This window comes from Terrapene carolina, unplaced genomic scaffold, assembly GCF_002925995.2.
Source record: "Terrapene carolina triunguis isolate 2854851 unplaced genomic scaffold, T_m_triunguis-2.0 Scaffold67, whole genome shotgun sequence".
Lineage (NCBI taxonomy): Eukaryota > Metazoa > Chordata > Testudines > Emydidae > Terrapene > Terrapene triunguis.
Window position 1 is genome coordinate 26,090,819 of NW_020664418.1, and position 144,179 is coordinate 26,234,997.

At 42.1% G+C, this 144,179-nt stretch overlaps 2 protein-coding genes across 2 annotated transcripts in view; both read right to left on the reverse strand.

Annotated features, from left to right (window-relative positions):
* Window positions 1-13,130: 13,130 nt before the first annotated feature.
* LOC112110105 (myocardial zonula adherens protein) lies at window positions 13,131-101,051 on the reverse strand. Its single transcript, XM_029910748.1, has 17 exons — window positions 101,031-101,051; window positions 92,847-92,936; window positions 73,837-73,995; window positions 67,287-67,379; window positions 63,595-63,708; window positions 62,506-62,658; window positions 59,989-60,114; window positions 58,939-59,067; window positions 56,190-56,275; window positions 55,141-55,246; window positions 35,412-35,495; window positions 34,799-34,899; window positions 32,837-32,934; window positions 22,212-22,407; window positions 17,901-18,611; window positions 14,940-15,162; window positions 13,131-13,842 (listed from the first exon to the last, which is right to left on the reverse strand). Exons 2-17 carry the CDS (start codon window positions 92,934-92,936, stop codon window positions 13,702-13,704), a joined length of 2,610 nt encoding a protein of 869 aa, XP_029766608.1. The 5' UTR covers window positions 101,031-101,051; the 3' UTR covers window positions 13,131-13,701.
* A 38,568-nt stretch (window positions 101,052-139,619) lies between these two features.
* CGNL1 (cingulin like 1) overlaps window positions 139,620-144,179 on the reverse strand; it is an 88,691-nt gene continuing 84,131 nt past the window's right edge. The window contains exon 19 of the mRNA XM_029910784.1: window positions 139,620-141,981. Within this exon, the coding sequence (XP_029766644.1) occupies window positions 141,846-141,981 (136 nt within the window). The 3' untranslated portion in view covers window positions 139,620-141,845. The remainder of the gene's footprint in view (window positions 141,982-144,179) is intronic.

Below are 144,179 nucleotides of genomic sequence, written 5' to 3' on the forward strand. Positions count from 1 at the left end.
AACCTTACTCACAGCAATTAGTGCATTAAAAAAAAATAATAGAGGCTAAAAACAAAAGGCCATTTAGACCAGGGTTTTGTGACCCAAAATTGGATCACCAGAATGCATCAAGGGGTCGCAGTATTGGCTGGGCTCATTTCTCCGCCCCAGGCATTGTAATCTGGTGCACAGGGTCACAGCACCACTCAGATTTAGCCAAGCTGCCCCTCCATCGTGACGACATGGGGACTGGTGGGGGTAAATTTGAGTGAGTGGTGCTGCAATCCCATGCACCAGGTCACAATGTCACTTACACAAATGTGGCCTAGCCAGCCCCCCCCCCCCCCCCAACAGGAAGGCTGGGCCAAACTTGAGTAGCAGTGCAACTTCGGAAGTCACAACGCTGGGGGTAGAGAGCCGAGCCTAGCCAGGCCCACAGGACTGGAACCAGGAGAGAGTGGTGGTGTCCTGTTCTCCAATGAGTACCAGCCCCCTGATTTGTCCTCACCCCGCAGCCAGTGCCACCCCATCTTCCATATTCCAATATTGCAAGAGAGTAAAATCACCAGAGTGGGCAGCACTGTATTTCTCATTGGAGGAGTTTTTTTAAGTCAATAACCAATAAGTAAACCCAACACAACAACTTGGCATGCTTTTGGCCTGCGGAAGGTTTGATATAGATTACAGTAAGCAACAAGACTGTGGCCATTTTCAGTAACCTTATTCAGCAAAATCTCCCACTGGCTTCAATTTTCCTGACCAAGCAAAGCTGAACAGGGATACAATTTACTGTAAGTTCTTACACGCATACTTAGAGCTTAAACTAAATGAAGGGTCTGATACAGAAAAAAGTTCAGCCATTTTAAAATTAATGCTGTTGTTCCAGCTTTAACCGTATACCACTGTGAGTAAAAGATACAGTAAGAGTATCACTTATCTGTAAAGCACTCCAATCCTCCCACCAGAAGCATTCAGGGGTCTGCACATCACATTAAAAACTGTTTACAAAAACACAAGGGCCCGATTCAGAGAAGCTTAAACACAAATTAAATCCATCCCTAGTCAGAAAAGCACTTAAGCAGAAGTTTAAATCCGGTTGAAGGCAATAGAATTTAAGAACATAATTAAGTGCTTCATTAAATAGGCATGGATTTGAGCACATTCTTAAAATTAAACACATGCTTAAGGGCTTTGCTGAATCAAGTCCTAAAATATTACAACTGAAAAAAAATGCATCCTCTTCACAATTATAAGATGTGAAGGCACACATGGCACGTATTAATGGCTTAGTTTTTCCTTCTGAATACTCTGATATCCAATTTCTGTAGCAAGTGGAATAGGGTTTACATTAAAAAACAATCTCCTTTGTTTACTAATAAAGAGCAGTCAATGGGTCTTATTTACCCCACGGAATACAGCAGAGCAAGGAAGGGGTGCTTCAGTCTCCATCAATGGAATGTGCTGATGGGAGTAGAAGGAGGTGCTGAGGTTTTATTTACTTATTTTGTTAATATCTTTAGGCCCCAGGGCCCCATTCCTGCTCACCTTGGCTGAAATTCAGATCAGGGCTGTCAGCCTGGGAGAGCATAATACCTTCAGGCTATGGGCCATTTAGAAGTTTTTCTCAGCTCTCACTGAAATTTTTTCCTTGGCTCAGTCAGCCAGTGAAGGACCTAGTGGCTCCCCAGGTCCTTCCAGTCATTCCCTATGAATTCAGTTGCCAGCTATGGTGTCAACTTCAGAGACTGCACCCTGAGAAGGAAACTGTGCTTGAATGCCTCATGTGGGGTATGATCCTGCAACCCTTCCTCATAGATACAGTCCACCAGTACGAGTCTTCCTGTGAGTAAAGGTGGCAGGGCTTGGGTCCTTTGTGTTCCACAGATGGACTTCCCTCTCATGCTGGCATAATTCCATTGACATCAGTGAACTTTCACTCATGTAAAACTGGTGTATAACATTCAGCCTCTTAGTTGGGTGCCTGATCCCAGGCAGCCTCAGGACACACATTATTACTATAAAGATTTAATCACCATAGCTTCTAGGTAACAACGCATGAATTTCATATCAAGTTCCATGATGAAGAGCAAATTGACTCAGTGCTCCTGAACCTCAGCAATAAAGCTACTTACTTAGACCTTGATTCAGCAAGGAACTTAAGCAAATACTTAACTTTAAGCACGTGAGCCGTCCCATTACTGATTCATGCCCCTAACATATGTTAAGGGAATGCCAGCTAGACGAGATGCCCCAAAGATCACCTTACTCAGGCATAGGCTGGTCTCTGGCAGTACTAAATTGCACAACACCAGAACCTTTTGGAGTTGCCCTTTTCTGCACCTTGATTTATCGACAGCTTTATAATTAAAAAGAAAAGATACTTTTCTGCTTGTTACGTTTGATATAATCAGACATATCAGACCTTAGCCTCCTTCCCTTTGCAGGAGGACTCTGGCATCTGTGGAATGCTGTGGTCATACAAGGTTAGAACCTGAGCTGCTGTTCTCCTCTCCTCCCTCAACTGAAGGAGTTCAACTGACCTTCCATGTGCCTAGAACCAGGAATTGCATTTGGGAGCTGGAAGAGCTGCAGTTCAGGTTACAGTCTATGTGGCATCTCTTCTTGGATCCCCTCACAGATGCCAGAGTCCTCCAGCAAAAGGGGGATCTGCTATTTCTAATGAGAAAGAAGAAGCAGACAGAAAAACATTTTTGTGGAAGAAAAGTGTGATACTTCATAAAAGAACACTAGTGGGCAAACCTTGTAATGTTGCTTTGCAGATTCCCTTCATGTTAATGGCAATAGACTTTATGGGTCGAATCCTCAGCTGGTGAAAGGGGAAACAGCTCAACTGAAGATCCAGCTGAGGATCTGGCCCACTTTCTTTATTTTATATAAGAACTGTGGTATCTTAAGTATATTATCTGTTTACTACTATGATTTTATAAGACAAACATATTTTAAGTTGCATTTAAACACTGAAAAAACGTAGAACTTTCTCTTGATTGAATCCCTGATTTACATCAATATTAACAAGGTTAAGATATTTTTCTGCATCTTAACTTATACTGTATGTCAAGCAGCTTTTAAAAGGCATATATGGCAAAGCAATATATGGAACAGATTGCTGCGTATTTTTAAAATAGTTAATTAAAATTACACTCCTGCAAAACTTTAAATGTCACTTTAGAAATGAAAAATAGAAACACCACATTTAGGAATGATTTAAAAATTTAAATATGCTTGTATCCAGTATCTCAATATTCATCAGGCTAAAACTATAAAGCATCATTAAACCGACGTACACTATACTACATGGGAGTTTGCAGGTCAAAAGAGGGGTCAAGGCAACCAATATGAACAGTTTTCACCTATATACAAAGAAAGCATTAAAAGAAATGCAGGCATGTAAATTATTTGTGCTACAAACAGTTTGAAGTGGGCCTTTTACTACTGTTTTCCATCAGCACTTTTCAGTGAATTATCTTCCTTTTCTTCAGGAATGAGTAATTAACACTTGGGAAGAATGCTATTAATAAGTAAGACAATTACCCAGAGAATCCAGTCCCTGTGGTGAGATTGGATGGCAAAAATGGCCAGGGTAACTTTGACAGTCAATGCATTTCAAATTAAAGGCCTAAGGTGGCAGTCCTCATTTAAGCACAACTTCCATTAATTTCAATGGGAGTTACAAGACAGCATGATCAGGCCCTAAGTTTCCCCCCACATATAGAAGTGAAGAGTATTGGTGCCACATAAGAGAGGAGTATTTTACAATTATGGAATGAGACATATATAGAATTATAGACATCAGCCATAGGAAACATCGGTTAGCTCCTCCAGTCCTACCCTTTACCAATGCAGAATTGTTCTCTACAGTGCATTTATTAGTACTTTGTCCAATTTAGTTTTATATCCTGCCTCTGCACAGGGGGCTGGACTGACCTCTCAAGGTCTCTTCCATTCTTACATTTCTATGAAAAGATGGGACTTTCCCTTAGGAGACTATTCAACAGCTAATACACCTCAGAGTTAGGAAGTAATGCTTGATATTCAATCTATATTTTCCTTTTCTTAATTTCATCCTCTTGCTCTTATTTATTCCTCCTCACTCCCCAAATACACCACACTCAATACTTCCTTTCCCTCATCAGGGTTTCTATGAGAGTGATATAAATTACAGTGCATCGGCTACAATGCTGACAGCTTCTAGTGCACAGCGTTAGCAGTAAGAAATCAAGTATTCTAAGGTTTATAATTAATTTCCCCTACTTATAAGCTATAGATCAATTAGCAAGAAGTGAAATTGCAAGAGTGAAGCTTTTAGATTATCATACTTAAGGTTGATTTGTAGCTTTCTCTATACTTCCCTAGCCATCATTTTTATAGTATATAGAAAAGGTCTACAAAGCACAAATTACATTTTTTTAATTAACATGGAAATTTTAAACAAAGATTCAGGTCAGAATAACCAGGATACTGGTTATTTTTAGGATATCAAAGCAGAAAATGTATTTTGCAGATCTCGGAGAGTTGTGATAACATGGAACAAATTCTCTACATAGTACATACATCTGCAAACCTGCATTTCACTAATTCATCCCCATGATTGGCACACACAAGACACCAGACTTCTCCCTCTTTTCAGCACACTTTTGATGGCAGAGGGCCACTTTATGCATCCCTACAATGCAGCTGAGAGACATGATTCCCAGCATGGGTAGACAGACTCGTTCTAGCTCTGCTTGCATGGGCTAGCCATGCGAGCACAGACCATATTCTTAACACAATTACTTTTACAAAACTAAGCAAAAACCGAAAAGACCCTTTTAAAAAGATATTGGGAAACAGCCTTTTTTTTTTTTTTTTAATTGTAATCTTCTTTCACCACTATTTTAGTGGGCTGCATGGCTGGAATGAATTATAGTGCACGGCCAGGGTTTTCAGAAAAGGCCCTTCCGCCCAAGGAAAAGTTCAGTTACATTCTGCTTTAATAGCATTTGGCAAGCTTACACTATTGTTTTTGTACAAACAGAAGTAAATTAGATATGAATAAAAAACTGCATTTAATGTGAATGAAACAAAAATCAAATTCTGTAATCTTCAAAAGAAATTATATACTTGAATGATTAACTATGATGTATTTATAAAACTAGAATAATTGAAAACAGGATTTTAAGGTGATTCATGTAGACTGTGCTGAAATATTTATTATTGCAAGTCCAGAAGATCTGTCTGGGTTTTGTCACTGGAAATGTCTAAACTCAGTGTCCAGATGTTTATTTAAGTTGCTCCCACATAGTTCTAATGTCAATTACCAGAGGTTATCAGAGAGCATCACTGTGTATCTTCCTTGACTAATATTCTCATTTCTTCTGCATCTTTGATGTTTTCTTTCATTAAAATTCCTGGCCTACAGCCACAAAAATCTGCTGTGCTAGCAAAAAAATGGTCTGCAGACATGACATATGATGATGCCCTATGTCTGTGCAAGGATAATATTTATCATCAGCTATCATTTAAGTAGTATTATAATCAGTACAGTGCCATTTTGAAACAGCTAAGATGAATAATATGAAACTAGGGGCTGAGAACTTATAACTAATATGAGACAACATAAGTTAGTAAAGAAAATATTATTTCACATAATGAGGATTTGGGGAATCCATATATCTATCTTTTTCCTTACGTGGGGGGGAAAAAAAACAGCTGAAGACAGAGGCATTTCACACATAATTAGGAATGGATCTGATGGTTCTGTAACTCCAGAAAACACAACTGCACCAAGAAGCTCTCCTGAGACACTTAGGAAACTGTGGGACTTTCATAGTAACCAAGAGGCAACAGAGCATTCATAATCTAACAGAGACTTAAACACGGCTGTCATCTTACACACAGTCCTGAGGTCTTTCCTAAATTCAAATGCAAATATGAATAATTACTGTCTTGCTGGCTAACAGCTTTCTTTGAAAGCTCATTTATGCTCTTCTTCCCCTTGGAGATCAGCCAGCTCCTTTGGCTCATGTGAGTTATAAATAGGACCTTATCAAATTCACGGCCGTGAAAAACGCGTCACGGACCATGAAATCTGGTCTTTTGTGTACTATTACCCTACCCTACACAGATTTCACAGGGGAGACCAGCGTTTCTCAAACTGGGGGTCCTGACCCAAAAGGAGGTCATGGGGGGGTATTGCAAGGTTATTATAGGGGGATCATGGTATTGCCACCCTTACTTTTGTGCTGCCTTCAGAGCTGGGTGGCTAGAAAGCAGTGGCTGCTGTCCAGGTGCCCAGCTCTGAAGGCAGCACCGCCAGCAGCAGCGCAGAAGTAAGGATGGCAATGGGCGGCCAGAGAGTGGCAGCTGCTGGCCGAGGGCCCAGCTCTGAAGGCAGCAGCATAGAAGTAAGGGTAGCAATACCACACCAGGCCATCCTTACTCCTATGCTGCTGCTGGCAGTGGCGCTGCCTTCAGAGCTGGACTCCTGGCCAGCAGATGCCACTTTCCAGCCGCCCAGCTTTGAAGGCAGCACTGCCACCAGGAGCAGAACAGAACAATACCACGACCCCCCTACAATAACCTTGCAATGCTCTCACTACCCTCTTTTGGGTCAGGACCCCTACAATTATACCACCATGAAATTTCAGATTTAAATTATGACATTTATGATTTTTAAAATCCTCTGAACATGAAATTGACCAAATGGACCATGAACTTGGTAGGGCCCTAGTTATGAAAAATGAATTACAATTAAGGCTGTCAAGCAATTAAAAAAAAGAATTAAACGTGCGATTAATCATGCTGTTAAATAATAGAATACCATTTATTTAAATATTTTTGGATATTTTCTACATTTTCAAATATATTGATTTCAATTACAACACAGAATACAAAATGTACAGTATTCACTTTATATTTATTTTTATTACAAATATTTGCACTGTAAAAAACAAGAAATAGTATTTTTCAATTCATCTATTACAGGTACTGTAGTACAATCTCTTTACTGTAAAAGTGCAACTTACAAATGTAGAATTATGTACAAAAAACACCTGCATTCAAAAAGAAAACAATGTAAAACTTTAGAGCCTACAAGTCCAATCAGCCCTACTTCTTGTTCAACCAATCGCTCAGACAAAAGTTCATTTACATTTGCAGAAGATAATGTTGCCTGCTTCGTGTTTACAATGTTACCTGAAAGTGAGAACAGGCATTTGCATGGCACTGTTGTAGTTGGCATTGCAAGATATTTACATGCCAAATGCGCTAAAGATTCATATGACCCTTGAGGCTTCAACCACCATTCCAGAGGACATGCGTCCACGCTGATGACAGGTTCCGCTTGATAACAATCCAAAGCAGTGCGGACCGATGCATGTTCATTTTCATCATCTGAGTCAGATGCCACCAGCAGAAGGCTGATTTTCATTTTTGGTGGTTTGAGTTCTGTAGTTTCCACATTAGAGTGTTGCTCTTTTAAGACTTCTGAAACATGCTTCACACCACTTCCCTCTCAGATTTTGGAAGGCACTTCAGATTCTTAAATCTTGGGTCCAGTGCTGTAGCTATCTTTAGAAATTTCACATTGGTATCTTCTTTTCATTTTGTCAAATTTGCAGTGAAAGTGTTCTTAAAATGAACAATATGTGCTGGGTCATCATCCGAGACTGCTATAACATGAAATATATGGCAGAATGCGGGTAAAACAGACCAGGAGACATACAATTCTCTCCCAAGGAGTTCAGTCACAAATTTAATTAACCCATTATTTTTTTTATTGAGTGTCATCAGCATGGAATCATGTCGTCTGGAACGATGGCCGAAGCATGAAGAGGCATATGAATCTTTAGCGCATATGGCACATAAATATCTTGCGACACTCGTAAATATAAACAAACTTGTTTCTCCTAGCGATTGGCTGAACAAGAAGTAGGACTCTAAAGTTTTACATTGTTTTCTTTTTGAGTGCAGTTATGTAACAAAAAAACCCTACATTTGTAAGTTGCACATTCATGATAGAGATTGCACTACAGTACTTGTATGAGGTGAATTTAAAAATACTACTTCTTTTGTTTATCATTTTTACAGTGCTAATATTTGTAATAAAAATAATATAAAGTGAGCACTGTATACTTTTCTAAGTCCCATTCAAAGTCAACAGGCTTTAGGCTCCTAAATCACTTCAGCACTTTTGAAAATTATATCCACAGTCCCTATGACAAGGAGCTTACAATCCAAAGCAAGTGACAACTGCAGGGACAGGGATAACAATCACATACAGACTTTTTTTAGCAAAAAAATCTTAAACTATCATCATCTGCCCCTCAATCTGTGCTCACCCACTTCACAATCGAGGAGGTATTAGAGCTCTACATGGCTGCCACAGAACATCAGCTCAGGCCGTGGCTGTTGCCAGCCTTCTGCAGTCTGGCTCAGACCCTCCCATCACTGCCAGTCCTGGAAGGACAGAGCTTTACGCAGCTGCCACATACTCCCCCAGCAGCTGGGCGCTGTCTATACAGGGACCTTGAACGTCAAGCCTTAGTAGGCATAAATTTCTCCTTACTCAGGCCTTTCACACTGCACTTCCAGGGAGGACTCAGCAACGTATTATGAAAAATAAATAAATCATCAAATCATAAATCTAAGTAACATTGTCATGGAATTGTGGGTTTCCTGCCACAGAATTGGAATTTGTGTCACAGATTATTTAGGGCCTGGGGTTTACTATAGCAGTGGGGGAGATGGTAGAGCTGCAGTTCAAATATTGGTACAGAAGAGGAGATTATGTTATAACCAGCTCTAGGCTAATCCTATTGCCACTGGGCAGTCTTTTAAGTAAATAAAAGGGTATGATATCACTACCATGAGGGTTTCTCTTAAAAAGACATTTTATGATAGACAGCAAAAGTACAAACAGAAATATTTCAACGAGATGGGCAGTCAGCAAAAGTATACAAAGGGAGTCTTATAAAGTGTTCATCTTTAGACTAAGGTTAGATTTTGGATTGCAACTATTTAAGCCTGTTACAAATACACCATTATATTGGACACCTTGATCTAATAACTAACTACATTAATACCATCTGTGTACACAGAGAGGGAAGAAATACAAATATCTAAATTAAACATTATGGACTTCAGTGACCTCAGTGATTACTTCAATGAATATGCACTGATTTACACTATGTGAGGACCCAGTCCATAATGTCAAATTTTAAATGTAAGCTGGAGGGATACTACTTAGTACAAATTCCTGTAACTTCCCATGGTAAGAAACAACTCTCACCTCGTACTGGTATCAACCATGCCAGTTGTATTTCACAGTTTTAAATATGAGTATTTCCATTTTCCTGGTGAATTTTGATCCCAAAAAGACAAGGTGGGTTAGGTAGTATCTTTTATTGGACAAACTTCTGTTGGTGAGATACACAAGCTTTTGAGCTTACAGAAAGCTCTTCTTCAGGTCTGGGAAATGTACTCTCTGTCACAGTTAAATACAAGGTGGAACAGATTGTTAGATTCTTGTAACAAGCCAGAAATCCAGTGTGTCTATTCAGTCCGTGATTTTTAGTATCTAGCAAAGTTATGAATTTAAGCTCCCAGGCTCATCATTTGAAGGTGTAGTGCAGGTTTCCTTTGAGAACGAGGTCTGAGAGGTCAGATGTAGAGTTATCGCTTTGTGAAAAAAGTGTTCACCCAGAGGTGATCACTCAACATTTGGCCACTCAGACTCAGAGAATGAATCTGTAAGGGAGGAAGTCAGCCTGGTCATGGGATTTCAGCCAGAGACACACCACAGCGCAAGAGCAGGACCTGAGGAAGTGGATGTTGAGGAGTTGGCAGAACAGACCTTGTGATGGAAGAGAGAGGAGCAAAAGAGTCAAGGGTGGAGGAGCGTGAAACATGGAGAGAATCAACAACCATATCGACGAAAGAAAGGGACGAGAGGACAAGGAGGAAAGGGCTGAAAGCAGATGAGAACTCATTAAAGCTGATGGACTGGATATCTCAGAAAGGCCAAGAGACAGGGCACACTGGGGGAGCTGATGGGCGATGCTGAGACCAGATGATAATCATGTGGGAAATCAGCAACAGAGAGATCAGAGCAAGAGCACTGCTAGTTGAAGACCTAGGCAAGTCAACGGCCTTTTTAGTGAGTGAGAGAATTGAACCAGGGCTGCATGGTACAATGAAGAGATGAGGGTGAGGAAACTTCCAGATGAGGAATCAGGTGGGTCATCAACGTGGAAGCTGAAGTCACTAGAGAGAGATAACAGGAGTCAAAATCAGAGAAGGAAGCTGATGGGGAAGAATTGGGTGGATGGTAGATGACGGCAACACAGAGGGGAGAGGGAAGAGTCAGATGCAGGGTTGTTCACAACAGAGAGTGGGAAGTAGTGAGAAGTTGGAAGCAGCAGGAACAGAAGAGGAGAAGAGGAGCTCCCTCACCATGTCTGATCCAGGGCAGGAAGTCAGAAAGGGCAGGCCTCTATAGCTACGTCTGCACTGCAGCCGTGGTGTGATTCCCAGTGCTGGTTGAGACTTGCGCTAGCTCAGCTCAAGCTAGTGCACTACAAATAGCAGTGTGGATGTAGTGGCATGGGTGACAGCTTGAGCTAGGTGCATGAGCTTGGACCAAGGGGGTCAGGTGGGCTTGGATTCGGGTGGCTAGCCTGAGTTCCGGCCCATGCTGCAACATCCACACTGCTATTTTTAGCCACTTGCTGGAGAATGAGCTTGTGTGAGTCTGTCTACTGATGCTGGAAATCCCAGCTGCAGTGTAGACATACTCTAAAAGAGGGCAGCTGCAGAGCCAGTGTCAGATGAAGGATTCTGGTCTCTGTGAGGGACAGGAGCCTGGAGGGAGCAAGGTATGGCAAGGTCCTAGATGGCTGTGATCTTTTTAGAGATGGAGTGGGTGTTCCAGAAACAAGAAGAGGAGGGAAGAAGTAGGATAGATGTGAGGTTAGGAATGGAGTGGTGGTACAGATGGGTGTGGGAGCTGGAGAGGATGAGGAAGGACCAGAGCTGGAGCAAATCTCATCAGAGATGAAGAGGCAGAGGAGCGAGTGGATGTGAGAGCTGGATTGGTGCTGGTGGGAAGAGGGGCAGGGAGAAGAGGAGCAGGTAGAGCCGGTAGAAACTGTAGACAGGTGATGGTAACAAGGATGGGGAAATGGAGGCAGTGGGTGGGGGGAGGAAGAAGGATGCTATGATGCAGAAGGGTGTGATGGGAGCCTTGGGTGGCAGATGGACAAAGTTACCAAAAAATAAAAATAAAAAGATACAGGGGGAAATACTGGGCCAGGAGAGGCTCCCTGGTGCTTGCAGCAGCTCTCCCTTCCAGGCAGCTATATTGTGTTGCCCAAGGGAGGGGGAAGAAGGCAAGCCTGTTGGGAGCTGCACAGCTGGGAGAGTCAGGGTGGGACAGTGTGGGTGAGGAGTATACTGGGACAGAAGCCTCTTCATAGTGCAGATACTTAATAGGGTGCAGCTGAGATTTAATAGGTTAAACTGAGAACCTGAAGTGACAAATATTGTATCCAACTGAAACTGAAGAGGGACTTTAGATATGCAAAATCTAATATCAGAGCATCCTTACTCTTAAGAGAGACCTGAGATCTACATTGACTAAGAGCTTGACATTTGGTGTTTCTGAGCACCTGCCATACCCCATTGACTTCAACTGAGGTTGAAAAGTTTTAACATTCTGAAAAATCAGATGTTAAATGGTCAAGACTACGGGATGTCCCACCTAAAAGATGAAAACTTCAGCAGTATCCCTTAATAGCACAGTCAGACATTGATTCATGAACGAATGAGTGCCACTTATGAGCCGCCAGCACTTCCTACACCACCTGGCTTTGTCCTTGGGAGATTCTCTGCCTGCCCCCCCAGTCAAGAACTGAGCTTAGAAAAGCAAACAAGATCACAGTTTAAAGTGGTATGGTTCCAAGAATCACCAGAAACTAATGCATAAGTAGGTTTAAGATTAGTGTGGGTAGGGCTTACATAATTAAACAGGAGCAAAATCCAAACTCTTCTGGCAAGTTTGCTCTTAAAACCCACAGGGTCACAAATTAGACATGCTTCCACGGTTCCATCCCTTTAAACATGAGACACTGAGGAGCAGAGTGTCTGCTATTCAATCTTTCAATATACAGGATTCCCCAACTTTTAAACAAATATAACCAATTTCCAGTCAGTTTGCATTCTAATATAATCTTAAAAACCTGAAGATTCAACATATGTTTTCCTAACCAGTTCAACTGGGTTATTTTTGTACTAAAGTCACCAGCAGAATCAAATTTTAAAGCATGCATAACAGAAGTCAAAATGCTGAAAGTTTTGGATCTAATCGGAGGCTTCATTATTCCAGAATGTACAAAACAACTATTCTCACTACATCCTGCAAGCCAAGGCCCTTTTCTTCTTTTCAATTAGCATGCTCCAGTTCCCTTATACAGCAACACAATTTCAGAATTATCCTTTAGACAATAACTTTGCTAGCTATGATTTAGCTTGTTACTTATGCTTGGAAGCTAGAAAGGAAGCTGATGTTCAGGGTCACATATTTGAAGGACACAATGCTTGAGGCTTCAGCAACATGCATCTGTACACAAGACAGGTAGCTATGTATGATTCGCACAAAGCGTGTTTTATGGGTGTGAGCATACTTTTACAAGTATGGCACTTCTATGGAAAGGCCCTTAAGTTTCCAGATGTCAGTCATTCAAAGCAGACTACACTATAAGTATATTTAACGCTAGTGGACGAACAAAAGTCTTTTTACCCGCCATGGCTTGAGTTCTCCTACAACAGCTAATGCTATTGCCAATAACTAAGTCAGCAGCAGGGAGCTGTATTCCTTATGCTTCAGAGGAATCTCAGAACCCAGGTCTTGGCAAGTAAAATAAAGAATTTTCTATTATTTTTTATCTGAGCTGTATTTCTTTGTAATTAAGAAAAGCTTTTCACTGGTGCTCTCCACCTTCAAACTTCAGTTGAAACAAAGAAAATGCTACTGTGTTTGAGAGATTTTTGATCTTCAATGGTTGGATAGTTTGCATTACTGAAAAAACACCCAAGACTTTATTTCCTCTAATGAAACTAGAGGAAGGATCTGTTCTATTAATTTCAGCAGACAATGGTATTCCAAAAGTTTAATCAATGTACAAAAATAGTATGGAGAAAAAAAACACCAAGGCCTTTAATAGAAAATATTAGTCTTCAAATTAATTAAATCTCTAGATTTGCTTAACAAGGGTCACCATAACTGGAGAGAACGTCCCTTAGAGCCTGAAGAGGATTTGAGTTATTTTATAACTCAGAGTTCTTATCTATTCACAATAGGTTTAAGGGTGGAAAAATATATTATTCCTTTTACGTTCATTTTTCCTCCAACTATAAGCATCTTCTTGTAGACACTTTGTCACTGCTTACCACAGTATGTTGAACAGCTACTTTAGCTGAGCTATATAAAGCCCAATGGGCAATTTTCAGAGGCACTGAGCACATTCTCGGTCTATGAAAATCAGGCCACAAACACCAATATCATTTGTACTCAAACTATTAATCCCTTCCCAGAGCTGCAGTGCCACATCTCCTCTAGCATACACAGCAATCTACATGGTCAAGAATCCTGGTTATCGAGTTTTTAAAAGGGTAGCACAAGAGATCAATTACACTGTCCATTGCCAGATATTTTCCTTTTTGAACTCAGTCTTCCAATGAATGGTAGTCTTCTTCATCCCTCACTTCTCTGTATTTCATTGAGGTTTCCCCTTCAGGTTCATACCTGACCATTTTAATATTCAACATTTCGGCTAGTTTTTGCGCGGCAAGTTTGGCTTGCGTTTCCTAAAACAAACACACACAGGAAAGAGAGAGACACAAGTTAAACTACAATTTGTTATTCATCCTGGGTATCAAAAAATCTACTAGCTGAAAAATAGAAACATTACAGAGTAACTCGCATGATCACATTAAGTCTCATCCCAGCAATTCCTAATATCTGCAAGAAACAGTGGACATTTCCTTAAAATATCTTTAATATTTTGATTTAGAAATTATTTCATTTTATTACTTAAGCAGCAGCTTCTCATGCTGCAATTCTTACATAAGACCTGCTTCCACTTGAGCAAGATCAGGCCTATGTAGAGATGTGGCCTACCAGAGTCATCACATGACTGAGAAACAGAACTCGCATGCTCCAAACCCAGCTCTGACAAAGACTGTGGCCTTTGGCAACTCCCGTAATTTCTCCAGTTCCAGTTTCCCCCTCCGTAAAAAGGGGAAATAACATTTACCTAACTCTCAGGAATGCTGAGATTATTAATTAGTATTAAGCAGTACCACACTGAAATTAAATAGTCCAACACCAACAAGTTTTAACTAGCTGTCCAGTTTTAAGCATTACCAGTCTGTCATCATATGGAATTCAATGCCAAAATCCAGTGCCAGATCTCTGTTCAAAATGAAACTTCCTTAACTTCCAGTGACTACAAAGAACTTGGTCATTGCCAGTCACTGTGGGAAGAAAATCAACTGCAATTACTTGCACACATTTCAGATCTATAACACTGGATACTTCTTTTGCCTTCATTAGCATGAATGGGGTATCCAGCATACGCTAGTGACTGGTATGCTTGTTATTGAGTATACTTTTTGAGTTCAAATCACAGAAGTGACAAATAACACTGTAATGAATTGATCATTACTATATGCAAAGAATAATGCTAAATTTTATTCACTGCTTGATAAACAGCTCTAAAGAATGAATTTGGAAAAAAAAAACGGACAGAATCAAATAGAAAAATTAATCTGACCTTATAAAGAGTCTAGAAGTCTCAACTGACTAACATATGAAAGGCTTAGCCTTTATACTGTGGCTTTCCAGAATGGTCCCAGCAATATAATTACATTTTCCAGACGCAAACAGTACCACTGATTCATACCTCATAAATTTCTTTTTGCTGTGTCTGAATTGCTATTGATTCTTCTACGGATAACAATTGGGTAGGTGCATGATGAAGTGGTGGCAGCCGGGCTGCTGTGATGTCATCCAGATGTTTCTTATCTCTAAGACGTCTTTCTTCTTCAGAAATCGAAGACTCAAGTCTCCTAGGTGACCGACTAGGTGAGGAATCATGAGATGAGCCACTCCACTCAGCTGGTAATCTAAAAGGGATCAAATGTGAAGTTGCGACCCATATTTGCAATGTGAATTTAAGACAGTTTTTAATTCAAGAAATAGTCATTTCTGATACAGAAAGACTAAGAAAGAGACAGTATAAATCAGGGCATATTATAATGTACCACAGAAGTGAACAATAAGCCAAACTTTCATAGTGCTTCTTCATGTAAAAAGGTAATTAATTTTCACAACACTTTTACAAGGAAGAAAACTTTACCAATGAGGAAAAATTCATGGAGAGGTTAAGTGACTTCCTCGAGGCCACACAGTAAATCACTGCTTCAGCAAGGATTAGAACAGGGGTTGGCAACCTATGGCACGCGTGCCAAAGATGGCACGCGAGCCGATTTTTAATGGCACACTGCTGCCTGCTGGGGTCCCGCTCAGCCCACTGCCGAACCCCAGCAGCGGGCTGAGCCGGACCCCAGCAGGCAGCAGCGTGCCATTAAAAATCCTGGCCGACCCAGCCCGCTCTTCTCCGCCCCTGCCTACCGCTCTCTCTGGCGGGGGCAGGGGGCAGAAGCAAGCTTGGTCCTACCGGCTGCTGCTGTACGGCAAGCTCAGCTGGCAGCCAAGCTTCCCCCTCCCCCCGCCTCTTCCCCCAGCGTGCTGCGTGGAGCCCCGCCTCCTCTCCCTCCCTAACGCCAATGGCCCTTGCGAGGAAGGGAAGAAGAGCAGCCCCAGGGCCCTCGCTGCTCAGACTGGCAAGGAGGCGGGGAAGAGGCAGGGGGAAGGGGGGTAGGAATGGGGCGTATCCCTCCAGCCCCCTGCCGTGAGTCGCTCAGGGGGCTGGGAGCACCCCCCTGATCCCAGCACCCTGACCCCTGCATCCCAGCCCCCTGCATCCCCCCGCGACCCCATCCCTGATTCCTGCACCCTCCACACATACCCAGCCCCCTCACACCCCATGCCTTGACTCCTGCACCCCCTCACACGCCCCCAGCCCTCTGCCCTGACTCCTGCACTCCCCACACATACCCAGCCCCCCCCCCCACCCCCCATGCCCTGACTCTTGCACCCCCCACATCCCCACCCTGAGCACCAGGTTGGCAGCAGGCTGAGTAGGGCCGGTGTCTGGGACCCCAGCTGGCAAGGGGCAGGCAGCCAGAACCCCAGACTGGCAGCGGGCTGAGCGGGGCCGGCAGCTGGGACCCTGGCTGGCAGGAGCCAGCGGACGGAACCCCAGACCGGCAGCAGGCTGAGCCGCTCGGCCCGCTGCTGGTCTGGGGTGCCGGCCCCGCTCAGCCTGCCGCCGGTCTGGGGTGCCGGCCCCTGGCCCTGCTCAGCCCGCTGCCGGTCTGAGGTTCTGGCTGCCGGCCCCTTGTCAGCTGGGGTCCCAGCCGCCGGCTCTGCTCAGCCCACTGCCAACGTGGGGTTCTGGCTGCCGGCCCCTTCTAGCCGGGGTTCCGGCCGCAAGCCCCGCTCAGCCCGCTGCCGGCCTAGGTGAACGGAACCCCAGGCTGGAAGCGGGCTGAGCAGGCTGGTGGCTTAAGATCAGCATTTTAATTTAATTTTAAATGAAGCTTCTTAAATATTTTGAAAACCTTGTTTACTTTACATACAACAGTAGTTTAGTTATATTATATATAGACTTACAGAGAGAGACCTTCTAAAAAACGTTAAAATGTATTACTGGCACACGAAACCTTAAATTACAGTGAATAAATGAAGACTCAGCACACCATTTCTGAAAGGTTGCCGACCCCGGATTAGAATGAAGGAGTCCCCAGCTCAGCAATGAGTCCATTAGAATATGCTGCCTCTCTCAATCTACTGAACACTATCTACTTCAATTAACTTCCCTGAGGTTGAGGACATTCATTTTCTCACAGGAAATGCTCCAGCACATTGAAGGATCGTGCCCTACTTAAGTACAATCTCTCTCTACACACAGGTTTCTAATACTAACCATAAAATCACATACTACACAGACACCTGGAGTCACTCTTTCCTGCCTTCCTCTGTGATATCCGAAGTTTTTAATCAATGGAAAAAAATGAACTAGTGATTTCATACAGCTTGTAATCTTCTAATACTTTCAATATACTTTGTAGTGATCTGCAGCTACAATAGGTCCATCTTTTCAATTACATGAAGACACACTGATGATGCTCCATCATGCATATCAATTGTTTCCAGAATAGCACCTAGTAAAGGTGCAAAGCTATCATATCACCAACTTGTAGCAAATATTCTTTCAGGGGGAAAAATCTCTGCCAGAAGTTATTCTTCTAGTTCTCTATTTCTGCTTATTTTCTGCCCATAAAAAAGCAGTGGCTGGGAGTCAGGGAAACTTCAGGTAGTCACTGTTGAAGTTTCCAGACAATTTTGCCAATACAGAAATTAAAATTCAGAGTGATCCTGACAAGCCACCTGCTATTACAGTTCAGTTGTAATCCTAAAAGAATATTTGCCAGTTAAGTAATAGCTTTGTAGCATGGACCAAAAAAAACCTTTTAGGGTTGATGATGATTATTTATTACTTGTGGAATCAGGCGACTAAGTGACACATTTTAAGATAACGTTTGAATCAGGATTTTAGCCCCAGTCCCCAGATGTGGGGGACTAGCACATTAAACTAGCATGCCACTAAATGCCATATGTCTTTTTGATCATCTAATTCTGTCAAAACAAAGCAAAAAGCATTTACAGTCGCCAATTTTATATAGAGACTAGTTAGTCCTGCTATTTATGAGAAACTTCTATATTCTGCAATACTTACACGTTGGTTTTAAATTTATTTTTAGATCTTGGGTTCTTAGCTCTTGATTCTAGAACTTCAATATAATGTGGTTTTTTTGGTGCCACGGTGGGAAGGCTTCCAAAGGGATTATTCTTAAATTTAGCAATGTTCTGTTCTTTTTCTGATTTTCTTTCACTGTTATTCCCATCTCCAACTGCAACTCTTTCAAAGGCATCAACCAGCATGTCACCACTGTTGCCTGAAGCATCCACTGCACTTTCTGTTTCACCCAGAGAACTGTATTTAGGTATCTGCTGATCAATTTTCATCAGGCTGATTGAGGATGAATTTAAATTGGATTTACTTTCCTGAGATTTTGCATGGTCTTCTATCATACTCTCTATTTGATCACGTTTTTTATAGCCCTTTGCAAAAGCTGTATGTGTCTCTCTTTTCTCGGTACATTCAGCTTCCTTGTCTTGCAAAACAGTTTTAGAAGCTTTGTTTACATTAGTAGCAGAGTTTTCATAAATAGATGAGAAAACTTTATTTGTTGATTTGTCCTCACTCAGGGCAACTCTTTGCTTGTTTGTATTAATCTCCTCTTGTTTTGTCTGAAACTCCAGTCTAACAACAGACAACAGTTCAGTTGTCCTCCTTAATTCTTCCTGTTGTGCTATGGCAAGCTTCAGCTTTTCAACAAAATCAGAGATCTTTTTACCTTTATCTGGAAGTCTATAAATAAAAGTCCTAAAAATAAGAAAGAAATAATTATGTGACAAGCCTCAAGTCTTATTTCTGATATTCACATATGTAATATCAGATGGATAAATTTAATAGTTTCATGAAAATATTAAAACATTGCTGGTTCCATGACATAAAACATTCTGAAAACATTAGAATTCTAAAGTTTGCATAAATGCATGACATCTGTAGTTTTATAAGTTCATGACTATAGCAGAAAAAAAGTAATCATTTTGCCAAACAAGTGAAGCTTATTCTGAGCTGAATTAATAGATAGCAAATATTTTACAGTGATTTCATTTAAAAGATCACAGAACTGGGAGGGGAAAATACAAGACAGAAGTGAACTGTGCTATAATTACTGAAGATATTTATCAATTGACTTTAGAACTGTGAACATATGTAAAATTTGAGTATACTTCTTAAACTGTTGTCTTGACAGCCTTACCCAGAATACTCTTCTCAACTCTATTATGTTATCAAAGCTATCTGTAGCAAATTAATCATAGAAGTGTATGTGTCTGAAATCCAACCTAGAAATTGATGTGATTCTGACACAAATGAGTAGCATTCACAACCAGTAAATTGGGTCCAAGGAAGTTTTACTAACTTACTAACAGGTAAGCAGCGCCGTGCCGGAGCCCAAACTCCTCCTGCACCCCACACCACAACTCCCTGCCGCACCCCTCCTGCGCCCAAACTCCCTGCCCTGAGCCCCTTGCTGCACCTCGCACCCCTCTCTGCACCCCTGCCCTGAGCCCCCTCATACACCCTACACCCTTTCTCTGCCCCAACCCCTTGCCCTGAGCCCCTTCCTGCACACCGCACCCCCTCCCATCCCACACTCCCTCCTGTACCCCAACCCCCTGCCCCAGTTGCAATTTCCCCACCCAGATGTGGCCCTCGAGCCAAAAAGTTTGCCCACCCCTGCCTTAGAGAATAGGGCTAAAATTGCACATTTGTGCAGTATGCATGTTTGTTCTAGTTCTTCCTTTTCCCCACTCTTTAGTCTTCCTTCCCTGGAAGGGGAAAAAAAAAAAAAAAAAAAAAAAGATATGTCTTCATACTAAGTTTGCTACCTCACTGTCATTTTTTAGAGGGGACCAGGCACTGGAGTTTTTACCTCAGCATAGCTAGTTGTAATCAATCATAGCCCCACTAATTGGGGTTTACCTCAACTAGCTATATGGAGGTATAAAACGACTTGTGTCTTGTCTCCACTACAATTTTACATCAAACTAGCTATCTCGATGTGAAACAAGACATCTTTTTTACAATGAAGACATAGCCTAAGATTAGATACACCTCTCTATATTCCCCAAATAAATTGTGTTCTCCTCCCCACTTTGGCCTTTACTCATTAACACACACACACACACACACACACACACACACACACACACACACTCCTTTTATTGAAGGAGACTAGAAAGCCTCCTTAAAAACAATGTATTTCTGTAGGTAACATGTCAGATTTGCAAATCATTAAAGCCTTGACCCCGCAAACATGTAAACATATGGGGTGGTTTTACTCATGTGAGGAACCCCATTGACTTTGAATAGAGTCACTCATGCTTAAGTGCTTGCAAGATCAGGTCCTACTAAAGCAAAAGCATCATTTATCTATTGTTCTTCACTGGTTCTTGCTCCCAGGCTCAGGATCTAAGTGATCACCATGTTTTGGGTCAGGAAGGAATTTTCCCCCAGGTCAAATTGGCAGTAACAAACTTTTTCACCTTCCTTTGCAGTGTGTGGGTGCAGGTTACTTGCCAGGATTAGCTGGGTCTACCTAACAATCATTTCCCTGCCACTGCAGGGGCTTTGGTGCACCTCAGTCCCACCTATTCTCTGCCTGTGGCACCTAACAGTCTAGTTTCCTGTAGACTAATACTTTGGTCACTGGGTTTAGTGTGTGGGTGCTAGGTGGCGTTGGTAGCTTGTGATATACAGGAATCAGACCAGATGATCCGGTCATCCCTTCTGGCACTGAATTCTACGATAGTTTGATCCTGTAGTGCTTGGACTCCCAAATCCTTCTGTCCCTTATCACTGCACTTGCTGTACTTGGCACAGCCCCCGTGAGGTGGCCCTTTCAATAGGGGAAAATCCTTATGATTATTGGGCCTGTTCTGCCCATTTAGTCCGATCTGTGACCTGGTTGTTTATAGATTCATAGATTCCAGGACTGGAAGGGACCTCGAGAGGTCATCGAGTCCAGTCCCCTGCCCGCATGGCAGGACCAAATACTGTCTAGACCATCCCTGATAGACATTTATCTAACCTACTCTTAAATATCTCCAAAGATGGAGATTCCACAACCTCCCTAAGCAATTTATTCCAGTGTTTAACCACCCTGACAGTTAGGAACTTTTTCCTAATGTCCAACCTAGACCTCCCTTGCTGCAGTTTAAGCCCATTGCTTCTTGTTCTATCCTCAGAGGCTAAGGTGAACAAGTTTTCTCCCTCCTCCTTATGACACCCTTTTAGATACCTGAAAACTGCTATCATGTCCCCTCTCAGTCTTCTCTTTTCCAAACTAAACAAACCCAATTCTTTCAGCCTTCCTTCATAGGTCAATCCCTCTCTTGTTATCCCTCTCAGAAGGGCACAGCTCCTGTCACCGTGGTATCCACCGTCCAAAGTGACAGCGGGGGGATGGGTGCTCATGCAAAGTCACTGGCAGGATCAGGCTTCACTGTGTCATGTCTGCGCGTGTTGGAGGTGGTGGTGGTGGTGGTTGGGGGAGGGCGGGCGGGGGGAACAGGAGGCAGGCAGCTATGTGTGTGTGCACGTGTTAATGTAGGGGGGATGATAGCGGTGTGTTGGTCTTGCGGTAGCGGTGCCTCTATCTGTGTATGTATGTGTTGGAGGTGGTGGAAGCTGGGGGCTAGGGGACAGGACGCAGGACAGCTCTGTGTGTGTGTGTGGGGGGGAGGGGGGAATGACAACGGTGTTGGGGTAGTGGTGTGTCTATCTGTGTGTGCTGGAGGTGGTGGTGGCTGGGGGCGGGGAACAGGAGGCAGGACAGCTCTGTGTTTGTGCGCACAGGTGTAAGGGAGATAATAGCGATGCATTGGTGTTGGGGTAGTGGTGAGTCTGTGTGTGTGTGTGCGTACGTGTGTGTGTCTGTGTTATAGGTGGTGGTGGCTGGGGGGGCAGGAGGCAGGGCAGCTCTGGTGTGTGCACGCAGGTGTGGCGGGGATGACAGAGGTGTGTTGGTGTTGGGGTAGCAGTGCGTATCTCTGTGTGTGTGTGAGCATGTGTGTTGGAAGTGGTGGCTGGTGGGGGCAGGAGGCAGGGCAGCTCTGTGGGGGGGAATGAGAGCAGTGTGTTGGTGTTGGGGTAGCAGTGTGTGTGTGTTGGAGGTGGGAGGAGCAGGATGCAGAGCAGCTGTGTGTGTGGGGAAGGGATGACAGCGGTGTGTTGGGGTAGCAAGGGGTGGGTGAGGGTGGGGGGGGGGGGGTGTATTGGGGGCGGGCAGTTGGTCCCCGGCTGGAAGCAGTTACGCCGGTTACCGCCCCCCTCTGCCGCGCGGGACCGTACGCGGGGAAGGATGGGCTCAGCTCAGCCCCGGGATGGTCTCGCTCCCCCCGGCCCCGGACTCACCGAGCGGCCAGCAGCCTCTCCTGGCGCCTCAGCATCTCCTGCAGCTCTTGCAGGCTTCGGCCCCGCAGCTCCCCGCCTTCCCCTGGCGGCGATGACATGCTGCCAGCCGGCCGGGAATGGGCACGTGCCACTGCGGGGGGTTCCCCAGCACCGGCTCCGCCAGCTGCTTCCGTTGCCCACAGGAGACCGCCATGTTACCGGAAGGGACGGTACGGCAGCGGGATCAGACTTTGTTGAAAGGCGGGTGTGCGCGCTGCTGAAGGTACCGCCCCTTCCCTAGGCCCTTAACCCTTAGCCTAGGGAAGGGGCGGTCGTCCCGCCCCTCTCTAGGTCCCGTTCTTATACCACGCGCACACCCTCCCCTGGCCGGATGGGCCCCGCCCCCCCACATCCCTGGCGCCTTCAGTGCCTACCGTCCACAAACCATCACCCCACCCCCACCCGTGTCTCTCCCGCCCCCCACCCTTCCCACCATCCCAAACGTGCCCAATCCCCCTCCTCTGCCCCCTAAACCTCTGCCCACCTCCCACCGTCTGACCAGACACCCCACTCTTCATAAAACCCCTGCATCCCCCACGCAGACATTATACCCCCGTTAGTCCCTTCCCCCACACAACCCCCAGGCTCCTCCCTCCACTAAACTTTCCACACAACCCTTCTCCAAACCCTGATCGCCTCCCCCTCTACATGACCCCTGCTGGATCCCATATACACAAATATACCAACTCCTGAGCAAGCCTCACGCACCTTCTCCTCCCAGGCCCCCTTATCTTTACCCACAACTACTTTGGGGTCTAATATCCCACGCCCCTGCCAACTGCACTCCTGCTTTGCACAGAACTTCACACTCACGTTCCAGATAACCATGTATAGGGTCATACATTATAATGCAAATGTACTGTTTTTCTCTACCATAGATAAAACTTTGTGGAGCACTGTATCTTAAAAATAAACGTTGTCACAGATGATGTTGGAAGCAAAGCCAGTTGTGAATGCAATCCTCAGTCACCCAATTATGTTCTACCTGTTCAGACCAATGATGCGGCCAGCTCAGGGTCTGCAATATTTTTCTACTGAGATCCCGATGTCTCATTTTTCAACCTAGACAATTAACGATTAGATATTCATGCAGTGTTTTAATTCATTAGGGACAAATCCTGTTCATTCCTCCATGACTGCAGGAACGAAGACATAGAAGAATCAGTGTGGTGGTTTCACTGCTCAGAGAGCAGGATCAGGGTGGTTACTCAAGTCGGAATTGTGGTGACTTTTACAAGTCCCTCCACCTCTCAAATTAGCTTCTGGTAATGGCTGAAAAAGCAAAAAAGATGGGAAAGGACAGCATCTATACCCTCCGTTCAGTACTCTTAGCAGCCCGCATGCATCAAAATGGAAAAGTTGTTCCTTTCACTCCCCCAACCTTGGTGCTTCTGCAGTTAGAAAGCAGACCCCTACAGCCAGATAGAAAATTTCCTCATTCCTGAAGCAAGTCATTTTGTTAAACTTTCTAGTAGTACTTTAAATAAACAAACAAGAATAATAGAAATTAGCTACCACCCCCAGAGCAACATTTATATAATGTTGTCATATTCACTCAATTATTGTGCAAGGGGCACCCCTTGTAAAGTGACTGGTGTCAGAGAACAGATACCAGGATGAGACTCAAAATGGCAATTTTCAAATACATCTACATTCCCCCAAAACATTAACACAAGACAACCAGCAAAATAGGAGAAATGCACTCAAGACTACAGGGAGTGGGACTTAAACAGCAGGAACCAGGAAGAGAGGGGTGGATTGAGAGGAGAAGGAAGGGAATTGAATGAGGATGGTAGGGTGGCGCCAGTTTCCTATTTCAAGCTGAGCGGTGCAGATGTTTGAAAAGATCTGTGGCTTGTGAACCACAGGTTGCTGACTTCTGCACTAAATAAATCAAGCGACCCAATTGAGGCAAAGGGCCCTGAGCCCATCAGAGTTCAACTCAAGATGGATCCCCCGTGTCACAAAGTCTGCATTCTTGAAAGTGGTCATTATGTTCATTGCAAGAAACACATTTTGTAGTAAGCTGGATGAAAGAAATGGTAGAGAACAGAAGCAGATACTTGTGTCTGGTGTTCAACAATCAGTTTACTGAGAAAGTAGTGCGGGTCTAGATTTCTTACAAAAATTGACTATTTGCATTTTTCACTGGTAAAAATCTAGCCACTTCCATTTGTTTCAATGGACATTATCTTGTAGCTGACTATAGGAACTTATTAGGACTCAAGATTTTTAATTGTCAGGGATTGCTTAGTAAGGGTAAAGGTGGAGATTACAGGGATTTTTGCAAATTGACATTTTCTATTGACTATTTTTAGTTTGGCCACAAATTTACATTTTGAAAATACAGGTTTTTATAAAATGTAGTGACAATGGATACATTTCTACCTTTTTAAAAAAATTCCCAAATGAGAACAGATGATTTGAAGTAAATAAACATTCCTCTTCACAATGCAAGAGCTAAACCTTGCAACACTAAAAAAACCAAAAGTGAAACTGACTCCATTGACTTTCAGAGAAATGCAAAATCTAAACAAAGAACACAAGATAGTGTCCTTGTCATGTCAAACTTGTTTTAAAATATCTTAGTGCATAATACACAAGGTAAATATAGAACTTCAGACTCCATTGGTTTGCTTATTTTGTTTTTTCTCAACTGGTTGTTATGAGTGCCATGATCTTTATTAAACCCACTCCATCTAGTAGAAATAATAATAAAGCCATTAGCTGAATGGTGGTTCCCAGGTGGCAGATTTGGGTCTTTTAAAGTTTATCCCAATAGAGGCTGCTTGGTCCAAGTACTAGTAAAGAGACACATTTCTCAGAGATTGTTAAAACAGTTGTTTTATGAACAGGATGAACTAAAGGCCAATCCCAGAGGGATTGAGGGAGGAAGCATGTTAAAATGACTATCCACCCCTTTGTTTGCTCAGCTGGAAGGTGAATGGAAAGGCTGAGGGCCAGGGGAAATGAGATTAATCAAGTCGGCAGCTACCCATTGGAAAAAAAAAAAAAAAACCACATGATCGGGGTGAGAAAAACCCAACGAAGTGACTATTGAGTGGATTGTATCAGTGCCTGCTGCCCCCAGCCCAGATCATCCCCTCCTGCAGAAAATCCTACAGAAGGAAAAAATCTCTGTTTGCCCCATTTCTTCCTGATCATTCTGTCAGGGGAGGCAGGTTTTGGCTCTGACAAATAGGCAAGAATACTCCCCCTCCCCAATTTAGATGATCCCATGGAAGCTGTAATAGGCCAAATGAAGGCTCTATTCCCCTGCATCTGCTCTGAATTCTAGCCCCTCCTCTGAACAACTCCCAGTAACCCTTTAGACCCATAAGTGGAACTTTTTTAGCTTACTCTTCACACAGCCAGAGGCAGGATGATGCATATCCCTCAGCTCACCCCCTGCTGCCCTATCTCCGCCTCTTCTCCTTGTGCAAACCACAGAGAAAGAGGTGGCAATGTCATGGAAAGAGAATGCCTCCTTTTTCTGTAGGGGAACAGGGAGACACACATATAGAGGGTTCTTTTCATGCACAGGTCTAGGCGGGATGATCTACAGGTCTATCACTATTATACATTGGAGTTGCTGCTGTGTAACGTCAGTTCAATCATTATTACATGTGCAGAAAGGTAATAGCATTTACAATTTATATTTCTAACTCTAAACTGCAACACCACCATGCAACAGTAGGAAAAACAGTGATGGGGATGAAATCTCATGTTGCAAATTACCAACATGAACCATCAGCAATGATGTGCTGGATACAAAACATGTGAGAGTTCCCTTATGGCATCACTCATAAGGACAATCACTCAGACTGTGACATTCATCTGTCTTTAGCTATCATCATTAGGAAGAATACTGAGTATATGATGCCTGTATTAGGATAAGATTTAGAATTCCCTTTATGGTTTAAGTATGATCAGCAATTTAGGTGAAGGTCATCAAGTGATCCAGCTATAGAAAAGAATGGGGTGAATATACATTCCTGGTCGAGTTTGATCTTGTCACTTATTCAGCAGAAGCCATTATGGATGCCTAGGCAGTGGAAAGCAGACGCAAATGCTCAAAGGTAGAAGTGGATCTGAAACCCCCTCCTCACTCCTACCCCTACCTCCCTGCTATGAACTGGCATTTGGAGCAATTGTGGGGAAGGGGAAGGTCATGCGTTCTCAGGCCTTGCCAGCTGAGAGTACAGAGAACTGTTTTGCAGGAACGAAATGCCCCAAACAGCCCTGTTTTGAAGACAAGTAGATGTCATCAGACTGAACATGGTCAGCCTAATACAATCTAGGGACTTTGGCCACTTCTTTTTCTACTGGGGTTCAGAAGTAGCATATTTACATTGGACATCAGTAGGGGTGCCAATTTTGGTTGGACGTATTCCTGGAGATTTCATCACATGACATAATCTTTAATTCCTGGAGACTCCAGGCCAATCCTGGAGGGTGGCAACCCTACACATCAATAGTATTTTCACAGCTTGTCTTGAAGAACGTTTTCTTTGTATTAGAGCATGTTTTGCCTCCACATTAGAGGGGAATCTTCCATTCACCTACTATTTTCTTGAACACTTTGATCAGCACTCATATAAGGTGCTTAGTATTTCACAGGATTGGTCCCTTTGTTTCTTATAGTAGTAGACTTTACTATGCTCCCCACTTTGGTTATTTTCCCAAGAGAGGGTGCTATCTAATAACAGCTGACAGAAGGCGATAGTCTGTTTTCCATCATGTCTGAAGTCAAATGCAATTTATTCCTCAATAGTATAAGAACAGTTGCTATGCAATTCAGTATTGTTTGTATGGTAAACATCTTGGAACCTACAAGAAGATCCAATTATAACAAGAGCAAAAGAGAAGAAAATCCACTCTTCTGATAAATAAATTAGAATAAATGAGGTGACAGATGAGACAAGGATAGGAGAGAGGAATATTGCTCTTTATATAGGGAGATTAGGCTTTTAAGTAATTAGGCAATGTATCCAAAAGTATATTGTTTGACATATTACCGGTATACAAGTAATTGAGGACATTCCGATAGAGATAGATGTTTGAATGTGTGAATTTTTAATACTTCTGGAAGGTACCAGACTGAAGCTCTCTATCCACACCAAAGGATTTTGTGTGTGGGGGGGGGCGGGGATGTATAGGAAAAAGGCTACAGCATTAAAGCCAGTCAACGTTTTTCAACTAAATAGTTTTATCGGAAAAATGTGGATGCATCGAAATTTTTGATTTACCAACTGGGAAGTTCTAAAAAAATAAAAAAGCATCTTAATTTAAATTGATATTTCAAAGCAAAACTAAAAATGTTAAATTTTGACTCAAAATGCCATTGACTTTTGGGTTTTGGAAACAAACATTTTAATTTTCCATTTTTATTTTTTTCTGGTATCTCCTACTTAAAAAAATTAAAATAGATGTTTCCATCCTCTCCCCCCCCCCCCGGTGGTGTATGTTCCTACACTGATGATGGTGAGATCTCCTGAACAGCCTATGGGCTTAGTAGAGGGCCAAATCCTACACTCCTAACTTTGTACACTTTTTAACCTGCCCATCCACTCATAAAAAACTCCCAAATGTCAAATCAGGGACTTAACCCCCGTTCCCCCCAAAAAACCCAATCCCCCACTCAGAAAATCCTGGAATTCTTCATGAAAGCTTAGAAGCATTAAAACCTCCAGATAGTAACAAGATTTTATTAGTGCATTTTGGCAATTTACAGGAAAACCAGAGTCCAAGTCTGAGAGGCACCCCAAAGCTATAAAAAAATGCCCATATAAAAGTACATCTAAGAAGGTATTAGCTATGCTATAACACTTTGCTTTCTTAAGATGAGTTCTGTAAACTAATAACACTGCTCATCATTGATTAGTCCCTGGTTCTAATCTTTGCTATTGCTTGCATATTTATAAGACTTTTTTGATGCAGTCAACATATTATTTGCTTCATTTAAAATATGTTTTTAGAAGACAATATACACATTAATATGTCTGATTAATAATGGAAATTTAAGTTATAAAAAATGGGCCAATTTATTCTAGTGGTATAACTCCAGTGATGTCAATGGAGCATCATCCCTGAGTACTTGGGAATCTATCTTCATCTGCCCTCGGTTTAGACAACAGAATGGATAGTCATTTTTAGAATAGTTTTTTTTGTGTTTGTTTTTTGAGGGAGAAGGGACCACTATGCCAGTTGTTGTGTATCCAAAACAAGTCTACAGTTCTCTTTTCTTTAATTAAGAGCCTCATCTACTTGATACTTAGCTCAAAGAGCAGTTTTCAGTCCTAAACAAGGGAGAGATTTCCTGTTCTCAAGAGTACATCTGCCAAAGGAAACATTAACAAGAAAGTCCAAGAGCCAAACAAATCACTTTCAAATTCATACATGTTTTGCACCTAGAAGGGTTTGTAGGATAAGTTGTTTCTATGGTTTTTATGGTAAACTTATATTCTAATCAGTGTTGAGACACTAGAGTTTAAAAATTCATATAAAATACAGAATATTTATTGCAGTTTATCCTTTTTCAAATCCTACATACCGTAGATATTAAAATGTACAATGTAACTATTATTTATACAGTGTATATGCAAACTGAATCCCCAAATGCTTTTCTGAGTTAAATACAAGAAAGCTGACAACATGGTTTAAATTACAAAAGAATATGGGGTATGAGCACTGTTTTGTGATCTAAATCAAATGATATAATTTACTCTTACATATTCAATGCACTTTATAGGACCTAGCTACAAGGATCTCATTGACTATTCCAGAAACCCCCTAATTTCCAGTGTGGTAAGACACATTTATCAGAACCAGTGTTGACAAACAGGATATTGAAATATGAAAACACTTTTACAGTTTGACTTAGGTATATATACTCAAAGGCCAGAAGGACCCACTGATCATCTAGTTTGACCTCCTGACAGTGGAACTATGCTGATTTACACCAGCTGATGATCTGACCCTAAATCTTTAACTGTTCTCTGAGTAACAAACTTTTTTCCCCTCTCCCTCCTTCGTCATCAAGACCACACAGTATCCATCAATCAAGTCTGAACAAAATTCAATTATAAAATCCTTGTCTGTTCTTTTAGTCAGTGATTTCTATGCAGCATATCAGATATCAAGATGTCCTTAACTAGTACATAGTTTCTTCAGTCCTTGTCATTTGGTTTAGAAATTAATCCATATTTCAAATTATTCTATAAATCATAATATATTTTTAAGAGGAAACTTATACAAGGAAGACCCAAGATCCAGTTGCTCTGAAGCAAGCCCAGTGCAGTTTCACAGTCAGAGTGGTTGATTTTTTGCTTTACTCAGAGTTAATGAGGCCTGTATGACACTTTCAGAAGAGATTCCATTGAACCCTTTGAAAGCATAATGAATTTCCTTTTGATATTTATAATAAAATACAGCCCAACGTTTCCCGCATTCTCTCACAATCTCCAAGCAAATGCCATTTGCTGAGAAACTCCCCAAAATGACTGTTGTTTCTGAACCTTTGCCTATGTAACTAACTGCATTGGGCTCCATTATGACTTAGGGGGAAAAGCTTAACATCTTTTGTAACCATGCACCTTTCACCCATCTTTTAATTCAGTCTTCATCCAGCCACCTGAAGTTTAAAGATTGCTCCCATATAATAAACCAGCCTCATCACATGATCAAGATAAACCGCTTGTGGAGCCATCTTGCCATGTAAGATGTCAAGAGATGCTTGTGTAATGAACTGTGGCTGCGTACCCATGAGGACACCAGAATCACAAGTGGGATTCAATTCAAAAATCTTCAGCATCAAGATCACAGGCATCTATCACTTGAACAAAGTAAAAACAATGAGGGCCTATCGACACTTGAAACACTACAGCGACATAGCTGCAGCGCTGTAGTATTTCAATGTAGGCACTACCTGTGCGGATGGGAGGGGTTCTCCCATAGGCGATCCACTTCCCTGAGAGGCAATAACTGAATTCCATCAGCCTAGCACTGTCTACACTGGGGTTAGGTCGACTTAAATACATCTCTCAGGGGTGTGGATTTTTCATACCCCTGAGCGACTTAGCTGGCTCAACTTAACTTTTTAGTGTAAATCAGGCTAAGTTATAGTCTGAATGGTTGCTGCTATCAGCCACCAGAGGGAGTCATGATCACATGCACTAGGCAAGCATACCATATATGCATTGGGTATACAAAAATCAACCACCATCAGAAGAGTTCTGTGTAGCTTGAAAGCTTGTCTTTCGCCAACCAAAGTTGGTCCAGTATAAGATATTGCCTCACCCACCTTGTCTCTCACTATCATCTCTGGCACATATTAATGTATTTGAAGATCCTGCCAATAGTTTCACTTCTCATTTATAATTCTGATAAACTTCAAACTGGCTGTAAGATGGTGGAATCCCAGTTCAGCCAGCTTAGTCTCTCAGAAACCACAAGGGCACCAAGTCTCAGGCACCATAGTGTAATTCAAGGAAAGATCCTCCACATAAGGTTAAAACAACAGTTACCACTGATGTCAGGGTGTGAGTAGTTTCAGTGTACTTGCTACCTGGTCACAAGACAATTCCTCTGGTTTGCAGTATAAAAATAGCTCCTCATTTCAGGGGTCTATAGAAAGTAACCCATTTTAATCAAAAGTAGGGGGCCTGGTCCTCAGGCCCTTTCCCAGTGGAGCAATTTCTATGCCTTTTCACTAGCAGAAAGAGATTTATCCCTTCACTGTTATTAATGCAGAATCAGTATTTTAGGATTTTTTTTTTAAATGAAACATTTAAGAGCTACTTCTATGGTAGCACAGATTATAATAAAACACTTTAGATAAGCAGATACTATACAGATCTCCATCCAACTGTATTTGAAGTAATTTACACATTTCTTGATTTTTTTGGGTGGCGGGGGTGGGGGAGGAAACAAACAAACAAATACTTACTTTGAACTGAACTTTGCTTTTTAGAAAATGAACATTTTCAGTGTTCAGAAGTTGAAGTCCAGGTTCACTAGGCCCTAACTCTGCAGATTCACACACACAGTGAGATCTACTGTGCATATGAACTTGCAGAATTGGTGCCTTAGTTGATATTCCATTCCATTGTTTTGGTCTCTTCGAACAATTAATGTTTCTGCAAGTGTTCCAAACTATTCACACCAATGCAGACACTTGTGATTCTGTCCTGAAAAATGTGCTATTTTATTTGCCAGTTACAAAGTGCAATTTCAAGACAAACTTCTCTAACAAGCATCCAAAAACATGAAAAACTTGGGAGTAAGCAAGGCATTTATTAGATGTAGATTATTAATCATTTTAATTAAAAACACGATCTCTTACTTTGTTTCTACAGCTGGTGCCGAAGTTTAAAATCTTGGGTTAAGGTTGGGGAACACATTCATATTGTGAGAAACCCTGAGGCATGCCTAGTGTCCTCCAGTAATATGAAATGCTAGAGCAACATTAAGTAACAGTACATTTTTTAAAATAAATGCAGCTGTGACTAATATAAAGTTACTCTTTTAAAAAACTCATTTTAATAAAACCATAAGAAAACATTTAAAAATAAACTTAGCATTATTTTTTAATCTCTGGGATTATAAACAAGATGTGAAAAATCATCCCTGTATTCAAATACTCACATGTAGAGTAGATGGAGTAATTTCTGCTGGCACATGGAAGTTGGGCATGAGAGGTTAAGCCAAATTTTGAAGAAATAGGCTTCTGAATCAAAATCCAAAATCACATAATAGAATAATGCAGCTACTGCCCTTTGAAAGCAAAATTCTGCTCTGTAGTTATCCATTCCTCTTTCCAGGGCAAAATGGACCAAGAACAAATCCAAATCCAAATGTAGGGCCTTGACTACAAGACTTGGTCCTGATTCTACAAACATTTATCACTGAATATAATTGCTTACAGCTAACTGTAGTACAAACCGAGGTCTCAGTCCAACAAAGCAGTGAAGCTTTAGTGCTTACTACTGAGTAGTAAGCAATATGTTCACTAGCAAGTGTTTGTAGGATCAAGTTCTTTGATAGTTACCTAAGGTACACAGCTCCGCTGTAAACATTCTGCAAAAGAATGTTGGATACTAGTGCACCTTTTTTGGGCAAACAGAGCCCTTAGGACTGTAACAGGTGATCTATCCAAGAAGAAAAGAGGTGGCTTGCAAATTAATGCCCTTTTACAGGAGAATTATAGATTATATTAGATTGAAAATAAAATAAATTAGTTTCATTTTACAAAAAGAATTACAACACACAATCAGAAAAACTATACAACTGTACAGCAGTCTCTCCTTCAATGTGTTTGAAATATGACAAATTGCACTATACAGCTTCCTCTCAAGAAGCAATACATATTGCATTTTCACGCTGCTCTTCTTCCACAACCCCATGCAAAACACTGTCGTCAGTAGCAACTTCAGATCTGGAGCTACTAAAAAGCTGCACACAGAAAATGTTGAGCAAAACTCTCGGCTGCTGGTCTTCTCTGTGGCTGCTTAGCTTAATTCTTATAAGCTGCAAAAGGCACTTGCTTATTTGTAAGGAATGCATTGATTTGTGTGTTTAAGATGTACTATTCTTCACAGTAAACTCCAGGACTCTCTTGAATGGGGTGTATGTCCTCACAGGTCTTGACGTTTCAGGAGACCTTCTGCTGTCGATGTTTGTACTACTAAGAGATGAGAAAGACATTTTAACTGTCAAAGTCTGTGGTGTTCAACTTGTTTTGCTTGACATGTAATTTTGCGCAGCTAGACTGTAAACTTCACTGCAAAGAACTTGTGTCTTGAAGGTTCTTTTTGATACTGGCTCTAGAAGCTGTACTGCACGTTAGATACACGCCAGATATCTTTTTAAATGTCACGAAGAACTCTTGATAATCTTATGCCAGATACTAGCAAGTTTGAGATGTGAGCATCAACAAATCACATATTAGACTATATAGCAACACAGGTGCTCTAATTTAGCATGCTTGAGTCTCCCTAAAGCCATAAAAACTAATAACATGGAATTAAAAAATAAAATTGACTGTAAAATGTTTCATAAAAACGAAACTAGGTAAATGTCACGGATAAGTTTCAAGAATGGGAGAAATCTGATAGCTATGCAAAGGCTGCTTTGAGATCTAAAGGGGCCCCAAGAAGCACCACAAAGAAGGGTTTGTCAGCTTCATGGTGCCATTAAATTATGCTCTAGGCTCAAAGTTGTCAAACAAATTGAAAAACGGACATGGTAGTTTTTATATTAGGAGGGCAAATTATATTATACAAGATAATTTACTGATTTCATGTGCCTACCTGCATTCCTCAAAATTAAATATTTATTTTGCACGGCTGTTAAAATGGATTAATGTACTGCTGGGTGTTTTAAAAATGGCAAAGCTATTGGGGTTTATTGTTCATGGACAATTATTACTTTTTATTTTAAGTGAGTTTTGAGCAAGTTTTATCCCCCTCCTAATGCAAGTGCACAGAGCCTTGGTTATAGCAGAACAAACATGGTTCCACTGAAGCATGTAAGAGAGAGTGTAGCCCATACAAATGGGCTGTGAAAACACCCTTCCCCTCAAAGCAAAGAAAGCAGTTTAGGTAAAGGCTCAGAAGATAAAACATAACTACGCAGATCCACTGGCCAGTCCCCATGTAGGGCTGGGAGCATGTACAATACCTACAGCAGCCTTAAAAAGGAGCTCTACTGCCACTACTCAACCTTTAGAAGGAGTCACCACTTTTTCCTCCCACCCCTGAAGCTTGTATTAGTCAGGCTTGGAACAGGATTCACCTAGTTACACACACGTAGTTCAACAGTTAATATGTTAATAGTTATATTGTAACAGCTTTCAGAGGCGCACTTACAGCAAACAGTGGTCAACAATATGTTATTTCCTATATTAGGTTCCTGTAGTATTTCAGATAATATCTAGCAATTTTAAGCAAACACTGACTTTTTAAAATAGTGATGGACCATGTATGTTTTGAACACACAACATTAGCCTAATTTGAATTATGGATCAGCCAAATTCCAGTACTGCCCAACATACTAGATACTTTATGCAACCCAACTGAAGTGCTAAAGTTCTGCTGCTATGTTCTGCTGCACTCACAGTAGGAAAACTTGAATGCTATTTTTCCTATAGGTCACAAGAACAATTCTTTGATATCCTCCAAAAGGTGGAACTCCAGGGGTCTAGGTTTAACTCCCTGCTCATTTCAACCTTTTGTAGTTAAATACTCCAGGAGTCTCTACCATGCTCCATCATTTAAAGGAAAGAAACATGTTTGTTGTAGGTGTCAGAAATTAAGTCAATGGTAAATATCATTTCTATGCTACACACCACTCTGTATGCCATGAAGAAAAAGATCATTAAATAAAAGTACGTTAACTATTAGACTGCGGATAAGTTCTCGAGAAATTACTGTTGGTAGAGATATAAACTATTGTTCCAAATCCACATGCTGTTTTAATGGATAGGTTTATTGACAGAGTGATTTTCTGCGGAGAACCCTTTCCAGTAAATTAGTTGAAGCTCTGAATACCTGGATGGAAGATCACATCCTACTCCGATCTCTCTTGTTTCTACATTAGTCCTTGGCTGGGTTTCCATTAAGTAGTCCAACCTGTCTTGTAATTCTTTATTCTGGAAAAGAAGGATTTTCTGCATGACCTTTCAAGTTGCATTTTCCGAGAAGACAAATAAGTTTAAATGATTTCAGCTCATTAACATTGTATTCTCTCTTTTAATTAATAAAGTCCAGTATAAGGCTTTCTTCATCAACATTCTAAAAATATTATTTAGAATACACAAAATTTATTTATTTTTGGAAAATAAAGTTACTGTGACTGTAAAACATAAGTCAATCAATGACGTTCATATAGAATGCTAGATTTTTCTAATGTCTCTATAGTGTAAATGCATAACTATGTTACAGAAGTTCAACATGAATGTGAAGATTATTTGTTTATTACATGCATTCATGATGATCCTGATGTCACAACTATTTCTGTTTCCATATTCAAGACCAGTTACTACATACAGTGAATTTACATAAAGAAAATATCAGACCGCATGGTTCTAACTTTAACAGTTCTTGTAAATCACATCAAAACAATTTTAACCCTTAAAAGAGTAAAGCTAATTTAAGTCCTTACCTCGCATTCTAGGAAAGAGATTTTTTCTAGAAGCTGCATTATAAACAATTCCTTTTGCATGATCTTTTTCTTTAGTATTTCGATCTGTGAATGAAAAAAATAAGGAAGATCTTAAGGCAAAGAGGTAAAAAAAAAAAAAAAGACTTTATTCCATAAACAGAAACCAAAAGTCATTGGATTTCAGTGTACAGCCAATATTGTACTTTCTGTTCTAGAATGTGTATATATTCCAAAACAGTTTGAATTCAAAAGAGTCAGCTTGGATGGTTTATACCATGATCACAGACGTGCACTAACATGGCTTATGGCAGATGCCATGATCATACATGTGTACTAACATGGCTTCTGACACTTCATGCATTTTTAGAATATGGAAAGTAAACAAAAGTTTTCAAGTAACAACTAGCTGATATAAAAATATGTAACAAAATAAAACAGGAACTCCATTACAGGGTTCAGAGGACTCTGCTCTCAGGGGGTTTTGAACTCACCCAAAACTTTTATTATATGGTTGCTAATCTCTTGCCCTTTTTTTGGCATTTATTTGGCATAGCATGCAAATTAAAATATTTCTATATGAAAACTTTTATATTTCATAGTTGGGGGAAAAACTCATTACCAACAATTGCTTGTCAGATTGATGATAAAATAACAATAAGAGGCCACCTCAATAGTAATGTGACATTTTCTGTGCTCTGTAGGGAACATTAACATTGATATAGTGTTAATAACTTAAGATTCTCCCCTTCATTAGGGCAACCTTTCACCACTCAATTTGTGCAAACTTGTCCTAAAGCTAATTTACCCAGCTACAAGAGGATCTCCCTTGAGTAGTGGGATCCTTGCATATTCTAGAGCCACTGTAGCAATTTTTATCACACGTCCCTCCCAGCCACCACTGCAATGGATGTGGCCAGAGAAAGATGGGCATGGCCAGGATGCCACAGAGCTCCCCAGTTGCAGTACCAGTCCCTTGGGGTCATTGGTAGCTGGCTCAAGGCTGTTCTTAAACTGGGGGGCTGGTTCGGCTCAAGTAGCCTCTGAAAGCCTCTATTGTCCCCCCCTTTTGTCTCTCTGCCAAGTTGTGCTGATGCTGCTTGCCTGCAGCTGAGGTTCTGGCCCAATATGTGCATTTCTGTCTCTTGTGAAGGAGTATTTTAAGAAACCTGTTGACTGATTGCTTAAGTGAGTTCCACTGAAGTTGATCTGAATGTTGTTTAGAACAGAACACTAGTAAACTACTCCATTTTGTGTTTTGAGCTGACAAGATTGAAGAGATGAGCACTGAAGGCTTTGCAAAAGTACATTCTAAAAATCTAAAGGAGAAAAAGGAACGCAGCTTGTTGTGCGTGTGTGAATATGAACTGAATGATGTAGTTTCAGGCACGAGAGAGACACAGCATCAAGAGTGACAAAAGATAGCCCAGGTTACAACCTACGTTACAAAAACTACACTTTTCAAGAACAGTTTCAGGTTAACTAGTTGTGCCACTACAGTGGACCTGTCATAGCCTTAAAACATTGTTTTAAAACCATTCATGATACGGCTAAACCGTGCTAGCCGTGATGGTTGTTAGTACACAGTTTCTGTAGTATAGGCTAGTACAAAGAGGGAATTTTGGAGGGAGGCCTGAGAGGAGCAGCAATGGACATTTTCCAGTATTTACTACACGTATGTAAGAAGTGATACCTGAACACTGTACATAGAGTGCTGCAATGCAAAACCAATGCTACATTCAAAGTATATGAATTACTTTGTTGCTCCAGATTTGTATGTTGTATTAAAGGGCCATTGTCTAGACTTTAGGCCTGAAATTTAGGTTATTAGTAATACACTAATATGTATTAGTAATAAATGACTTAATATACGAGACTGTATCCCTTTAAGAACAAAATGACACTACTTAGTTATTCATCCTATTAACAAATAAATATTTTAAAATTAGTTTTTAAGTTATTAGTGATATTTTCTAAACTGTTTAAGGATTCCTTAATGGTCTGGATGAAGGGACGCTGACAAGTTTTATGTTACTAGAACCATTCCCCTATATTATTAAAACTGAAATTTCTTTTAAATCTAGTTTTTTTATTTGCTATATATACTTTGTTTACTTAATTTTTTTTCCAGCATGGATAATAATAATGAAGTCAGATTAACTTTTAGGTAAAGCTGGTAGAAATTTTTCAATGAAAAGATTTTTGAGTGAAAAACAAAAAAAATAATTAGTGAAATTTTTTCACGGGCTCTGCTTTCAGCTTCTGAATGCTGTAATGTTTTGCTTCCACTGCCTAGAAATACTTAAGAACAACCTTTTCTAGTGGTTTTCTGAAAGGTCACATTTCTGTTTACATCCCAACTATATTTTGGAATTTGAGTCAATGGTGCCCCTCTAATATAAAATACAATTGTTGGTATAAATATAGCTTTTAATCTAAAAAGAATATATTTTAAAGGCTGCAAGTCATGTCCTATGTGCAGCAAAAGGGCTGATAGCCAATAGCATTTACTGGATTCTGCAATCTGTATGAAGCTAAGTCACATCAGGACTTAAACAATTAAGTTCCAGTCCACCTTTACTGAATAATCAACCACTTAAAAAAATCAAAAGATCACATTAACAACTGGAATCTGGTTTCACTGAAGTCAGGATGAATTTTGATGTTGGATTTCCATGGAAGCAGAATCAGACATCAAGTTAGACTTTTAGCAAACCTAGGCCCCATTCCTGCCTACTTCTGCATGTAGCATGTCCTCCTGCTCATGGAGTGCCCCATTGACATAAGTGATTTTACCGTTAACCATAGATGCTGGAATACAACATATGAAAAAAAGTCATGCATGCAGATTCTTCTTTAGACCTGCTATACTAGTATACAACCTAGCACTGTGCAGATGAAGGAAGGGGAATGCTACAGGACCTGCCGCACAGCAAAACTGGATATGCCATAGCACAAAAACCTAAACATTTCCCCACACACACAATTAAATTCAATAGTTTGGGCTGTGAGCCAAGAAAAATTACATAAATACGTATAACTATGTTGCAATAAGAAAATTATAAAAATACCCATGAGTAATAAAAATAGGTATTTTCTATAGAATTCTCATTAAACTAAATGGATTTTACCCTGTCAGATTGCTGAATGGCCGTGATCTTTACATATAAATTTTTTAAGGAAAAAAAAGTAAAAAACTATTTATTCATAGAAGTGCAGTAAAGTTTTATTTTATTTAATTAAATTTAAAAAAAACAGCCAATCAGAAGGCAACGGAAGTTCCAAATAATTCAATTTCCCACTTATAACTGTCACTGTGGTACACTGGAGAGATAAGGTGTTTGTGGTAATATCATTAACATGCATCAGAGTAAAACAATTTCCAAAAGCCTGGCCAGCTTTCTCTCTCTTTCTTCATTTCATTTTTTTTCCCCTTTTTAAAATTATTTTTTATTAAACTGTTTTTTGCAATGAAATACACCTTTCTATGTAAAACTCTCTAACATGTCTGAAAATAATCAATAAAAAAAGTTTCAGAGAAAGAAGAAAAGAATCTGAAAAATTCAATTTAAATATTAAATACAATGACCATCACTTTCACAAAATATCCATTGCAAACCAATATAAAAAAAAATCAATGAGTGCAAAAAACCCCAAAACAGTTCTAAACAGAAAGACCTGGAAAAGGTTAGAGTAAAACACAGATGAAGAAAAACAAAAACAAAAATGCAAAGAACTTAAAGCATAAGATTTGTGAAGACAATAATAAAAAGAAGTACAGCCACCATGGGTATTTAGCTTAATAAAAGTGATGTGTCTAATTTGTATTTTTAATAATTTATTTTCAATAAATGTGTCATAAAAAGAGGTGCCAATTCAGTTATTATTGAAAAAAAGGCAAGAGTAAATTCCATACTGTAAATTTTTCAACTAAATGATAACGATAAAATACATAGCAGTGAAGAAATGCTATGATCAACTCATCCATTTCTTTGCAAATAGGGGGTTTATTTTCAGTTCAAGCTGGTGCTCCTTCATCTGTCTTTCACTTTAAATAGCAGATTCTTCTCTGGCTAAAATATAGTTCCATTAGCATGGTCATTTAAAACTAGAATTTAAGTGATCTTTTCAGCTTTCATATCTTCATAGAAAAGTAATGTTTATAGCACCTGCAGACACTTGACAGCTATTGATCCTGGTCTTTAATTACTGCTGTGTCTAACACTATAATTATAATTATAGTTCAGCCAGCATTTTTATTATAAGTGGGTTTAGTCTTTTCACAGTTTTGAAAGTGGAATATATGGTGGTATTTGGCATTAATATTCTGTTCCCCTGCCATGCACAGAAGGAAATCATTTTGGTATCAGAGATCTGTATGTGTAGCGAGAGCAGAGGTTCAGCTTGAAACCAAGTACAGCTGTGTAATCAGAGGACAATTTTACCCTTACTGAGGCAGATCCTGTTACTGGAGATATTACACAGTAGTTGGTGCCAATTCTGATTTTTAAATTAATTTGGAAAACAAATGTTTTTATTCAGAGTAGTAATCTAATTAGACACCAATAAACATTTTTGAAAGCGAACTAGGGCCTTACATCTTTAACTTTTCATAACAGCTTATCTTACTGGTTTACATAGAGTGATTATAATTCAAAAGCTTTATACCATGAAAGATAAAATTGAGCAAAGAAGCTGGTTCAGTATCACACAGTCAGGTACAAGTAGATGTAGTCTGATTAAAATGGAATCAATGTATATATTCCTATATATTCCACATCTATTCAGAGTTAACACTGTATATACAGATCTGAATGATCTGGAAATGGTCTAGGGAGATTATATCTAGAATTAAAAGGAACATATTGAAATCCAGAATGGAACATCAAAATGGAAAGCTTGATGGACTCTTCCACCTCTCCCCAACATGGTATTCTATGATTTGGCATCAGATTTACTGCATTTGTGTTCCAACACAGGAGCCACTAATGGCTCTGGAGACTGAACTAAACACACCAACAGCAACATACCTTGGCTCATTTTAACATGGCTTTATGGCTGCAGTTCAATTCTATTAATCCTTTTCTTCAGTTCCTTTGGAGGACTGTGCTAAAATTGTAGATGAGTAAGTATACAAGTGTACAAGAAAAGCAAAGATTCTTATGGCCTTAAAAGCGTATTTGTTTATATCAGTAAAAACAATATGGGGTAAGATCAATAGAGGATCTGATTGGACCATGTGGATTACACTTGCAGTGAGTTGTTACACAAAATACCTAATTCCTCAAATCCTATAACACTGATATTTTATATATTATATATAAGTAACACTTAATTCAATCCAAGATTTTAGCTATGTTGACTAAAATGATCCTTATCCAGTAGGGGCGAAATACACCCAGCAGTGGACAAGCCACAGACGTCTCTCCACGGTGCAGGGAGGAGGACAGAGGTGCAGAGGGACTTTGCACCCCTAAATGTGGCAGAGCTATTCTCTGTGCCAAATGCACAGAGGCCAGCATGGAGAATGAGCAGGAATGTAGCCAGTGAGCTTGCAGTTATTCTGACCCTTTGAAGGGGACAGTCAGGGTCTTGGCAACTGCTGCAGTCCAGGACCTGGAGGAGCCACGGCCACCACAAAGGGGCTACAGAGCTGCTGAAGCCTTGTCCATGAGCTGATAGTGGATTTAGACCTCCACATCCCCTGGGTAGAATTCTCCATGCGGGCCTGGTCTATACTATGACTTTAATTCCGATTTAGCAGCGTTAAATCGAATTAACCCTGCACCCGTCCACACAACGAAGCCATTTATTTCGAAATAAAGGGCTCTTAAAATCAATTTCTGTACTCCACCCCGACGAGCGGAGTAGCGCCAAAATCGATATTGTCATTTCGAATTAGGGTTAGTGTGGCCGCAATTCGATGGTATTGGCCTCCGGGAGCTGTCCCACAGTGCACCATTGTGACCGCTCTGGACAGCAATCTGAACTCGGATGTACTGGCCAGGTAGACAGGAAAAGCCCCGCGAACATTTGAATTTAATTTCCTGTTTGCCCAGCGTGGAGAGCACAGGTGACCACAGATAGCTCAGCTCATCAGCACAGGTAACCATGCAGGCCAATAATCGAAAAAGAGCACCAGCATGGACCGTACGGGAGGTACTGGATCTGATCGCTATATGGGGAGAGGATTCAGTGCTAGCAGAACTTCGTTCGAAAAAACGAAATGCCAAAACTTTTGAAACAAATCTCCAAGGGCATGATGGAGAGAGGCCACAATAGGGACTCAGATCAGTGCTGCGTGAAAGTCAAGGAGCTCAGACAAGCCTATCAAAAAACAAAGGAGGCAAACGGTCGCTCCGGGTCAGAGCTGCGGACATGCCGCTTCTACGCCAAGCTGCATGCAGTTCTAGGGGGGGCCGCCACCACTACCCCGTCTCTGACCGTGGATTCCGAGGCGGGGATAATCTCATCAGCTACACCTGAGGATTCTGCGGACGGGGAAGAGGAGGAGGAGGAGGAGGAGGAAGAGGAGGACGAGCTTGTGGAGAGCACCCAGCACTCCGTTCTCCCCAACAGCCAGGATCTTTTTCTCAGCCTGACTGAAGTACCCTCCCAACCCAGTATCCAAGACCATGACCATGGAAGGGACCTCAGGTGAGTTTACCTTTTAAAATATAAAACTTGTTTTAAAAGCAAGCGTTTTTTAATGATTACTTTGCCCTGAGGACTTGGGATGCATTCGCGGCCAGTACAGCTACTGGAAAAGTCTGTTAACATGTCTGGGGATGGAGCGGAAATCCTCCAGGGACATCTCCATGAAGCTCTCCTGGAGATACTCCAAAAGCCTTGCCACAAGGTTTCTGGGCAGTGCAGCCTTATTCTGTCCTCCATGGTAGGACACTTGACCACGCCATGCTTGCAGCAAGTAATCTGGTATCATTGCATGCCAAAGCCTGGCAGCGTATGGTCCCGGTGTTTGCTGGCATTCAAGCAACATCCGTTCTTTATCTCGCTGTGTAATCCTCAGGAGAGTGATATCGCTCATGGTAACCTGGTTGAAATACGGGAATTTAATTAAGGGGACAGAGGTGGCCATTCCTACTGGGCTGTTTGTCTGTGGCTGAAAAGAAATCCTTCCCTGCAGTTAGCCAAACGCGGGGGGGGGAGGGAAATTGGCCCTGAGCTTTTCGCGTTTGGCTAGCAGGGATCTTCCCTGTTACCAGCCACACGGTGGGGGGAGGGGTACAGCGATCATCCCAGATAATTCATGGCAGGAGGGGCGAGGCGGGGGGGTTAGTTTGGTTTCTGCAGGGATCTTCCCTGATACCAGCCAGGGGGTGGGGGGGAGGGATAAAGCAATCATCCCAGAGAATTGGATGCGGGGGGTTTAGTTTGTTTTCTGCTGCTGAAGGTTAACAGGAAAACCGCAGCAGTCAATGGGCTTTGCTTGGTATGTGGGAAAGGAAGGCGCAGAAGCCGAAAGACAATGGCTTACCATGGCTGCATGCAAGCTGAATTCTGTTGCCCGGACCTGCATCTGTGATCTCTAACACCAAAGCCACAGGCACTCAATACTAAGATGGAAAATGCTACCTTGTACTGAAATCACATGTGCTATGTAATGTGAATAGTGTTGTTCACCATGAAAGAGTATAAGCATTGTTCTGTAAAATGTATCATTTTAAAAACTTCTCTCCTTTTTTTCAACCCTCCCTCCAGCAGCTGCAAATTTTTCAAGCCTCCCTCCTCCGTCCCAAAGGCTATCTCAGATAAGGCGGCGGAGAAAGAGGACACGAGACGAGATGTTCACGGAAATAATGGAATGCACCCGCAATGAAAGAGCTCATTTGAATGAGTGGAAGGACATGGTATCTAAATTTAGGAAAGATGCCAGTGAACGTGAGGTCATGAGGGATGCTTGAGATGAGAGGTGGCAGGCTGCAATGCTGGGGCTGCTGCGTGATCAAACGGACATGCTCCGGTATCTGGTGGAGCTTCAGGAACGGCAGCAGGATAACAGACTGCCGCTGCAGCCGCTGTATAACCTCCCTCCCCCCTCACCATGTTCCACATTCTCCTCACCCAGACGTGTAAGAACACAGGGGGGGAGGCTCTGTGCACCCTCCCACTCCACCCCAGTGGACAGCCCAACCAAAAGGCTGTCATTATATTGAATTTTTTCAGTGGCCTTTTACTTCCCTCCTATCCTCCTCCCAAACCTCACCCAGATTACCGTGTCGGTTCTCTCCCTATGTTTATAAATCAATTAATAAAGAATACATGATTTTTAAACGATAGTGACTTTATTTCCTTTGAAAGCAAGCTGGGGGAAGGGGGAGGGTGGGTTCCTTTCAGAGAATGAGTCAATAAAGGGGGCGGGTTTTCATGAAGGAGAAACAAACAGAAATTTCACACTGTAGCCTGGCCAGTCATGAAACTGGTTTTCAAAGCTTCTCTGATGCACAGCGCTTCCTGGTGTGCTCTTCTAATCGCCCTGGTGTCTGGCTGCGTGTAATCAGCAGCCAGGCGATTTGCCTCAGCCTCCCACCCCGCCATAAAGGTCTCCCCCTTACTTTCACAGAGATCATGGAGCACACAGCAAGCAGAAATAACAATGGGGATATTGGTTTGGCTGAGGTCTGAGCAAGTCAGTAACGATCGCCAGCGACCTTTTAAACGGCCAAATGCACATTCTACCACCATTCTGCACTTGCTCAGCCTGTAGTTGAACAGCTCCTGACTCCCGTCCAGGCTGCCTGTGTATGGCTTCATGAGCCATGGCATTAAGGGGTAGGCTGGGTCCCCAAGAATAACTATTGGCATTTCAACATCCCCAACGGTTATTTTCTGGTCCGGGAAGTAAGTCCCTTGCTGCAGCCGTTTAAACAGATTAGTTTCCTGAAGACGCGAGCGTCATGAACCCTTCCCGGCCAGCCCACGTTGATGTTGGTGAAACGTCCCTTGTGATCCACAAGTGCTTGCAGCACCATTGAAAAGTACCCCTTGCGGTTTATGTACTGGGTACCCTGGTGCTCCGGTGCCAAGATAGGGATATGGGTTCCATCTATCGCCCCACCACAGTTAGGGAATCCCATTGCAGCAAAGCCATCCACTATGACCTGCACATTTCCCAGAGTCACTATCTTTCGTAGCAGCAGCTCAGTGATTGCTTTGGCTACTTGCATCACAGCAGCCCCCACAGTAGATTTGCCCACTCCAAATTGATTCCCGACTGACCGGTAGCTGTCTGGCGTTGCAAGCTTCCACAGGGCTATCGCCACTCGTTTCTCAACTGTGAGGGCTGCTCTCATCTTGGTATTCTGGCGCTTCAGGGCACGGGAAAGCAAGTCACAAAGTTCCAAGAAAGTGCCCTTACGCATGCGAAAGTTTCGCAGCCACTGGGAATCGTCCCACACCTGCAACACTATGCGGTCCCACCAGTCTGTGCTTGTTTCCCGGGCCCAGAATCAGCATTCCACGGCTATAACCTGCCCCATTAACAGCATGATCTCCAAAGCACTGGGTCCCGCGGTTTGAGAGAATTCTGTGTCCGTGTCCATGTCCATGTCCATATCCTCATCACTCTCGCCGCCGCGCTGCCGTAGCCTACTCCTCGCCGCCTGGTTTTGCAGGTTCTGGTTCAGCATAAACTGCACGATAACGCGCGAGGTGTTTACAATGTTCATGACTGCTGTCTTGAGCTGAGCGGGCTCCATGCTTGCCGTGGTATGGCGTCTGCACTGTTCACCCAGGAAAAAGGCGCGAAACGGTTGTCTGCCGTTGCTTCCCTGGAGGGGGGGGAGGATATACCCAGAACCACCCGCGACAATGTTTTTGGCCCCAACAGGCATTGGGATCTCAACCCAGAATTCCAATGGGCGGAGGAGACTGCGGGAACTATGGGATAGCTATGGGATAGCTACCCACAGTGCAATGCTCCAGAAATCGACGCTAGCCCCGGTACATGGACGCACACCACCGAATTAATGTGCTTAGTGTGGCCGCATACATTCGACTTTATACAACCTGTTTCCAAAATTCGAATTATATAAATTCGGATTAATCCCGTAGTGTAGACATACCGTAAGAGGCCATTCACTGCATCTTTTGATAAAAGATGTTAAATTCCCACCCTATGGCCTTTCATGTTGGGAAAAGCCATTAAGAAGCAATCAAACCTGATTGTATAAAAGCTTTAGGGGACTATGATACCCCTGATGAGGAGATGTTACATTTAAAAGGAAACATGGGAAAGGAAGCAACAACTTTGGATGAGTATAAAAGATATATTAAATAAAGCATTAAATTAAACACAATACGTAGGTACAGTACATTGACATAAGTAACATTGCATAAAGTGAAAATGTGATCTTCACTATGTGAGGAATGTAACAAGGATATTGGCTCAAATACGCACTCTTTCTGGTAAAATGTTTTTAAAATAACAGCAGTAATACTTCAATCTTCCATAGTGCTTTACATTTTGCAAAGAGCTAGGCAAACATTAACTCATGGAAACTAATCTAAAACACACACAACATCCCAACACACAGAAAAAGAAGGTATTTGGTATCAGCACTGGCAGTGTAAAACAGACACACAGTATGTGGGGCAAAAGACCAAAAAGCCATGAAGTCAGAGTCTTAGAGTAGGGATATCTTGCAGAAAGAAGTGGGTTTTAAGCAGCCTGTTCAGGGCATAGATGAATATGTATGGGGAGAGAATGAGCATGACAAGTTAAAGATGATAATCAGGCTGAGAGCCTGACAGGAAGGATGGCAGAATTATTCACAATGAAAGGTGTGGGTGAGAAGTGTGGAGCAGTTTGGGACAAAAATAATCCTCAAACTCTTCTCAGACTCACTCCTGGATCCACTGCAATCTGGCTTCTATTCTCTGCACTCCACTGAAAGTGTTATCAACAAGGTCTAAAGGGCACCTTTCTGGCTAAGACTTGGAGCCTCTAATCCATTCTTATTCTTGATCTTTACTTAGCCTTCAGTACTGTTGGTCACTCCCTACTAGACATCCTGTCCCCCCAGGTGGTTTTCATGGCATTGTCCTCTCACCATTCTCCTCCTCCTTCTCTGACTGTTATTCCGGTATATCCCATAACCCCTCTCTGGGGGAGCCCCAGAGGGCTCTAACCTAGCACTTGACATTATTCCCTTTACACCTTCTTTCAGCTGTTCTTATCTTTTCTCACAGGTTCCACAAACATCTCTACACAGAGTCACAACTGTTCCTCTCTTCAGACCCATACTAGCCCATCAAGCATATCTGACTATTTCTCCAACACTGTTATTTGTATTACAGTAGAGCCTAGAGATCCTAATCAGAGCTCAAAGCCTCATTGATGTGCATCCCCTAAAACATTCTGGATGGCTAGTCATCAGCTCAACTTTAATATGGCCTCTCTAAAGCCCTTTCTTCTTCTTCTCAATGCTCGCCATCTTACCTCATTTTCTGTTGTCATTGACCACACGCCCATCCTCCCTGTCCTGCAACGTCAAGGTCATCTTTAACTCTCAATCTCTCACCACACATCCAGATCATCATCAAATCTTGTATTGTGTCTCTCCACAACGCTTAGAAAATCCAACCCTTCCATTTCATCCCATCATTGAAGATGCTTGACCATGCTCTTCTCTCTCACCTTCGATACAATGACTCCTCAAATTCCCTTCCTTGCTAAAACAGACTGTCAATCTTCTCTTTGAAAAATTGTTCCCCTGACTTCTCCTGGCCTAGGCACTCAAGTTTAAACCTTTCACTTTTTGCTTCAAGGCTCTACCAAACTTCACCCTGGACTACATCTTGGAACTTTACTTTGCTCTCTTTCATGTCAACAAAGATGCTGGTTTTGACATCTACTTCATTTCTTTTGCCCTCTCCTGTCCTCTTCTATACTGCCCTCTGTGCATGGAACAAACTCTCAAATTAAGTGCATCAGGCTCTCACTCTCTCCTCTTCCCAATGTCTTTCACAGACCCACTCTATCTGAAGCTCCAAACAAGGTTGAGAATATTTTAAAAGAAACAATCTAATACAACTCCTTCCCCTGGGTCTCCCAGAGCGCCCTGTCTGTACTGAAAAGTTAATATTAGTTTTATACAATTCGATCTTGAGATGGTGAGAGACATCTGAGAGGAAATAGCCAGAAATGTAAGGTTAATGGTGGAAAATTTGATTTGGGCATCATCAGCATAAAGCTAGGTATCTGAACCCATGAGAGTGAATAAGATCATTAAAAGGAGAAGCGAAAGCAAAGAACATTGCCCTGGGACAAAGATGTGGGGAAGGAGCAGAAGAAGGTCTGCAAAAAGAAATGTTGAAGGAGTTAACAGTGAGATTAGAGGAGAATCAAGAGAGTACAAAGCAATAAAAAGCCAAGGAAATGAGAATGACAAAAAAAAAATATTTAAGAGAATGATAAAATCATGTCAATCTTTGCCTTTTTTAAAAAGGGACTATGTAAATGGCACAACTTTTACTTTTTTTTTTTTTTGGCTAAATATAATCCATTTCAGAGCTGGAGGCTTGAACATGTGTATTGATTTATCAGGCTGGATTAGATCCAGCAGTTATTTAAATTCACCCAAGATTTACCACATGATGATATCATCCAGTTGAAGTTATTTCTCAGTACATCACATTGTACATTTACATGAGTATTGTATATTATAAAAGCCATTTATATTTTACTGTTCATCTGCCATTAGTGAATTTGACAGCAGTAACATGGTGATACATGACAAACAAAAATGGACAAACCAGTTATAAACATGACGAAACTTATTACATTACAAACACACAATGGACTAAACAATACAGGACCGACAAGACATTACAACACTGACTAGAATGCTAAGCCTTTGTCATCTTTTTAGGAAGACAGTTGCTGTACAGGAAAGATCAGATTTCATTCTAAGAGTCTGATGTTTCATTCAACTTTAATTTTTAAATAAGCCATGTTTATTGTATTCTAGGCATTAGAGCTGAGATTTTTTCAAGGGGCTCTATCAAAAATCAGTAAGAATGAGCATCTTATTCCCTCCAGACTCAGATAATATCTTATACTTTTTTTAACGTCATCGTTTTAATTCTCTGTGTGTATTATATATATATATATATATATATATATATGTATCAGTAAAAACAGATTTAACATAGTTGTAGTAACAGATATTATTACTCAAACTAGGTTCAGTGTAAGTTATTGCACTAATTTAGAAAGTCCCTAGGATGTTGGACTGTATAGCTTCATTTCTTAGATTCACTGAGGAATTCCAAATGTTTATGATTCTCTGCCATTTCTGCTTTGCAGTTGCTCTTCTTAAGCCATGTTCCCATACTGCTTTTCTTTCTATGTGTGGGCTCCTTTGTTGAAAAATATATAGATGTTGTATCCCACACAAGTATAGAGTTTTGTTAATAAAAATACAGCATCCCAGTTTGGATGGTGACTCCACCTTCCATGTTTCAGTGCTGCTTCTTTTACAGTCTTAAAAGTATTTCCATATTACAACTGGCGATACCATGTAATATGCCTGGAGTTTCTGAAATGTCTTGATTAAGCAGTTTTCAGCTGGTTATGTAGCCTTTTTTGTCAAGATTCCTTCTCTTTTCCATTTGTTCAATATAATGTGTATCTTCATTATTCGGGGTAGGAGTCACTCCTTAACAGATGGTATACAAATATTCTCCCTTTCATGCCAATATCTGCTACAATAAAAAAAAAGGATATAGCTTCTTTTTCTTATGCCTGGCCGCCACTTATTTTCCAATGAATCTGAGACTAAATGTGGAGAACAGCTCGTGTGCCATGACCTGGAGACAGTTCAATTCAGTAGGTTAGGGGAATGTCATTCTAAATTTCTATTCTGTAGATAATTTCTTGCCAAGGAAAAAAACCAATTATTTCCCCTTTAAATCTCTCTCTTTCCCAAAATGCTCAGTTTCAAATTTCAAATTCATTCCTCTCAGTGATGAAATGCTTTATTATGTCTAATAAAGTCCCTTGTGTAATGAAAAGGTGATCTTGTTTTTACAGCATAATAAGCAAAAGCAAAGGAAAGAAACTTCAGATCTTTTAAATTTCACCAGGTTGAAATTTCGCACATTGTCACTCACTGTTTGTTTTAAAAAACTAAAAATAATTTGATTTAAATTTTTATGTTTCATTTTAAGTTCTTTTAAGTTGTTGTTTTTCGTAACTTTAAGTCCCTGAATGAGGTTTTTTGGGGGATGGAGGCAATTACATCTATCCTCCACCAATACAAGAGAAGGAAAGATCACTTTAAAGAGCAAGATTTCACCCAGGTCCCTTAGACACCTGTTTCAGTTTTTAAGTAGACAAAGAAAGTGAGGCAAAGGTTTGGCAGCAACACCATTACCAGGTCAGAAGCACTGCTATCATCTTGCCTCAGGTCTCATACGTTTGCATCTGCGTGCCCAGTTCTGTGTCATCTTATTGGTGGCTGATCTCTCCAGTGAAAGTGTTTTGAAGAAAATATTTCTGCCCACTTCAATGTGACAGTTCTGCCTAAGAGTTTCATCACCTTTGACCTTTCTTTCACTGCATTCAGGAGCCCTGTCTGGCTAATAACCAAGTGGTTACTTTAAGATGTATACACAGGAGAGCAGGAAACAGACTATTGATAAGAGTCTCTCAATTTTCCCATATTAATGCTCACTTCGATGTATTCACCGAGATCCAGATGATCCACCTTCTCTGACAGTCTGTCTCCTTTCACTTCTTTTCCTAAAAGCACCTGCACTGTAAACTTCCTAAAGTTGGTACAATTTCTTTTTTAAAATACGAATATGCCATGCCACCAAACATTGAGATTCTCCACCTGCCATGGTGGTGGGGTCTTTCACATGCAGCCATTGGCATGGTAAGTAAAAAGGAAGTACAGTGTATTGTGTGAGGGGGCAGGGCCAGAGGACTATAGGAAAGTAGTGAGAAACAGGTATATTAGCCCCAGGCTAAACAAATCCCTGTTACCATGGTAAGCAAATGGTAGTTGCTCCAGATTAATCAAGACACCTGGGGCCAATTAAGATATTTCTAGAAAGCAGTGGAGACAGCTAGGTTGATTGGGACACCTGAAGCCAATCAAGGGCTGACTTGAACTAGTTAAATGCCTCCCAGCTGTAGGAGGAAACTGTGCTGCTGGAGAAACTGGGCAGGACAAACCCTATCAGGCACAAGGAAAGAGGCTCTGAAGTAAGGGTGAAGTAGATGTTGAGGAAGTGGGGGCTGCTGTGGGGAAGTGGCCCAGGGAATTGTACTTGTCCTGTTTCAAAAAGTCAGCTACAAATAGCTACTACTATTAGGGTCCTAGGCTGGATCCTGGAGTAGAGGGTGGCCCCGGGCTCCCCCCTCTCTCCCTGATTAATCACAGAGACTGAGAAACAACAGAGACTGTATGAGGGAGGGTTGCTTCTTCCCACCTCCCTTGCTGGCTTATGATGAAAGTGGCTCAGTAGGCTGTGACCCTTCTCCCTAGAGAGAGAGAAGGACTACATGGAGGGTTACAGTGAGCCTCTGAGGCTAGTGTAATCTGCCTGGAAATGTGGGACCCACTGAGACAAGGTTGGAGGTTTGTCACAATTGGGAACCCATTTATTTAACAAGTAAGTTCTGCTTTGAGAAAATCTGTCAGTGTTAAATCATCTGCAATTCTTCCCTACTTATAACACCAGACTTTATTCATATGCAACAACAACAGCTGGCAAGAAAGTTCTCTAACCAACAATTATCTTTTTTGTGTCTCACACAGTAAAGAAACCCTATGAGGCTGCAAAATGGCTTTGTGTGGGATCAAATGCAAAGAGATGTTGAAGGTCACAGACTCCAGTAAACTTCCATTTCATCTCTAATTTAAACATTTATTTTCCTCTCGCAGTTTCTGTGCTTCTGTTTAATTTATGTCTTGAAACTACTAGTAGTTTGTCTAGCTCAAGCTGACCAAACTTTTACTAAAGCATGTAAGATGTGGGTTTATTTTAAGATAGGGAGAACTTTGGAGAAAACACTGTCTTGACATGTCGAACACAGAAGGTTGATCTCGGGCTTGATCTTTGGTCCTATTGAAGGCAATGGCAAAACTACCATTGAATTCAATGCCAGCAAGACTGGGGCCTCTATGAAGAGCAGGGTTTAATAGCATTATTTTATGGGATTCCTTCTGCATCAACTCTTAGTCACTTTGTTCATCTTCCCTCACTGCTTTCCTACATCCATGCTTCACTTCTGACTGCTCCTTTTGGACATGTCTAGACTAGGGTTGACCACAACCTGCTAAAAAACTCTCTTTTAAATCTTGGACACTGTCTACACTTGTGTTTAAAAACATATTAGGGAAAGTGTACTAGCTAGCATATTTCCTAATCTAGACAGCGTCTCCGTCAGCCCCTTCTAGTTTCATGCAACCCTTCACGCTTGTAGCAGCTCCTTAATTATTGTTTGCTGAGTGCCCTCAGGCTCCTCCTACAACAGAACTGAAGATCTACCTATTATGTGGAGCACTCTAGCCATAAAAAATCCTTTCCAGTCAGTGCTTGCTCAGTTTTGGATGCTTCTCTCTCTTATTTATTTGGCACCTTCTACACGTGGGACACAGAATACACCTCTACCCCGATATAACGCGGCCTGATATAACATGAATGCGGATATAACACGGTAAAGCAGCGCTCCGGGGGGACAGATCTGCGCACTCCGGCAGATCAAAGCAAGTTCGATATAACGCGGTTTCACCTATAACACAGTAAGATTTTTTGGCTCTCAAGGACAGCGTTATATCGGTGTAAAGGTGTCTATGGGATTTCACACAAACTCTTGGTACAAAGGTAAGGGCTAGCACAAAGCTGCCTCTATATAGGAAGAACAATGGAGCTAGGCTGAAAAATTGTAAAAAGGAAATATCTTAACTTTTTCATACAGGAAAATCTTATGGCAGAGGGAACAAGAATTGGGGAAAATAGGAAAAGAAATTGGGTAGAAGGGTCTAAGTTTTGATATTTGCTTCTCAAGGTCCCTCAAATCCTGGTGTGAACAGTGAAAACAGATCCCCACAGGGTTGATAGGTCTGGTGGGAAGACTGCACTCCAACTTTGGGGCACCTGGTACCAGATCTATCTCCTATTAGAACCTATAGGAATTGGATCAGGCAGAGATGAGGCACTATCTGGCTGACTAAGCTGTACAGTCTCCTGGGATCTAACAATCATCCAGTTGGGATGGTGCCATATTAAGATACTTCTATGGCCTCCATTACCATAGTGTCTGAGCGCCTGACAAACTTTATTGTATTCATCCTCACAGCACCCCGGTGATACTGTCATAATAAAGATGTTCAATTCAGACCTCAACTATCCCTCATTTTAAAGGACACCATTCATCTTAACCTCTCGCCACTTATATTCCACACAGATTTGTTGCTCCTTCACTTTTACTGCTGAAAATAATTTATATCAGAATAAATAAAAAAACTGAGTTTATAGTGTTCTTTACACTGAAAGAATGAATCTCATAGCATTTAAGTCTACATTTGGGTGCTGAGATGTAACAAAAGCTTATTCTGTAGTCAAGCAAGCAGATGCTTACCTGAGCTTCTAACTTAACTTTATAGATTAAAGCTTCTTGTTAAAAAGAACATATTTTCCTTCACCTGATAGAAGCATTGTTGATATTTCAACAATCCATCTAATTTAGATACCACATATTGCTGTTCTGGGGTTCCTAGAGTAATCTGTTTTTTTAAAGTCATGCCACAGTGATGTCCAATTGCATTATAAAATAATTTCCTAATTGTAAAATACTTTATCACTCTTTTTCAATGATACTACTTAAATGGATGTTATCATTCTTCATAAGATGAACACATCCCTATAAACAGTAGGATGGGTTTTTGTTTTTAAATAGAGACGAGCCATGAATGTACTGCAATAATGACTAATAAAGTACTTTAATAAATTTTACCTCCCCAAGTGACTAGCTATTTCCTTTTCCATTATCTAAATATTTTAAAAGACTAACAGAACCAGCTTTAGTTAGGGGGCATTCATGATTAGAAGGAAGTGCTGCAGGGCAGACCCTGAGATGGTATAAATCATGATAGGCCCATGGAAATCAACCAAGAATCATTCCACAGGGAATCATTTCCTCTTTTAAGTGCCAAAAAATCTTCCATACCTAGGCCTGTGAAATACTGGACCTTACACTTGTCACTGCTTGAGGATTGACCACTGTCCACATTTCAGGGAAGGAGGGGACCCATTTATTTAGCAGCATGTTTTTTAAAATGACAGCTTTTTGAAACTGCTCTGAGGTTGGGAACGTTAGAAGTAATCTGAGGAAAAGAGGAATCGGTGAGAAGAGCATGTGAGGCAGTCAAAGGCACATGATAAATGCAAATGAGCAACTGCTCTACAATTTAGCATACGAGTTTCACAATACCATATGAAGTGTGTACATATGTATGCATGATGTATATGTATGTTGTATATTAATGCCTTTTATTTGCAGTTTTGAATGTAACGTCAAAATATAAATATTAAATTCTACATTTGATATGAGGAAATGTTCAGACATTTAAAATTATGACTTGACAGCCGGCTAACGTTCCAAGAACAAGGGCAAAACATCCCTATCCAGAAACCTATGTTATCATTGTGTGTCAACTCTTGATTAGCAGCAACGCTAAGCACTGTTTTCAGCAGCAGTGTAAAAAAAAAAGTTAAAATGAATGTTCTCATCTTTGGAACTAGAAAAACAAACCAGGATAGAGAAATTTTCATAGCAAAGCAGTAGTACCACAATACTGAATTAAGGGAGGAATTCCTATTCAAATCAGCAACAGCATCCATAATAATTCTCCACCACGTTGAATGTTTGTCCAAATCTAATTGAACTTGAATCTTCAGAGTCCTCCTTGACTACAACATTTGGGCCGAATACACTAGTGCAATTTGGCTGCCCTATGTCACTCCAATTTAAACCCAATTTAATGTCCAAAACCCTATGCCATACCATCCCAGTCTGGCCTGCCTCGGACTCTAGCTGGCCTGGCTGCTGGAACAGCACTGGGGCACAGGCCGCTGGTAAATCAGAGCGGAATTCACACGGAAGACTGCTTTACCTTCTATTGGAGACCAACCCAGCCCCAGCTGGCTCCAGGATTAGAGAAGCATAAGGGTGTATTAAAGCCACCTCTTCTGCACAACATGTTTCATAGATATATTATTAAAAGCAAATAATCCTTCAGCTTTTTCATTCCACAGACCACTTGTTTAGAGAAGGAACCAACCTCCTCACCCACCCACCCAATCCCCAACCCCCACTATTTGTGTGCAGCACTTCTCCATTACTCACTGCTTTATTCTGAAAGAGTTCTATTCCATGGACCACCTGGAAGGGATCCAGAACTACCACTGATACACGGACTATAGCCTGAGAATCACTGGTATAAACTGTTTTAACTTCCTCTTTCTGCTTTGCAATATACAAATGCATAGCTCATCCACTATTGATGCAGTAAGTATCATGGTGTAAGAAGGTAACGTGCTAAATAAAGCAGCAAACAACATGCAGGTCTTTTGGTAGTGGAACAGGCAGAAGGAGTTAGAGAGCTCCCTCCTGGGCTATGTATTCAGCTTTATGGCGTACAGTTAAAACCTCCAAGCAGCTGTTTAGGGAATACATTGTTTTGCTAGAGCTCACCTCTTCAACCATATGTTTGACTTTCTTCTGTTGGCAATGGACCATGTCATCCAGATGTTTGATTCGTTCTCTAAGACCAGCTGCAACCTCTTCCAGATGCTGTGACCTGATATAAGATATAAGAACTAAGTAAATATGTAGGAAGCCATGCAATGTAAACAAAAAACAACCAAACAAAAACAACCAAACAAAAAATAAAAAACACAATGCCAAAGTAGGTCAAGAAAAGGAACCTCGTTAAATAAGCCAAATTCCCCTGACAAATGTCATTTCCTATATTAGTCTAAAGTTCATTTTTATAGTTATCTGTTTGGTCATTAGTCATTGTCAGATACCACCCACTTAGCTCTCCTTTACCTTACATATCAGAGCTGCCAACATTTAGAGAAGTTTCAAACTTGTTCAAACAGAATGATGATCTGGTATCTTCTAAGCACTCAGCCCTGGAGAGCTGCATGCACATTATGGTTCGTTTTAGCACTTACAAACCATTATCTGATTAAATCCCCACTTCATAACCAAGAGGCAGATATTAACCCCATGTTACGAATGAGAAAAGTTAGAGTTCACAGAATGTCCTCACTGAGCTGTCCTACAGTCCAACATAGGATGTGGTACAGAAATTGCTTTTTTTAAAATGTTGTGAATATACATACTAAAGAAAAAGGTAATTAAGATATTGATTGCAAGGATCCTAGCAGCCTGATTTTGGGTGCTCAGCCCTTCTGAAAAGAGTCAGGCCTTTGTCTTTTATATCTATTTTAAAAAAGCATCACAGATGTGCATGAAACTATACTGACCTAAAAACACATATTTCTCAGCAATGCAATGTACTCTACCTAATCCATCCTGATTGCAATCAACTTCTCTCACAAATAAAGCTGAGAAGGATGAGTTTTTGCAAAATAAATTCTCTTGCAGTTTTCCTACATAAAATGAGGCAAATATAATTTGGGAAGGAATTATCCAGCTGGAATATACTACAACCAAAGATTCAGGTTTGAAAAACTTAACAATGCTAGAAATCTGAGTAAGGAATAAAAGCCCACCTCCGTCTGTCTGAATGGATTTGAGATTTTGCTCCAGATATCTGGATTTCATGTTGTACCAGTTGTTTTTGTAGCTGGTGGCGTTCCTAAACAAGAAAATGTTATTTCTCCATTTCTTCACATTGTAAATTAAACTCCATTAAGTATATTTTATTGTGATTTAAAAAGGCCCATAATATGTTAAACAAAAACAGAAGCTGATTCAGCTACAAGTTATTACTATATTACAAGTGGAGCATGTATTTCCAACAGCCAAGAAGCACAGAATGGAAAAAACAAAGCTTGAATAAAGAGAACCTGAGTTCTCAGCTGAGCACTAAGATAAATAGCAATGTTTTCAGTATTCAGCACCAGTTTGCCAGTGTCAAGGGGCAGCTTTGCTTGCAATTTTGTATTTTGTAGGTAAGTGCGACTCTGAAGGATAAAGACATGTGAGCTGAAATGCAATTCTGAAAGAACATTATCTTTCTGACCCACAAAGGGACTCCATCCTTCTAAAATTATTATAGGTAGAAGATATGATTACATTTAAGGTCTTGGATGCAGAGATTAAATGAACCACATGACCATTGTTGATTATATGAATATCAAATTTTCTATATTGTTCCTCCAAAAGGATCTCCTGATCCAATGTATTTTGGCAGAGATAGGAGGCGTCTCCCTATTTTTCTCCCAAAATGTCCCTACTTATACTGTTCAAATGTTACCGAGCATGAGTGCTGAGAGGATCCGTGCACATGTAGGGTCTGATCTTGCTCCACTAGAGTCAAAGCGAGTTTTGCCATTCATGTCAATGAGAGCAGGATTGGGGCCTTAAATAACAGCCAAATATTTAAAGAGCAACACAAGCACAACAGCAGGTGTTTAGCGCTGACTGCATAAATTAATGAACTACAGTAAAGTAAAAGTACAAATGTATTTCCTAACACCAAAGACCATAATGTACCATTTTACTCATTGAATACCACCTTGTAACTACGAATAACTCCACTAAACTCAGTGGGACGACTTGTAAAGTAAGGAATTACAATCTGGCCCAAAGTGATTTATCCAACATTACTGCTAACTGTTAATATAAAATAAATGAAGCTATGTCACAGCTAGATCTTAAACTGAGAAGAGTCCACCTAAGTAGTTATAATCCAGTCAATGCACTTTTGTTAGTTGGGCAAAGAGGACATTAATATACTACATATAGTTTAAATAAGGGTTAGTAATTCCATCTAGCCAGCAAGTGTGGGTGGTGATGTTTGTTTCTCTGTATTAGCAAATAATTAGTGGTTAGATTTAAACTGAAGCTAAAGCACAACAAGAACATAGCTTTTAAGAATTGAGTTTTATTATGTTTTAGGATTAAAATAACCAAAACCCTACGTTCTTGTCACCACTCAGGATTTCTAGTGAGTCCTTACTTCTGCATTTCTGTCTTTTAGACAGTAAATTCTTTGGCAGGGATTGTATTCATTTTCATATACTGAACAATGCCAAACACGCTGAAGGCACTAAACAAATAATATTGCAGACTCCATTACTGAATACAATGGAATCACTGATAATGTCAGACTAATAATTACAATGAAATTGCCTTTAGCTGACACTGGGGGAATAAACCTGTTTCAGACATCAGGGAACTTCCAACAGACAAGATTTGGATAATAACTGTATGTGTGAGTAGAGGCACTGCACTACTACTAGACTTACATTAGAACAATTATCTCAAAACCAGTATGCGTTTCGCCCTGGAACAAAGTCCATAAAATAGAAGAAGGCAGGGCAGGAGATATAAGGAAATGACAGAAAAACTGCTACAACTCGTTCTACAGCAGTGCTGCTAACGTCACAAGAGATAAGTGTCTGGCAGCATTTCTGCTTCCAGGGAGTTACAAGTCAATTGTAAAAATATGCTCAAGGCTGCAGCATGGTAGACCATATTTGAGCCAAGGAGAAAAACATTTGACAATACTGAGTGCAGAGAAGTAAGGAAGAACCTTTTTATAGATCAGAAGTAGACTAAAAACTGAAAATCTGGGGTCACTGTCAGAGTATTTTGAAAAATAATCTAAAAATAAGTTATGTGCATGGAAACATAGATGGTTGTTATATGCACAGAAAGTTTGACATCAAAATTCAAAAGGAATTTTAGTCGGAAGTCTTAAGAGTTTCATCCTGATGTGCATGAACCTCAAGGTGCAATTCCAGTTAAAACTAATTACAAGAATAGGTTTTTTCCTGATGCATTTAAAAAAAATGTTTTTATATATATGCATTTGTTAGCCAGGTAAGCTGTACATTTAAAAGATTTTATGACTGTAATGAATAAAGGACCATAAAGGATCCAGAAAAACTCGTACAGGCTATTAGGAGATAAAATGTGTTGTTGTTTTTTTAAATTGTCCTTTCAAAATAAAGATTGGCCCCTTATGTGTCTCAGCTCCGAGGCAGCCCTGAACGTTTTTGCAAGTAACAGCGCCTACAAACAGTAGAGTGGGCAAAGGTGCCAACTTGCCATCGTGTGCCCTCAGCAGTCCAAGTGCTAAGAGCATGGATGGATGCAATAAAGGGTTTTTGATTTTATTAACAGGAAGAAGATAGAAGTGGTGAGTGGGGGAGAGGCCATTGGAGGAGAGGGATGTTGACCCACAGAGGACTGAAGGAACAGGTGCTCTCCTATACAAGTCTTGCATTTCTGCTAAACAGAGCGTAGATATTGGCACCCATACGTTAACATTCTGTGAGCAGAGAAAGTTACCTCTTCCATGCGCTGAATGAACCGATCCAGCTCTCCAATCCTCTTGTCTTTTTCCTGTATACTTGTCTCTGTAATTTGCATCTTCTTATTTGCCTCCTCAATGGCCTTCAGAAGTCGATTTGTTTCTGCCTTTGAACAAACAGATTTATGTTCATATCCACAAACAATCAATAAAATTGACAAATGAAAAGTAAGGAGCTGATTTCTGTGCTATACAATGGGGTTCGTTTTTTTAAAAGTAGACTCAATAAAGCCAATAAATCTGGGTGCGTAAGAACTGAGACTGTTTTTGCAAACCAAACATCTAGCTATAGCATCAAATATGAGTTTTGTGGCACACAAAATTTGGGTGATCAAAATTGTGGAGTTACTTTTAATATAGGGCTCTAAGCCTTCTCAGCAATCAGCTTTAAAAACAAAAAATGTTTGCACACCACATGAATATTTGTTCTCCCCTCAGTGGATACACAAGTACTCAGTACTGAGAGAAGAAAATGTGCTATTCCCAAGAACAGTATGTTTAGTTACCAAAGCCTGTCACTTTTAACTGCATTTATATCTGTATCACATTAAGGCTTGAGAGACTGAATTCAGTCTCGGTGGCTATCTGTGAGTGGTGTTAGATAACCTTGTTGTGATTGATCAGAAATATACAAAACAACATGATCAGAGGAAGGTTTTGGGAAGAAAAAAATGTTCTCACAGGATTTCTCTATTGAAATTAATTTTTTTCTCTTGAGATTTCACTAAAGTCACAGGATTTGTGCTTTGCATTTTCTAAGACCAGGAGTAGAAAAACATCCATGTCATTTTCATTTTGAAATTTAAATTTTTACTGTCCATTATGTTTAGACGCCCTCCTTCTTCAGCTATAAAGCTCTAACGACTATGAAAGTTTAAAAGTTGCTGTAACAAGGCATGAAAGGAAAAGAAACTGGTGTACAAATAAATGTAAGACTTCGCTTCTGGTGTTACATTTGTCAATATAATTTAAGGACTGTACTTCAAACACTGAACTGAAGAACACTCTTACAGACTGGCTGTACATACTATTAGATTTTCTTTCTCGGCTATATGTTTCTGTTCTTCTTGTTGTAGTTTTTCTTCATACTGGCTGTACAGTCTTCTGGTCATCTCTCTCATTACATCAGCATTGGCTTCCTGAGAGCATTCTACCTATAGGAGTAAACAAAAGAGAGAACTTCTACAGCTGAACCAACTCCAGGTGAAGCATTGCTGGAGACAAGAAAAATGGAGCTCAAACAAACCAAAAGGTAGAGATGTAACTGATGTTTATAGTTAGACTTCCCCTAGTATTGTTACAAAAATATACTCTACTACTAAGCCTGAGTCTCATTTACACCAAATCCACATTACAGCACTCTGGCAGTGTAAAGGGGCCTTTCAAAGGGGTGTAAGTTACAATTACACCAACTTTAGAACCCCTTCACACTGCCATAGTTAAAGTGCTATTAGTGTAACCCTCTCACACACTTGAAGTTTGCTCCCTGGTATGAAGAATAATTTAAAATTCTCTAATTTTACATGAGTGTAGCTTAGAAATGAGCCTGAACCAAAACCCATATTCAAATGCCCATGAACTTTGCAGTGATCAAAATCCAGATCCAATATTTACACTTTGAGCCCATCTGTGCTGTAGACTGAAATAAAAGCTAAATAAAACAGAACTAAACAAAATAGCTTTGCTAGGACTTGATTCTCCTCTTACTTGCTCTGCTGCAAATCTGGAGTGACACCATTAAAGTCATGGGAGTTACCCTGATCTAAGTGAGAAGAGAATCTAGGTCTACAAAGCTGCTAACTTTTAGTGTTATTTACATTGGTGTTAATCATGGTAATAAGAAAAGAATCAGGCACTTAGTGATTAATGCTGGTACACTCAGTGCTCATGGTTATAAAAGATTTCTGTTTTGAGCATCTGGGTTATCTTGTTTCAAGGACTGCAAGATTTATCAAACCATTACACTGTCTTACTCAGTGGGAACAAACTGTTCAAAGCTTATTGCTCTGCATAAAAATAAAAAGATATTTTGTCTTCTGAAGAGGGACAGATCTCTCGGAAGGATTCCATTTGCACTGTAGCTGCCTTCTGTGGCATCTGACCCAGATCGCTACATTAGGACAGAGAGCAAGTTTCTGCCAATACCATCAAAAGGAACAGGAATTAAATCAAGTTTCATTAAAGTATACACTGAACCCCCATAGTTACAGTAATGTGATTAGAAACAACAAACTAGGAAAGCAGAGTTGAAACAGTTCAACCCTAACCACCTTAAAAAGCGTCAAAGTGGAGTATAATTTCTTGTGCCACCTCTCCCACATTCCTTTGTTTACAATTTGGGTGGCCACTGCACTAACTACAGCATTCTCAGGTGAGATTATAAAAGAAATGATTCAAGTAAACGGAGAGAAACAGACCTGACTGACAGTAATAAGGGAAGTTGGTATTTTTTGCCTTTTCACAGCCAGCCCCCACAATGTCATATCCCCTTCTTACGTACCAACCCCCCCCCCCGCCAAAAAAAATTAAAAATCAGATCCTGTGGATGTTTCTGCATATGACTTAACAATCAGCTTTCACTATGCCAGCATGTGCTTAACTTTTAGCACATGAGCACATTCCATTGATGCCAACTTGCCTGATGTTAAGCACATGCTTAAGTGCTTCACTGAATTGAGGCCTACAAGGCTGAATTCTGTCCTGAGTCATCACACATAGATTTCCCTCACTTCATGTTTGGGCCAGGACGTGTCCTCAAGATTAAGATAAACTACAAATTTCTGTTTTGAAATCCTGATTTCTTTTCCTTTACTCTCTTCCTTTGATTATCCGTTCCTTCTTTTTATTCCCTACAGACCATAGCAGCTGCAAGCAACAAATCTACTCTACACAAACCTTGTAAAACTATTGTTGAAAGGAAATTAGAACATAAAAATACATTAGTAAGCTCGTACCCTCCCCCCTTAGTGTGATGGATCTGGGCCATCTATCACTATGCACCAATGTAGGATACAAGAGCCCCTAAGATAATCACCTGTTTCTGACTTATTTAAATGTCAGTAAGTCAGTGGTCACCTAATTTCATGGAAGGGATTTAATGTATTTTTTTAAAATATTTCTGATACTGCACAATTGTTCCAAGTTATTTGAAATGCTGTTAACTGCTCCAATATGATTTAATGGAAGCTTCCAAATGCAGGACAGTTGGACTCATAAAAAAAGGCCCATATGATAACTCCAGCTTGCGTTTCATTCCCTTGTGCTTACCTGAAAAGCTGTCCCACAATAACTTCTCTTTTCAGGGTAATTTGCTATTAGGGTGCACCTCTGTTGCCCAATAAATACTGTACATGTGCACAAAACATAACAGATTTCTGATGAAAAATTGTGAAAAGTACAGTACTGGCTGTCAATAACACTCCATGGATGGTCGGTGAAGAACTCTACACAAATGAGGCCAAATCTCTTTTTCCAAGCAATTAATCTCATTGCCTCAGCAATGTCCTTATTGCACAATATGAATAAGGGGAGTTTACATACTGTACCTTTAGTTTCAGTAGCTGATTTTCAACTTGGGCTGTTTCCAGCTGTTTTTGCTTTTCTTTCAGTTTTTCCATGGACTGCTCATGTGTGTGTTTTAAATTCCTTATTTGATCCCTTATATCTGTGTTCTCCAAACTAACATCCACTAAAGTTTTCTAAAATACACACAATGAAATACACAATTTGAAGTAGTAATAACAACAACAAAACAAAAATCATGATTTGACCAACCTACCACAAGAGGCTTTCTGCAATATTTAGAATATTTTAGAGTTTACTCTTTTGTTGACATAGTATTAACATAGTTAACAGCTTTGGCCCTTTAAAATTATGGTTTCCAATTATTTGCTTTACCAAAAAAAAATCTCTCCATAGGAGCATGTTCATTCAAATGCAGTCCCAGAGAGCTGTGATCCAGAGGAAGAGACATGCATGCATTACAGTGCAAACACCTCTTCTGTTTTATACTGTAATATAACGGAAGTGAAATGTTGGATTTTCCCCTCCATTCTTCCCCTCTCCAAATGCCAAATTTTAAGATAATAAACCTGAAAACACTGAAGTTTGACACCGGGGGACAGGAGAGTTGAGGAGGCTAGCTGGGATGGATGCCAAGCTGAAAACATTTTTATTAACAAGAAAAATGACTTTTGTATGTTTACAGGAGTGGCTACTCAATATTTGTAAAATTAAAAAAAAAATCATTGAAATTTCCATCAATAGAAAACAACAGTGGGACAAAATCATTCGATGTGTCATTGGTTTGTAAAATATGGAAAGAGTCTCAGTTTCACCTTTAATTTTCCATTAAGCAAAGGCCAAGGGCTTTCACCAGCTGCAATGGAGTGAAACAACACTTTACTGTATATTATAGTACAGCCTTTTAGCCAGCAAAACTCCTGGATTTTTCTTAAGTTCATCATTTATCTGTTTTAAATGTTCTTAGTGACATTTGATGGTTAAGATCCAAATGTGTATCTAACCATCATCCATCCCTCATGTATACTGTTAAACTGATGGCACAAGAGGGAGTCTAGGATGGTGGCTGATGGATCAGGCCATCCTCTTTGATAGAGCTATTAACAGCATACCTGCAACTCAACTGATGCCGATGTCAAGGAGCTGTTCATTTCACTGAAGCTGTCCAAGGCTGCAGCCTGCACTTGCATGTGACTCTCTAAGGATTCCTTTTCAACATTTGTTATCTGAACAGATTAAGAAAAGATATTAAAAAACAATCCTCAAATTTTAAAATTCTTTCAAAAGGATGATAGCTGCCACCAGTTTAACACTGGAGAGACAACAGGTTAAAAACAATGGGATTAAAAGGAGTTTTAATCTCTAGGTAAAATTCTCTATTGGAAATCTTGTGTTAACCAAACCTTCATTTTAAAAGCTTAAATTTTGGCCTTGGAAGCAAGCTATGCTGAGATATAGAAGCAGTTTTTCAGAGTCTTCTCACAATGTGTGCCATCATGCACATTAACCACAGCAAGGACTTAGGCTCTAACTCTTGTGGTCATGAAAAGAGAACTTTCCTCTAGCTAAACTTGGTAGAAGAAATTCATCCTTGTGCAGAGGGAATTCATCCCTTTTGGTGCTTAATTGAGGCTTACCCAGTGCATGGGCCTCGTGCTCACCCTGTGCACAGAGGCAAGTTTCACCCAATAAGAACTCCTGCAGAGTTTGTCTCACCTTGAAGTTGTACTTTGCATATTTTTAAATTTTGCCTGTTTTCAAAAAGAAAAAGGTTCTGGTTTATAAAAAACATTGTGCATCTCTAGAAACTGCTGTGAGGATCTCCATGAAAGATCAGAACTGCAAATGCATATAAGAGCATTCCAGCAGGTGAAACAACACTCGTACTCATTTATTGTTATTTAGATAGCATGGTAAATTTTCACAATACTTTAGAGTAGCTAAAATATACAGACCCCCAAATTGACAAAGTCTCTGCCCCAAACAGTACACAAACCAAACACACACAAAGAGATACAGGACAGCTGTTTATTAGCTGTCTGTGTCTTCAGTGCACAACTGAACAGGTAGGAGTAGGAGGATGTTTGACAGCTGTTTACTGGGAAAGCTGCTTTAGGCACACGGGGTGGAGTGCAAGAGGACATACAATCAGGAGTAGGTGAAGGAAAGAAATGGAGCAGCTTAGAAAGAGGCTTGGGTGGAGTGCAGGGAGCATGACATGGTATAGGAGGAGACGAGACCAGGAACACAGGGAAGCAAGTAAAAAGCTTTGAAGATAAGAAGCATGAGCTTGAATGTGAGAGTGAGCAGAGGGGAAGAGCCAACACAAATATTTACTATGTTTGAACTTTACAGAAGAAAAGATGATCAACCAACCAACCATAAGGTGTCTAAGAACATAAAGGAAGATACAACAGACCAAACAGTATCAATGATTATGAACCAAGGTCTAACCTTATCACGCACACAAGCAAACAAGGTCTACCTCTAGATAAAATACACAAGCATTGTGAACCAACCTTCATAAGTATTTAACAATTAGCATTTACTAGCCAAGCCATGCACCAACTGGGCCAGAGCATACAGGAGAAGCCAGTGCTCAAGGCTCACTTCACAGAGGTGTGTGTGCACATGTAAAAAGTGACCAAAGAAAGACTGTTTGGGACAGATTGCAGACGAGAGGTGAGATGGGGAGGATCCAGAAGAAAGGTTCAGTGACCAAGGCCAGGATTTCACTGTGCACAGGCAAGAGTTTTAACAATAGGGATAAAAGTGAGGGGCAGTTTTTGGAGATGACAGACAGACAGAGAGAATTTATAGCCAGGGCCCAAAGGTGATGGGAGCAGAAATAAAAGGATTCTAAAATGTTGCCAAGTATGAGAGCCTGGGTGTCTGGGAAGATGGTAGGGTGTCAAATCCACACATAAGATAGGGAGAAAAAGAGGTTTAGGGATAAGAAGTTCAGTCTGGGGAATGTAAAATGATGGTTAAACACCGAGAAGGAACTATTGAAGAGACACTGGACTATGCACTTAACTATCACTATGTCATTCCCTTGAAATGCCACACACAATTCATTTGACTGAGCCAGGATCGCATGACCTAAAAAGAGCTACATGTTACTGCTCTTCCTAACTACCCAATTTATGGCATTGTGATCTATTGACAAGCTAGCATTACCTGAGAAATGATCCTATCATCATTAACTAGAAGGGGGAAGCTCAGCACAGGATAGATGGAATTCCATGGCACATCTGACACACTTTTCAGAGACAAAAATGGTGTGTCAAGAGGTTGCCTTGGGCCTTGGACAGCCCTTTATATTATTGTAGAAGTCCAAACAAACAAACAAATAAATAAATAAATCCATCCAATAATAGATCCCAGAGACATTTATATTTCTCCCATATTTCAGACCAAATCCTGATCTCTTTGAGGTCAAAGCAAAAACTCCCATTGGCTTCAAGGGGATCTAGTTTTGTCCTTATCAGCATTTGGGACACAATTCTCTGATCTTTGGCTACTTTTTGGGCTTAGCTTCCCTTCTACAGGACACAAACACGGATGGAAAAAAGATTAAGTGAAAGAGAAGCAAATATTCATATTTTCAGACATTCCCAAGTATCAGGAAGTGGTCCAACAATGTGCTAAGGAATGATGATTTTTTTCCTTCAATTTTTAAGTTTGCTTCCAAACCTACAGAGATCATTATGCACACTCTAGGATAATGACTTGCAGAAGCTAAAGGCTCCATCAGGATAGCATTAGAGCACATATTTAAGTCCCACTAACCTAAAGCTAAGCATATGCTTAAATGCTATCCTTATTAACAAGGCTTTTCTGAATCAGGGCCATAGAAAGAAATGTTGCAGTTGGCATCTATAGCATAATTGTTGAACCAACCAGTTTTTTGAACTAAAGAACTCAGTTTGTATGATTCAGGTAAGAACAATTTTTAAAGTGCGTGGGGGGGGGGGGAAAAGGACAATTTTCCTGACACCTGTCACTATTATTGCTGCAGTGGAGCTTATGACTGAGAGGGTCACCATGAGCTAGGGTGACCAGCTAGTGTGAAAAATCAGGACAGGGGGTGGGGGGTAATAGGAGCCCATAGAAGAAAAAGACCCAAAAATCGGGACTGTCCCTATAAAATCGGGGAGGCTTCAGCAGAGAACTGAGGTTGCAGCACTTTTATGGCAATCAAATATATTTAAATACTGTAGTAAGTTACAAAGGCTGGAATTTAGTTTACTGGAATGACTCGTTGAGTTGCAAAAGTGACCTCCAGTAAGCAACAGACATCAGATTCTTGTATAACCCAGAGTCAGTTAATTTGTCAGCCCACAGGACAGAAGCTTTCTATGATAAACACCATCCTCCAGTCAGTATTGGAATATTAATCATACATAATCACACAGGCAATGTAATCAACAGTAGTCTTTATTTACAAAAAGTAGGTAATGGGGTGGTTCTGTCATGCTCCTTTACATGATCAGACCTGAAGAAGAGCTCAGCGTAAGCTCAAACGCTTCTCTCTCTCACCAACAGAAGTTGATCCAATAAAAGATATTACTTCACCCACCTTGACTCTCTAATGCTCCTTTACAGACAGAAAAAGCCTCTGCCCTGTTTTCATTTTGCTTGAAAAATACAAAGTACTGTGAAGGCATGAAAAATAATGAACATAAATGGCTCTAAAACATGATTTGTTTCATGCTACATACTGTCTTTCATAAAAAATGTTTATAGGTAACCTTGTTTGGTTCACCTCTTATGACATCATTATAAGTAAATGTGAACTTACTGTCAATTCATTTGTAAGTTGCTGTATTTTCCGTTTCATTTCACCATACTCTCCATACATTTTCTTTCTTACTTTTTCCAAAGTTGCTCTCACCTGTAGTCAGACAAATTATAAGCTTTTGTTATTCAGCCTTTATTACAAATATAATTTAGATTAGAAACCAGACAACAATGTGCTCCAAAGACCAGGGCCGGCTCTAACTTTTTTGCCGCCCCAAGCAGCAAAAAAAAGCGCCGCCCCGCCGTAAAACCCCCCCACCGAGTGCCGCGCCGCCGAACCCCCCCCCCGCCGAGCACCGCCGAACAGCCGCCGCCCCCCGCCGTGCTGCCGAACACCCCCGCCGAGGGCTGTGCTGCTGAATCCCTCCACGCGGAGCGCCGCCGAACACCCCCTCCGCCGAGCTGCTGAACACCCCCGCCCCCCGCGGAGCGTCGCGCCGCCGAAACCCCGCCGAACAGCCTCTGCCCCCCCCCCGCGCTCCCGAACCCCCCCCCCCCCGCCCCACACGGAGCACCGCCAAACACCCCCCACCGAGCGCCGCGCTGCCGAACCCCTCCCCGCGGAGCGCCGCCGAACACCCTCCGCCGAGCGCTGCGCCACCGGAAACGCCCCCCCCCCCCCCCCGCCGAGCGCCACGCTGCCCCCCGCCACCCCAAGATTGGCCATCCCTTACCAGGGGCCGCCCCAAGCACGTGCTTGGTTGCCTGGTGCCTGGAGCCGGCCCTGCCAAAGACCAAGATCACCTACAGTGATCACCATTGCTAAGCCAACGCTTGCTCACGGTAACATTTGTAATTCCCTGGCAGAAGTGTCTTAGATACCACGGTGTAGTAGCTGAGGGTTAATTTACCTTTTAAGGCATCTATCTGTATAAACACTCATTTGCATTAATTTAGAAACATAATTTCATCACTAGATTCCAAAAAATAGGCTATTCACCAATTTGATTTTAGTACAAAAATTAAACGTAATTAAAAATAACTGCAGGTATAAATTATTTCCTTTATGTATTTTTAACACTGGAAACAAAACTGAGTTAGCTACGTTAATCAAACATGAACAGAAGCAACTTTCTAGCTCAGGATTAACTAGTGTTTACAAAGGCCACATCTAAATATATAAATGTTCACTTACATGCTACCTTCCAGACACATAGTTAGAGGTTGCCCTTTTCACTCAGTCATATGATTACCTATCAGACTGATTAGGTATAGTACAACAATGAGCATAGTTGGGCTTATGCACAGCTGGAGTCAGGAGTGGAGGCACTGAAAGGCGGCCGCATTCATGTGTACGTGTAGCGGGGTGAAGGCCCGCTCCAGCCCTGAAGGGGTTGGAAAAGCCCTGCAGAGGGATAGGGCTGAGTAAAGGAGCAAAACCCCGGCTGATTGGGGAAGTGGCTGCAGCTGGGGCCACGCCCCAAACTGAGCCACTTGGCCTTATAAGAAGGCCAGGGTAGCCAGAACTGAGCAGTCTCCCTCTGACAGGAGAGAGAGACAGGTCTGGCTGCAGGGAGCTCACCTGGGGACCTAGAGTAAGGCAGGGCTGGGAAGCCCTAGGCCAGCAACTCCCCAGGCTGCAGGGCCTGGTCCTAGGCTCATATAGGTATTGGGGTTGCAGAGGGGCAACCTGAGGGTGGGTAAAGGCAGCCAGTCCAAACCCCTTATTGCCTGTGATGATTGGCTGATAGACTGCAGTCTGCCCCAAGGCATGGGGGCTAGATGGTGACTGGCAGTAGCCACAACTGAGGTAACATTGGGATAAGGGTGGGGGTTCCCCTGGGTGGGGAGACCCAGAGAGAGAGTGGGATACTGCCAGGGGAGCAGCACCCACGCCAAGGGCACTGGGGTCCAGGAGGGACACAGGGGCCAATGACAGGCGGGACACCTGGCCTGCAGAGGGCGCTCCGGATGCTGGGTGAGCTAATTCCCATGGATGACCAGCAGGCGGTGCCGCAGGAGTGAGTCTGTGCCTGATTACAGTACGTATGTAATAAAGGGGTTCTCAGGACAAATTTTTTGGTGGCCTCAGAGTGGGGCCACCAACTCTTGCTGATGGCCGGTCTCACACTTTTTCCTAAAATACTTAATTAGCTTTAAGGAAAAAAATTAATATGCACATACACATGTCCAAATCATTGTTATTTATTGCTAGCTAGTAAGTCTGTTGTGAAAAGTGATAATAACAAACATACAAGTGTCACTTTTCACAGCAGACTTACTCAGTCCTGCCAAGCCTGAGGCTAGGGGAGGCAACAGGGGACTAGAGCCTGAAGCCCTGCTGCCAGAGCCTGCTGCTGCACAGCCGGAGCCCAGGCCTGGGGCCTGAAGCCCCGTGGCCAGAGCCTGCCACCCCAGGGCTGAACCCCAAAGCCTGAGCCCCACCACCCCTGGGAAGGTGGGGAACTCACTGGGTGCCTGCTCCTCCAGCATTGTGCCCCAGGTTTCTCCAGAGGGGGGCAGGGCCCAACCCCTGTTGGTGACCCCAGCAACCAACACCAAGGCAGGGCATCCAGGAGCAACAGGGAGGGAGGCTGTGGCTGCAAGAAATGTCCCTGGTGGCCGCATTTGAGAAACGCTGCTTTAGGGGGGCACTCTCAGAAAGGAGTTTGTGCTGCATGGCCATGCCCCAAACCCTGTAGTCCTGCCTCCTTTGGAACGTGCACAGCTGAAAGCACCGGGAGCTCTCTCTCCTTCCCCTGCCACACACCATTCCTTGTGCTCAAAAAATAACTCAGTAGAGTCTCTCCCCACTAGTGCACCTACCCAGAGAGCTCTGATTTGACCCAATATTTTTAGTCTAGTTTAAGTTTAAATGTTAAACATCACCTTATATGCATATATGTAGTGAAAACAGACTTTGATTTAACACCTCGTTGTGCTGCAAAGATGCAAGTCATGGGGAGGAGGGGGGAGTGAAGCTAATGAATTGGTTTAGTTGAATGCAGCTTTACATAGAGAGAGAGAGGGAGGATCACACCTACCCCCAACCTCTATACATAATACTGCCAGAATCAAAGCCTAAAAATTTGTTCTTGTCAGCCTTTTATATTGGATAGATACACAGACAGACAGGCCGGCCCTTTTGGCTGTTTTTGAGAATCTGTTTGGACAACACTGCTGCCATCCTTTTGATTGGAGGACACACTCTTCATTTTAATACTTGTCTGGACCTAAGGCTTTGATCCAAATAATAAGTGTGCATTTACATAGCATCATACTTCAATAGGCACAAAATGACTGGGGGGAGGGGCCATGGGGAGGGATCTGAAGTTTTAAACAGGACATGTCTGGGAGCTGGCATACTATGTGAGGAAAAAGGCAATAATGGCCATCGCTGGTAAAATGAGGGTCTGGCTAGAGAATCTTGCCTGTATGCTCGGGGTTCTGCTGATTGCCATATTTGGGGTCGGGAAGGAATTTTCCTCCAGGGTAGATTGGCAGTAGCCCTGGAGGTTTTTCGCCTTCCTCCGCAGCATAGGGCAGGGGTCGCAAGCTGGAAGATTCTCCGCAACTTGAAGTCTTTAGATCACGATCTGGAGACTTCAACAGCAGAGTTAAGGGAAAGTGGGGGGGTCAACATTTATGGCCTGCATCATGCGGGAGGTCAGACTAGATGACCATATTGGTCCCTTCTGACCTTAAAGTCTATGAGCCAACGACGATGATAGCACTAGGGCAAACCCAACAAATCCAAAGACAAGCTGTATAACTGTCCAATCAAAGTTCTTTGGGGCAGCATCTGTCTTTGTTATGTGTAGGTACAGTACCTGGCACAATGGAGTCTGGATCCATGAGTGGAGCCCCTAGGTCAGTGGTCTCCAACTTTTTTACGCCCAAGATCACTTTTTGAATCTAAGGGCAACCCAGGATCTAACCTGCCCCATCCCTGAGGTGGTGCCCCTTCCCGCTCACTCCATCCTTCGCTGTCCCCCACACTCACTCACTTTCACCGGGCTAGGGTGGGGGTTGGCGTTCAGGAGGGGGTGTGGGCTTTGGGCTGAGGCCCAGGGGTATGCAGTGTGGGAGGGGGCTCTGGGATGAGCCTGGGGCAGGGGGTTGGGGTGCAGGAGGGGGTAAGGGGAGCAACCTCTAGGAGGAAGCTTGAGTGGAGGAGGGGGTCTCCGAGCTGGGCAGAGTGTTGGGGTGCAGGAGGCGGTACAGGGTGATGGCTCTGAGAGGGGGCTCAGGGCTGGGGGTTGGGGTGCAGGAGAGGGTTTGGGGTACAGGAGAGGGTTTGGGGTGCTGGATCCAGGCAGGGGCTCAGGGCTAGGGGTTGGGTTGGGCTAGGGGCAGCACTTACCTCCGGTGGCTCCGTCGGCAGCGGGTGCAGTGAGGCTAAGGCAGGCTCCCTGCCTATCCTGGCCCCACACCGCTCCCGGAAGGCACCCCTGCAGCCCCTGGGGGGGGGAGGGGGACACGTGGCTCCACATGCTGCCCCTCTCTGCAAGCACTGATCCCACAGCTCTCCCAGTCAATGGGAGCTGCAGGGGCGGTGCTTGCAGGCAGGAGCAGCACACAGAGGGAGACCCCTGCCCCCCGGGCAGCGCTGGCTGCATCCGGGGGCGGCATGGGGCCAGGGTAGGGAGTCTGCCTTAGTTGCTGCAATGCTGAGCCGCCAGAGATTGCAATCGACTGGGAGATTCTCAAGGATCGACTAGTCGATCGCAATTGACCGGTTGGTGACCACTGCCCTAGGTGCTACTGCAATAACAATACCACCATCATTTTGGCTCCCATCATTGTAGCATTTAAATATCAAGGCAGTAGGCTGATAATGGATCAGCTCTGCTCACTTGCCACTGCCCTGCATCCTGTGTAGTCACTTACACCAGTCAGAATGAGAGCATTTGACACTTGCTTTTCACTCACTTTTCACTGGTGTAAATGACCATACAAGGGACAGGTCAATGGTGAATTGAGCCCAGAATATTTAGAAAGAGGGCAAGTTTCCTCAACTACAAGAAGCCACTTGGTAAAAGAGAGTCAGTGATTCCTGACTATTAGAAAATGGCCTAATACCATACGAAGATACAGCCTGCAAGTGCCTGTAAGCAAAAACAAGCAGATATTAGGAATCAACATTATTACATCCCCTTAAATTGTTAGCCTGACTCACAGCGATCCTCTCTTTTATATGAAAGTTGATCTGTGATGAAGTGGGACTGTTCTTAATGTTTCCTCTGAATACTGTGTGGGTGCCTCAGTTTCCCCTATGTATTGCTTAAGTCTCCAGTGTGCATAAATGGCAGACACTCTGTATCCTGGCAACAAATGGCTGGGGCCCTTCCCCCCTGCAAGGGAACAGCTAAAGGTGAACAAAGAGATCGGGTGAGCTTCTGGCCCAGGAAAGAGTCAAAGGCCAGAAAGGAGGGGCTGGAGGGGGTTTCAGTTGGGAGCTGGCTGGGGACAGGAAGTTAGTGCAGACGGGGTTGTCTGGCTTACTGGGCCCCAAAATGGACCCGGCTGAGGGAACCTGTTCTCTGTACCTACAAGCTCTGTTTTAGACCATGTTCCTGTCATCTAATAAACCTCTGTTTTACTGGCTGGTTAAGAGTCACGTCTGACTGAGAAGTGGGGGTGCAGGACCCTCTGGCTTCCCCAGGACCCCGCCTGGGCAGACTCGCTGGTGGGAAGTGCACAGGGGGCATATACTGAATGCTCCAAGGTCAGACCCAGGAAGGTGAAGCCGTGAGAGCTTCTTGCCCTGAAGACAGTCTGCTCCGAGGGAGAGGAGGCTCCCCAGAGTCCTGACTGGCTTTGTGGGGAGCAGTTCCAAAGCATCGCCCGGGGTCTCCGTAACATGATCTCTTGAACTTGAAATCAGTAGAGCATCATCTGCACTGGCCAGCTTCCGTAAACTGGCTTCATGGGTGGGATGGAGTAAAGAGAGAAGGATGGATTATTTGCTTTGTACTAATTAGCGGAATTACTAACTAAGCCTAGAGAGTCAAAGATCAACAGATGAAATGTTTAGCTCCTGCATGATTGCAGCACTGAAGTCAGTCTTACCAAGGCCACTGAATTTACACTTCTCTTTCAGGAGAGCTGTTACTTATAGTTACCTATGGAAATGTTAGTTTCTCTTATTAGTCAATACTATCTGTACAGTAAAATTTGTGCAAGAAGCCACTGTTATTAGGCAATCCCTTACCTTGAAACTGCCCCAAAGTGTCCTTAAATGAATTGACTACTTTACCATTTTTAGTAGCCCACCCAGAACTGGAGAGGATGGATTTGATCGGTCTTTCAAGTGCTGCTTAAACAATTTTCTATGTATTTGATTTCAGATTATAAGGGCTTTGGAACAGAGACCCTATGACTTGTTTGGCAGCTTACTTGCTGAACAGAAGCAGGAATGTAATGCTCTGGTCAGTGTGTGCATTAGGTATCCCCCTCGCTCCCAACCCACGGAGGATGAGAGTCTGTTACAGTCCCCTGCTACAGAACAGAGGTTTTTTTGCTCAGTGTGTAGAGACTCAATAAACAACAACATTATAGAAAGGATATTTGAGAACATCTTTTAAATTAAAAAAAAATATATAACTCACATCTTTAATGTAATTCATCTCTTCTTTCAGCTGATGAGCTGACCACCCATAAACCACCATTTCTTTCTTATGGTTATTGTCAGTCCTGTGCACCACACCATACACCATGCCATCAGAGAACTTCCCTGTAGACAGTCCATTCGGTACATGGTAGGGTTGCTATTTAAAAACAAAAAAAACCAAACATCTTTTACCCTAATACTAAACACAATAACAAATTCAAAACAGAAAAAGGGGGCATGGTACAGACCTGCACAGAAGGACACAGACATTCCTTAGGTCTTATATACTTGCATCATCGAGGAATGAAAGAAGTTTCATTAGTCTTAACAGAAATTACATGTGTATGTACAACTAGAGGATAACAGACTGGATTTCTGGGTGAGAGAAAGTAATGGGGTTATTAAAAAAAGAATTAATTGTTCAAGACATTGACTTACTCAAATTCATCACCAAGATTTGCTCTTTTACACTTGTGTATATGTATGGTTGGGTTTGGAGGCTAGGGGTAAGTAGATGTGTAGGCACAGCCCATAGCAGCTGTTTTCCTTTGCCTGGAGCGGCTCTCAACTTTTGTTTATAATTTATTTTCAAAATGTTTCTTTATGCACCCTTTAAAATAAAAATATCCTGGAGGAAAAACCAGGAGACACGACATGTAAGATGTTTTATTGCTTATTTTAAAACTCTCATCATTTCTTCATGAGAGTTTTAAAATGAGCAATAAAACATCAAAACACGATAGATGCAGGTTTTATAACTTTCTATGCAAGGTCAGTGCAAGTAAGAATTACAGTGCAAAATATTTAGAAACTTATGAATAAACGTGGGTCATTTATACATACAAACCCTTATTTAACTTAGTTCTCAGGAAACATCTGAAATTGAAACTTTCAATTTAAAAAAGGAATACATTAACTGCATTTAGAACATGAATTTTAGATTATAGTGGTTTGATATTTAGTGCTCAAAAAAAATCAGGACTTGTTTGTACTATAATTTGTTTATATTTTAAGCAGTTCAGTTCACATTTGAAGTTTGTTTGTTTTTTTTAATATATAAAACTGGCATACTTTCATGGTATCCCAATACTTTAGGTTCAGGTTCTGTTTCTCCTGCAGGATTTAGTAACATCATTGGAAGACTTGAAGTAGGGCAATGAGCTGCATGGTATTTGCACATATTTGTGTAGGTGTTAGGAATGTTATCAATTCTTGTAAGGGGGACACAGAACTCGGAACTCAGGTCGTGGTAGGCAAAAGTACAGAGGAAGTTAAACTAAAAAATAGATATGCACGCGTGTGCCCCAATTTCAGAGGAACACTGTGTCCCCGATTCAGGCTTTCAACACCTCTGAAAAGAATTAGGTACAAGGTGTCACAAATTGGGCACCCAAAACTGAAGTGCACAAAATTAGTGAACACTGCTGAAAATACAGCTGAAAAATATTTATGCATCTGCTTAACTCTATGCACATGAACAGTCTCATTAAACTCAGCACATAATGTAAATGTTTGCAAGATTGGGGCATAAATCATTAAAAATTACAAACATACATTTTTAGTTTTTTCCCCCCTCTCTATATACTTAGCAAGACCTGGGTAGATTTGGGAACATTCCTGAAGGTTGCCCTCAGTCCCTCAGATCAAGATTTTGTAACTAAATAAATATTCCCATTCAACAATAAGAGCTTTTAAAGCTTTTAGGTGTTGAAACCTATTAAGTTTTTAACACCTCCATCACATTTCAACAGTAAATATTCTCCTTCCCCATCAAATGAGGGATGAGAAAGCTGCAGCTCAATTTTCAATCTCTTATGATGTCACATCCCACTAGCTCTCCAGTTCTTCAGATAACACAGAGAAATAAAGACCAACCCAGCATGCTATTTCTAGTGTAAAAAAGCTAAAATGCTGGTGGGGGATGAAGAACAAAGGGGATGATTGGAGTTCACCTTTAAAGTACTAATGTTAAAGGAACCAAAAATACATCTCCTAGAACTATTCGCTCCACAAGACAATGAGCTGGCAACTGTAATACATAATCAATTTGTACTGTATTCTTAGACACAGTACATGAGTTAATCTCTCTGTTTAGAGTTTGTTTTTAAATGATACCTTGTACTGCTTTTGAGCAAGCTGGTTTGTCTATATTAGCTAATCACACTCTACGTTAGCTGTGCATGTATCTGTGAAAACAATAATATTTACCACACAAATGAAAAGGAAATATTGCTGTAGCTTTGACATTTAAAAAAAATTACATAATTGTGAAATATTTCCAAGCTTCTGTTACCCTGATATTTTCTCCCCAACATCGTATACAAACTATCACCCAACCCCCTCCCACCACATTAAAAGAACATTAAAGTTACACGGTCAAGCCCTCCAAAGTTAGGAAGTGCCAGAAATAAGGTTGCCTGTGTAACCTTAATTCAGACCCTTGTGCATATGCATTATAATACATTATCTAATTACATGCTCACATGCTGGTTTTTTCAACAGGATCTCTACCTCATTCATTGTACAAGATGGACGTGCTTGGGGGATGAATCAGGATTGTGTAGTAAAGGTGGCTGTTGTCTATAAGACCCCTGCCTCATTTATTGTACAAGTTGGAAGGTGTGTAGTTAATAAGGCACGGCGGGAAGAGAAGGATGGTCTCATGCTAATAGCAGTTGAATGCTGCCCTGGACAACTGGATTCTATTCCTACCTCTGGCACACAGAGTTCCGGTGTGATGCTAGGCAAGACACTTAAAAATCAAAACATTTCACGGGTAGTCATTACTTGTGTGTTTCTCATTTTCTGAGTGCCCAGCTTGAGACCCTGGGATCTGATGTACAGCACTCTGATTTGCTAAACTCTCACAGCTGCAACTGAAGTCAAGAGGAGCTGTTATTTGAAAATATCAAGTGCTATATACTGCTAAGCACCTGAAAAAAAAATCAGGTCTTAGACATATCTAATTGAGCATTGTCTCACTACCAGTGCCAGTCTCTTTGACAAGACATTCCCAGTTCCTCCCTCCCTTCTCTTCATCTGGTCCATCTCTTCTCTCCCCCCCCCCCACCCCATTTCTCCCCTCCCTGTATTTTTGCCCCAATCACCCCACTCCCTGGCTCTTTGTAGCAATCTCTTTGCCCAACAGCCAGCCCCAGTTTCCGCCATGCACATCCTGGCTCCTTCTCATCTCTCTCTCCCCCAGCCCCCGCACTCATTCACTCCCCACTGCTTTCCAGTCCCAGTCTCCTCCTTCAATCACCTCCTGTCTCCCCCCTCCTCTAAGCAATGATCTCAGTGTTGTCATTCCTCCCCAAATGGCTCCCAGATCCCCCATTTTCTTTCACCAGCTCCCAGTCCCAGCCTCTCCCTGTCCCAGTCTCCTTGCCAAACAAGTCTCAGCCTCCTTTTTCTCCCAACCCCAGCCTCCCAATCCCAGTCCCACCTCCACCTCACAACTCCCAGTCAGTTTCTCTCTCCCCCTTTCCTCCTCCTGTCCCAGGAAGTCTCCTTGTCCCAACTACTCCTTTCCTTCCTCCCTGGTACAGTTCTTCTCCCTTCTGCATTCCTCCTCCATGCTGTCTAACCTCATTCTGAGAAATGACTGAAACTTATGAAAAATTCAGAAAGCCTTTGACAAGGTCCTCATCAAATGCTCTTAAGCAAATTAGGGAGTCATGAGATAAGAGGAAAAGTCCTCTCATAGATCCCTAACTGACTAAAAGATAGGAAACAAAGGGTGGGACTAAACAGTCAGTTTTCACAGTGGAAAGAGGTAAATAGCAGGGTCCCCCAAGGACCTATACTGGGATCAGCACTGTTCCACATAGTCATAAATGACCTGGAAAAGGGGGTAAGAGTGAGGTAGCAAAGTTTGCCAATAATACAAAATTACCTTATAGTAAGCTGTTCCATATCCCTAAAATCACTTTTGTTGCCCTTCTCCATACTTTTTCCAATTCTAATATACCTTGTTTAAGATACGGTCTCCAGAACTGCAAGGTGTGGGCATACCATGGATTTATACAGTGACATTGTGGTATTTTCTGCCTTATTATCTATCCATTTCCTAATCGTTCCAAACACTGTGAGCTTTTTTGACTGCAGATGGACATTGAGTAGATGCTTTCAGAGAACTACCCAAGATGACCCCAAGATCTCTTTCTTGAGTGGTAACAGCTAATTTAGAACCCATCATTTTGTATGTATAGTTGAGATTGTGTTTTCCAATGTGCATTATTTTGCATTTTCAACATCATTTTATTGCCCCATTACCCAGTTTTGTCAGATCCCTTTGTAACACTTCACAGTCTGCTTTGGATGTGTCTATCTTCAATAAGATCGTAAGAACAGCCATACTGGGTCAGATCAATTGTCCATCTAGCCCAGTATCCTGTCTTCTGACAGTGGCCAATGTTCTTATGTTCTATAAAATCATGAATAGTGTGGAGAAAGTGAATAAGGAAATGTGATGTACTCTTTCATATAACACAAGAGCCAGGGGTCACCCATTGAAATTAATAGGCAGCAGATTTAAAAAACAATCATCAGGAAGTATTTCTTCACACAAAGCACAGTCAACCTGTAGAACTCATTACTAGGGAATGTTGTGAAGGCCAAAAGTACAACTGGTTTCAAAAAAGAATGAGATAAGTTCATGGAGTATAGGTCCATCAATGGCTATTAGCCAAGATGATCAGGGACACAACCCCAAGCTATGGATGTCCCTAAACCTCCGACTTGCAAGAAGTTGGGATTGGACAACAGGAGATGCATCACTCGATAAATTGTCCTGCTCTGTTCATTCCCTCTGAAGCATCTGGCCCTGGTCACTATCAGAAGACAGGATAATGGGCTACATGGACCACTGATCTGACCTTGTATGGCCCTACTTATGTAAATTCAGCATGCGGTAAACACCCAGAGCATGGAAAATTTCAACCCAAATGGTTAAAGTTTCAGAAACTTATAAGCAACTGTAAAAAGTCTTATAATGGGAAATGTTGGGCAACCTTAATAAAAAATGGTGCTAACAACCTCATCTACTACACAAACGCAAATGCACAGTATAGCGCAACTATAAATATACAATTCCACGCTAAAAAAAATATCACAGGCATATTTTTGTATCCCAGTAATCAAAGCTACATAATCACATACTACTCTACCCATCATTTAAAAACCATTTGCTTTGTTGAAAACATAGAGAAAGCAAGCTTGTTTTACAGGAACTGGGTGGGACATGATTCAACACTGGCTTTTCATTTCCTGGGTTGTACAATTCGTTTGGTAGTTTCATATGAACTCCACCCTTAAATAATTACTTGCATTAGAGCATTAAATAATAATTTCCGTCTCCCAGACGCCCAAGACAGTAATCATTTCAATTGTGGCAAATTACTTCAGAAAGTAATATGCTTCTAAGGACCTGAACATTATCCATGGAATAGCTACTGCCTAGCAACTGTAGCTTTCAAAGTCACACAATTGGTTCATTATCATTTTAATGGCACTGTAGTAGCTGAACTTGTTGAGCCCCAGCAACAAACTTCTACTGGGTATCTAAAATGGTACAGGACTCATTTAAAAATCTCGCTTATAGGCATTAACATGGAGATTATGCATAGAGCTGTACAAATGACTGATTTTTTCCAGTTTTCTGGTAGTTCCAAAAAGACAGAATTGTTTGACAAACTGAAAAGTTAAAAAAAATTGCTCTGAATTTTAAGATTTGTTTTAAAAATTAAATAAAATGAGGACCTTTATATGAAATGTCATTTTGAATAGAAAAAAATGAAAATATTTTGTTTTGAAAATGTGGAAACAAAATGTTTAGATTTTTTCTTCCTTGTTTTCAACAGAAACAATTCATCAAATTCAACACAAAATCATGAAATGTTTGGGTGGATCCAAATGTCAATTTTTTGCAGAAAAATTTTTCAGTTGGAAAATTTCAACCAGCTCTAGTTATAAACTTTCTGGCCACAACTGGGCTTTTCCTATGCCAGGCAATGTATCTGTGCAGAATGCCTTGGGAAGATCTTTTCTGGCAAAGATCTAGTAGATTCAAACTAACCAAGATCCATATCCATTCAAACCACACGGTCCCCCAAATACACTTATTTCCCATTAACACACAGGAGAGTAGATGTATAATTCCATTGCGCGGTAAATGTGTGACATGTAGGTATATATATTACACAATCACTGCTTACACCTCTAACCATGCCTTTTGTTAGCACCGCCTGCTCCAGGAATTGTGCCTCCTTTCAGGCTGTTCTGTAAGTTTAGAACAGTGTCCCAAGCTTCCTCCCTCTCTCACAAGAGAGAGTTCAAAAATTCCCCTAGTTTGAAAAGCATTCCACACCTAATAAGTACATGACATTGTACATTTGTTCTCTGCTTTACACTGTATTGTTTTGGTTTATGTAGTTCCTTCATATTGTGAACTCCCAAGGGCAAGGATCGGTTATCGTTTTGGCACAGTTTTCCCATTGTTCAATGCTGTACAAATTGACAGCACTATCTATGTTATATTCTCTTTTACTGTCATTTTTCTCTGGTCTTTTCCCTCCACTCAAATCTCTTTCCACCCCTGCCTTTCCCACCTCCCGCAAAGAAGTTGGTAGTTCTATCATTTAAAGTTTATTTTTTCTAAACTATTTGTAGCAGGGTATAAGGGCACTACCTGGCCATTGTGTTAATCACAATTCAGCTGCCTGTTTCACTTGCACAGCTACTCAGGGGAAGGGCTAGTGGAGTGGAGTGGCCGCTTGGAAGGCGGAAAGGAAAAAATTCCTTGGGGAAGTTCAGGTTCACACCCAGGGGTCAGAGAATGTCTTACCGATTATCTTGACTTATTTTACATTCTTGCTATAAACACTTGCCACGTTACAGGAGATGATCTTGCTGACTGCAACTGTTTTTTCTCATGTTATTCCACCAGCATGCACCTGACATTACACACCTCTTCCAATTTGCATTCTCTGAGCACTTACTTACCCCCACCTCTGGTCTGTGTTTCTCCATCAATATTTTATCATTTTTTCTCCCCCTTTCTTTCTTGTTGCCCTGTCATACCTCCTCCCTACCATATTCTCTTTCTCCCAAATCCCCGGTGTCCCCCACTCCCCAACCCAGCCTCATAGAGCACTAGAGCCTTCACAGCCAGTAAAATCTGTTTAACACGTGTTTACAGCCACACCTTTTCCCTAGTCCAATGCAGAGGGGAGCCAGGCTAGTAGATCCTCTCCCCCTGTTCATGTATTCAGTGATAAAGGGGTGGAAATGGTAATCACCACCTCTCTCTGCTGCATGGTCAATGGTGAGGCAAGTGATAGATCTCTCAGTTGGTGATATTAAAAGTCAATGAGTGTCTTCAAAATGTTCAGGACCAGATGAGCACTGGCTAGGATCATTGCACTCAGCTACTGAGCTAGCTAAGCAAAGTTGTCAATGTTAGTGGACTTTAAAGCCAAGATCCAGTCTAACCACCCCCATTTCTGGTCAAAATCATCAACTACTGCTAGAGAAATATAAAGGAAAGAGTTTTAGCTACCACGGCATTGCCACACACTCATCACTGTGATATCAGAGCACTTCCCTGAGCAGACACTATAGAAAAAGCGCTGAATTTTATTTAAAAACTATTTTAACATGCTAGCTGCTGATTTAAAATTACAGGCTTATTTTCAGTGATTTCTGAGTCTGTGCTGCAATGTAAGTTAGTAGTGAGAATATACCATTTTCATGCACAGCAAATGCTATATAAATCTATCTACAGTAGCTTCCAGGGATGTGCTTTGACTCAATGTGCAGTAGCACAGACACAATACGTCGAGTTATGTCTCATAGCATATCCCAAAGAAAAGCAGATAGTTATTTATTATTATTCAGTTCCTTGCACTATTTTAAATAGACATAGACACCTGAGATGTTGCAAAATTCCTGCTAATTACCAGATGTCCAGTTTATCCCTCAACCCAAATAATAGACGGTTTGGTATGAAGCAGAGCCACCATAAAAAACAGTATGAGGTGCAATAAAGTTCTCCTCAGAGCATAAGTGCTGCTTTTTGCTTCCTCTTTTATAGGCAGGCATGATGCCTATTAATCTACATGTACAATAAGAAACACGTGCTAAGGAGAGATTTTCCCCCAATCCATATCCAATATTCCATTTTAAAATCAAAAGATACGTTCAAGACTTTCTTATCACTCCACATTCCTCCTAAACAAGAGCTCAAAGCACACTCTAGGCATCCTTTTTAAAAAAAGAGTAAACCCATCTAATTTAATGATTAAGACACATCTTGGTGTGTTTGGATCAGTGGTTCTCAACCTATTTATCATTGTTGGCTCCATCATTGTTGGCCCTGAGGATGTCACATGAACCACAGCTGTGTGCTGACTGGGCCACAGATTGAGAACCACTGGTTTGGATACACAATAACAATGGATTCATGTAGGGGTGGGTGGGTTAAATAAGAACTTAAAAGTTTCAGCAAAACCTAATTGTTAATTACCTATAATATCTCAAATCAATTCCTTTGGCAGCTAGTAAAAGTAGTTAAGATATGTTTCTTATTTCTTCCTATTCCCAGAGCTATCAGAGTATCTGCTATATCACTTCTGTCTCCCTTTTGTTTATAATACAAGTTACCAATGATATAGACAGTGATAATGTTCACACAGTTGATTAAGTTACAGATTTCCTGTAAAGAAGAATAGCATCTTTATTATATCTATTCCATCAGCCAAAATTGCTCTACTGTGATGAGAGATTATTATTTTTCTTGATATTACTTTGGTGTTCATGAAACTCATATTACATTCAGCCTCCTTTGCAGATGCTACATTATATTTTTAAATGCATTATTGATATGGAAAATGTGCCAATACATATCTTTTCAAGCATTATTTCTTGAAATGCAGCATATATTAAATATAGACTGAAAGAAATATACAAGTTAACTTCTATGATTCTATACCATTTCCAGGAACTGTAGAAAATTCAAAGAGTACCACAGTTAGCAAAAACTATCACATATTTATCTACCAGTGAAGTAGCTTATTTTATAACATATACTGTAGCCTAGTAGTACCTAGCTATTACATACTGCTTGTCATCAGTAGATCTCAAAGTGCATCACAAATTCTACTTTAGTGGTGCTCAACCCTGGAGAGTCTATGTCTCATCCAAAGGAGATGCAAAGAACACAAAAATAGTCAGAAACACATCATGAGATCATATTAGTGCAATTCAAAACCACTTCTTATTAAAGGAGTATCAGGTAGAGAAGTCTACAACCCAGTGCCATCCCACGGTATTTTTATAACTCTCTGGCACTGCCTTTGACACAATACTACCCCTCTAACTTTTATCATTCCCAAGCAGCTGGCAGAGATGGGAAGGGAACCTGGGAATTATCCATTTGCTCATCAATATTTCTGTTGCCTTGTCACATGGAAAGCATTCTGCTGATGCAACTGTTGTTTTTGCTCTAAGAGCTCCAAATCAGATCTGTAGACTCCACAAGAGTTACATGTGGTTCAACAGTCAGGTGGAGCTTCATAGAGCAGAATAGGGCAGTGTCACAGAGCATGCGACCTCACCCTTTCTCTTTGCAAGCAGTCCTCACACACTCTTAAGTTCACAAAAGCATATTTTATTTATGTCTCATGCAGTTTCATGTCCCATCACCATAAGGCTTTACCCAATCTTCAATGTACTCCTTGACCGAGGGGTGATTGTCTCACTTTTGAGATCCTGATCTTCTTCGCCCTTCCTTCCAGCCTTTGCCCCTCTCTTCCTGTTTTTTTTAAATGTCCCAGCTGATGAGCTGAATCACCTTGTTAGTTGTTTAGTCATCCAGTCCCTAACCAATTATCTCCTCAATTTGGCCCATATGGGGATATTTGCAAATTGCATAGAGGGATGAGTCAGCCTTAAACTAGTCACAGGTTCTTAGGCCTTCTCACTGCATTGTTAGCTTGAGCTGTAACTTGAGTTTTGCACCTAACCTGACTACAGTCCACACAAAAATCTCTAGCTCAATTTAAATGGTGCTTGAAGCTCATGCTAGTTAGAATGGGAATGCAGTATCTTTAATTACAACAAGTCATCAACTACTAATCCAATCACTCTGGGTATGTCTACACAGCAATTTAAGCCCAGGCTCAATCTAACCTCTACCTTGTATCCACACGGCAAATGTGCTAACCTAGGGCTCATTCCCAGGGTCCCAGGCAATGTTCCCTCTATTTTTTTCCATTCATGTGCAGAATAAATTTTGTTATGTGCACCGTGGTGATGTGCGCCACTAGTAGAAACAAAAAACTTAAATATATATTTTTAAAAAGTTACCATAGGTATAATTACTCCAGCCAGGATAGGTTAGGCATTTTAGATCTCACTACTCAAAGAATTAAATTTAAGTGTAAGAGAAATAAAAATTATGAAATGCATAGACCAGTCAAAAAACTAAAATAACACATTTTGAAAGAGTAAAATTGTGCACACACACATACACACACACACACACACACAGAGTGTGTGTGCTGGCTGCTGGGGAAGTTTCTGAGAGACGCTGTGCACTGTCTCTTTAAAGCACTCAGTGAAAGCTCTTCTGCTCCTGAGCCCTGTCCCCTCTCCCCCACTCTGCAGAGATTGGGGGACACGGGCAAGGGAGAGAGAGAGAGAGAGAGAGAAAGCACACGCACACTGGCTGCTGGGGAAGTCTCTGAGACACCGTGTGCTGTCTCTTTAAGGCACTCACACCACCCAGAAGGCTCGTTCAGACCTCAGACCACAGCACTCTCTCCTGCTCTGAGTCCTGAGCCCTGTCCCCTCTCCCCTGCTCTGTGGTGATGGGGTACAGGGGTGGGGGGGAAGGGGACACCCTGACATCAGCATCCTCCTCCCCCACACTTTGCACAGCCAGCAAGAGGGTCCCAGGAGCAGCTGCATGAGCAACGTGGCTGCAAAACAGCAGCGGGGAGGGGCATCTGAACACACGCTGCCAGATGTGCTCTGCTAATCAAGTGCGTGGCACTTGAATCACTTCTGAGAGGCTGCGCGGCTTAGAGGGTACACAGGCCAAGACCCTTCAGGGCTGGAGGGTCTGAGCCCATAGTAAGTTCGGACCTAGGGTCTGAGCCCTATTGGTTTCCTGTGTGCACATGGCTTCAGCTTGACTTGGGTCCTAGAAGTGCTCCTGCGTATCCCAGAGTTCCTGGAAGCAGAGGAGCATGCAGCCAGGGAGCAGCCGGAAGTGCCATTACTGTCTGGCCAAGCATGCTACCCCTTTCAGCTCCTCCCGCAGCAGCGGCTCTGACTCCTCCTCACAGCTGTGTAGAGCTTGCCCAGAACAGGGAGCAAAGTTGACAGGGAGGAGGTGGCTCCCTGTCACTGAGATGTTGGATTAAAAATGCAATGTAGATGGTCAAGCCCAGGATTCCTTGCCACAGGTCAGCTGACTTAAGTCCCACTAACCCTCGGTGTACATTACTGTGTAGACATAGCCTCTGTGAAGGTCTTGTTTTGCAGTGTGATCATTCTCAGTAGGCTTGAGTGGAGCAAGTTGAGTGTACTAACTGCAGTAAAGACAAACCCTTAGATGCTACAGTATGGAACAAAGATGGGTATAAAATTCAGTAAGTGCTCAAAATAAGGTCTTGTCTACACTATAGAGTTTTGCCAACAAAAGTTTGTTGGCGATCAAAAAGCGCTATAACAAGATTGTTATTGCATGTTCACACTACGCTCCCTCTGTCATCAGAGCACGTCCACAGTTGGTGCTCTAGCATTGTGGGTAGCTATCCCATTTCTGCAGTTAGGACTTGTGGGAAGGCGGAGTGGATCGCAGCACATCATGGGGGCAGGTTCAACATCCCATGATGCATTATTTCCATCCCAGCATTCCATGGTCTTCCAACTGCATTTTGTGACATTTTTCATTGGCCTCTGTTTACTACGCGCCCGCCATCTCTGTGTGAAAGGATGGATCCTGCACTGCTCCTGTTGTGGTCACTGTTATGAACACATCGTGGATGGTCATGCATTATATCACGAGCTCCCAATCTGAACAGGAATCAGAGTTGCGCGACCTGCTGTGTGCCATGGAAAGAAACACCAGATTAATTTTTGGCATTCACGGAGCAGCTGCACACAGTGGACTCCTGGGCTTTTGAGCTCAGGAAACAAACACTGAGTAGTGGGATGATGAGCAGTGGCTACAGAACTTTTGGATGTGGAAAGCCATCTTCCTGGAACTATGTGCGGAGCTCACCCCAGCACTACGGCACAAGGACACCAAAATGAGAGCTGCCCTCTTGGTAGAGAAGTGCATGGTGATCACAGAGTGGAAGCTGGCGACTCCAGTCTGCTACCAGTCGGTCGCGAATCAGTTTGGAAGTCGATCGTGGGTGTCACGTTAACATGAGTGAACAGGGCCATTAATTACATCCTGCTACAAAGTACTGAGACTCTTGGCAATGTGTGTGAACTAGTGGATGGCGTTGCAGCAATGGAATTCCCTAATTGTGGAGGGGCAATAGATGGAACGCATATTCCAATTTTGGCCCTGAACGATCTAGCAACAGAGTGCATCAATAGAAAGAGGTACTTCTCTATGGTATTGCAGGCTCTTGTAGATCACCATGGGCATTTCACTGACGTCAACGCAGGCTGGTCCGGGAAGGTACATGACGCACGTATCTTCAGGAACACTGGCCTGTACAGAAAGCTGCAAGCAGGGACTTTCTTTCCAGACCAGAAGATTTTGGGGAGGGGCGGGGAGGGAGGGCGATGTTGAAATGCCCACAGTGATCCTGGGAGATCCAGCATACCCCTTACTCCCATGGCTCATGAAGCCTTACAAGGGAAACCTGGACAGCAGCCAGGAGCACTTCACCAACAAGCTGAGTAGGTGCAGAATGACCATGAAATATATATTTGGTAGATTAAAAGTGCATCTTTATGGCAGATTAGATCTAAGTGAGGAAAACATTCCCATAGTCATAGCTACCTTCTACCTAATCTTTGCAAGGAGAAAGGTGAAAAGTTTGACCAGGGGTACAGCGCAGAGGCAGATCACCTGGCTGCTGATTTTGAGCAGCCTGATACCAGGGCTATTAGAAGGGCACAACAGATGGCAATTCAAATCAGGGAGTCTTTGAGGCAACATTCTGATAATGAGAACCAGTAATGTATATTTCTGTTCACTAATCTGTTCATTATTTTGAGTTTTCTTATTTTGCCTAACACTTGTGATGTTTCCCGAGTGGGATTTACCATAAGTAAATGATTAAACTGCATGCATATGTTTTACTACCAGCAGCTATCACTACATGTGGGACACAAATAAAGACTGGTTATCTTTCAGAGAGTTTGTTTTTATTAAATACCAGTTAACATATACAAAAGGCTTGGTGGGAAGGGAGTTAGCAATGCAAGGCAGTGGATGCTCTCATAGCTGTGCTTAAGTCCAGTTCTCATTTTGGAAGCTGTCCAAAGGGGTGGAGTGAACAGGATACTGAGATGTTCCAAAAAGTTGGAAGGAATGTGTGGGAGGAGTTTGGAGAGGACATGGAAAACAGTTCTGTATTGGCTGCGGGGGGGGGGGGGGGGGGGGGAACGTGAGCACGCATCCGTTCTGACTGAAATGTGATGAGGAACTTCGGCATCTCTGTTTGCTTCTCCATGACTTTTATCATCTGCTCATGGGCCTTTTGAATGTGCTCCACACTCTCCTTTCTATCCCATCTTTCCATTTCTCTCTCTGTGTTCTCTTTTTTCTGCCTCAAGACGATTGGAGCACCCCGCAGAACATGTTCTCCTTGCTCCACCTTGGTCACTTCCTTATCTGATGGAGGCGCTCCGCCGGTGTGTAGGTGGTTCCCCTGAAGGCCACATCTGCATAAACAAGAAACAATAATACACAGAAGCATGATTGTTAGTGTATGCGCAGCACTGAATCATTACGTTAAAATACATCTCTTTTCACATATGAATTGTTTCTCACTGTCCCTGGCAAGCAACAGCTCGGTGAATACTCTAAACATGGTGAGTTTGGCCTGGAGGTGGGGGGTTGGGCATTCAAGATGGGGCAAAGGATCTAAGGTTTTTTTTAAGGGGATCACTGGAGGCGAGTAGGGACAATATTGTAAATTCTGCCACCGTTTTCCACAGGTGGGGATCACTGAAGCAGATATCTCACTCCTGATGGTAAACAAGGATGCAAGGGTGCATCTACTTCATGCATGCAGCTTCAGACCTGGCTCCTATGCTGTTTGCCTGTGTGCCGCTTTGGTCCCTGCACCAGTGATTGTCGATTGGCCCGGGAAAGTTTCCTACAACAGGGAAAGGAACAAAGCAGCTCTGCCAAAGAACCTTCGACAGAGATTTGGCAAATATCTCCAGGAAAGTTTCCTAGCGATCTCTCTGGAGGATTCCTATGAAATCTCAGTGTGCATCAACACACTGTTCCATCACACTGCTTAGCTGCACAGGGAATGTGAAGCACACTCAAACACACTTGTCTTCCACATTTCTATCCCTTCACCCACTTCTACAGGATACAAGGACACCTATATGTCAAATAGGGGGGAGGGATAGCTCAGTGGTTTGAGCATTGGCCTGCTAAACCCAGGGTTGTGAGTTCAATCCTTGAGGGGGCCACTTAGGGGTCTGGGGCAAAATCAGTACTTGGTCCTGCTAGTGAAAGCAGGGGGCTGGACTTGATGACCTTTCAAGGTCCCTTCCAGTTCTAGGAGATAGAATATCTCCATTAATTTATTTATTTATAAGCGAGCGGCATCAGCTCAAAAAGATCACTTACCAGGAGTCTGCTCTCCAGCATCTTGCTCGCCGGAGACGGAGTGCTGGGACTAGCTAGACACCTCCTGCATGGAGAAGAGTTCCAGATTTGCAACACCACCAGACAACCCTGCCGTGGGCTCCACATCATCCTCCAACTCCACCTCTATGCCATGACTTCGTCCTCAGGGTTAGGTCCACTGTTCACCACCTCCAGCCCCGTCAAAGGATCCACAAGGCTGTTGGCAGTGGAGATGGGGTCCCCGCGGGGATGGCGTCCAGCTCCTTATAGAAGCAGCAGGTCTTCAGCGCAACACTTGAGCAACTGTTTGCCTCCTTCGCCTTATGGTAGACCTGCCTCAGCTCCTTTATCTTCACTCGGAACTGCGCAGTGTCCCGATCGTAGCCCTTATTGCACAAGGCATAAGAAATCTGCCCATAGGTGTTGAAATTCCTTCAGCTGGAGCGGAGCTGGGACTGGACAGCCTCCTCTCCCCATATACTCAGCAGATCCAACTGCTCCAACTGTGGTCCAAGCGGGAGACCATTTGCCCCATGGAGCCACCATGGTCAGCTGGGAGACTGTGATGTGAGCTCTCCACGCTGAGCAAACAGGAAGTGGAATTTCAAAAATGGCCTTTAAAGATGGAGGGATGGATGCTTGTTTACCTAGCTGCAGGGCAGCGGAGTTCGAACTGCTGACCTGAGCGGTCAGGATGGGCATTGTGGGACCTCCTGGAGGCCAATTACAGTGACAAAATCAAGCATGGTGTCCACACTGACATTTTGTTGACAAAAACTTTGCCGCAAAAAGCTCCATGCCTCTCATGGAGGTGGTTTTATTTTGTTGCCAAACAGGAGAATTTTGTCAGTAAAAGTGGCATTGTAGTGTGCACACCTCCCCTATTTTGTCGACAAAAGCTGCCTTACTTTCATATCCAACACTAGTATTTTTCTGAATGTTTTTTCACAATATCCAGTATTTAAAGACAATACAACATTGTGCTCATACAGCTTTGCTGTCCAGTGACTGTCATGCTGTTCCTTTCGATTCTTGGCACTGCACAGCTGTATTTGCATACTTTAATTGTTAAATTGTTAAATGCAAGCCTGCAAACTGAACAGTCACCTAACCCCTGTCTCTATTATCCCCATTTATAAAAGGCTATAATTCCCTGTCTCACAAAGGCGTTCTGAGGATTAGTTAATGTTTGTAAGACACTTTAAGAATAAAGTTGAGTCAGTCGAATATGGGTGGATCAACTCAGATATTTGATCATGATATCTTGAGATATATAAAAGTATCTTATCATTCTTCAAATAAAATTTTAAAAAAAGAATAAATAGAGCCCTGTCTGCATTCCCAGTTAATATGCAACCAGATAGGGTTTATACAAGCAATCATTACAGTGACAATAAAATCCATCAGTAATAAATTACAAACTTCTCTTGAAGGTATTAGGTGAAAACCGATTCACAGTCAATAACTTTTTGCAGTTGTTTGTTTATATGGTGATATGCATTCATCTATCTACAATGGCCACCAGATACAATCTGATGGCATGAGGGGTAAAATGCTCCACATGTTTTTGAATATTTAATTGCAATGCCCACTGCCAACTAGATATATACTCTTGAATATCAGCAATTATTATTGACAAGAATTACTTACCTTTGGAAAGCTATCAGACTGTTATAACTCAATGCAATAAGATCATACAGCTGGTAGATAATTCTGAATTTAACTAATATAAATCATAAAACAATATGTAGGAAGAATCCAGTATTTTGGGAATATGTAAACAAACTTACCACTTTGCATTCTAGACTATACAGAGGATTAATACAGTTGCTCCCCCTTAATACATTCTCTGGTATAAAACTGCCAGCCTCAATTTGTGTTAAATTTGCAATTTGAATTTACAGTTGTAGGGGGAGAAGGTGGGAAATCTCATTTGCTTCCTTTAAATTCAAGGCCCTACAGTGAAAAAGACTGTCAGAAATAAAAACTGTCTCAGCTCTGATCATTCATGGGCCTCTGACACTTCTTTTCATTATTACTTGTGGCACCTTAGAGACTAACAAATTTATTAGAGCATAAGCTTTCGTGGGCTACAACCCACTTCCTCGGATGCATATAGAGTGAAACATATATAGAGGAGATATATATACACACATACAGAGAGCATGAATAGGTGGGAGTTGTCTTACCAACTCTAAGAGGCCAATTAAGTAAGAGAAAAAAAGCTTTTGAAGTGATAATCAAGATAGCCAAGTACAGACAGTTTGTTCTCACACTTGCTTCTTATCAAACTGTCTGTACTTGGCTATCTTGATTATCACTTCAAAAGCTTTTTTTCTCTTACTTAATTGGCCTCTTAGAGTTGGTAAGACAACTCCCACCTATTCATGCTCTCTGTATGTGTGTATATATATCTCCTCTATATATGTTTCACTCTATATGCATCCGAGGAAGTGGGTTGTAGCCCACGAAAGCTTATGCTCTAATAAATTTGTTAGTCTCTAAGGTGCCACAAGTACTCCTGTTCTTTTTGCAGATACAGACTAACACGGCTGCTACTCTGAAACTTTTCATTATTGTTTCCCACATACTACAGTTAATATATATCCTGCTCAAAAACAAACTAGAACTACTCTTAATGTGGGTGGACCCTACATCCATTGCCCTAATTAAGTAGCAGAAATTCCTTGGGTATCGGATACAAATGTGGAGAGGATTTAAAGTGGCAAAAAGTATTCCACATGCTACAGCTACTCAGTTTAAATATTATGGGTTTGATTCTAATTGACACTAATCCATCTTTGAGTGAGTGCAAGTCACACTTACAGTCACTTTAAGACCCCTTTAACAGCGCCAGAGTGATGTCAAGGGGCTTAGTGTAAATAAGAATCCAAGCCTGTATCTTTGCACAACTGATATTTGATAAACCCCTTATATTTTGACAATTTTGAACAAAATTGAAAGTAGGGAAAACATTTGTCTCTTGCTGAATCAGGCTACAGTTACATTAGTTTAGAGATACTATTAAGTAGTTGGGTTTTGAGGTGATCCTAGTGCAGCATCACAATTCAAGCACTGTTCTGCTAATTTCTTGTTTCGGTTTGGTTTATTAAAGTGTTCATGTGGTCAAACAGTAAAAGATTCCCAGCTTTCCTTTTTAATCCTGGCTTAAGACAGGATAAACATATTTATGGCACTAAAAATCTGGCACCAAGTACTTTTTTAAAGGTGTTTAGGTGCCTAAATAAGTGTAAAAATCTGGCCCTTACAGCTTGGTCTTGCACCCCTAAACTCACAAAGTTTTGCCACTGCTTCTGTAGGAACAGAACTGGACCCTTTGTCTCTTTTTCACCACACTGCTCTCATACCATTTTCTTTCCAGAAGAACCTTGATTTCCTTCTTTTGTATTTTTCCCCATCAGTATTGGTCTATCTCCTCTGTGTAATATAGTTAACAACTTACACTTCACTTTTTTTTTTTCTTCAAAAAGTCATAGGAAGGTCAGTTCAAATACACATTTTTAAGGCCCCAATCTTGCAAAAACTTAAGCACGTGCATAACTTTACACACAAGAAGAACAGGAGTACTTGTGGCACCTTAGAGACTAACAAATTTTAGTAAGGTGCCACAAGTACTCCTGTTCTTTTTGCGGATACAGACTAACACGGCTGCTACTCTGAAACCTTTACACACAAGTAGTCCCACTGAAACCAATGGGGACCATTCATACATTTAAGACTTTGCAGGATCAAACCCTAAGATGCTAAACTCTTTGAGACAAGGACCTTTTCTTTGCATGCACTAGTATGGTGCCTAACACAATGGGGTCCTGATTTTGATTTGGGCCTCTGTTACAAATATTAAATAATAAAATCTTGAAAGTACCTCAGCTGCCCATCACCTAGAGCCTATGTGCTGCAAAGCTGTTCTAACCCTTTTATCTCCAGGCACAATTTTGCTGCCCACAACTTCAGAGCTCACCCATACTTCAGTTTTGAGCATGGTATAACTTTTATGTGAAATGTCAATTTTCTTTTCTTAAATTTGCAAAGATGTTGAAATTCCCATCAATATTAATCTCAGTTTCTGTGGAAGGGATGAAACAAACACATTCTGATTGTTACCAATTGCATGCTGGTAAATGCCAGCCTACACGCAATGCACTTACTTTTTTTGTTCTTTCCAGTTTATTTGCTCCTTGTTCAGAAAATGAGCCTTCATCCGGTGGCACTGTTAGGCGTAATCTACAGACATTCATCTAGAAAGGAAACAAAGGTTTTCTTTCAGTTTTAAGAATGCTAAGAAAAATCATTTTAATAGACTCCTCTGTAAAATAAGATGTGCTAGCTTTCAAGTTTTCATCCATGCCACAAACAATGAAAAAAGTTACTTTTTAATGGCTGGGTTTTTTAGCTGGCAAGAACTAATTCAAGGAGAACATTACATACCTGAAATAATAACATGCTGTTGACTGAAATGGGCTTTTGCTATGTTCACCCAAATGACATTGAGAACTGAAATACACTAACACTGAAAATAGTTTTCTTCAGTTTCTCTGCTTTGATTGCAATTTGGCACATCTTTGATCTTTAAAATGGGAGATTCAGTATCTAAGAACACAAAATGCTTTCTAGAACAGACCCTGTTTTTATGTTGAGGACATACCAATAGCTTGATCCTGGAAACGCTCATGAGTTTAGTTCCACTGAATTCAATGAGATTAATCACATCAGTAAATTATAAACATGGCTAAAAGTTCATAAACTCTTTCATAAAAAAGTGTAATCAAGGTCCCTCTTCCTACCTGACCTTGGAAAAGTCACTTCCTCTTTGGTGAAACGGGGTTAATAATACTGTTTTCCCCTCACATTGTTTCCCTTTGTTGTCTGTTTAGATTGTAAGCTCTTTGAGGCAGGGGCTGTCTTTTACTACAAGTTTGTTCAGTGCCTAGCATGACAGGGCCCCAGTCTTGGCTGGAGCCTTTAGGTGCTACAATAAAAAGCAAGAATGATTCCTAAGCAATAGATACCAACTGTTGAAATGCAAAACACACTCTGTCCAAACTAAAATCCCATACACTCTCTCTGACATCTCCTTGTGGATGTCTAGCTGTCAGCTCAAGCTCAACATGGCTAAAAGAGAGCTCTTAAATTCCCCCCCCCCCCAAAATCCTCCCCCTCTCTCTCAGCCACTATGGACACCACTACAGTCCTACCTGTCACTCAGGCCCATAATGTGGGTATCATCTTGGACTCTGACCTCTGTGTCTAATTCTTCACAATTCTTTGTGCATAACATGTCTAAGATACGGCCTTTCCTATCCATCCACACAGCTAAAATGTTCCTCCAGGCCCTCATGCCTCAATTACTGCAACATCCTTTTCTCTAGCGTTGACAAATGCAATCCTGTTTCACTCCTATCCACTGAAATTGCTGCTGCATAGATCATTTTCCCAGACTGTTGCTTTGACCATTTCATCCCTCTTTGCATCCCTCCATTAACTCCCCCTGCTCGGTCACTATGAACATAAGCTACTTGTCTTCACTTTCAAGGCCCCTTAGATCCCTTTAGATCAGTGATACTCAGACCTCAGTGGTTCAGGAGCCAAATTAGCGATCAACATTACCCAGAAGAGACACCGTAGCATGAATTCATTGTTTCATTTACTATAGTGCTATATATTCATATTTCAACAGTATGACAGGAAATGTTTAGTTTTTACTCTCAGCAAAATGACTGACCATGTATTATTTTATCAACTACAGTTGATTAATAACATTGTAAAAACATCCTGATTGGTTAAGAATTAAATCACAGTGTTTTAATATCATGTGCTGCAAAGAGCTGCAGGAGACACATTAAAGAGCCACTTGTGGCTCGCAAGCGAGCCTCAGTCTGAGTATCACTTATTTAGATCTTTAGATCCATTTGCAAAATTTATATATTTTTTTTAAATACAAAAAGAGCTCAATGCCGTTAATCAGCATTCAATATCAAACCTACAACAAGAAGCCAAAGTGCATGTGATGAAGGAAGTTAAATTTGGTAAGGAAACATTTTAATTTCCAGTTTCCAAAGGAATTATAATAAACAATGTGATTTATTTTTAATGATGAATACAACCTTGACTGTGTCCACATATACTGGCTTTTGACATTGATTAGGTGGTATCTGAAACTGTCATTAGAAGAGAATTCCAGATTCTTCCTTTCAGCCATTATAACAGAATTTTAAGGCACTTCCTGTTTTTAAGTTAATAACCATACCCTACGCTACTAAACTCCTTGACTTTGGAGTTTATTGGCACAAAATATGATTATCAGGAAGCCCATTATACACTTCTTCTCACCCTTTTTTCCCCATCCCTTTAATTTTCACTTTCCACTGTTCTTTCCTCCCATCAACTTAGCAAGGCTCTTCTCCCTAATACATATTTGTTTACAAGCATGAACCAGAAGGGAGAGGCTGGCAGTCTTCCAATATAAGCAAACAAAGACAAACATTTATGATTGTTCTTGTGGAGACAAGCACCTTCCTGACCTGTAGGACAGCAAGGGAAGACAAGGGAATTTAGGGGGTTGCAAGGGAAGGTGATGAAAGAAAGGAGGCCAAATCTTGCTCCCACTGATTTCAGTGGGAGCAGAACTGGACCAGACAGCATTGAATGCAATCTCCCTTTCAGTGATTTGACAACCTGTATTTCTTTGATTTTAGGTATTTTTCTAGTTCACTGACAAGAGAACGAGAAACAGAAGCATACACCATCTTTGAAGCAGGCAAAGAGCTTGGCATTCAACACAGGAGCCAGTGAGCATAGAGAGATTATAGCAGTTGATTTAAATATTCACAGTACAGTTATTTGTCAGTAATCATACTGAAATTGTACAAGTCCCCGTACACTGATTAGTGAACAGTGACTGTCTGCCAGAGTACAGGTAATGGGATTCACATGCTATTTGGTTACTGCACCCAAACAATAATTATGCAGACCCACAATCAGAGTGCAGGAAACTGAATAACTGGGAAGAGTAATAAATTAGGGTTAGCAAAAGTACAGCATCCCCAGCTCTTTGACTGGTTCTTTCATTGGCTCTTTGGTTGGGTGAGACCATTCCGCTTTGGTATTTATATTTTTCTTTCTCCTCTTTTCTTTTTCTTTAAGTTTAAAAAAAATTCAGGGTAGCACCCTTTTCATACTTCATTCTCTATTATCCCCCCAAAACATTACTGTATTTATATTACCATAACACCTAGGAGCCCTTCTTTTCGCTGCCCTTCACTTCCCTATCCCCTCAGCCTCATAGCAGTATGCATATGCACACACTCCAGGAGATCATATTTTCATCAGTATTTCTGCCATGAGTACTGCAAGCAGCAAAGTGAAAGAAACTTTACTGTTTCGCATTTCAGCTTGTAATGCTCACAGAATACTAAAGGCCAGACTGTTGTAGAGTTTGTCAGTTGACAAGACTGGGATCCTCCATCAAATTCTACAGACCCTTTAGGAGACATAGATGAAGAAACTGCACGTCATCACCCTGCAGAAATGGAATTTTACCAAACAGGACTGTACTTAGACTTTCACAATCACCATACATCCCCAATTAAATCAGAACCATGCACCAATCCCAACATCTCTGCAAATGCCACAGAAAACAAGCACACATTTTCAAACAGAACCAGTCACTAGCCTTTTGGAGGAACACCAGCCTGAGGGTTTGTCTCAAGGGACACACGAAAGAAGTAGCTGCATGGCGCCATAAAACAGATTGGGCATATACTCACAAAATTTCACTTGGGATCCCAGAATCTCTGATGCCACAAAGCATTGAACCAACTCTCCATTCAATTTTAATAGAAAGTGTAATTGAAAGATTTTTCACACAGCTACATACACATCCCCAGATCCTCAGCTGATGTTGCCTCTTAGGGAGGTAGTGCTTTGCATCATTTGTTCGCAAATTTATTGGCCAAAAGAAGGAACAACTGTGATGGGCTCCAGAGGGAATCAACCCCAGCACCCTTCAGCTGTGGGGATGGTTGCAGAAATGCCTCAGAAAAGGACGGGGTACCTCAGATAAAGACTAGGGAGAGACTGACCTAAGTGCTGAGTGAAGGGGGGAGAAATATGACTGAGTGAAGAAGAAACGGACAGAAACACTGGGGTTATGTGGAAAGACTCTTTCAGTTGTTATAACAAGTACGGTGTTGCTGTAGAGCTTGTAGCATAGACATACTCTGAGTAGGCAGCCAAGTTAGGGACTGGAAGCACTGGCCCATCTACCTCCATGTCATCAACAACAGGTTAGAATGAAATTGATCGTATCATGCTATTACTGAACTCCTGGTAGATGTAGGGGTGTAACTTTGGTTTTATAAAGAATCAGAAACAATCTAAAAAAATCCATAACTTGTAAACTTTATAATTAGCAGTAACCACAGTTTTAAGAAACTACTCAATGATTAAAGTAACCCCAATTTGACCAATACTATGTGCCCACTGTTTACTCTGTGATAACCACCAACCCATGAGCAATATTCCCAGAGCTACTCTGGATGTCATCTGTGAGACTGATGCACACACAGGGAAGCAAAGACTGGTTCACTCCAGCTCTTAACATTAGTTTGCCAAATGGAATGGAAGTTAACAATTAGAGACAAGCTTATCAGCTTCTAAGAAGCTAGTAGGTTATCACCAATGATAGTTTGTTGCAATATAGAATTTAAAAAGAAAACACTGAAGGTTAGTTTAAAATTTTAGAGTATATTAAAAAAATATAGGGCCCCACTTCCACAATCCTTATTCACATTGAGCAGCATACTCCTTGAATAAGCAGGGGTCTGCTTTACACAAGTAAGAGTAACTGATGCAAACCCTGAACGATTATTTTGACAAATGTTCTGCAGACTTTTTTTTTAAAAAAGCAAAATACTAGTGAAATATGTGGAGCCAGAATGCCAGCAATAGGGTTAGAATGACCAAAATGATATTTTTTTTTAGCAAAATAATTAATATTTGTCTATTGATAATCTGTCCTATCCTAAAATCTCCATACTGCTCCCACTGGAGAAAGATGCTCAATATTGACCCAACTACTGAAAATGGCAAAATTCCCACTGACTTTAGAGGGTGTGGGATCAAAAAGCTGGAGAGGTTTTCGATTATGCCAGCAAAGATACAATTGCTTCTGGCACTCAAGTGGTTTGGGGACTGGAATTTTGTCGAGTAATTGCCTGCTGCTTGCCTCCATAGCCTATTTTTTTTGTTAATCTTTACTTAATGGTTGAAGCTTAAGAACCACTCACTCTGCATAGGGTCGGAAGTTATTCTAAACTTCTGAAGACAAGACAAGAAACAAGTCTCTCATTTCAGTCAGTGCAAAAAGATTAATCTGGTGATAAGGGACTATTGACAGACAATCCGTGGAAAAAAATGTAATTATAGCCATCTTAGATTCATCTCTAAAATAATATGATTAATGGACACTTTTCCTGTGATAGCTGGGACTATGACATCTTGTCTTGGGTGTAATTTTACTTAATTTGTTATTCTAAGTGTTTTCATTCCCTTGTTTCAATAACCATGTTTGGGAGCTAACATTTCACTACAAAAGAGAAAGGTACTACTCTAAAGAGTTTTACTTGCAAATTAATTCTGTTGTTCCCACTAGAAAAAGGTACTGTATTCTTACAAACTACCAAAACTACGTATGTTTACTTTGTCCTGGAATATGTGCTAGAGTAGATTAAGTTAAAAAAACAAACAAAATTTGTATTCTAAAATATATTCTCAATATTAACCTGTTTAGAAGAAAGATATCAAACATGAAACTTATTATGAATAGTGAGGATGGGAATCACTTTATTCTAAAGAATTAGGAAATAAGGCCACATTACACTATGTAACTCTCCATTAAAATATCTAATTTCCTTATTATTACTATAATAATAATTGCAGTTTTCAAAGCTTTCTAATTTTCAGTTTTAACAACTTTGCTTCTCACCCACCATGAGTCTAAGTTTGTGTACTCCTTATATTTGTGATGAAGAGTGAATTCAGAGAGTTAACTTGCTCCTAGCATACAAAGGCAGATGACTTTGTTACAGCAACTTCACCAGTCTCACTGGTTACTGTATGCAACAGGTGTCATGATAACATTCCTCACTGGTTTTGTTTTCTCTGATGAACAGGTGGGTGTTGCTGTTAGATGAACAGAGAACTATTATGTATTCCAAAAACAGTACAGACTTGAAGAAGAGCTCTGTGTAAGCTCAAAAGCTTGTCTCTCTCATCAACAGAAGTTGGTCCATTAAAAGATACCGGCTTTGCCTACACTAGCACTTTGTCAGCAAAACCTTTATTGACCACAGGTGTGAAAAAACACCCCCCCGACCAACATAAGTTTCACTGTCAAAAGCACTGGTGAGGACAGCCCTATGTCACTGGGAGAGCATTTACCACCGATATAGCTACTGCCACTCGTTGAGGGTGGTTTAATTATGCCAGCAGGAGAGGTCTCTCCCATCGGCATAGAACGGCTACACAGGAGACCTTACAGCAGTACAGCTGTGCCGCTGTAAGGTCTGTAGTGTAGACATACCCATTACCTCACCCACCTTGTCTCTCTAAAAACATTACAGTCACACAACACTGGTTTGTAATGACAAGCTCATCACCTGATCCTTGTTGTTTTTATTGCCACTACAGCAGGTAAAGAATGTGTGTCCTCTCATGATAACAGCATATGTTGTTATACTACTGAAAAAGCTATTTAAAGTAGGGTGGGCGTGGGAACATTCTTGTCACTATATCTGCCAGAATTTTAACAACATTTAGAAGAGTTGCCAAGCAGATTCATAAATCATCATTACTGATCTTATCTTGATTGTGAAAGATTCCAACATATTTAAATATTGTTCTATTTAAAAGGCTCATGGGTTTAAATGAGCCTTTTAAATAGCTAGCTACATCATCTAAGGTATTCATTTAAGCATCCTTAATCTGTAGTCATCTGAATGTGAAAGTCCTTGATTCTTTAAATCCAGCTGGATGTTTACAAACAACCACACACAGAATGGCACACCTCCCCTCCTGGAAAAACTAGAGCCACAATATTATGACTAGTAAAAGAAAACCTCATTGTAGAGCCCACAAAATTTGACCCTGTTTTCAGTAGATAATTAGATTGGAACAGAAACAAAGATGAAGCACAGATGGGGGGGGGAGAGGAGGGGAGAAGTCTGCCAAAATACATAGAGGGAAAGTTTGTGCTCTAAACTAATTAGTGAAGATTAAAACAAAAACAAAACACACACACACACACACATTATTTTGCAGTATCCTGCAATATTTTCTTTGAACTGTTCTTGGAAATTGTGCATTGTCAACCTTGATTTTGCTGTCAAGTATGTTCTCTATCTAAAGTAGAAACATTAATTTTGAAAAAACGTAACATGAAAAAGAAAAGCACAGGTCCAGATCCTCAAAGGGAGTTATACTCCTAAATACCTTTGAGGATCTGGGGCACAGTGGGTGTTTCTCTTGAGACCAATACGCTTTCTTTTACAGCTCTAGTCTTTGCCATGCAATAAAACATATTTTCGCACATTTTTCCTCTAGTCAAAAGGGAAATCATTAGTAAACTACATCTTCCTTTAAGCATGTATAGCTAGAGGCCAAACACTGCTGGGCAAATATATGTTCTGCCCTTTAAAAACAACCCTTATTAAATTATGTCCATTAAACCAAATCACACTTCTTTCTGTCATTTGCTCTCTTCTGTAGTCTTTGTCTAAGCCTGCTGGCTACACGGAATAGAAATGGGGAACTAGACTTTTGCCCTACATTGTAAAAACTCCTTTAGCGAATGGGGAAGAAGAAGAGAGTCGTGGACTTCTGTTGCGCTCTCCAGAGAGCAGAATGCCTGTAGTCTCTCCATTCCTCAGCGCCAGCACTGGCCGAGCCTGCTGTTGCTAACCGGACCCCACACTCTAGGGCTCATTGGAGAGTCAGGATTTGGGCAGCCGATTGAGGCGGGATGAGGGTGAAACAGCAGCAAGTTCCCTAAGCAAAGGCGAGTTTAAGGCCATGCACCCACCTCTACCCGAAATCCCAGCTAAGCCAAGCGGGAGGCAGCCCCCGCACCATGCCACAGACGGAGCCTGACCCACCCGGTGCCTGGTCAGTGCCAGTGGCACAGTTATCCCGAGGAGCGGCCCCAGGCCCGGCTTCTCCCGCAGCTGGGGGTCAGCAGCACCGCGCGGGAAGCAGCCCGGGGTGGGGGCGGACCCCCAGGCCGAGCTGGGCAGGCTGAGGGGCCGCAGCGGGGAGAGGGCTCCCGGGTGACTCACCCGCTTCTTGCCGGGGCCGCTCTCGCCGGCGGGCGGCCTGGGGACGGTGGCGGTGACGGTGAGCGCGGAGCTGTAGCGCAGCATCTTCCTTGGCCGCCTTCCGCGCTCACTGACTCGCGGCCGAGCTCCGGCCAGGGGTGGCAGGTGCGGCTCCAGCCAACGCCCCGGGGAGGGGCCGCCGCGCCGGCCTGACGAGCGCGGTGCTCCCCGGACTCGTCAGGCAACCAGCGTTTTATCGCTCGGCCGGTGTCTAGCCAGCAATGCCGCGGGGCGGCCGGCGTGTTAGCGTAGGGGTGTGTGTGTGTGCACGGGGCATCGGTGTGTAGTGCAGCTGTGTGCACAGGTGCCACGGGGCATGAGTGGGTGTGTGCGCACGGGGTAGTTGTGGGTGTATGTACAGCTCTACCGTGTGTGCAGTAGGCATTTATGGGTGTGTGCGCACACAGCAGGTGTGTGCACAGGGCATTTGTGGATGTGTGCATGCACAGCAGGTGTGGACACTGGGTACTGTGGGTGTGTGCATACACGGCAGGCTTGCACACTGGGTATTTCTTGGTGTTTGCACAGCAGGTGTGTGCACTGGGTATTTGTGGGTGTGCATGGGTCAGTAGGTGTGTGCACTGGATATTTGTGGCTGGGTGTGCACAGGTATGTGCATAGCATCTGTGCACTGCAAGGGTATTAGTGTGTGCACAGCCCATGTACACACGTTATTCCTGTGTGTGCACAAGTTATTTGTGTGTGCACCGCATTTGTGCACAGGGTATTTGTGTGTGCACATGTGTGCCTAGCAGTGTGTGTCACATGTATTGTGTCAGGGTGATGAGTATGTCCATCTCTGCATGCATATGTCTGGCGTGTAATGCAATTATGGGTGTGTTCCAGTATGCAACAGTTGTATAGTGTGTATGCTGCATGTATGGCAGGCTTGTGTGACTACATTGTCAGTGTGTGCTTAATAACTGATTAGTGCATTATTGTGCACATTGCATGTGTATATTTAAAGTGTTAGTATGTGCATAAATATTGCATCTACTTACTGTGCTGCATGCACATGTGTTTTGTTTGTTAATTATTACTTGTATTGCAGTAGCATCTAGAAGCCCCACTCATGGACCTACTATAGATTTATATCATATTTGCGTACAGTGATTGTTCATAGTGCATAAGTATTTGTATGCATATAGTGTGGCAGCATAGTGCATGTATGCAGAGTGAGTGCTTGTGTGTATGGATGTGGATATTGTGAATGCACAGTATATAAATATATATGCATTGTGTGGCTGTTTGAATATATACAGTGTGCATATACTTGCATGTATTATATTTATTTGTGACAGATAGCCAAGCATTCCATCTTTTACACTTAGGCCTGGTCTACACTAACCCCCCAAGTCGAAGTAAGGTACGCAACTTCAGCTACGTGAATAACATAGCTGAAGTCGACATACCTTACTTCGAACTTACCGCGGTCCACACGCGGCAGGCAGGCTCCCCGTCGACTCCGCGGTACTCCTCTCGCCGAGCTGGAGTACCGCAGTCGACGGCGAGCACTTCCTGGTTCAACTTATCACGTCCAGACCAGACGCGATAAGTCGAACCCAGAACTTCGATCCCCAGCCGCCGAACTAGCGGCTGGGTGTAGACCAGCCCTTAGTAAACGGTATAAAGGACATAAGTTATTTACTTACAGTGTTGTAGGTGTGTTGGTCCCAGGATCTGGGGGCGGGGGGAAGGTGGGTGAGGTATTTTTTTTTTTTATTGAACCATTATCTCTTGGTGAAAGAGATGCTTTGGAGTTTAACAGAGCTCTTCTCTTGTTTCTTTCACCAATAGAAGTTGACCCAATGAAAGATATTACCTCATCCGGTTTTTGTGTCTCATGAATTATTTATGTAGTCCCATAAAATGATATAGCATTTTACTGACAAATAAGATATGGCCCATTCCCCAAAGAGTTTAGATTCTAACAAAGGAGGAGAGGAAAGAGACAATAATAAGGTTTATATACATAGAGTGGGTTGTTGTAATCCCAGGTTATGGGTTAGTTTGGTTTTTTAAGCTTATTTAGCTTAAAGTCTTTGATTCTTGTTTTTCCTGTTTCCTCTTTCTTACTTCTTTCTTATTCTCCCTCTCTGTGCTTGTGAGAATAGAATTGAAGCAATTATATAGCCTGGACAAACACCGACATATTAACTGTCAATAGTATGGTGCACAGCAAATGAGACAAGGGAACTGCAAAACCCCTGTCTCATTCACCATGTAACTTTGTGTATGTATACACACAGTTACTTTCTTAGGCTCTGTGTGTCTGCCATATGCAGTGTAATCATGATAATAGGATGTTACACCTGAGGGGCAAAAGTTGCAGAAAAATATACTGTATTTGAGATGTATGTAATAATATATTTAAGGATATCATTAGCTTTGGTGTTTTCTGATTTCAAGAATGCTAAAGAAGTGGAACTAATCTGAAATGGAAAAAGGAAAACTTTGCAGTGAACTATCAAGGTTTCACCCCTTCTGCCTCGAGTGTCCCCCTGCCCACCATCACCCTTCCCTAGCCCGATATGGAGAGCCGTCTGCAGAGCTGGGAACTACGTGGATGGAGAGGAGTTGCACAGGCTTTTGATAAGGAGTAGTGAAGGTCTCAGGTTGGTAGAAGTGGGCTAGGGAGGAGCCATTCCATCCTCACACATATTCCCTGAAAAAGATAATATAACTTCTTCAGAGTCCCTCCAGAATGGGAAACTCTCTTCAAGGTGATCAGAGGAGCTGTGCTGTGAGGGAGGGGACCTACAAGGCCTCCATACAAATGGCCTTGGGTTCCTGTGAATAAGCAGGTTTGAAGGCCAGACCAATGGCTCTTCCCACACAGGGAGGAAGTAAAACTTCCTTCTCTGATTAATGAGGAGACAACTGCAAAGAAATCCTTCCAGCTCGCCTCCCATGGGCGTTTCTGTAGGAAAGGGCAATCCAGCCTTGAATTAACAAAGGCAGAGTTTACGATGCTGTGAAGTGTATATGTCTATGTGTAGGCATTTTAAAAGGCTGGATTCTTCTTCAGCAAAGAAGCGCCACCCATATTTCAGGAAAGAAAGGCAAGTCGCTGGCAAGGTGTGAAGGAAGTAAGCTGTGGAAGGAGGAGTGATTGTTTGGCAATGCCGTGTCAAATGGAATTATAATGCTGTAGGATCCACATCAAAGCATGGACACACACGTGGGTTATGAAGCCAAACAAAATCCCATTTTTTATTGCTACACAAAGGGCTAGTCTACACTAGAATCGCTACAGCGGTGCAGCTGTACTGATATAGCTGCTCCACTGTAGCACGGTGAGAGCAGACACTGCGCGGATGGGAGACAGCTTTCCCATCAGCATAATTACTCCACCTCTCCAAGTGATGTTAGCTATGTCAATGGGTGAGTTTCTCCTGCTGTCCACACCGGTGCTTAGGTCTGTGTAACTTGCATCACTTTTCCACACCCCTGAGTGACTTAGGTTATACCGAAGCAAACGCCAGTATGTACAAGTCCAAAGAGTGAAGTGTTATACTTAAACTTCTGAAGAGCCTTCACTTGCCAGTGAGATTAAAGGATATGCAGCCTTCATTGTCCCTTAGCCCTGAAATTCATTTACAGCAAAGACTATCAAATGAATAGAATCATGTAAGGTATTTAAGACCCCAGTTCAACAAGATATTTAAGCATGTGGGTAGCCCCACTGACTTCAAATGTAATAGTGGAAAGTGTTTCTGTATACATATTTCATTTTGCTCGGTTCTCACTACCCCTTCTCTAGCTTATTGAAATTATTTTCAGTTACTGTAGGGTTCAATCTAAAAAGGAATTCCTGGGGTTAATCTCTATTTATATGATACATTTCATATTTATATGAAAATATTAATGAGAATATGGAATTGTGTAACAGGATTGCATGATTTATCATTATCTACTGTACTTTTAACAATTATACTACTTTAAACCTACACAGAACCTTTCTGCTGAGGTTCTTGGAGTGCTTTATAAGCATTAATAAAGGCTCAAAACACTCCTGTTAGATAGGTGAAGATTAATAACACAATGATATTGTAGCGAGTGATTTCCTGTGTGAGAGATAGGAACCAGAAAAGAGAATGTCCCACAAACGATTAGTCGCTCAAAGCCTCATCTGGAGTGGGTCTGAGCACCTGCAACTCACCTAACCAAACAGACAATGCCAATAGAAATGGGATTCAACTGCATGCATTTGTGCGTACATGTAATTGTACACACTTTCACAGTGTGTGTTTGTGGGACTACTCAGAGCAGGAAACACTGCATCAGGTAGATGTTTTCAGGATCTGGTCCTTAATGATCATTCTTGAGCAACACGCAGTCTAACAAGAACTACAGCCAAGGTTTTAAAGCATGACTAGTGTCTTTGGTTGCCCAATATGTGATACTTTGAAAAGACCCAATTATCAGAAACCCAATTATCAGTGCTTGGCATATACCCTCTGAAGAAAAATCAAGCAGCTTTAAAGTTCTTAGTCCACTAAAGATTTTAATTTTGGGAAGATTTTGCTATTGGACATTAACACACTCTCTCTCTCTCTGTATATATAGCAATTGTATATACACACAGAGCACTGGTTAGGTAGATTTAATTACATTTAAAAGTGTAACTTATAGAAGTATATAGATATACATGTGCAACTTCATCCATCACGGATATGTGGCCACCTCCTGGGTGCAATGTGATCAAAAAGCATAATGCTACAAGTTCTTAGGGCTTCAGGTTTTATGTTCTATCCAGAAGATGAAATCTCTAGTGACATGTGTGACACCCTGACATCCCAGTATTCACCACTATCATGTAATTAGGATATGTTTTGTACAAAGTATGCCTTGGGAAGTATCATTCTAAAAGTCTTGACCTGCTAGACATTAATATCTTGTTGGATTGTATGTGCTATCATCTATGTGAAGTTTTGAAGTTTGGCTATGTATGTGTTACTGAAATATGTTGTGAAGTTGAAAACACCCACAAAGTAGCCTTTCAGATACAACAGTAAAAAGGCCAAACAATGTTAATGGCTTATTGAGGAAATGCACACAAGCACAAGGATTACCCCAGGAATTGTGTACAATAGAAGCCTCTCAGAGATAGCATTACACAATGGGAACTGTTTGACCCAGGTCACCGCAAAAGAGCTTTTCAGCAAGTGTGAAGAAGCTATAAAAGGGGGAAAATGGCATCATGCTGGGACTTCCCTCTCCCTACAACAACACACCTAGAACAAAGACTGAACAGGGGGGAAGTGATGGTCCCAAGCTAAAGGGCTTTATAGCCTGTGTATGAAAACCTGGGAAACCCAAGCTGCAACGCCAAGGCAGCTTGTGCCTTAAGAATCTGCCAGGCTGTTTATTACTCAGGGTGAGAATTTGCTAATTCATATCCTACCTATCTAGTATGTTAAGCTCAGTTTGCAGGTTTGTTTATTTACTAGGTAATCTGCTTTGATCAGTTTGCTATCACTGATCACTACAAAAGGATAGATTTTTAAATGATTAATAAACTTATTTTATGTTTTAATCTAAACCAGTGAGCTTTGACTGGAGTGCTTGGGGAAAATCTCTGCTTGGTTACCACAAGTATGCATTGTTCTCTTCACATTGAGGGAGAAGCAGACCAGGTATTAAACCCATATACTGGCCAGATTTGACCAGGACAGGACGGTACTGCTTTGGGATCCCAGGCTGGGAAGCTGGTGGTTAGAAAGCCTGTGTGTAACTGCAGCTGGGTGTGTCCTTACCTGTATGAATGCTGGTGAAAATGCAGGCTGGAGGGCTTTGAAGCTTGTCACAGCAGTACAGTGTAAGAGGTAGCCCAGGCTGGTGGGTTGGGGGGCTCAGTGGTACCCTAGTTCCAGGTGGCACCCCGGGGGGAACCCATCACAGCACGGTGCCCATTCCCACCACACTGTGGCATTGTTTCAGTACTGACTCAACAGGAAGATTAACACCTGCGGACTCACCATCTCCACTTCTTTTTCCTGTAGCATTTAGATTATCCATGTAGATCTCTCCTCTAAGTACAACAGGCCTGACAACCTGCTTAGCTGTAAGAAGTGAAAAGGTCACAGACGATGGTGATAAGATGAAGAGTACAATGCAATGATAGAAGATACTGAAGTATAAACACTGGCACAAAATAAATGAGTAATAGATTTACTCCCATAAGCATACACAAAACAGAGGTGGAAGGACAGTTTAGAAGATTAATCGCACTGTTAAACAATAATACAATATCATTTATTTAAATATTTTTGGATGTTTTTTACATTTTCAAATATTGATTTTAATTACAACACAGAATACAAAGTGTACAGTGCTCACTTTATTTTTGATTACAAATATTTGCACTGTAAAAAACAAAAGAAATAGTATATTTCAATTCACCTAATACAAGTACTGTAGTGCAATCTCTTTATAATGAAAGTTGAACTTACAAATGTAGAATTATGTACAAAAAATAACTGCATTCAAAAATAAAACAATGTAAAACTTTAGAACCTACAAGTCCACTCAGTCCTACTTCAGCCAATCGCTCAGACAAACAAGTTTGGTTACAATTTGTAGGAGATACTGCTGACTGCTTCTTATTTACAATGTCACCTGAAAGTGAGAACAGGCATTCGCATGGCACTGTTGCAGCCGGCATCGCAAGATATTTATGTGCCAGATGCACTAAAGATTCATATGTCCCTAATGCTTCAACCACCATTCCAGAATACATGCGTCCATGCTGATGACAGGTTCTGCTCAATAACAATCCGATGCAGAGTGGACCGAGCATGTTCATTTTCATCATCTGAGTCAGATGCCACTGATTTTCTTTTTTTGGTAGTTCGGGTTCTGTAGTTTCCACATCGGAGTGTTGCTCTTTTAAAACTTCTGAAAGCATGCTTCACCCTTCATCCCTCTCAGATTTTGGAAGGCACTTCAGATCCTTAAACCTTGGGTCGAGTGCTGTAGCTATCCTTAGAAATCTCACATTGGTTCCTTCTCTGAGTTTTGTCAAATCTGCTGTGAAAGTGTTCTTAAAACAAATATGTATTTGGTCATCATCCGAGACTGCTATAACATGAAATATATGGCAGAATGCAGGTAGAACAGGAGACATACAATTCTCCCCCAAAGAATTCAGTCAAATTTCATTAACACATGATTTTTTTAACGAGCATCATCAGCATGGAAGCATGTCCTTTGGAATGAATGTTTGAATGTTTAGCATATCTGCCATGTAAATACCTTGCAACGCTGGCTACAGAAGTGCCATGCAAACGCCTGTTCTCACTTTCAGGTGACATTGTAAATAAGAAGCAGGCAGCAGTATCTCCCATAAATGTAAACAAACTTGTTTGTCTTAGCAATTGGTTGAACAAGAAGTAGTAGTACTGAGTAGACTTGTAGGCTCTAAAGTTTTACACTGTTTTGTTTTTGAGTGCAGGTATGTAACCAAAAACAACAACAACAACAAAATCTACAGTTGTAAGTTACACTTTCATGATAAAGAGATTGCACTAAAGTACTTGTATGAGGTGAATTGAAAAATACTATCTTTTTTGTTTATCATTTTTAAAGTGCAAATATTTGTAATAAAAATAATATAAAGTGAGCACTGTACACTTTGTATTCTGTGTTGTAATAGAAATCAATATATTTGAAAATGTAGAAAGATATAAAAAAATATTTAGTAAATTTCAATTGGAATTCCATTATTTAACAGTGCAATTAATCGTGATTAATTTTTTTTAATCGCAGTTAATTTTTTTGAGTTAATCATGTGAGTTAACTGCGATTAATCAACAGCCTTATTTAGAAGAATGCATGTCATTTTAAAAATGAATGACATGAATAGCAACATTACTGAACAAGGGGCAGGTCTCATGACTGCTGTGCAAGTGAGCTAATTAGACAGGTAGCGGAGCAGAAAACAATAGACACACCCATTGCTACTACCACAGTTATGTTGTGGTATACTTCCTAGATGCGATATCAAAGGTTAGATCACTTCCAAAATGCTACATGGCTTCAGTATTTTTCTTGTCAAGTGAGGTTTGGAAGTTGTGAAGGCAGAAATGGGCATGGAATGTGCATCATACATGTACCAGAGTAGAGTATGCTTTAAAAATGACAGCGTGAGGAAGGAAAGCTAATGTGTTTATATGTACATACTGTATGTAATAGTTTTTGGGAACAAGGGACATTGACGAAGTATTTTCCTTCTGCTTCTCCATAGGAAAGGGGACAAAGGACAGAATGGCATTCCTCAGTTCCCTTCTAGCTTTGTTTTGTGATATTGGGCTAGACCCTCAGCTGGTGTAAGCTAGCTTTGTTCCAGTGCAGGCAATGAAGCTACATCAAATACAGCAACTGAGGATCTGACTCATTGGTTCACATCTCCACCACATGAGTCAAGGTGCAGCTCCCTGCTCCTTGGGTGCCCACCTCTGCCTGTAGTTAAAGCAGCAAGGAGCCTATTCTAATTGCTGTAACAGAGCATACACCAGTTGAAGGTCAAGTATAGTGGAGCTCAGCCCTCCCTCTACTCCCCCTTACACTAGTAATGAATGAATCTGGCATTTGTGCTATATAAGCAAATTGGCCTTAGCCAGCAAAAGAATCTGGCCCCATTGTCTTTATCCTCTTTTTATACACCAAAAAGAATAAACGGTCCTACAAGAGAAACTCACTACAGTATAATGAGCCATTTTCACCTTGGTGTAAGTCCCCTGATATCACAGGAGTCCCATCGGAATAAGCTTGGCCAAGTGATTCTAGAAGAAAACGTAGCAGGAATTCCCATCTTTATCAAAGATTCAAAGAAATCCCCAAAATTCCCAAAAGGTCACAAGACCAAGATTTCCCTGGCTTCCCCAATAAATAAGTCACTGCAATAATAGAAAGAGGAACATGGTTAATAAATTAAACTATGACTATCACAGAAGAAAATATCTCATTGGACCTAACTGGTGTGCAGTCATTGGAGGGCAGTTCACCAGGGGATTGTTTGGGTTCTGCTTTATTTTGGAATTTCAGGGAGAAACACCTACGAGTAGCTTTGTCTGGAGAGGCATTACCTAGAAATACTTTCCATTGCAAGAGTTTTGCCTACTGAGGCATTAATTTCCTCCATACACTATAACCCAGTTTCAAAGTTGTACTTAGCAGAGATATGGGGAGCCTCACAGAACAGATACAAATGCTCCCAAGCTCTGGAGATGTTTGGATCTATAGCTGGGATTTCAGTTCATCCCATTACATAGATGAGGCTTAGCCCCCAAATTCATATCTGGACTTGCACAAAGTTAAGGTGAGGTTGGTGCCATGGTTTTGGTCTCCTTCAAAAATATTTTCAATTGTGAAAAAGTTTGTGTTTGATTGCAATGTAATCTGAAGCATGGTCAGAAGGGAGACTAAATAATCAACAAATAATTTACCAATAGTGCAATTTAGTGAGTAAACAAGTTACATGGGGAAATGCACCTTTAATGAGATATCCAGGAAATGAGATCACACACCCAAATAATTTGAAACTTTGCCATGTGTTTTACCCGTAAACCTGATCAGCCACTCCCAGGATTTCCAGTGCATCATCCTCGCTTGTCCATCTGCTCAGCACATGGGTTAGGTTTATTTCTCTTTCACCTACCTCTTTCAGCATTACAGCACATCACCCAATTAGCAGGAAGCCAATTGTGGGTAGAACCACCCTGCTTCTGAGTCCAGGTAACATAGTACAAGACCCAGTCATTCACCTTCAAGCCGTATCCCACACTCTGATAAGGGTCCAGACAACCGCAGCCATCAAACCAGTAGGATAGGATTTCTAACATACATAGGCCTGGAGACGCCACAAGATCCAGATAAGCCTGAGGTTTGCATAGGAAAAATATTACTTTCTGAAAATGACACAGGGTTTGTCTACATAGGGAAAATGACCAAAACAGCTGTTGTGGAATAAGCTATTGCACCATAGCTGTTTTATTCTGGACTAATTAATGAAACAGTCATTATTCTGGTCAATTTTCACATGTAGACAAGGCCTCAGGAACAAACAATGAAGGCCTGATCTAAAACCTATCAAAATAAGTAGAAAGACTGCTATTGGACTTCAACGGGCTTTAGATCATGTCCTCAGTTTGTTCCCAGCCCTCCCAACCACCAAGCTTCTTCCTCCATCTCACATTCCAAAATGTTATTATGATGGAGACACAGGGTAAGTGAGTCCATGAGAAAGTGCACTGGATCCAAGTGTAACACGGAAACAACAGCAAACATTCAGATCAGTATCAAGTGCTGACCAGGTCATTTAAAAGATAACACTATCCAGAGCTGACCCTAGACCAAATGGTGCCCCAGGCGAGGAGCGTATTTGTCGCCGCCTCCCTGCTCCATTTGTTCAACTTTTGAATATCCTATGAGATTCTACAAAGGTGCAGAACATTCTAGGACAGGGGTAGGCAACCTATGGCACGCGTGCCAAAGGCGGCACTCGGGCTGATTTTCAGTGGCACTCACACTGCCCAGGTCCTGGTCACGGGTCCGGGGGGCTCTGCATTTTATTTTAATTTTAAATGAAGCTTCTTAAACATTTTAAAAACCTTATTTACTTTCCATACAACAATAGTTTAGTTATATATTATAGACCTTATAGAAAGAGACTTTCTAAAAACGTTAAAATGTATTACTGGCACACAAAACCTTACATTAGAGTGAATAAATGAAGACTCAATGAAATGAAATGAAATGAAGACACCACTTCTGAAAGGTTGCCGACCCCTGTTCTGGGAGGTTAGTGAAAAATGAAGCCACATATGGAATACCTGAAACATGTTGCTTCAAACATTCTATTTTCCCTTTTGTCATTAACAACATGAACAGCACCCTGAGCCCAGCACCCAAGACGGTCGCATGGGTCACCTGCCCCTAAATCTGGCCCTGACACTATCTAATGACAATTCCTAAAATTCAGACTTCATACCCTCTTCTTCAACAGTCTAGAGCAGTGTTTCCCAAACTGGCAGCCAGTACGTCCCTCGGCCCGCGCCGCTTCCCGCAGTTCCCATTGGCCTGGAGCAGCGAGCCATGGCCAGTGGAAGCCGCGATCGGCCAGACCTGCGTACGCGGCAGGTAAGCAAACTGGCCCGGCCCACGAGGGGCTTTCCCTACACAAGCGGCGTCCCAAGTTTGAGAAACACCGGTCTAGAGAAATCCATTCCTTACTCCCTCTCATGCCTTTGCTCCACTCAAGTCTCTGAACTAATTTTTCCCTCTGTATGAATCTCCCATCCTCATCTTTGTGGTTATCCATACAGCCTCTTATGATTACAACCATCTTCTCCTTATGGTACTGCCGTTCTCTCTGTGCAGTGGGTCACTCTTATTGTCCAAAGCTATCCTTAAAATCCACTTCTTTGACAGAGTATTAACAATAATCCCTAAAATAAAAAAAATTAAAAAAATCACACATTTTACAAGATTTAGGCTAAAGTTAACATTTTCTGCAGCATCAACTGGGAAAATCAATCTAAGCAACAACAACAAAAACACTGAATTCCCTCCCCCACTTTACCATTGTAATTTCCCTTGTAGATCTTTTTCCTATCATCATTCCACTATGTTTGGGTATTTTGTTATATTCTTGAACTATTCAGATTCTAAGCTCTGTTGGGTGGGCACACCAGGGGTTTGCAGGGTGCTCTTACCTATATAAAACCATGCATACTCAGAGTAGCTACCCATGGGCCTGAGAAACTTTTTAAAGAGCATTTGGATCAAGTTTAACAAGATATCTTGTTGGTCCTAATTAGGCTGGCGTAGTAGGAGGGCAGATCACCTGTGCACGGTTTGGGCCAAAGCCTCATTTGGGGCTCTTGAAGAAACAGAACTAGGAGTGGCTTTGGCTAGAGAGGCAGCCCCTAAAGCATTGTATGTTGCAGAAGTTTTGCCTGGATGGGGATCCATTGCCCAGAGGCTTTTCCCCCTAGTAGAAGGGGTACTGTGGTATCATTGCGTTTTAGGATTTGTGATGCATGCTTTGGCACAAATTAAATATTGCAGCATAGAAGGGTCAGAGACTTGGGACTGCTGTATTTACCCCAAGCCACAGGTGCTGCCACATATAAATAATAACTGAAAAAACTTCCCCATTAGCTTTGTCTGAATCATATGTCTGTAACTCATGGCAATTTTATGGACAAGAAAGTAGACCCAAAACCTAATATTGTGTTTCAGTTTGAATAGATATGTTGTAAATTTATTTTACAACCACATTGTTATAAGAGAGAACAGTAAAAACAGATCAGAGAGAGGTGTTTAAAATAATGAATGGCTTAGAAAAGACCTGTCTGGAGCTCCTATTTTCCCTTCACCATAATACAAGACCAAGGGGATATCAGATAACATTAAAAGGCAATTGGTCAGCTTCTGATCTCATTTGCATTGATATAAGTCTGGTAATGGTCAAGAAGTCAAGGGAGTTACTCAGGATTTATCTGAGTGTAGCTGTGATCAGAATCTGGCTCCATAGATTTAAAATTTGAAAAAAGGAATTATTTGAATACAATATATAATTAATATGTGGAACCCTCTACTGTAGCTTATTACTGAGGCAAAGAACGTCAAAGAGAGGTTAGCCACCCAAGCATATGAAATTAGGCTATGGTCAGATAAAAGGATTTGTTTGCTAGGATGAAAATGACCAGGGCTATCAATCTGGGCATACCCTCATAGCCAGCTAGGGTCAGAGAGAGATTTCTAGTAGTACAGTATTACACAATTGGCATGAGACATGATGTGGGAGATGGAGAGGAGGGTTTGTCTTCCTATGATGAATCATTGGTAATTGGCCACTGTTGCAAACAGGATCTTGATCAGTGGACTATCGCCCTGTTCCATCCTGGCAACTCCCCTATAATTTAGAAAAATAGTAATACAGGGCAATCCTGCTCCCTTTGATTTCAATAGCAAAAATCCCATTGACCATCGCAGGAGCTGGATTGAGCCTATAGTGGTAGGTATTTTGAAGTAAAATATAAACTGGAGAGATAGGAAACACCTGGTGTTTGTTTTATTTCTAGCTTATTATTAGAGTAAATATTTGGGGAGATGAGCACTTTAAAAAACCCTTTCAATTAACTGTTCTGTGGTATATTACTTGTTTATGTTAAATTATTTGGGCTGCAAAGTTCAGCAGAAAATTCTGACTGCAAATTAGACAATGACCTCTTGTAAAGAAGGTAGGGCACGTTTCTCTCCTGGTTATTATGATAAGCTGTCTTCAGATTAGTGGAGGAGCATGATCCAGTTTGTTAGTGTTTTGGTTTTCATATGCTGCTGCATAGTTTCAGAATTCAGATGAATTAAAAGAATAGACAGAAATTCACCCTTATGGAATATTCCCGTAGAACTGAACAGAGAAGGAGAAACTCTGGAACACTCTGCAGAATGTAATTGAAGCATATTTCCCTGCTATTGAATTCTATGGTATGAGAAGCCTATAGAAAGTCTCTTCCACATAAAAGAGCATGCATAGCTGCTCCATAGATAAGGCTGAAGCTACCTTCCCAATCAAAGGCTGATTTTTAACAGGTCCTCCTTGTTACAACCTCCACAAAAAATATCTGACCCCCTGGAATTTCAGTTGCCACCTCACATCCTAAGGAAGTTGGTAACACTCAGAAAGGAGATGAGAAGGGTTCGAAAATATCTCTTTTGTTGATATTTGCAAAACTTTCCTCCCTTTTGGGGCTCATGATGGGTTGGATCCTCCACTGTGGTGCAGCTGCTGTGTGTCAGTGTAATGTGGTCTGATTGAACCAGCCAATTTGTAAATGCCTCAGTGTAAAGGTGACATGGAGCTGATGTAGCATGGAAAAGAGGGAGTGGCCAAGACATCCTTATATTATATGGATCCTCAGCTGTAGTTTTGGCTCCCTGTGCCCACTGCAAACTGGCATAAATTACAGCAGTCTTTAGGCTGGCTTAATGCAGTGCAGGGAGACCATATCTGGATGTTGCAGTGCCAGGGAGCTTATAAGATTTTCCATGATCTAGGAATTTGATTGGTTTACAGGGAGTGGGGAGAAAGAGCTGAATTAATGGCTGACTTTTCACTTTTGGAGACTGTCTGGCTTAGACCGTAACTGAACATTTGACAATGACATCCTAGCCTGGGATTTTCAAAGAAGCCCTTGGGAGTTAGGGACCTAACTCAGTGGGAGTTGGGCACTAATGACCTTCGGCTACTTTCTTTTTATGGATCTGTCTACGCAGGAGCTTGAGGGTGCTTCCCAGCGTGGGTGGGCAGACCTGCACTAGCTCTACTGGAGGGAGCACTACAGACAACAGCGTGGCCATGGCAGTAGTGGCAGTGGCTTGGGCTAGCTGCCTGCCCCGGGGTACGTATTCAGCCAGCTAGTCCAAGTTGCTCCAGCTACACTGCTACATTTGCCGTGCTAGCTCAAGCAGAGATCGCGCATGTATGGCTCCTCCATTGGGAAGCACCCTCCCAGCTGCTGTGTGGATGTAGCCTATGACACATGGATGCCCCCCTCACTGCAGTATCTCTGCACTTCACAACTTTGATGGATTTATCCTCACAACGTCCTTGTGAAGTAGGGCAGTGCTACCATGCCCATTTTACAGTTCTGATGGCCTGTCTGAGCACAGGCCCAGGACGGCCACAAGTGATTCACTGTTCCCGTAGACTGCTGTGGGAGCACTCTAACCCATGCAGGGAGTCAAGTTGGATGGGGGGGCTATCCCCGTATAAATGTAAAGCGTCGTTAGCAACCTGATGGAAATAATCTTCCCCTCATATTTCCGTAGTGAGAGTGGAGTTCAGCCTGGTGCAGAGTGGCAGCACATGACCCTCTGCTCAGTATGAATGATTTAGTAGTTGTAGCACTGTCGTAGCACCTAGAGGACCCAGTTGAGGTGAGGACCCAATGTGCTAGGTTCTGTAAGAACACATTACAGTTCTGTCCTTCCCCTGAATGATCTAATAAACAACGCAGACAAAGGCTTGGTCCATTTATTCCCTTCCTTTCCAGCTGTAATACACAGGCCCCTCACCCATGTGTGAGAGATGAATGTCTTTATTTTGTGGTACTTTACCTGCAATGTAATTTTCCAGACTGTAGCAGCCAACAGACTGGATTAAGGTCAAATAATTATGAAGCAATGCTCTCTGCTACCACCTACTGGATAAATTGCAAGACTGACATTGATTTCAACAGGACCAGGCTTAGGCCCAAGGTCCAGAACTAAAGTCTAATGAAATATAACTAACACAAAAAGGAAGTAAACAGAGGGCATTAATGGAAGAATAAATTAGCCTAAAATATCCACCTTATTCTCAAACTAACATTTACTTGTTTCCTTTGATGTTTATGGATCTTTTATTGTAAGGCTTTGTTCATTAAGCCTTTGTGATAAGTACATCTTCCATTTGCAGTATCTCACATTAACACTTCCACCGTTTGCATGCTTACTAGAGCTGGCTGAAATTTTTTATTCATATCCTTTTTTAAATGAAAAATGGCCTTTTTTCAAAACCAAAAACTTTCATGAACTTTGTGTATTCATCCTCAGCTGCTAGGAAAACACAGGTGCCATAAACAAAAAGTGCAGGAGCCCACATTGCTGAAGAGGCAAGAAAGAGAAAATATATATAGTTTGAGATTGATCCTTCACTTTGCAAGGAAAATGCTGTTCAGAGTAACAATTCTTAGACTTACTTCACAGTACGAAGCGAAGTAACTGGGCAGGAGGGTGAGGCTTAAGATAAAGAGCTATGCACAAACACACTCTTCCATCATGCAGTGATTTTGTGCCAGTCACAGATCTGGGGCTGGCTCTTAGTTTATTTTTCCATCTTTAGCTAGCTGGCAATCAGGAGGGCAAGAGACGCAGGTCTCTGTGCAAGGAAGGTGATGGCTGAGGAGCCAAAAACCTAGAGTGGTGCCCTAGAGGGACGGGACCAGGGAAGGGGAATACAAGTGCATTTGCCCTGAACTGTGACAGAGGGCCCTAAGAAACTCCTCCACTCTCACTTCGAAAGCCTGAGGGGAAAGATGGGCTTTGCAGCACGTTTGGAGGGTTAACAAATCTGAGCTTTGGCTGTGTGTGTCTCTCTCCATTCTTTACCTCTAGGTTCATTAATCACTGAGCTCTGCCCTGAGTGAGATCCTTCCTCCTGCTCGAGAGCAGAATCCCAAACACAGCTAATGTCATGGTAGCATCTGATTGGAATCAATGCAAGTTCAATGGCAGCAAGACTGAAGCCTTGGTCAGCAAGGCTGTACATGACATGGAATTTATGTTATGTTATGTCTGATGAACCAGCTTAACTATTTGCGCTGAAACATAGTTCCTTACACGGCTTCTTAAGCACTCCTTAAACTTGTGTGGAATCAGCTCTTTTATCACAGAAACACTTTGGGCTGAGCATTTCATGCCAGCTAATGGCTGGCGTTGCCTCACTCCCACAGCCAGTCAGGAAATACCTTCCATGCTGGTCATTAATGTTTTACTCCTGGGGGCATTCTGTGCCAAAAAAATAAAAATTCTAGGCACACAGTTTTAAAATTCTGAAAAAATCTGCAAGTTTTATTTGTCAATAAATAAATGCAGAGGCTCCAGCATGGCAGTGCACAAAGGCGGGAGACCACTCTGCAGCCTCCCCACACCCCATCCCGGGGACACGGACTCAGTGGTGAGGCTGCACCTGCCCCAGAATAACCGTGGGACCCTGAAACTCTGCGCCAGGCGCAGCAGGTGTGGGGCAGGCAGGCTTAACCAGGCAGGATTCAAGTGTGGAGGGATGCAGGTGTGAGGTGAGAGGATTTTGTATGGGACAATCTGGGTGCAGGCAGCTCAGTGGAGGGTCTAAGTGGGGGGATCTGGATGCAGAGAGGCTAATGGGGGGGGGTTTCCAGGTGTAGAGGCAATGGGACTGTGCAGAGGCTTCCAGGTGAAAGTGGTTGGGGTTCAGTGGAGGGGTTTGGGTGTCGGCATCTCAGCAGGGGGGTCTCAGTACTGAGGGAGTGGGGCTTTGTGGGGTGGGGGTCTGGGTGAAGCTAATTGGGGGTCAGTGGTATGGGGGTCTGGATGTGGGGGCTCAGGGTAGTGCAGGGGTGTGGAGATCATCAGAGTGGGGGTTTAAGTGCATGGAGCTCAGTGGGGGGTGCTGTTTGTGCAGGGGTGGGAGTCTGGATGCAGGGGACTCCAGATGCAGGGGATGAGGTTCAATGGGTTGGGGTTCAGGTATGGAGGGCTAGGGGGGTTCTGGGTATACGGGCTGAGGCTTGTGGGGGTGTCTGGGTATGGGAGGTTTGGATGCATGTGGTCTGGGCGGATGGGAGAGCAGCTCCCCATACAGTGACCCCTCCCTCCCGCAGCTGAACAGCAATGGGGGCAGGAAGCAGGGGAGGATGCTGAGCTTCCTGCAGCTGGGGAGGTTTCTAGGGGTGGGTCTGACACAGCCTCAACCACTCCTTGCAGGGGAAGAAGTCGTCCCATCCTCTCCTGCCTCCAGCCCAGCCAGGGATTAGCAACTAATCCCAGCTCAAGGTAGGAGCCAATAGCTAGGGTGTCCCCAGCCCTGTGGTGATTTACCTCTCCGCCGACTGCTCCAGGTGCCTGAAACCAGGGCCGGCTTTAGGCCGATTCCGCCAATTCCCCAGAATCGGGCCCCGCACCTAAGAGGGCCCCGCTTCCCCGGTCTGAGCCCTGCAAGCCCCACAGCCTCGCTCCCCCGGCCGGAGCGCCAGCCCGAGCCCTGCAAGCCCTGCGGCCCCACTCCCTGGTCAGAGCGCCAGCCGGAGCCCAGCAACCCCGTGGCCCTGCAACCCCGGCCGGAGTGCGACAATCCGAAGTGCCGCTGAAGACTAGGAGTGCCGCCCAGTTAGTACAAGCCCCACAAATCAGGCCCCGCATAGGGGCAGTCCGGGGGCTCGGCACCCTGCCCCCGCCCCAAGTGCCATCCCTGCAGCTCATTGGCTGGGAACCAGGACAGGGCAGCATGCGGAGCCACCTGGCCATGCCTCCGTGTAGAAGCCAGAGGGGCGACTTGCCACTGCTTCCGGGAGCTGCTTGAGGTAAACACCACCCGGAGCCTGCACCCCTGACCCTCTCCCGGACCATAACCCCTTGCCCCAGCCCCTGCCCCGATCCCCCTCCCGTCCTCCGAACTCCTCAGTCCCAGCCTGGAGCACCCTCCTGAACCCAAACCCCTCATCCCCAGCCCTACCCCAGAGCCCACACCACCAGCCGGAGGCCCCCCCACACACACACACCAACCCCCTGCCCCAGCCCTGATTCCCCGCCCGCACTCTAAACTCCAAGAATGGTAGGAGGGAGGAACAGCAACATAAAGACAATGGATTCGAAGAAGGTCGACTTTAGCAAACTCAGGGAGTTGGTAGGTAAGATCCCATGGGAAGCAAGTCTAAGGGGAAAAGCAATTAAAGACAGTTGGCAATTTTTCAAAGAGACATTATTAAGGGCACAAGAGCAAACTATTCCCACTGCATAGGAAAGATAGGAAGTATGGCAAGAGACCACCCTGGCTTAACCATGAGATCTTCAGTGATCTAAAAATAAAGAGAGTCTCCTACAAAAAGTGGAAACTAGGTCAAATTACAAAGGATGAATATAAACAAACAACACAAGTATGTAGGGACAAAATTAGAAAGGCCAAGGCACAAAATGAGATCAAACTATCTAGAGACACAAAGGGTAACAAGAAAACATTCTACAAATACATTAGAAGCAAGAGGAAGACCAAGGACATGGTCGACCCATTACTCAATGAGGGGAGAAAAATAACAACAGAAAATGTGGAAATGGCAGAGGTGCTTAATGACTTCTTTGTTCGGTTTTCACCAAGAAGGTTGGTGGTGACTGGAGGTCCAACGTAGTGAATACCAGTGAAAATGAAGTAGGATCAGAAGAGGCTAAAATAGGGAAAGAACAAGTTAAAATTTACTTAGACTAATTAGATGTCTTCAAATCACCAGGGGCTGATGAAATGCATCCTAGAATACTCAAGGAGCTGACTGAGGAGATAGCTGAGCCATTAGCGATTATCTTTGAGAAGTCATGGAAGATGGGAGAGATTCCAGAAGACTGGAAAAAGGTAAATATAGTGCCAATCTATAAAAAGGGAAATAAAGACAACCCAGGGAATTATAGACCAGTCAGCTTAACTTCTGTACCCGGAGAAATAATGGAGCAAATAATTAAGCAATCAATTTGCAAACATCTAGAAGATAATAAGGTGATAAGTAACAGTCAGCATGGATTTGTCAAAAACAAATCATGTCAAACCAACCTGATAGCTTTCTTTGACAGGGTAACAAGCCTTGTGGATAGGGGGGAAGCAATAGACGTGGTATATCTTGACTTTTGTAAAGCTTTTGATACTGTCTGGCATGACATTGTCATAAACAAACTAGGGAAATGCAACCTAGATGGAGCTACTATAAGGTTGGTGCAAAACTGTTTGGAAAACTGTTCCCAGAGAGCAGTTATCAGTGGTTCAGTGTCATGCTGGAAGGACATAACGAGTGGGGTCCCACAGGGATCAGTTCTGGGTCCGGTTCTGTTCAATATCTTCATCAATGATTTAGATACTGGCATACAGAATACACTTATAAAGCTTGCAGACAATACCAAGCTGGAAGGGGTTGCAAGTGCTTTGGAGGATAGGATTAAAATTCAAAATGATCTGGACAAACTGGAGAAATGATCTGAAGTAAATAGGATGAAATTCAATATGGACAAATGCAAAGTACTCCTTGTAGGAAGGAACAATCAGTTGCACACATACAAAATGGGAAATGGCTGCCTAGGAAGGAGTATTGCGGAAAGGGATCTGGGGGTCATAGTGGATCACAAGATAAATATGAGTCAACAGTGTAACGCTGTTGCCAAAAAAGCAAACATCATTCTGGGATGTATTAGCAGAAGTGTTATAAGCAAGACATGAGAAGTAATTCTTCCGTTATACTCTGTGCTGATTAGGCCTCAAATGGAGTATTGTGTCCAGTTCTGGGTGCCACATTTCAGGAAGGATGTGGACAAATTGGAGAGAGTCCAGAGAAGAGCAACAAAAATGATTAAAGGTCTAGAAAACATGACCTATGAGGGAAGATTGAAAAAAATTGGATTTGTTTAGCCTGGAGAAGAGAAGACTGAGAGGGGACATAACAGTTTTCAAGTACATAAAAGGTTGTTACAAGGAGGAGGGAGAAAAATTGTTTTTCTTAACCTCTGAGGATAGGACAAGAAGCAATGGGCTTAAATTGCAGCAAGGGAGGTTGAGGTTGGACATTAGTGTATCATTCCTTGCCCAGTCAAGCACCTGTATTTCCAGCAAATAGCCTTGAGCAATACTGTCCTTTCGAAATGAACTCTCTGTTATTGAATATGAATAGGCAGCAATACAAAATAAAAGAGCAGCAGTTGTTTGTTTGGAATGCTTGTGATTTTGCCTCGTACAGTTACAAACACTAAAAACAAACAGAACAATGAATGTCTAGTATCAGTGTGAGAGACAAGGTGGGTGAGAAGGAAGGCTCTGGGTCGCTCGTAAGCTTGTCTCTTTCACCAGCAGAAGTTAATACAATAAAAGATATTACCTCACCCCCGCCCCTTGTCTCTCTAATATCATGAGACCAACATGGCTACACCACCATTGCAAACGTAATACCAGTGTGCTCATTCTTTCTATGGGTGTGTAAGTGGCCAAGGCCACCCAGAGGATTCAGGGGGCCTGGGGTCTTCGGCGGCAGGGGGCCCCTGCCGCCGAATTGCCACCGAAGACCTGGCACTTCGGCGGCGGGTCCCGGAGCGGAAGGACCCACTGCCGCTGAAGACCCGGAGCGGAAGAAGCTCCGGGGGCCCGGGCCCCGCAAGAGTTTTCCGGGGCCCCTGAAGCGAGTGAAGGACCCCGCTCCAGGAGCTCCGAAAAATTCTCGTGGGGGCCCCAGTGGGGCCCGGGGCAAATTGCCCCACTTGCCCCCCCTCCCCCGGGCGGCCCTGTAAGTGGCATCTGGACATTTCCTGTCCTAGCAGTTCAGTCACATCACCACAAAAGGAATCAGAGATCTGATACCATTCAGCTGACTGGTCAGTTAGTGTGTAAAAGCTGGTGGAACGACTTAGCCACACACACAGACACAAAACAGTTGCAATCAGCAACTAAGAAAATGACTAAGAAAACCCCAAGAAAATGATGCACAAAGTAAAACAACCATAGATAATACATAGGGGAAAAGAAAGAGGAAATTCCCCGGTTTGGGGCTTTTATTCTATAATTAATGCCATCTCCCTTTCCCCCACAGCTTGCCAAATGGCTAATATTATATTCCTTTCCCTGAGCACCTGTGGAAGAGTTTGGAGAGGATGAAATGAGATTAATCCTTGTTTCCCAGAGATCAAGTGCTCCTGCATCCTGTCCCGGTGGACACGGATTCTCACAACACATTTTTTGGTGGTCTCAGTGTGTGGCCACTACCTCTTGCTGGTGGCGACTCTGACAAACCCGTCTCTCTGTCCTTGGCTCCCACGGCCCGTCAGCGAGAGCCCGCCCCGAGGAAGGTGGGTCAGGAACTCACCAGCTGCCTGCGGAGTCCCAGGTTCCCTGTGCCTCAGCCAGGTGGGAGTGGGGGAGCTGCCCAGAGGAGCACCCCAATGACCGAACATCCACAGCCACCTCCACCACCAAGAGTCACCTCTGGCAGCGCACCAGTCGGCCCCACATGTCTCCAAAGGTGCTCTCTGGAGCCCCTGAGGAGGCTGCGTGGTGCAGGGCGCTGATCCCTGCTGGCGGTGCCAGCACAGACACCAAGGCGGCGCATCTCACTGCCCCTAGTAACAGCTATTCAGGAGCTGGGCGCCGCAGGGAGAAGCTGCTGCTTTACTCCCCCCACCCCCATTTCTGCTTATGCTTTGGAGGCTGTTGTGGCCTCAAAAAAATCCATTGGTGGCCGCGTTTGAGAAACGCTGGCTTACATCACCTTGAAGTCTAGTTTGGTAGCACTGTCACCGAGCACTTGGCTTCCCAAATGCACTGAAATCGAGACATGGTTTTAGGAGCCGATTTTCAGAAAGTTGAGGCCCAAGTCCATGAACATATGCAATTGTGGGCCTACTTTGTGTGCACTGTTATCGCCATTGCATGTACAAACTGGGTTCTTCATGCATGTATGAGTAATGCATGTAATTGTAGTGACCACATCCATATATCATGTACACAACTGCATGTGTATTACCCAGGTTTCAGTTTTCGGAAACTTTGGTCCTTCGTGTTTGTGAGCTTGTTAATTGCTCAGGCCCTTTGCCACCAAAGATCCTAGACTAATTTTATGAGGCTGTGCAAGTATATAGAGACGTATGTGAATTCTTCATCATTCCAGCTGTCACAGCTTTGTAGCCCTGCAAAACAGGCTAGATTTCCCTATGAGGCAGTGTTTTCAATGAACAGGCAGTAGTCCAAACACGTACTTACTCAAGTATGCATATATTTAAATTAAACCTAATTAACCTTGTGCATGTGTCACAAACCCACTCAGAAGAGGCAAGATTCCTAAGCCATTTTTTTCAAACTTATAACGAGCACCTTCCTGTCTAAAGGAAGGAGTTGGGGCTCTGACTAGAACAGAGCATACTTGCTTCCCAGGTAAGGATTCTAACTTGCACTGTAGTCCATTCTCTCAATGGTGAACCAGGGCTGTTGATCAGTCGATAGCCACATGGTAACAGCCTAGATTTCAGCGATGGAATCCCTGGAATGGAATACCCCATGCCTGAGGAACGAGAGAGGCAGGCTGTCTTTACTCACTTGACAAAAGAGCCTGTCACAGTTAAACAAAGCTGGAGGCTCTTTGGCTGTCACACAAAAGGGTCGGGTTTGTTGGATGGTCTCCAGGATAGCGCTCATGTGTCCCCCCAGAACAATCAAACAGAACTGGTATAAAAGAGCACTTCATCTCCTCCTCCTCCGCTAGCTCCTTGAAAGCCCATCCTTGGGGTCAGAGCAGTGACCTACCAGCTCCACGGCTATTTTGCAAACTACAAAGGTGTGTTGTTTAAATACCCTACTGGGACTCTGAAGTTAGGAACAGGAAGGGCACCTTTCCTTCACTGGGCATCTTGCACCAACTTTAATACCCCAGATATAGAAAGGGATCACATTTTCTGTACACTAAATCATCTTGGCCACTAGTGAGGCTGGAGAGGAGGAGGCCAACCTCCATTCAGAGATCATTCTCAGGACCAGAGATGGGCTCATTCTCTCTCCACCTCAGATTGTTGGTTGAAAAAGGCTCCTAAAATTGCTTTGGTTCTGCCAGAGCAGCTTGACTCTCCTGCTGTCAGTTCACACTCATGAGACAGATTGAAAGGAATCACTGTCCCCAACAGGACAAGAAATTCTGGCTGGGCCAGTTAAAGGTGGAGGAAACAGTGACGTAGGAGTGGCAGAACAGGAAACAAATATAGCACTGACTGGAGGGACAAAACCCAGGTCAGCGCAGACAAAGCAGGCTAGCGTCAGGGAAAATTTCTCCTTCCTGTGGCTACGCTGCATTGGTTCCAATTCAGAACTTCCTTTGAAGTTAGATATGCAGTGTAGTTGTAGCCGTGTTGGTCCCAGAATATTAGAAGGTGAGGTAATATCTTTTATTGGACCAACTCAGGTTGGTGAGAGAGACAAGCTTTCAAGCTTACACAGAGCTCTTCTTCAGATCTGGGAATGTCACAGCTAAATACAAGGTGGAAAAGATTGTTCAGGATAAGTAGTTAACGTATTTCAAGGGACCATTCAAAGTGACTTGGCCCATTAATACATCTCCATTCATAGGCGAGAAAGGGCAGCTGGAGGGCGGGAATGGTTAATGGGTTATAGATTGTTGTAATAATCCATAAATCCCAGTGTCTCTATTTAGTCGATGATTTTTAGTGTCTAGCAAAACCATCATCTTAAGCTCTCAGTATTGTCTTTTGAAGATGTTGTGCAGGTTACCTTTGAGGATGAACACTGAGAGGTCAGATATAGAGTGATCTCTTTGTGAAAAGTGTTTGCCCATGGGTGATACGGCATTTGTCTTTTATCATTGTTCTGTGTGAGTTCATTTGAGAGAATAGTGATTGTCTGGTTTCACCCACATAGTTGTTATTGGGGCATTTAGTGCAGTGGATGAGGTACACCACGTGTAGGACCCATGGATCTTGAAAGGTGCATTGTGGAGGGTTTTGATCATTGATGTAGTGTAGATATTTCTACAGGTTTTGAATCTGTTCTTCTGGCAGAGTCTGGTGGGAGCTTGCATCTGATGATGAGCTTGGAGAGGTTGGGGGGTTATTTGAAGGCCAGATGAGGGAGCTCAGGAAGATTTCTTTCAGGATGTTGTCCCATCGAGTTTGGATTGGAATTGTTTAATTACACCTAGTATGGGTTCCATTGTGGGGTGGCAGATGACAAATAGGAGTGTGAAGTTGGATGGGGTTTTATTTCTGGATTGAAGCAGGTTCTCTCGTGGTATTTGGGTGGCATGTTCCATGATGCAATCTACTTCTCTGGTGGGGTATCCTTGTTTGGTGAAGACGGATTTAAGTGTGTTAAGGTATATATTCTGGACTTTGTTCTACCGTATTCTGTGGTATGAGTGCATGGCTATAAATAACAGACTTTTTGGTGGGCTTACTTGATCTGTCAAGGTATTGTGTGGTGATTCATAAGTTTCTTGTATATAGTTGTCTGTAGGAATCGATTGTTGAAGCTGATCGTGGTGTCCAGGAAGTTGGCATCTACTTCCTGAGGAAATTCAAGAAACAAATAATCATCCCCAGAGGTCTCACCACCTATAACCCTCTGACCACTACATACAACTCCATATATGCTGAGCAACTCTGCAGAAGGACTGCAGAAAAACTGAGGAACCACTGGGCTTCACATACTTCACAAAGGACCACCTCAAACACCTCATCACATGCTCCCTTACTCTGGAAGAATCAGGAAATGCAAGAAACCCAAAACAACTATCAAAAAAACTTGATCACAGCCATCCAACACAAAAACTAAAAGCAGAACCAACTACAACAACTCCACAACTTACAGAATAAAACTTCTGGGAAAAACCATGGCACCAGGACCCACCACATGGACACTACATAACATTCCAACATCATCAAGACTATCCCTAACTGGAACTGAATTAGCTATATTCTTCCAGGGATTGAATTTCTGCCCCCACCACAGAACCTGATACCATACTAATACGTGGAGAACTAAAAGAATTCTGCCACCAACTCCGCCTCAAAAAATTCTTTCACAACAATGATGAAATCACCCACAATAACCAGCTCCCCCCAGCAGAACTATCTGAGTGGACATCCCACTGCAGATGAAACCCACTCATGATTATTACATTGATTGCTTCAGGAAAAAAATTGACTCTGAAATCCTTAACAAACATCACATCCACCACAATCTCTCTACCGCCGAGAGGACAGCTATACAGTCCCTGAAATTCAACCGCCAGATAGTTATCAACCACCATCCATCAATAAAACTCTGTCTAGAACACTCCCACACTTACTTTGACTTCCTGGACAACACAATCATCTTCAACAATGGAACCCTACAGACAACAATCCACTTATTACCACATCCATAGGCGCGGATTCCATGGATGCTCCAGGTCTGGAGCACCCACAGAAAAAAATCTGTAGCCAGCTCCTTCCCTCTCCGCCAGCGCCTCTTGTCCGCTGGCAGCCCCTCCAATTAACTCCTCTCCCTCCCTCCCAGTGCCTCCTGCGATCAGCAGGAGGCTCTGAGGAGGAGGACCAAGGACGGGGCGCGCTTGGAGGAGGGGGCGGAACTGGGTGGGAAGAGGTGGGCCGGAGCAGGGGTGGGAAGAGGAAAGGTGGGTGTGGGAGCTTGGGGGAAAGGGTGGGGTGGGGGACCACACCTACCTGTCACAGACTCAGTAGCCACCCCACACACAACAGACACCTTCAAAAGAGGAGCCTGGGAGCTCAAGTTGATAACTTTGCTAGATACTAAAAGTCATGGGCTGAATAGGGACACTCATAGGTGCCGACTCCATGGGTGCTCCAGTGCTGGAGCACCCACGGGAAAAATTAGTGGGTGCTCTGCACCCACCAGCAGTCAAGTTCCCCCCTCCTCGCCTCCTTCTCCCCTCCCCGAGTGCGCCACGTCCCCGCTCCTCACCCTCCCTCCCAGTGCTTCCCACCGCCCTGCCGCCTAACAGCTGTTTGGCGGCACTTAGGACTTTCCAGGAGGGAGGGAGAGGAGCGGGGATGCAGCAAACTTGGGGGAGGAGGCAGAGAAAAGGCGGGGCAGGGGCGGGGACTTGGGGGAAGGGGATGGAATGGGGGTGGGAAGGGGGCGGGTACTTTGGGGAAGGAGTGGAATGGGGGCAGGGCGAGGGTGGTGCAGGGGCAGGGGAGGGGTCAAGCACCCATGGGGAATAGGGGAAGTCGGTGCCTATGGGGACACTAGATTTATGGTTTATTACAACAATCTATAACCTACTACCCCTCCTCCCCCCCCCCAGCTGCCTTTTTTCCCCCCCCCCCGTTTCTTTCCCCTCTATGACTAGAGAGATGTTAACAGTTCACTTCACCTTGAATGGTCCCTTGAAATACCTTGATCTGTCAAGGTAGCGTGTGGGTCTGAGTACATTTCCCAGACCTGAAAAAGAGCTCTGTGTAAGCTCAGAAGCTTTTCTCTCTCACCAACAGGAGTTGGTCAAATAAAATATATTACCTCACACACCTTGTCTCACTGAATTTCATGAATATGCCTAGTGCGGAATATGAAACAGAGGCCCAGATCCTGCTTCCTGCTACAGCTCCTTTGCAGTATTTTAGAAAACTAGCCTGCTGATTATTTCCCCACCTTGGGGGAAATCATAGGAGGTATAGACTGGTTCAGTTCTACTCCCTCCCCAATGACATGGATGTGGCTGGGGGGGGGAAGGTCTATGCTGGAAGACTGCTGCACTCTGACTAATCTCCAGATGGCAAAATGGCCCCTTGTGGGCTGGTACTGGTTGTCATAACTTAGAAGAACCCTGAAGCTGTTCTAAGTTGTACCAGCAACTAAACAGTCCTAAGAGTTGGGGTGCTCAGAGCTCACTAAGCTCAGCTCATCTGAACCCAAGGTTCAAGGCCACAGAGTGCACATAAGACCTCTGAAGTGCAGACTGGAGAAAAGAATTCTGTCACTACCTTTCAGGAAGCTGGGACTGCCTGAGAAAGGGTGAGGCTCTTCTCAATCTGAAAAACATTTATCCATGCACAGACCTCCCATTGTGATCCCCTCTCCCCCCATAACATTTAATAAACTCATAGGTCAGACAGAAATTTTGACCTGGATTCTGAGTCTAATTTTATCTTAAAATTAGCAGGATAATAGACACAATATTTTCTAAAACAACAAGGCACAATGAGTTGGGTTTAAAGTCAACACCATGGCCTTATCCAGGAAGTTTCCTGCTTTGGTTGGCTTGTGTTACAACTTTTGCATTGTTTTATTGTCTTTTTTAATTATCCCCCCTTCCTCTTTCTATAGCAGTTATGACTAACACAATAAACCATTTTCTTCTTACTTCAGATAAACAAAAAACTTAAAATTCCCACTAACCCAGAGAAATCTAGACTTAAGTCTGCAGCTTTGTCTTTAAACCACTCTCCATTGTACATAGGATATTGCATGGACTGCCCAACAATGATTTGGCCTCTCACAGGGGTGGTGTGTCAGATCAGCCACCATTTAGAGACCACTGCAACATACCACAGAGGCACTGCAGAGTGAAGTACTGAGTTGTAGCACAAGCTCAGTGGGCCGATTTGCAGAAAATCACACTCTTTACATGTCCTTTACTTATTTTTTTATGAAATTGTTTACACAGGAAACCTCAGCCCAGATACAGTATCTGGTTTTCAAGGAGCTCTGGTTTTACGTTCCGTTTTCTAATCATGTTGACAAAGGCAGAAAGAGATCAGACAGTGAGTCAGTGGCTCAGCTGGGATTAGAAACCAGTATTCTTCTGGCTCCCAGTGCTTTGCTCTAAACTACTGGACCACCCTGTCATTCCTTTGTGGTCCAACTTCCTTTGTTTGTTTTTCATGTGTTTAAGAAAAGAATTAAGTGAAATCTAGGAACTCTATGTTGATAGCTCCTTCACGTCGGAGATATCCATGGACCTATAATGATTCAGATCTATGTAACTATTTTCTGCTGGGTATTTATACTACACTTAGCACCATGGTAGCTGATGAGCTTTGGATATCTCATACATGATTGTATTTTCTTCTGTCTTTCAAACCAGATCTGATATTGCGCCAGCAAAAATGCACACACAAATATTTGTTGACACCATTTTGTGAGCACCTGCACTTGCATGCTTAAATCATAGGAGTTGGATACCCAAATGCATGGCTTCTTTTATTAAACAATCTGTGTACTGCTTCTTGCATAGAACTGTGAGGGAGAACAAAATTAAAAACATGCTAGTCCCAAGGTCATCAGCATTACACATTTATATGCCAGAAAGGTGCCAGCAGGCAGCGAGCCCCAACAAGTCAAGTGCAAGGCCTCAGTCATTAACTTAAAAGTGAAAAATGGCTGGGCCCCAAAATATCTAAAAGACCATGTAAAGCGGTAGGGTGAGGACCGTAGTTAATAACTCAGCTCCATGTGCACAATGGCACTGTCCACCCAAGGGTAATGCTAGTGATAGAACCTTTGCAGGATCTGGTCCCAGACTGTGGAACAAACTCCCACAAGAACTAAGATCCATCATAAACCTCCCCACCTTCTACTCTAAGTGCAAGTTGCACTTCTTGGAACTGCCTTCTGTAACATATGTACACACCTGTTTGGGTTTTTTTAATTAAAAACAAAAACAAAAACCTTCTCTGCCAGAACACTACATTGAACACAGAATTTTCATGCTGTGGAGAACGACTATGAATCACACATGACAAACGGTAATAATATTGCTTATGTACTCACTACTGGCAGATGTTCAGGTTTTCCCCGATGAGCGTGATATAAGAACCTATACAGAACAGCCAAAATGCACACAGGAACATACAGCAAACCAGCATTCCCACTACCAATTTACACATAGGAGCGCATGGCAAACCAGCAGTCAGCACAAGCAACATTTGTCTATGCGGGAGCTACTTTCCTGTGTGTTCTTAGGTGAATTTTTGCTAGAGGAGCAAGCAGGAAACAGGCCCAAACATAGCCTGGACTACAAGCTTAGGTCAGTGCCATCTCTTCCCTCCCACCCAATCCTGCACCTACACCCATCCCAACTTCAGTCAGATCTGTAGGGGGAAGAGGCTTGGTGACCTCGACTCCTCTGGCTTTCCCTCCCCAGGTCTTTGAGGGGTAGAGTAGGGACAGAACATGCCAGGTCACTCAGAGCCTCTGCTCCCCTACCCCATCCACATGTTCTTTACTCTCCATATTTTCTCTCTCTCTTTTTTTGCCCCCAGGTCCTGTTTCATCCTAGAGGGAATGTGCATTGCCAAGGGGGGTGCCATTCTTGGAGTACCAAGTCTCAGGAGGTGCTAAATCTAGCAGGTGGTTCAGTAATGCTGGTTGTGCATTATAACAGACTTCAGCTTTTCCTTAGACAGAAGAAATACATTGACTGAAGACATCTTCTTTATCACCTCAGGGTGGTCAGTGCTGAGAGCATTGTAATTACCTTTTAACAGAAATTAAAGATACCAAAATAGAGGCTCAACTTAAATGTATACCCCAAATTAAAAAAACATAGTAAGAGAACCAAAAAAGTGCCATTGTAGCTAAACAGCAAAGTAAAAGAAGCAGCGAGAGGCAAAAAGGCATCCTTTAAAAAGTGGAAGTTAAATCCTAATGAGGAAAATAGAAAGGAGCATAAACTCTGGCAAATGAAGTGTAAGAATATAATTAGGAAGGCCAAAAAAGAATTTGAAGAACAGCTAGCCAAAGACTCAAAAAGTAATAGCAAATTTTTTTTAAGTACATGAGAAGCAGGAAGCTTGCAAAGCAACCTGTGGGGCCACTGGATGATTGAGATGCTAAAGGAGCACTCAAGGATGATAAGGCCATTGTGGAGAAACTAAATGAATTCTTTGCATCAGTCTTCACAGCTGAGGATGTGAGGGAGATTCCCAAACCTGAGCCATTCTTTTTAGGTGACAAATATGAGGAACTATCCCAGATTGAGGTGTCATTGGAGGATGTTTTGGAACAAACTGATAAACTAAACAGTCACCAGGACCAGATGGTATTCACTGAAGAGTTCTGAAAGAACTCAAATGTGAAATTGTAGAACTACTAACTGTAGTCTGTAACCTATCATTTAAATTATTTTCTGTACCAAATGACTGGAGGGTAGCTAATGTGACACCATTTTTTTTAAAAGGGCTCCAGAGGTGATCCTGGCAATTACCTTCGGTAAGCCTGACTTCAGTACGGTGAAAACTGGTTGAAATATAGTAAAGAACAAAATTGTCAGACACATAGATGAACATAATTTGTTGGGGAAGAGTGAACATAGTTTTCATAAAAGGGAAATCATGACTCGCCAATCTACTAGAATTCTTTGAGGGGGGTCAAAAAGCATGTGGACAAGGGAGATCCAGTGGATATAGTGTACTTAGATTTTCAGAAAACCTTTGACAAGGTCCCTCACCAAAGGCTCTGAAGCAAAGTAAGCTGTCATGGGATAAGATGAGAGGTCCTCTCATGGATTGGTAACTGGTTAAAATATAGGAAACAAAGGGTAGGAATAAATGGTCAGTTTTCAGAATGGAGAGAGGTAAATAGTGGTGTCCCCCAGGGGTCTGAACTGGGACCAGTCCTATTCAACATATTCATAAATGATTTGGAAAAAGGGTAAACAGTGAGGTGGTAAAATTTGCAAATGATACAAAACTACTCAAGATAGTTAAGTCCCAAGCAGACCGCGAAGAGCTACAAAAGGATCTCTCAAAACTGGGTGACTGGGCAACACAGTGGCAGATGAAATTCAATGTTGATAAATGCAAAGTAATGCACATTGGAAAACATAATCCCAACTATACATATAAAATAATGGAGTCTAAATTAGCTTTTACAACTCAAGAAAGATCTTGGCATTGTTGTTAATAGTTCTCTGAAAACATCCATTCAGTGTGCAGCGGCAGTCAAAAAAGCGAACAGAATGTTGGGAATCATTAAGAAAGGGATAGATAGTAAGACAGAAAATATCATATTGCCTCTATATAAATCCATGGTACACCCACATCTTGAATACTGTGTGCAGATATGGTTGCACTATCTCAAAAAAGATATATTGGAATTGGAAAAGGTTCAGAAAAGGGCAACAAAAATGATTAGGGGTATGGAACTCCTTCGCATAACACAAGAACTAGGGGTCACCAAATGAAATTAACAGGCAACAATTTTAAAACAAACAAAAGGAAGTATTTTTCACACAATGCACAGTCAACCTGTGGAACCCCTTGTTAGAGGATGTGGGGAAGGCCAAGACTATAACATGGTTCAAAAAATAACTAGATAAGTTCATGGAGGATAGGTCCATCAATGGCTATTAGCCAGGATGGGCAGAGATGGTGTCCCAAGCCTCTGTTTGCCAGAAGCTGGGAATGGGTGACAGGGGATGGATCACTTGATGATTACCTGTTCTGTTCATTCCCTCTGGGGCACCTGGCATTGGTCACTGTTGGAAGACAGGATACTGGGCTACGTGGTCTGATGCAGTATAGCTGTTCTTATGTTCTTAATTAAGTTTCAAGGTTTCTATTAACTCTCCCACATCACAGACACATCCAACACAGGTAGATGCAATAATGAGTATATAAAATATAGCGCTATATGGTTGACAGTCACATCTCCATGGCATTTTCCCCCCATGCCTGTATTTCTCTGTCCAATTGATATTCTTCATAAACTAACTCTGTAAGGGCCCAATTTAATATCTATGAGTCTTTCTATTGATACGAGTGGGATTTGCAACAGCCCTAAATTTGTCATCTTGTACTGCAGTATCTTTTCATAGAAGTGGCTAAAACTGTCATTTACAAGGCTTTGGTTGGGGAAAATCACACCAATGTGAGGTTTTTATCCATAGTGAGAACTGCAGGATTGGGTCAGCATAGGATGGCGCACAGGGTTGGGAGTTCAGCCGTCTTGAGTTCTAATCCTAGTTCTACTACTGACTTGCACAAGTCATTTCACCTTTCTGTTTTAGTTTCCTCATCTGGACAATGGAGATAATCCCACGTACTTCAAAGAGGTGTAGTAAGGAGTAATTAGTCAATGTTTGTAAAGCCCTTTGGAAAAGTTAAGTGTTGTAAGAGTGCTAAATATAGCTAAATTCAGGCTGCTTGAACTGAACCATTGCACAGTGACAGATGGACACGGTAGCTTTTTCTTGTATTATTCTGCATCCATTGAAAAATGCGCATACTATTTCATGCTCATATGGCTCTTGTTTGTCCTTGTACTTCAACAACCTGTATGTAGTCTCTGAATATAGGACAGATCCATTCATGTATCTGTGTGTATCCATCAGCACTTATAGCTACATTTGCTATGAATTAAGTATGAAACAGTTACAGAATTCAATTGTCTTGTAGTATAAAACTCTGCATATCTGACATGCACGTTCCCTAGGAGCAGCATCTAACAATTACCATTGTGAGAGTGGGCCTTTTCTATTGCACAATTGAATCACTCAGACCACTCTGCCTGTACAATGAAAACTTGGTAAACTTGCCAGGCAAAGGTGCATGGAACAAGGATTGGACAGGAGGAGAATGGAGCAACTATGGATGCTGTAACTATTTTATCCCAGTAGTAATACTCTTACGATACAGATACAAAGATTCAAAGACGAAAAGAAGATAGTCTATACAAATGTTTATATACAAAATGGCAAGCAAGTGTTCTGCTGGCTACTACAGCCCTAGCTCTTGCTCTCTTTTCTCCTCTCTCATGGGCTCTCAGTGCCTTAAGAAAAACAATAATTTTCCTATAAACCTTTCATTAAAAATTATTCTGTAATATTTTTCTTTTCCCTGGTAGCCAAACCCCCTAGAGCAAGTTGTGAAATGTGATTCTGAAATTCTGGCTGCAAAACTGGGCCTGAGTAACATGCCGAGGGCAATAGCTTAAATATGTAACTTAATCAGCACATTATGGAAATGTGAACAAACTAAATGCTTTATGAACCTTGATGATCACTAAAGAATGTTGCTCAGTCAGCAAAGGATAGGAACACGCTGCTATGTTACTTGATGAGTACAGTAAGCAAAAATTAAGTAACTGAAATGCCCAGCTCCACTAGTGACATAGGAAGTTCAAGCAGGCTAAATACATCAACATTTAATTACTGAAATATGCTGCTTGATCCTAAAATGCATACAAACTCAACTAGTGCCTAACTGGGCACACTCAACAAAGCATGCAGCTAGCACTATACAAATGAGAATTGTACACATCTTCTAGAATATGTTACAAAATCAGCTATAAATCAGAACAAATTATTTAACTCAATCAAGAAAGGAGGAAAGCATTTGACTTGAAAAGCATGAAGATAAATCAATGAAATACACAGGTTAACCAGCAAATTATACAACCCAATAACCAAGATACAGTACCTAGAGAAATTTTTTTTAAATGGAGACTGTATATTAAAAAGGTACATACGCTGAACTAGGAAAATACCCTGTTTCCCCGAAAATAAGACAGTGTCTTATATTAATTTTTGCTCCCAAAGATGCGCTAGGTCTTATTTTCAGGGGAGGTCTTATTTTTCTTGGAGCTTCGGGGCCTTATATTCCGGGGTGGCCTTATTATCGGGGAGGTCTTATTTTCGGGGGGATGCCTTATATTACAGCGAGAGGCAAAACTGGAAGTAGGTCTTATTTTCGGGGGATGTCTTACTTTCGGGGAAACAGGGTATTTGCCCACTGATTCTCAACAATTTGTATTGATCTTTACAACTTGGTGTATCAGATGTGTAGAACAAGGGCAAAAGAAATCAATATGCATTACTGCAATGAAATAGTTCAGCATTTTCAAAAGGTCACTCACTTTGAGACCCCCATAGCCTTACAAAAACCATGTCAGTCAGTCCTCACATCCAAGTCCCAGCAGGGGAAGCTTTCTACATCATTAACATCTTTATTTCCTCCCATTCTATATTTATCTATAGTTTTTATTCCCCCCCCTTTTTTTTTATACAGTGGATGGGTGAAATCCTGAGTCCATTGAAATCAGTGGGAGTTTCCCCACTAATTTCAAAGGGGCCAGGATTTCACCATACAATTCTGAAAGGTACATTTTAGTTAACAGAATTATCCCAGATAATGGGAATTAAAGCCTAGAGCCCTCCTCATGCATCAATGAAGTTAAAGAAAAATCTGTTTTATTTAAATCATGCACCTTCTCTTTTAACATTTTGTTTCATCTTTTTTTACATAACAATTCACTTATCTGACCTTTCACCTCATTCAGACATCTCTGGTCTATGTAGCTGCCCTGTGAGAATTCCTCCTGCACATGAGACAAGTTTTAATTGGAGCCTGAGCCACGAAGTTCACATCTGGTCCAGAAGTTTCTCAAATACTGGAGGTGCGGAACGGGATATAGGTCCCTCTCTAGCTTTAATTTTCTCCTTCTCCACCCATGCAGTAAAAGAAATACAACCTTTTAAATGTTTAGGTTTTACTGAATAGGGATCCCTTCTTAAATCAGGGCCTGTGTTTGTAGGCATTATAGTCTGGTAAAGAGTGTTAAAGAATATGGGGGCAATGTTTTTGACTGTTATTTTTTTTTTTACATTTAGCTGAAAGAGTTGCTGTTGCACCTGCATGGCAGTTGGGCCAATTCATCCATCATCTATGCAGTCTTCCTCATACAACCAATGAAATTGTTGCATGCAAATTAGTTATGGAGTCAAGTTGGTGATTGCTTGAGCTATCACTGATATCACAGTGCTCTAGGACTCTTGGCATGGCCTAGATACGTGCCTTACTGTAGCTGTACACTACACTGGTGTAATTTGTAAAGTCAAAAAGGCTGAGAACTTAAGAATTGGATGGTACTAGAGTGCAAAGCCCAGTGATGACTGCACCTGCTGATAGACTAAACAAAGACATTTCTCAACCATGCTTGTAGCTGCTTCCATTGTGTCACACTGACTCAAGACATTCTAGGCTTCAGAGTGACACACAGACAGTGTGACATTCCCAGAATCTTATTATATAGACACTTTGCACTTGTATAGTACTTCTCATTCAAGAATCTTAACATACTTCATAAATATCAATGAATTAAAGTGTCTCAATCCTTTTATGATACGCATGTTTTACTATTCTCATTTTACACATAAGGAAATTGAGGCACAAAGAAACTAAGTGGCATAGTCAAAGGGTCACGGCCTGTTAGAGAATGAGCCAGGACTAGAGCCCAGAGCTCCTAATTCTTAGACCCATGAATTTGCAGTAAGACGATCTGTGAGCTGCCAGAAAATTTAATATGAAAAGGTACATATTTGTTTAAAGAGAGGAGACAATAACTGCAACATGAGTTTAGTTAGGAAGCATGTAATTTAAATGACCATGGTTAGCAGTTTAATTCTTATGACAGGTCACATGCCATCTGTAAATGACTACAAGCTTCCAGAAGCTCAGTTGAATATCTAACCTGAAAAACACCACCTCAGTGTCCTCTAATCCCATGCAGAGGCATAAAGTACGGATACTTTAGACAGAAAGAGCAACACCCACTATATCACCAATGCCTGGACTCATCTTGGAAATGATCTGGCCCTATTTATCCTGCAAGATATGCCAGGATCAAAGCAGAAGGTCTAAGGGCTGATGGGAAAAGTTTGAAAAATTCAGAGTATGTGTAACCACCAAATTCCCTTATGCTTGTGTGGGTCTGTAGGGATGTCTACACTTTGAGCTGGGAGGTGTGATTTCGATCTCAGGTAGCCATACCAGCTCTAGCTCTGATTAAACTAGTGCACTGAAAATAGAAGTGTAGCCACCATGGTGCAAGGGGTCAGCCGCCCCAAGGGCGATCTCATCTGAGACCCTAGGTACATACTTGGGTGGCTAGCACCTCCTACTGCTTGTGTCACTGCAGCTACACTTCTATTTTTAGCATGCGAACTTGATCAGAGCTAGCATAGGTATGTCTCCTCAAGCTGGAAGTTGCACATCCAGCTTGAAGTGTACAGATACCTTATATCTCACAAGAACAGGCCTTCTTAGCGTTCCATAATTACTCACTTTTTGTTAGGCCAGCAGTGTCATGAGACTAGTTTCTCCTGAAATTCAGAAGTGCAGAGGTACATAAAATACTAGTGTGAAAAAAAGCAAGGAAACTTTCATAATCTGAAAAAGGATTTCATTTGAGTCTAGAACAAGGTTTACATGAGATGGATGGAGAAAGAATTGCTTACTAATCAATTTGGACATCCCTAATCAATCTCTTTATTATGAAAGCTGCTTTGGTTGGAATATCAGAGGTTCTCAATCTTAAAACATGGGAAGCTCCTGACTGGAGCTAAAAAATATTTTCAGTGCTAAACTGAAATAATTTAATCACTGAGGAGCTGACCTTCCAACCCTGGTAAACTGTGAATAGATTCTGGTTTTTGCTAGCCAAGGATCTATGACGTGCAAAACGTGACAGTTTAAATAGATATTCAGCTAATATCAGCAGAATAATTTCAGAATAATCAGAACTGCTCTATGAGTGATGAGGGAAAGTGCCCTTTTCTGTTGCTTCAGCACGGACATTTAAGGATTTCTATCACCTTCAGACAATATTTGCAGAAATCTAAAGGAAAACCATCTTTCTCAGGTGAGCAGAGTTGTATTAATTTAGATGAGCCCAAAGAATCAACAGTGTTAACATTAAATAACAATGTTAAACAAGGATCAGGGTTTGGTACACAGACACCTCAGGCTGCTTAGTACCAGGGCAAACACACCATTAAACATTATTTTAACCTTTTATTAAAAAGATACAGAAAAAGAAGGAAATATAGTTAAAGCATTTAAAAAGTATGGCTTTCATTTTAACATCCCTTGTTCCCTTTCCCTTTAGCTGGAGAGAGTTTTTAGAAGGAAAAACCCTTTGTCTGACAGTCTTGTAGATGGTATTACAGATGGTAATAACTGTCCTTTTGGGGGAAAAGATAAGTTAGTTGAAATGGGCTGAAGCTGCTGTTAAAGTCCAATCCCATTTCCTAGAAGACAAGGCAAACACATGCAGAAGGGGAAAGAAGAGAACAGCAAAGACAGAAAATGCAGCTTCTATCTCTAGCGTTGACTTTCACTTGCAACCTCACTGCTGGAAAAAAAACAGGCAGAGCACATGGTCTTATTAGCCACTCTGTTGTACCAGCATCAGGCTGGTTAGGGCATTGCTTTATCGGTCTTTCTCTGGTCATAGGGTTACAGCGGTGTGGCAAAATATACAGACTTGGCCAGGTAAGACAGACTCTTACTGAACAGAAGGCAAAAGAAAAGAGACTAAATAAGGTGGGGAAGGAAAAGGACACGTGCAGGGAGGGGAAGGGCCAACAAAATCCCAAGTTCCAGATGGTATTCAGGATTTAGCCAGAGCTGGTGGAGCTGGCAATGTCATCTGGGTCCCTCTCTTTGGTCCTGGTCTTGTCAGGACACGTTTTGGAATTCGGATGATGAAGGCCCAACAATGTCACAGCAGACCCTTGGGTCCCAGGAGATGGTGCGGGTGGCAGGCATGATGACAAAGGTTGCTGCAGCGGTTGTTGGCAAACAGCTTCTGCTGCTTCTAATCTTTTTTTGTTTTGTTTTGTTTTTAGGATCCCAAAAGGGAGTGCTGGGTGGAATTGCTCATCCCCTCATTATTTTGTTCACCAATTAGGCCTAATTTCTGACACACCAATTTTGGTCCATTGATATCTGGTCCCACATTTCATTAGTTTACCAGATATGATCTTAACACAGTCCTTGAATAATATTAGTAGGCCTCTTTGTTTGGACTAATTCACTCTGACTCCCTTTTGCATCATTTCCCATCCATATTTATTGTTAGAGGTTATTGTGACAGTTAATGAACTTTTACTCACTTCCTTCAATTCAGATTATAATTAGGATAAAATAGTAGGCCCAATTATTACAAAACCTAACTGTATGGATAAGGGCAGTGTTAATTTCATCTATACCTTTATTATAGTTTACAACAAATATGGCTCTTTCTTCTATATTATTTTTATAAGCTTTTTATAAGATTTTCCATCTTCTTGTAAAACAGAAATGTTCTGGATTAAATCTACCTTTCCAAATGGAAGGAAATATAGAAACTTGCTTATAACATTAATATTTCCAGGGCAATTTTTTCTTAATATATTTTAAATGCATGCATTCTGCAGTATGCAGTTCAAACACCAAATCAACCACAATTCGACATAAAAAGTAGAAATGAATGAGTTTGGCTGATACAGTTTATTTTAAATGATTTTTCTTTTACAGTTTAGTGTACCTGGAGGTAGCTGCAATGTTAATTGATCTTTTTTCAATGGCTTGAAAGAATAGTAATTTATGAACATTAAGATAAGAGTGCTGAAACAGAATGTAAAATTATCAGCTGTTTACAGTTAAATCCATGCTAAAATGTAAAATAAAACAAAAAATAAATCACAACAGGTTATTATTGGATGATTGTCAATACAGCATAGCGCAGATTTTCCAGATTTTTTTTTTTAACATTACTGTAGTAGTACAAAGGAGATCACTGAAAAGGGATTAATTTATATAAACCAGAAAACTAATTAACTGGAAAGCATATATAAATGTCAGAGATAATGTAATCTGGAGGATAGTAGTAACTTATTTCCTACAAATGTAGGGTGCTATTGAAATCATATATAAGATGATGATGATATGGGCTCTGATCCTGCAATTTACAACAAGGGAATAGACTGCTGCACCCTCACATTGTGAATGGCAGGATGGGGCCTTAATTGTTTTGTTTCTATGTAACCACATTGGAAGAGATGTGATATTTCCTTGTCAGGATGGCTGTTTACTTACTTTAAAAAACAACACCACCACCAAAAATAAACAGTTCCTTCACTTTCAGAACTGCCAAGTTTAACTTCTTCTGTAGGTAAGTCTGCAGGAGTAAAAGGAAGATTTTAACATCTCCAGGTTCTAATAATTTTAGAACTACATCAAAATAAATGGTTATCTGATCCATGTAGCAGAGAAGTGCTTACTTAAATATCATTTGAAAGAAGTTGCTAATCAGATAGGATTTAGCTATGGCTTATCAAAATTATTTGGCAACAGATTTACAAAGATGCTAAATTTGCAAAAGAGCAAAGCAGGGAGGAGGCATGATACAAATTATACAGGTGATAATACATTTAGTAATGAACTGTAAAAAGTCTCAAATAAAACCCACAAATTTCCAATGCATGTTTTTCAAAATTTCTTTACAGGACTGATCAAGATAATCTCCAAAGTGCCATAAACTGAAACACTGCATATATTCCTGGAGACTGCAAAATGTTATGAACAGGCACTAAAGAACATGGTAGAAATATAAAATCAGATTACAGGGCATGTGTTAAATATTAACTCTTCCTCAAGCTTGGGCTCCATTCCTGCTAGGTACAGAGCACTCTGGGACCAGTTAATCAAAGCACTTAAGAATGTGCTTAACTTGAAGCCCACGAGTAATCTTACCAAAATCAATGGGAGTGCTCCTGGGCTTCAAGTAAACCAGGTGCTTAAAGTGTTTTGCTGATAAGGCCCAGAGTGCTCTTTGGGAAAAAACATTGCAAGTAATAACTAAACTTGTTTTCAGTGTTCCCTACTAATGGCAGATGGCTTTGTAGACAAAAGATTCCTATAATCCTAGGACCACCTTTTGCTAACCATACCCATGTAATGGTCCCTTTGAAGTCAATAAACAGGATTTGGATTTTAGGGTTTAATCACAAAGCCAGTATCTGACTTCTAATTTGTAGTTGACATATAGTAAAATTTATACTGAATTTAAAATTCAACTGTGTTTCTTGCCTTGAAAACAATGAATCTGCTCCCTTAATACATGTATTCGTAAAATGTATTTGTTTCTTTTTTTAGTTAAAATGCATAATGTTCAAAATAGATTTAAGTACTTTTCATATGAAACTGATCTATAAAATTTTTGAAGCTTTACAAAATGGCACTAGAGTAGTTAATAAAAAGTCTAGTTTAAAATATTTACATTCTATACATCAGTTTCCCCTACTTACAATTATTAAATAATCTTCTGCACTCTGGTTTCCTAAATTCTAGGAAAAAACTCTTTAGCAACAACCTCAAATAAAGTAATGTTCAATGACTTTCAGATGGCTCTCATTTCGGTTTACTTAATTTAAACAGAATTTTAGTAAAATCACATTTCTGATGTGAAACATCATCCCAGTTATAAACGTTTTCTCAAAGGTAACAGGTACATGCCATATTTCTAGATGTTTTACAATGCAATCTTGCTTTCTGTTTGCTGTGTTACACAAAGAAGATCTAAATATGAAAATGGCACAATACAGATGTAAAGATCTTCAGCTCTCGAATCTGTCTAGTCTTTTGGCTCTTGGAATCTGCATATCCTTGATAATAGATCAGCCTAAATTAGTTTAACAGAATCACAGGGTTGAGTCAGTTTTAGCTTTTTGTATCATTGTCTTTTGAGGATTTATATCCTGAAGGTGCTTCATAGAGACTCTCTCCATCCGTACTGAAATCATCATCGTCGTCATCATCAAGATCAGTCAACACTTTACTTGGTGACTTCTTCCGTCTGCTACAACAAAAATATATACATGTCTATACAGCAATACCATATGGATGTATGTGTAACATGTACTCTGGAAAAGTAACACAGTAGCACTGATTATATTTATTTTGGTTGGGATTAGTGCCTATGTTACTTTTAAGTAAGCCACAGGGACTTATTCTCCTCAATTACTTAGGGTAGGATTTTAAAAAGCATGTAAGTACCCCAACCGCTAACTATATCTTCCATACACTTGTGGAATGAAACCCATGTAATAAATTCATTTACCACATAGCTCCACAATTTATTATGCATCTTTGAGCACCTCACCTCTCTACTAATTTACCACAGCTGGCACTTATTCAGACATTTCCAAACCTCTCAAAAGCTTCAAATATCCATCATTTTGAAATGTTTCCACTAGCATATGTAGTTTACACAGAATACAGGATGGGGAGGGCTGAACACCATTCCTGAGAATTTCACCCATCCCCAACTCATGTTGATAAAAACTTTATTAAGATGATGTTAAAAAAAATAGTGAACAGAGTTTGAGCATAGAAGTTTCTGGTTATCAGGGAATAACATACAGATTATCGAGGGTGCAAAGTTTGGTTTAAGATAAGGTGGCATGAGGAATACATAATCTGCAATATCCCCGATTGGGGGTAAAAGATTGATGGGTCAAATTATAGACATTGAGATATGAGGGTATGAAGTTCATGAAGTGGCTATGTTCGGGTGTGGATTATAATGAGTGGATATGATGGTGAGGATGGATTGACCCTCATTTGGTGAGATTTAATGTTCAGGGAGTTTATGGTTCCAGTTCATATGATCCAACGGAGAAGGTCACTTGGTCCCTTTCTCATAGTGGGAGAACGATGTCACTCTGGCTCACGCCTCCTGGTACTGTCGGTGGCCGGTGATGTGCTCGATGTAGATGTCCCTGGACCATCGTATGGCATCTGAGACCATGAGGCGCCGCATGAGACGTGCGTAGTGTCGACCGATCCCGCAGGTCCGCAGCACACGCTCGTTGCAGGGGTCCCAGGCGCCCAGGGCTCCGACAATCAGGGCACCTCGTAGCCCTTCGCTCTCAGGGTGTCAGCCAGGGGGGCGTACTTTTCCAGCTTACGAGCTCGGGCTTCGCGAAATGCCGGGGTCTTGTTCTCAAAGGAGACCGTAACGTCGACAAGGATGATCTTTTTCTGGGCCTTGTCGGTGACGACCACGTCAGGTCGTAGCTGGCTGTCAGTACCGGCGATGGTGCAGTTCACGGAGATCTCCCCCAGGCGTGGCGCGATGGCTTTCACCAGGCGGTTCTGGATGGCATTGTGGCGCAGCTGCCAGGCTCTGGAGTGGGGTTTGCAGCTGCACAGGACGTGGGGCAGGGTCTCGCTGGGGTAGCCGCACTTCCTGCAATGCTTGTCTCAGTTCCCGTGGCGGACGGCTCCGTTGAGCGGGACGCAGTTGAGCCGGGCACGGTGGATGAACCGCCAGTCGGCGAAACGGGTGAAGCCGCCCCCGTTGAGGAAGTGGTTGCGCGCGTCCCACTTGCTGGTCAACTCAAAGGCTTTACCCTGGTCCAGTTTACGCTTCAGGGTTTCCACGTACAGTGAGCGGATGGCGGCCTTCAGAGTCCTCTCCAGCAAGCCCCTGGCCGTCGGGGTAATGACGGTGTTGTCGTAGGACCTGATCTGCGGCACCCGGATTCCCAGCTCCTGCCGCTCCTCGCACCCCTCCCAGCGGCAGCCGATGCGCTTCCCCAGGCGACGCGTGGCGTTGTGAGTGCGGGACCACAGTGAAGCGATGTCACGCCCGTCCCGTCCGAATTCCCCATCCAGGGAGCCGCTCAGGAAGGTGGTGATGTCCTGGTTCGAGGGGGCTCTGCCGATCCGCTTCTCTGTCGCATCACGCAGGGCATTCGCCACAATGTTCCTCACCGTGGCGTCGGGACATGTCAGCAGGTGGAAGGCGTGGGCGATCACCGCAACGTCGCACAGGTCACCCAGGCGGGGGACGTTGGCGCTGCCGTGCCTGTGGGCGATGTAGACCAGCTCGTTGCTGGCTCTCTGGGGAAGGAACAGCCACTTCTTCACCAGCTTCCGGATGATCTTGTCTGCCTTGTTGAGGGGCACCTTCGCCACGGCGGATCCCCTTAGGGTGAACGAGATGCGTGGGATCAGGAAGGTGTTCAGGGCGTTTATCTTCTGCCATGG

What these genes read in the sequence shown, in the direction of transcription:
- LOC112110105 (XM_029910748.1), bottom strand. Translation starts at nt 92,936, where the DNA reads ATGAATGTCTGTAGATTACGCCTAACAGTGCCACCGGATGAAGGCTCA. An exon ending in ATCAGCTACTGAAACTAAAG is followed by an intron (nt 60,115 to 62,505) that starts GTACAGTATGTA and finishes TTACTCCTATAG; the next exon opens with GTAGAATGCTCTCAGGAAGC. An exon ending in TCAAACATATGGTTGAAGAG is followed by an intron (nt 35,496 to 55,140) that starts GTGAGCTCTAGC and finishes TTTCATTCACAG; the next exon opens with ATCGAAATACTAAAGAAAAA.